At 42.3% G+C, this 144179-nt stretch overlaps 2 protein-coding genes across 3 annotated transcripts; both read left to right on the forward strand.

Annotated features, from left to right (window-relative positions):
- Window positions 1–19931: 19931 nt before the first annotated feature.
- LOC120064481 (cell division cycle protein 16 homolog) lies at window positions 19932–51766 on the forward strand. Of its 2 annotated transcripts, XM_039015086.1 has the most exons (18): window positions 19932–20130; window positions 22206–22260; window positions 22355–22452; window positions 28332–28370; window positions 29064–29204; window positions 29675–29834; window positions 32075–32169; window positions 34440–34573; window positions 35649–35728; window positions 35859–35908; window positions 36383–36456; window positions 38109–38234; window positions 38755–38907; window positions 41637–41700; window positions 44026–44087; window positions 45123–45258; window positions 45418–45526; window positions 50894–51766. In XM_039015086.1, the coding sequence occupies exons 1-18, from the start codon at window positions 20053–20055 to the stop codon at window positions 51151–51153; spliced, it is 1914 nt and encodes a 637-aa protein (XP_038871014.1). In that variant the 5' UTR covers window positions 19932–20052; the 3' UTR covers window positions 51154–51766. The 2 variants fall into 2 exon arrangements, with proteins under 2 accessions (XP_038871014.1, XP_038871015.1); XM_039015087.1 differs by lacking the exon at window positions 45418–45526 and having other exon boundaries at window positions 50894–51003.
- Window positions 51767–55108: 3342 nt separating this feature from the next.
- Window positions 55109–87422, forward strand: upf3a (UPF3A regulator of nonsense mediated mRNA decay). Its single transcript, XM_039014353.1, has 12 exons — window positions 55109–55249; window positions 62364–62470; window positions 63198–63304; window positions 64651–64749; window positions 77474–77584; window positions 77679–77734; window positions 77842–78000; window positions 80430–80563; window positions 81148–81150; window positions 82502–82784; window positions 83375–83452; window positions 87249–87422. Exons 1-12 carry the CDS (start codon window positions 55109–55111, stop codon window positions 87420–87422), a joined length of 1452 nt encoding a protein of 483 aa, XP_038870281.1.
- Window positions 87423–144179: the final 56757 nt, after the last annotated feature.

Here is a 144179-nt window from a genome sequence, read left to right on the forward strand (position 1 = left end):
ATCGAGGCTCTGTTCCAGGGCCTTCCTATTCATTTGCTTGAAATCTATGGATATACATGCAATTCATACGCCTTCCACTAGATGTCAACAGGCAGTGAGAGGTGAAATGGGGTGTATAGCTTGATCTGAGGTCAAACGAGAGCTCTTGGAATGACATGACCCCAAATTTCCTTTGTTCAGCAAGGCGCGGGAAGGAACCCTGGATTGCGTTCTGAAAAGCTTTCGTTATAGACGGCTAATATCTCCGGCTTTGATTTTATTTGATAAATGTGATAATATCATCGTAAAGTATGTTTTTTCAATATAGTTTTATCAGATTATTGAAAGTTTATCGGGAGTTTTGGCTTTTTCCGTTCTCTGCGTTTGGTGATGATGGACAGCTTCGTGCCACTTGGCTAGCTTTGGTTGCTAATTCGACAGGAGAAAAGGACATTCTAAAACCAAACAACGATTGTTCTGGACAAAGGACCCCTTGTACAAGATTCTGATGGAAGCTCAGCAAAAGTAGGAACCATTTATGATGTTATTTCGTATTTCTGTGGAAAATGTTTAGTACTATTTTCCGCCCTCATTGCAGGCGCTGTCTCGCTATAACGTAAGCTGTATGTCGTACTAAAGTTATTTTTAGAATTCTAACACGGCGATTGCATTAAGAACTAGTGTATCTTTCATTTGCTATCCAACATGTATTTTTTTGTAAAGTTTATGATGAGTTATTTGGTCAGATTAGGTGAGTGTCAGAAATATATCCGGAGATTCTGGGAAAAAGTTGCTACGTTTTCACAATGTATAACCACGGATTTCAGCTCTAAATATGCACATTTTCGAACAAAGCATAAGTGTATTGTATAACCTGATGTTATAGGACTGTCATCTGATGAAGGTTGTCAAGGTTAGTGAAAAATTATTTATCTTTTGCTGTTTTTTTGCGATCGCTAACTTTTGCTGCTGATAAATGGGTTGTGTTTTTGGCTATTGTGGTAAGCTAATATAATGCTATATTGTGTTTTCGCTGTAAAACACTTAAAAAATCTGAAATATTGGCTGGATTCACAAGATGTTTATCTTTCATTTGCTGTACACCGTGTATTTTTCATAAATGTTTTATTTCACGTTGGTCTCTGTAATTGTTCTAGTTGCTTCGGTGCTATTTGTGATTGTAGCTGCAATGTAAAACTATGATTTATACCTGAAATATGCACATTTTTCGAACAAAACATAGATTTATTGTATAACATGTTATAAGACTGTCATCTGATGAAGTTGTTTCTTGGTTAGTGACTAATTCTATCTCTATTTGGGGGTTTTGTGCAAGCTACCTGTGCTGTGAAAGAAATGTCTGTGCTTTTTTGTATTTGGTGGTGAGCTAACATAAATATACGTGGTGTTTTCGCTGTAAAACATTTAAAAAATCGGACATGTTGGCTGGATTCGCAAGATGTTTATCTTTCATTTGCTGTATTGGACTTGTTAATGTGTGAAAGTTAAATATTTCAAAAAAATATTTTTTGAATTTCGCGCGCTGCCTTTTCAGTGGAATGTGGGGGGGGTTCCGCTAGCGGAACCCAGGGGCTAGACAGGTTAACCAGCCCCCTTTGAGCAGCTCCGCATAATTTAGGTAGGGAAGGGGAATGGAGGAAATCTGAAATTTACGCTGTATCTGCAGTGGTCTTTGAAGTGTAGAGGTCTTGATAAAACTTTGTGAAACATGCATGAATTTATTTTGGGTCCGTAGTAACAGCTCCTGTACTAGATTTCATTATATGAATAGCTCTATTGGCCTGTATACCTCTCAGCTGGCGCCCCAGTAGTTTATCCGGTTTGTCACACAACTCGAAGTGTTTTTGTTTAATCTTTAATAGCATTGTGTTTACTTGGTTTGAGAGAATAGTATTGTATTCATATTTGAGTTGTATTATGTCATGTCACGTTCTGACCATAGTTCGTTTGTGTTTTCCTTGTTTTATTGTTGGTCAGGACGTGAGCTGGGTGGGCATTCTATGTTTTGTGTTTCTATGTGGGTATTGTCGATTGGCCTGATATGGTTCTCAATCAGAGGCAGGTGTTTGTCATTGTCTCTGATTGGGAACCATATTAAGGTAGCCTGTTTTCACTGTTGGTTTGTGGGTGATTGTTCCTGTTCTTGCGTTCATTCTGTTTTTGTGTTCTCTTGTTCGGGACTGTAGCTTCGTTGGGTTTTCGTCTGTTTATTGTTTTGTACATTATAGAAAAAGTATTCTAATAAATATGGATACATACCACGCTGCGCTTTGGTCCTCCTCTCCTTCTACCGACGGAAGCCATTACATGTCATTCAACTTGGAAGATAAGGGCACTTCCATATGGTCTCTCTCAAGCACCGGGAGCTGGGCCTCGATTTCTAATAATCTTCTCTGCCTACATCTTTTCATGGTACCCTTATATGATATTATATGCCCACGCATAACAGCCTTAAATGCCTCCCACAAAGTGGTGTCGGATACATCAGCAGTATCATTCTGGGACGTATAGTCCGTAATTAAATGGACTGTTTGTTGGTGAAATTGTTCATCATTGAGTAATGTTGGATTAAATCGCCAGCTGAATCGAATCTTTGTTCTGCCGAAATCCATTTGTAATAAAACGGGACTGGGATTGGAAATTATTATATTATGGTACTTGAGGTGACGTTAGATGTCAATTTACAGTCTTTTAAAAAGTAGTCAATTCGTGTGTATGATTTATGCACGTGAGAAGAAAGAATAATCCTTATCCGTAGGGTGTTGTAATCTCCAAATATCGACAAGGTTCATTGTTCAAATTAAATTATTCAAGACAGCAGTGGAAGTGGTAGGGCAAGGAAGGAAGCCTATCCATATAAGGATGCCAAAATGCAGTTAAAATCTCTGCCTGTAATTAAATGTGTGGTTGATAAATGTTGTAAGAGACTGAAGACATTCTGAAAGAAAGGTCATCGAAACTCAGTGCATAAAGATTCAAAAATGTTACATGTTACATTGTACCTAGTATCGAGCATGGTGGCGACGCAGTAAAGAGGCTCAGAGAGAATGCCACCGCATGTTCACAGCCTCTAGTACAGTACTTTTGCAAGTGTTAACCCCACGGTATGTGTCGGCAGTTTTGTTGAGCAGGCGTTTCAATGCCATGACAGAGGGTATCACGTCTGCTGCAGACGCAGTTGATGAGCTTATTTCTCCAGTCAGTTGTTTGAATAGAGCTTGGAGTGTGTTCATGTTTACAAGTTTCAAACGTTCTCAAATGCCACTGAAATGGCAGCAGCGGTATGACAACCAGCACATTCTTGAGCATGCAATACGACTTTCCTCAGTACGAAATCCTCGTCAACCCACTGTGCTGTCAGACTCAGCATGCTCATGGGGCTGACATCGCTGGTCCAAATGTCAGTAGTGAAGCTCATAGCAGTGACGCCATGTTTCTTGGCAAGTAGCTCATGGATGTGCGTTTCAACAACGGTAGGGCAACATCTGAAAAATAATGCCTACTTGGTGGTGTGTACTGGGGCTCGAGGTGCTCAACCAGTCGGCGAAAGCCAACATCATCCACGACAGAGAACGGTTGATTGTCAAGGGCAATGAATTCCATTATCTTGGCGCTAATGGATTTCGCCTTTGAGTTGTCTCGCTGAAATGTTCTTACTCTTTCAACTGACTGCTTGACTTGAAATTGTTTCGTTGTTGGAAGTCAGCGCTTAGAATTTTTTTCTGCTTTTGTTCTAAGTAGTCGCTGAACGTCTGGGGGATGATGCACTTTCAAATGACTAATTAGGTTTGTGGTATTGAAAGATTTCACTTTCTCCCCTCCTTGGAAAATAATAGCAGCACAAATGTTGCATATGGCCTTTGTTATCTTTTGAACCATTACGTCATCTACCTATGTTATATAGGTATGCATAGGTAAGCTTTGACATCGGTTTTTGCACATCGGCATTAAAATAGACATCGGGCCGATGCTGATGTTGGCATTTTTAGCTAATATTGTCCGATTCCGATATGTTTACTGATATATCGCGCATCCCTACTAACTATTGCGCGACAATGTGAGATGGCTCAGCAAAGGCGCAGGGTTTTGGAACACTTTTGGGCCATTCAGGAGGAAATCCAATCTTTCTTATCAAAGCAAAAGAGTTACAAGGCAACTCAGTTTTCTGAGTTTTTGGAAGACGAGAAGATGGAAACAGGTGTACTTTTGACAGACATTACATCACACCTTAATCAACTGAATTTTAAGCTGCAGGGACGTGACAACACAGTGTGTGATATGATAACAGCAGTCCGGGCTTTCCAGAAGAAATTTGAGCTTTTCAAGAATGATCTCCAGGGAGAACTTGTCCACTTCCCCAATCTTCTGGTGCAAACGCAGGGAAACAAAGATGTTCCCATGTTAATTTCCTCCAGAAGTTGATGGATAACTTCAAGGCTTGCTTTGATGACTTCACTGTTGGAAGAGAACTGCTGCTTCTCCTCCAGAACCCCTTCTTGGTCACAAATGTGACAAAGTTGTCAGAAGAACCAAAACAGATCTTCAGATGGGTAGATGTTGCATCACTGCAAATGGAGTTGATTGTGTTGCAAGAAACTGTGGCTTTGAAGGAGCAGGCTGGTGTTGGTGACCCTGTCAATTTCTAGGGAAAGATGGTGCCTGCAGCTGATGTCCCTGTTCTCAAGAAACTGGCACTATACATCCTGACCATGTTTGGCTCCACATACACCTGTGAATTAGCCTTCTCCACAATTCACTTTATTAAAAACAAATACCGCACCAGGCTCACCAATAAACACCTGCACCTGTGTTTCAGAGTGGCTCTCACACCATGTTTGCCAAAGTTCAAAGCATAGACAGAAAGTGACATGTCTCTCATTAATGCGAGGCTGTGACGGCCCCTCCCTGGGTTTTGCTGCGCTTACTTCCCGCAGGAGATTGGTGGGCGGAGCTGGGAGGGTCGTCAGTGCTGATGGGGCACACCTGTGAAAGCTCAGGTGTGGGATAAAGCCACTGTTTCCCCATTCAGTAAGAGATTCCTCTCTCCATGCATACCTTTGGTTGTTACATTGTGGCTTTGGCAGTTGACACCTAATTTACACCTAATTTACAGTTGACACCTAATAATACATTCATTTTGTTATTCCTTTACTCAGTCTGTGGTTTCCCATTGTTTGTTACAATCTTGATCCAGGTTGTAACAAAGGCCCAGTGACTTATACATGAATATCGCACGGCCCACAGTGACGTTCTGTGCATTCAGATGAATATTTTTGTTCAACTGTCCTTTGTTCTCCAGAAAACATGCACTTTTTATTTTTATTTATTTTAATTTTTTTTATAATTCAAGGCCCATGTACAATCGTTCACAGTGCACATTTTGCAAAGACAATTATACAACCACTTTTGTTCTTCAGCAATGTTGATGCAATTTGAAAGATGTAATTAATTCACATTTTTGGTCTCATTGAATGTACATTTTTATATAATGTTTCCTAAGTCATAGATGACTATGTTTGTTATTACGCTGTACCACAGCGCTGAAAAAGGATGATATCTATCCGGACCTTTGCCACCTCGGAAATTTGTGTCGCTGGACCTTCGCAAATAGTAGTTGAGTACCCCTGGGCTAGATATTGTTCTAAATGTAATCTCTGTGCCTTTACACATGTATGTATTCAACTATTCTACCCTAATGTTGATGTTACAATAGTACAGTTCAACTGTAGTTCAAACTGTACAATAGAGTATCATTTATTTTTTTTGTCTTATAGACAATACTGTGTGGTGCCTGGGCTTCTTTCTGGAGTGGATTCTATGCTGAACAAAAATATAAACGCAACATGCAACAATTTGAATGATTTTACTGAGTTACAGTTCATATAAGTAAATCAGTCAATTTAAATAAACTCATTAGTCCCTAATCTAGGGGTGTCACATGACTGGGCAGGGGTACAGCCACTTGGGCACCAGGCCCAGCCAACCAGAATTCGTTTTTCCCCACAAAATAGCTTTATTACAGACAGAAATACTCATCAGTTTCATCAGCTGTCCAGGTGGCTGGCCTCGGACGATCCCGCAGGTAAAGAAGCCGGATGTGGAGGTCCTGCGATGGCGTAGTTACATGTGGTTTGCTTGTTGTGAGGCCAGTTGGACATACTGCCAAAGTCTCGAAAGTGACCTAGGAGGTGGCGTATGGTAGAGAAATTAACATTCAATTCTCTGGCAACAGCTATGGTGGACATTCCTGCAGTCAGCATGCCAATTTTACGCTCCCTCAAAACTTGAGACATCTGTGGCATTGTGTTGTGTGACAAAACTCCACATTTTAGAGTGTACCTGTGTAATGATCATACTGTTTATTCAGCTTCTTGTTATGCCATACCTGTCAGGTGGATGGATTATCTTGGCAAATTAGAAATGCTCACTGTATGTAAACAAATTTGTGCACATAATTGGAGAGAAATAAGCTTTTTGTGTGTATGGAAAATTCCTGAGCTCTTTTATTTCAGTTCATGAAACATGTGACCAATACTTTACATGTTGGGTTTATATTTTTGTTCAGTATAGATGGAGGGAAACAGAATTCCTTTGCCTGTGTGTCATTATAGCTCAGCCGCAAAGTCGTAGGCCACACAAGCTCACATAACGGGACCACTGTGTCCTCGATTGCAACACTCATTACCGAGGTCCAAACTGCCTCTTGAAGCAAGGTCAGCACAAGAACCGTTCATCTGGAGCTTGATGAAATGGGTTTCCATGGCCGAGCAGCCGCACACAATCCTAAGATCACCATGCGCAATACCAAGCGTCGGCTGGAGTGGTTTAAAGCTCACCGCCATTGGACTCTGGAGCAGTGGAAACGAGTTCTCTGTAGTGATGAATCATGCTTCATCATCTGGCATTCCGACGGACAAATCTGGGTTTGGCGGATGCCAGGAGAACGCTACCTGCCCCAATCATAGTGCCAACTGTAAAGTTTGGTGGAGGAGGAATAATGGTCTGGAGCTGCTTTTCATGGTTCGGGCTAGGCCCCATAGTTCCAATAAAGCTAAATCTTAACACTACAGCATACATTCTAAACGATTCTGTGCTTCCAACTTTGTGGCAACAGTTTGGGGAAGGCCCTTTCCTGTCTAAGCATGCACAAAGCAAGGTATATACAGAAATGGTTTGTCGAGATCAGTGTGAAAGAACTTGACTTGCCTGCACAGAGCCCTGACCTCAACCCCATCGAACACCTTTGGGATGAATTTGAACGCTGACTGCAAGCCAGGCCTAATCTCCCAACATCAGTTCCCGACCTCACTAATTAATGCTCTTGTGGCTGAATGGAAGCAAGTCCCAACAGCAATGTTCCAACATCTAGTGGAAAGCCTTCCCAGAAGAGTGGTAGCAAAGTGGGGACCAACTCCATATTAATGCCCATGATTTTGGAATGAAAAGTATGTGGAGATATGTATGTCTGATTTAAAAAAATATATATATATTTCACCTTTATTTAACCAGGTAGGCTAGTTAAGAACAAGTTCTCATTTGCAACTGCGACCTGGCCAAGATAAAGCATAGCAATTTGACACATACAACAACACAGAGTTACACATGGAATAAACAAAACATACAGTCAATAATACAGTAGAACAAAAGAAAACAAAAAGTATATATACAGTGAGTGCAAATGAGGTCAAATAAGGGAGTTAAGGCAATAAATAGGCCATGGTGGCGAAGTAATTACAATATAGAAATTAAACACTGGAATGGTAGATGTGCAGAAGATGAATGTGCAAGTAGAGATACTGGGGTGCATAGGAGCAAGATAAATAAATAAATACAGTATGGGGATGAGGTAGGTAGATAGATGGGCTGTTTTTACAGATGGGTGATGTACAGATGCAGTGATCTGTGAGCTGCTCTGACAGCTGGTGCTTAAAGCTAGTGAGGGAGATATGAGTCTCCAGCTTCAGAGATTTTTGCAGTTCGTTCCTGTCATTGGCAGCAGAGAACTGGAAGGAAAGACGACCAAAGGAGGAATTGGCTTTGGGGGTGACCAGTGAGATATACCTGCTGGAGCGTGTGCTACGAGTGGGTGCTGCAATGGTGACCAGTGAGCTGAGATAAGGCAGGGCTTTACCTAGCAGAGACTTGTAGATAACCTGTAGCCAGTGGGTTTGGCGACGAGTATGAAGCGAGGGCCAATCGACAAGAGCGTACAGGTCGCAATGGTGGGTAGTGTATGGGGTTTTGATGACAAAATGGATGGCACTGTGATAGACTGCATCCAGTTTACTGAGTAGAGTGTTGGAGGCTATTTTGTAAATGACATTGACAAAGTCGAGGATCGGTAGGATGGTCAGTTTTACAAGGGTATGTTTGGCAGCATGAGTGAAGGATGCTTTGTTGCGATATAGGAAGCCAATTCTAGATTTAATTTTGGATTGGAGATGCTTAATGTGAGTCTGGAAGGAGAGTTTACAGTCTAACCAGACACCTAGGTATTTGTAGTTGTCCACGTATTCTAAGTCAGAGCCGTCCAGAGTAGTGATGCTGGACAGGCGAGCAGGTGCGGGCAGTGATTGGTTGAATAGCATGCATTTAGTTTTACTTGCATTTAAGAGCAGTTGGAGGCCTCGGAAGAAGTGTTGTATGGCATTGAGGCTCGTCTGGAGGTTAGTTAACGCAGTGTCCAAAGAGGGGCCAGAAGTATACAGAATGGTGTCGTCTGCGTAGAGGTGTATCAGAGAATCACCAGCAGCAAGAGCAACATCATTGACGTATACAGAGAAGAGAGTCGGCGCGAGAATTGAACCCTGTGGCACCCCCATAGAGACTGCCAGAGGTCCGGACAACAGGCCCTCCGATTTGACACACTGAACTCTATCAGAGAAGTAGTTGGTAAACCAGGCGAGGCAATCATTTGAGAAACCAATGCTGTTGAGTCTGCCAATAAGAATGTGGTGATTGACAGAGTCGAAAGCCTTGGTCAGGTCGATGAATACGGCTGCACGGTAATGTCTCTTTTCGATGGCGGTTATGATGTCGTTTAGGACATTGAGGGTGGCTGAGGTGCACCCATGACCAGCTCTGAAACCAGATTGCATAGCGGAGAAGGTACGGTGGGACTCGAAATGGTCGGTAATCTGTTTTTAACTTGGCTTTCGAAGATCTTAGAAAGACAGGGTAGGATAGATGCTACAATGCTACGGAGCCCTGTACAGCTTATATTTAATATATTCTGTGAATTCATAAAGTTGGACAACTTTCGAAGAGTACCATGGCATAAGTAATTGATTGACATTGTGTATCCAAAAGATATCCAGCTAGCTATATGATTTAGATGATGGCTTTCAGAGTTCAATACAGGACTGTACCGTTAGCTAGCTAGCTAACTTGCCTAGTCCAACTAGGCTAGCTAATGTTACGTTACCTCCAATGAAAATCTTAGTGTCTCATCACTTCTCAGCTGATGTCGAAATGGATGCTCCATCAGTTCAGCCTGAAAATCCCTCTGATTATCTTTTGTTGGCTTAAGCATCATTCTTGATTGCTGCAAGCCACTGACAGCATCATAGTAAATCTCTCGTAGGAAGAACGGTGAAAGAAAATCTAACTTTCACGCTTGTTTGTTATTATCACAGCCAGACACAGAATACCGCACGGGCATGATGACAAACTTTTGTGATTTTTTTTTTTTTTTTCATTTGTCTAAATTCTGACAACTGTGTGTTGGTCGTTCAAAGTAAACTACCTAGAGGTGCAGTATCAGCATTCATTATGAACACCGGACTGTGTGGGTCACTATGAGCAGCCGAATACACTGTAAGTCAAAACAACAGCCAACTTGACAGAGCTTGAAGAATAAAAAAAATCCAGGTGTGCAAAACACTAAGAGACTCAGCTGTAATCGCTGCCAAAAGGGATTCTAACATGTATTGATTCAGGGGTGTGAATACTTATGTATATCAGATATTTCTGTATTTAATTTTCAATAAATTAGCAAAGATTTCTAAAAACATGTTTTCACTTTTTCATTATGGGGTATTGTGTGTAGTAGATGGGTGAGAAAATAAATATATTTAATCTATTTTGTATTTAGACTGTTACACAACATTTGGAATAAGTCAAGGGGTATGAATACTTTCTGAAGGCACTGTTAATCCCTGTCAATTGGTTAGGTTAATTTCTGTATTTATTACAGTCATTTAGCATTCTTATTTTCGGACTGAAAACGTTTTTTGCAGAGTTCAAACTGCTACACTTGTGAGAAATAAGTTTTGGTTTATTTCATAACCATTTTTTATGAGTTTTTTTCATTGTCATTTGTTTGGAGTGCTCCATGTGAGCAATCAGCATGTGTTTCTTTGTCCTGATAATGTTGAAGATGCGCGCATGCACGTCTGAGCACGCTTTAAAAGTAGGCCTACCTGGCTTTAGGAAAGTGCCTATTTGAGGATGTCTGATTTCCAGTGACGACCCGTCATATCAGTTTGCAAACAATATAAAAAATATATATACTGTGGCTAGCGTAAGTATTCACCCCCTTGGCATTTTTCCTATTTTGTTGCCTTACAACCTGGAATTAAACTAGATTTTTGGGGGGGTTGTATCATTTGATTTACACAACATGCCTACCACTTTGAAGATGCAAAATATTTTTTCTTGTGAAGCAAACAAGAAATAAGACTAAAAAACAACTTGAGCGTGCATAACTATTCACCCCCCCCCCCCCCCCCCCCAAAGTCAATACTTTGTAGAGCCACCTTTTGCAGCAATTACAGCTGCAAGTCTCTTGGGGTATGTCTCTATAAGCTTGCCACATCTAGCCACTGGGATTTTTGCCCATTCTTTAAGGCAAAACTGCTCAAGCTCCTTCAAGTTGGATGGCTTCCGCTGGTGTACAGCAATCTTTAAGTCATACCACAGATTCTCAATTGGATTGAGGACTGGGCTTTGACTAGGCCATTCCAAGACATTTAAATGTTTCCCCTTAAACCACTCAAGTGTTACTTTAGCAGTATGCTTAGGGTCATTGTCCTGCTGGAAGGTGAACCTCCGTCACAGTCTCAAATCTCCGGAAGACTGAAACAGGTTTCCCTCAAGAATTTCCCTGTATTTAGCGCCATCCATCATTCCTTTAATTCTGACCAGTTTCCCAGTCCCTGCCAATTAAAAAAATCAACACAGCATGATGCTGCCACCATCATGCTTCACTGTGGGGATTGGGTTCTCGGGGTGATGAGATGTGTTAGGTTTGCGCCAGACATAGAGTATTCCTTGATGGCCAAAAAGCTCAATTTTAGTCTCATCTGACCCGAGTACCTTCTTCCACATGTTTGGGCAGTCTCCCACATGCCTTTTGGGGAACACCAAACGTGTTTGATTATTTTTTTCTTTAAGCAATGTTATTTTTTTCTGGACACTTTTCTGGCCTCTCGTAAAGCCCAGCTCCGTGGAGTGTACAGCTTAAAGTGGTCTTATGGACAGATACTCCAATCTCCACGGTGGAGCTTTACAGCTCCTTCAGGGTTATCTTTGGTCTCTTTGTTGCCTCTCTGATAAATGCCCTCCTTGCCTGGTCCGTGAGCTTTGGTGGGCGGCCCTCTCTTGGCAGGTTTGTTGTGGTGCCATATTCTTTCCATTTTTTATAATGGATTTAATGGTGCTCTGTGGGATGTTCAAAGTTTTGGATATTTTTGTTAACCCAACCCAACTCTGTCCCTGACCTGTTTGGAGAGCTGCTTGGTCTTCATGGTGCCGCTTGCTTGGTTGTGCCCCTTGCTTAGTGGTGTTGCAGACTCTGGGGCCTTTCAGAACTGGTGAAAATATACTGAGAACATGTGACAGATCATGTGACACTTAGATTGCACACAGGGGGCTTTATTTAACTAATTATGTGACTTCTGAAGGTAATTGGTTGCACCAGATCTTATTTAGGGGCTGCATAGGAAAGAGGGTGAATACATATGCATGCACCACTTTCCGTTTTTTTTTTCATTTTTTTTTTTTAAACAAGTAATTTCTTTAATTTCACCAATTTGGACTATTTTGTGTATTTCCATTACATGAAATCCAAATAAAAATCTATTTAAATTACAGTTTGTAATGCAACAAAATAGGAAAAAGGGGATGAATACTTTTGCAAGGCACTGTATAATTGAGGTAATAAAGCCACATACAAACATGGTCTCTTTTTTTTGTTTTATTGAGTAAGGCAGCTCCAAAATGCAGGTTTTTCAGCCTAGCTCAGTGCTTTCTATGGTGGTGGCAGCAGAAAATACGGAGCGTTGCACCATGATTGGCTCAGTGTTCTGTCAGTTATGGGGACACTACATCACCGCCAATTCTAAGGGTAGAGCTAGAGAATCCAAGACCCTTGGGTGCTGCCATAGACTTACATTAGAAGTGCCCATCGAAGAAGGCTCAAGGTCATTGGCCACAGATAAAATTGTCAAATCACATTATATCTACAGTAACTTTGATTGGACTCATGTCAACATATTTTCAAAATCTTAGCTAGCAGTCATCATTATGAATCAAGTCAAAAATCTTCAGTCAAATCCTTATTAATCCTTGTCATATGAAGAGAAATTATAGATAAAACGTATTGGTGCTCATCGGCCATTGGACATAAACATTATACAACAAGTTGGAAATCGGAAATACAAGAATGAGTGGTTTGGAAAGAATCAGTGGCTAACTGCAAGCATTGCAAAGCAATCATTAGCCTGCTATTTAGTGGTGTGGCTGTGTGGTCCCAAGTATAAGATTAAGGGTCTCTTTTCCTAGTTTAAAATTATAAACATTCAACATTGGCCATGCTGTCAATGAAGCACTCAAAACAACTTAACTCTGAACTGCAAAATCTGACTTTAGTGAATTCAAGACAACTGGGAACTCGGGGGAAAACGAGCTACGACTGGGAAAATACATTTTGAACTTTCATTCTACTCGGAATTATAAACCCGGAACTCAGGCCCCTTTCTACACTGCGACCTGAAGATCACTGACATCATGATTCAACCCCCCCCCCCCCCCCCCCCCGAGTTCCCAGTTGTCTTGAAAGCACCATAAATCCAGAGAATGCCAGACCTTGATGACAAAATTTGCCCAAAGGACCGCCATGCCACCTTCCTGTTCAAGTGAGCACAACAAGGTGACTCCAAAACTGTCTTGTATGCTACTGCATATATGATGTAATATGCCAGGGAGATATGTACGGTTGTGGCCAAAAGTTTGGAGAATGACACAAATATTAATTTCCACAAAGTTTGCTGCTTCAGTGTCTTTAGATATTTTTGTCAGATGTTACTATGGAATACTGAAGTATAATTACAAGCATTTCATAAGTGTCAAAGGCTTTTGACAATTACATGAAGTTGATGCAAAGAGTCAATATTTTCAGTGTTGATCCTTCTTTTTTTTTAAGACCTCTGCAATCCGACCTGGCATGCTGTCAATTAACTTCTGGGCCACATCCTGACTGATGGCAGCCCATTCTTGCATAATCAATGCTTGGAGTTTGTCAGAATTTGTGGGTTTTTGTTTGTCCACCCGCCTCTTGAGGATTGACCACAAGTTCTCAATGGGATTAAGGTCTGGGGAGTTTCCTGGCCATGGACCCAAAATATGGATTTTTTGTTCCCCGCACCACATAGTTATCACTTTTGCCTTATGGCAAGGTGCTCCATCATGCTGGAAAAGGCATTGTTCATCACCAAACTGTTCATGGATGAGAAGAGAAGTTGCTCTCGGAGGATGTGCTGGTACCATTCTTTATTCATGGCTGTGTTCTTAGGCAACATTGTGAGTGAGCCCACTCCCTTGGCTGAGAAGCAACCCCACACATGAATGGTCTCAGGATGCTTTACTGTTGGCATGACACAGGACTGATGGTAGCGCTCACCTTGTCTTCTCCGGCCAAGCTTTTTTTCCGGATTCCCCAAACAATCAGAAAAGGGGTTCATCAGAGAAAATGACTTTACCTCAGTCCTCAGCAGTCCAATCCCTGTACCTTTTGCAGAATATCAGTCTGTCTCTGATGTTTTTCCTGGAGAGAAGTGGCTTCTTTGCTGCCACTCTTGACACCAGGCCATCCTCCAAAAGTCTTTGGTTCACTGTGCGTGCAGATGCCTGCTGCCATTCCTGATCCATCTCTGTACTAGTGGTGCCCTGATCCAGCAGCTGAATAAACTTTATGAGACGGTCCTGGCGCTGGCTGGACTTTCTTGGGTGCCAACTTCACAACAATTGAACCGCTCTCCTTGAAGTTCTTGATGATCTGATAAATGATCTGATAAAAGAGTTCCTCTGTCCCGTATCTGTGTTCTTTTGCCCATCTTAATCTTTTCTTTTTATTGGCCAGTCTGAAATGGCTTTGTCTTTGCAACTCTGCCTAGAAGGCGAGCATCCCGGAGTCGCCTCTTCACTGTTGACGTTGAGACTGGTGTTTTGCGGGTTCAATTTAATAAAGCTGCCAGGTGAGGACTTGTGAGGAGTCTGTTTCTCAAACTAGACACTCTAATGTACTTTTCTTATTGCTCTGTTGTGCACTGGGGCCTCCCACTCTTTCTATTCTGGTTAGAGACCGTTTGCGTTGTACTGTGAAGGGAGTAATATACAGCGTTGTACCAGATCTTCAGTTTCTTGGCAATTTCTCGCATGGAATAGCCTTCATTTCTCAGAACAAGAATAGATGGACAAGTTTCAGAAGAAAGTTATTTGTTTCTGTCCATTTTGAGCCTGTAATCGAAACCACAAATGCTTACGCTCCAGATACTCAACTAGTCTAAAGAAGGGCAGTTTTATTGCTTTTTTAATCAGACCAACAGTTTTCAGCTGTGCTAACATAATTGCAAAAGGGTTTTCTAATGAACAATTAGCATTTTAAAATTATAAATTTGGATTAGCTAACACAACGTGCCATTGGAACACAGGAGTGATGGTTGCTGATAATGGGCCTCTGTATGCCAATGTAGATATTCCATAAAAAAATCTGCCGTCTCCAGCTACAGTAGTCATTTATAACATTAACAATGTCTACACTGTATTTCTGATCAATTTGATGTTATTTTAATGGACAATTATTTTTGCTTTTCTTTCAAAAACAAGGACATTTTTAAGTGACCCCAAACTTTTGAACGGTAGTGTATATACATATATGTTGGGAGGGGGCGGCTTGCATGTTATTTTGGTATTAATACGTGTCACATATCAGTTTGCAAACAATGTAAAAAAAATATATATATATATAATTGAGTTAATAAAGCCGCATACAACCATGGTCTCTTTTGTTTTCTTGAGTAAGGCAGCTCCAAAATGCAGTGTTTCAGCCTAGCTCAGTGCTTCTGTGGTGGTGGAGCGGGCCAGCAGAAAGTAGGAGCGTTGCGCCGTGACTGGCTCAGTATTCTGTTACTCATGGGGACATTGCGCAGCTTCAGTCCTTGAGTAAGTGTAGACATCCCAAATTTCAGCCCTTTGGGTCCTATCATGGAGTTATATTACAAGTACCCTTCCAAGAAGGCTCAAGGTCATTGGCCACAGAAAGGACGTCAAATCACGTTATATGTACAGTAGCTTTGATTGGGCTGACCATGGGGCTCCCGAGTGGCGCAGTAGTCTAAGGCACTGCATCTCAGTGCTTGAGGCGTCACTGTGGACACCCTGGTTCGAATCCAGGCTGTAACATACCTGGCCGGTTTGGGAGTCCCATAGGGAGCACACAATTGGCCCAGCGTCGTCTGGGTTTGGCCGGTGTAGGCTGTCATTGTAGATAAGAATTTGTTTTTAACTGACTTGCCTAGTTAAATAAAAGTCTACATCTTACTTTCACAATCTCAGCTAGCAGTCATCATTGTGAATCAAGTCCACTGGCACATCCTTTTTAGTCCTTGTGTCACGTTCCTGACCTGTTTTCTGTTAGTTTTTATGTGTTAGCTGGTCAGGACGTGAGTTTGGGTGGGCAGTCTATGTTTTCTGTTTCTATGTTGGTTAATGGGTACCTAATATGGTTCTCAATTAGAGGCAGGTGGTTTTCATCTCCTCTGATTGAGAATCATATTAAGGTAGGTGTTGTCACATTGTTTGTCGTGGGTGGTTGTCTCCTGTGTCTGTGTTATGTTATGCCACATGGGACTGTTTCGGTTTTGTTTGTTCGTTTGTTCGGTTTATGTAGTCTGTTCCTGTTTTCATGCGTTCTTCGTTATACGTAAGTTCTTATGTTCAGGTGCGTCTACGTCGTTTGTTGTTTTGTAGTTAATCAAGTATAGTTAAAGTGTTTTCGTGTTTTTTCGTCTTTATTTAATAAATCATGTCTTATCAAGAAGCTGCATTTTGGTTCAATCCCTGCTCCTCCTCTTCGGATGAAGAGGAGGAGGAAAGCCGTTACACCTTGTCATATGAAGAGAAAATATAGATTAAACTTTGGTGCAAATTGGCCATTGGACAAACAGTACACAACAAGTTGGAAATCGCAAATTCAACAATTAGTTGTTTGGAAGGAATCGGTGACTGTGGCTAACCGCAAGCACTGCAACTGGGAAGTCAGACTGGGAAAATAAGTTTTGAACGGTCATCCAACTCGGAATTGTATATCTTTTTCTTTGCCAAAATTTGCCAACAAAGGATCGCCGCACACAACAAGTCCAAAAATGTCTTATATGCTGCTGCATAAATGATGTAATATGCCAGGGAGATATGGTCAGCCATATCAGCTATGTTAAAAAAAAAAGGCAATAAATCAGGCTGAATTAACTGTTTCACTGCCAGACAAGGCATTGCCAGACATTGATAGCTATTGTGAATTTTCCAATACATATGTTTAAATTATTTATTTCAGAAGGAGCCATCTAAACTAGTGCACTCTATATGTGCTCTGGGTCATTAGACACCATTAGACATGAACCCGTCTGGGGTGTGGACACGACGGGTTATACCTGTAACTGTGTTATGGCCAACTATGTACTGTTGCTATGGTTACATGTCTTGGGTCTTTTCCAGAACATGGGTGTCCCTTTCAGAGGAGTTAGCAGGATGACATGTATGGTTATTTCTGTAAAGTGCCAAGGACTGTTACTATGGTCCTACATGCATGAACCTGGCTTAAGGCAAGTACAGGTCTATTTTTGAACTATTTCTGTGGCTCTACGGGTTCCATGCCCTAATATGAAACTAAACTTAGTGCAAGGTAATAAGATAAAGGTGGCTAAATGCCAGAGGGGATGAGTCATTAAGAGGAGTTACTATGAGTGAGACGTATGGTGGAATAATGTATAAAACGTGTGTTCCAAGACTGGAAGGGAGTTGCTTCATGAATCAGCTCGGATTTTGTTATTGTAATAAAAGTCTTATTTGAACGTAGATGCTCCAGAATTTGTAAAATATGATTGACTGAATATTTCCATGACATAGCCAGGTGTAGCGGTGGTAAAGATTCACTCCATTGTGCTGAAAAGAAAACTGCTGTTGGGACAGCTTTATGTAGGCTCTAAACATTTGTGGGCACCGCTTGTCAATGTTATAGGGCAATTAATGTATTGTTTAATGTTGTGGTGTTTTTTGGCTTTTTTTGAGTTTGGCCCACCAAGAATTACATGCTAAAATCACCACTGGGTCTATCTATTTTACTTAGGTGATGATGGAAGTTAAAGGCCTACTGCTGCATTGCCCTATAGGCTGAGTTCCAGGCGCTCATTTCTTTCTACACACAATATGCCGTAATGACAAAACAAAAACACGTTTTTACAAATGTTTGTTAAAAATGTATTTAAAAAGAACTGATATCACATTTACATAAGTATTCCGACCCTTTACTCTGTAGTTTGTTGAAGCACCTTTGGCAGCGATTACAGCATTGAGTGTTCTCAGGTATGACTGTACAAGCTTGGCACACCTGTATTTGGGGAGTTTTTCCCATTCTTCTCTGTAGATCCTCTCAAGCTCTGTCAGGTTGGATGGGGAGCGTTGATGCACAGCTATTTTCAGGTCTCTCCAGTGATGTTTGATCGGGCTTAGGTCCGGTCTCTGGCTGGGCCATTCAAGGACATTGAGACTTGACCCGAAGCCACTCCTGTGTTGTCTTGGCTGTGTGCTTAGGGTTATTGTCCTGTTGGAAGATGAACCTTCGCCCCAGTCTGAGGTACTGAGTGCTCTGGAGCAGGTTTTCATCATGGATCTCTCTGTACTTCGCTCCTCTCTGTACTTCGCTTTGCCTCGATTCGGACTAGTCTCCCAGTCCCTGCCGCTGAAAAACATCCCCACAGCATGATGCTGCCATCACCATGCTTCACCGTAGGGATGGTGCCAGATTTCCTCCATACGCTTGGCATTCAGCCCAAAGAGTTCAATCTTGGTTTCATCAGGCCATAGAATCTTGTTTCTCATGGTCTGAGAGTCTTTAGGTGCCTTTTGGCAAACTCCAAGTGAGCTGTCATGTGCCTTTTACTGAGTAGTGTCTTCCGTCTGGCCACTCTACTATAAAGGCCTGATTGGTGGAGTGCTGCAGAGATGGTTGTCCTTCTGGAAGGTTCTCCCATCTCCAGAGAGGAACTCTGGAACTCTGTCAGAGTGACCATTGGGTTCTTGGTCACCTCCCTGACCAAGGCCCTTCTCCCTCGATTGCTCAGTTTGGCCGGGCGGATAGCTCTAGGAAGAGTCTTGGTGGTTCCAAACTTCTTCCATTTAAGAATGATGGCGGTCACTGTGTTCTTGGGGACCTTCAATGCTGCAGACATTGTTTGGTACCCTTCCCCAGATCTGTGCCTCGTTACAATCCTGTTTCGGAGCTCTACAGACAATTCCTTCAACCTTATGGCTTGTTTTTTTTCTCTGTCAACTGTGGGACCTTACCTAGACAGGTGTGTGCTTTTCCAAATCATGTCCAATCAATTGAATTTACCACAGGTGGACTCCAATCAAGTTGTAGAATGATCTCAAGGATGATCAATGGAAACAGGATGTACCTGAGCTCAATTTCGGGTCTCATAGCAAAGGGTCTGAATACTTATGTAAATAAGGTATCAATTTTTTTTTTTTCTATACATTTGCAAACATTTCTCGACTTGTTTTCGCTTTGTCATTATGGGGTATTTTGTGTAGATTGCTGTTAATTTGTATTTTTTAAATCCATTTTAGAATAAGGCTGCAATGTAACAAAATGTGGAAAAAGCCAAGGAGTCTGAATATTTTCCGAAGGCACTGTACATGGCAACCTCAATTACCTCGTACACCTGCATAACGACTTGGTACTGGTACTCCCTGTATGTAGCTATGTTTTGCTTGTTATTGTTATTCACTGTAGCCATGTTATTTTTACTCATTCTTATCTGTTATTCACTGTATTTATTCCATGTGTCACTATTTCAATGTTTGATTTTATATTTAACTCTGCATTTTTGGAAAAGTCTACAGCTGTTGTTTACAAAGTATGTCACCAATATAATTTGATCAGCGATATTAAATTATTATTTTTAAATGGTGTGTAATAATTTAACATTTCATAGGGTTGTTCCCACATGGCCATATCTCCATGATACATTCATTTTTTAAATATATATTTTTTATGGAAGACATGCTCCTAACACCTGTGTGTAAGCATAAAAGGGGCGGAAGTGTAGTTTGTCAACTGGAGGCACACACAGCCTATGAATCTGTGTTGAATGGCTAGTGTGTCGTTTTTATTTCAAAGATTAATTCTCGCTGATTTGAAAGATAAGGGGCATATCAACATATGTTTCAAAAACAGTTTCGCAAGCAATGATTATTTACTTTTCTAAACGTGTAAACACACCGTTTGAATTGTGGTACACGCGAAGCTAAACGCTGAAATGTTCTCTGCTGTAATAAAATAAAATATTGTGGGATTTTTTCTTCTCTGAAATGACCGGAACCGTGATTAAAGGATCGAGTTGCTTGCGGAGTATTTTAAGTGACACTCCCGCTGCAAGAAGACCGCGTATTTTTTTTTTGGTTTCCTTGGGTAGCTAGTTTACGCGTTTCTACTAGCGATCTTATTTTCACACGATAGTTTTATTTGTCGCTGAATGAAAATGTTACGCTTTGATGTATAAAGGGAGCATTAGAACAATTACAATGAATCTCGACAGACTTCGAAAACGTGTACGACACTACATTGATCAGGTAAGAAACGTAGACTAGATGGGCTAAATTGGTAGTTGGCTAGCTTGCCGCTGTCAGATTGTCTTAATTTATTGTACCGGCTAGCTAGCTAAATGAATGGACTACTGTTCATAATGACAAGTCTACAGTTTCCAGATGTGTAACACACACTTGCGTTAGCTAGCTCCTTAGATATCAACATTATGCTAACCTTAGTGCCTAGTTAGCTTCCCTGCTACCTAAGTTAATGACCTGAGCTAGTTAACGTTGTTGGCTACTACTGTAATGTTATGTACTTGGACTACGGTAGCTAGTTACTCCATTCATAGCTCTTAAACTCTAGGCGGCATTCTGCCTTCTCCCCACAGTTCTCAGCCGTTAACTTCGCCCACGACTGCCTTATCTGAACTACAATCCCGACGCTATGTGTTAACGTTTAGAAACGTCAACCTTCGCCTGCGATCTGGATTTCAAAACATATGGCCATTAATTCATTAGTGAGGGAGAATCATTCAATTAAGTTACACTTGTAGCAGTTTTGCACAGATCCATACAGCTATTGGTGCCGACACTACACTTCCTGAGTTACGCTTACACATGTGTTGCGAACATACTAGATGGATCATTAGCGCAGGTGGTCGCCTCTTGTTTTCCGTAAACAAGTACTGTAACATGGAGATAAGGCCATTTGGGAAATCTAACCCTATTAAGGTGTGTAGGACTTTGTGACATCTGATTTAAAAAGGGCTTTAAATACATTTGATTTATTGTATCAATTTAACCTTTTTAATTATTTCTCGCTGATATGAAAGATGAGGTCTTTGTGCTTACGAAACCATTCAACTTGGCATTCATCAGCTTTTCAAGCTTAATGTCAAAATGCGATTGGTACTTACCAAAGAATGGAGTTTTGCTGATCGACTGTAGTCATTACTTGCGTCATGGCTGGTATGTACTTCCAAAAAAGGTCTAAATAAAATGTTATATGCAACCCTAAAAAGGCATTGGTATTGCTTTTCACCAGGTGTGCATGCATCAAATCCACCTCTTCTGCACCACCTAAAACATCTGTAATTAATGCCGGGTCAGCTGATCCAACAGCAGGGAAGATGAATTATTTTATCCAGAGAGGAAGAGGTGAAACGAGAGGTTTCACTTTGGTCAAAATCTGTTCCCCAAAAAAAGCACACTACGTTTCTATGGGCTTATTTTGGACCTAAGTTTGTCGCCTGCCTTCGCATCTGGGACAATGACTCCCATTGTTAGGGCAGAGATATGAGCATCTCCTCGTTAGATACAGATCTGTTTTTATCACCTACAACAGTGGATCCATGTCATATCAATCTGTTTCACCTGTACTACACAGAATGCAATAATATTTCATACAAGTGGATTAAGTAGACAATATACGGTATGTTTACAGTGATTGTATATTTAAGCAATAAGGCACGAGGGGGTGTGGTATATGACCAATATACCACGGCTAAGAACTGTTCTTAGACACAACACATAAGAGCCTTATTGCTATTATAAACTGGTTACCAACGTAATTAGAGCAGTAAAATAAATGTTTTGTCATACCCGTGGTATACGGTCTGATATACCATATGAACTGTCAGCCAATCAGCATTCAGTGCTCAAACCACCCAGTTTATAATTCTATTTTCTATATTTTAATTCCATTCCTAATATTGCAGGAGGTGCTGAAGAGGTGGATTTGGTGCATGCATACTAAGTCAAAAACAATACTTAGATTATTTCCAGACGAGGCATTTTTTTGGTTGCATGTAACTTTTTATTTCAAAATTTTTTTGGAAGTACATATCGGCGTGACGGCAGTAATGACGATAGTTGCTTGAAAAGCTGGTGAATGGCAAGTTGAATGGCTGCTTCCTGGGCTTAAAGGAGAATCGCCATATTCGACGTCTCCTGTAAACCCAGATTGTGGTTCAATTCTTGGGCTACTTGGAGGGTGGCTAGATAACTGCTATCATTGAGTATTGACAGCTCCTGACAGTATCTGTTTCATACTTCTAGTTAATACATTCAGAATGTTTGCGTTCATGCTGCCTTTTCCTGTCTTTCTTTGTTTGCAGCAACAGTATCAAAGCGCTTTATTTTGGGCAGATAAGATTGCATCCCTGTCTCATGGTGAGTAAATCTTCTTGATTTGATGAGATCATCTGGCTAGTTACTATAGAAGGCAAGTTAGCAGTCTATTTAACTAAAGTTGTTCCTTTCACAGAAGAACCCCAGGATATCTACTGGCTATCACAGTGCCTGTACCTCACCTCCCAGTACCACAGAGCCTCCCATGCCCTCCGCTCACGCAAATTAGATCAGGTAAGACCACCTGGTTGGCTCCCTGAGTACCTGCATATTTCTGTATGTCGACTCCGCACTCACTGTGGGGCAGTCAGGCTTGCATGCAACCTGACTAATGACATGTTGATGATATTTAGGCCTATATAATGAGTCCGGGCCAGTCTACACATCACATTCTTCTCTGTGGCTTTCAATATTTGTGCTATCCAGATTGTGCCCTTGTTCTTTAAAAAAATTCAATAATATTGTACCTGGTTAGCTCTCGAGAATCGAAGGGGTTATACAGCCATCCCTAGGGTTTTCGGTTGAACCTATGGACCACAGCTAGCTCAATGTGGACTACAATCCCCACACTTTGTTTTAAAGTTGAGAAACTTTAATAATTATCACAGCCATACAATTTTGAAAACCTTTTGGAACTTACATTAGTACAATTTTTTTTATACTATTTGCAGTTTTATCACTGCGTTTTGAATAACACATGCATTCAGCCAGTGTACGGAATTTCCTTCTACTGCACTCAAATGTCGTACTTCGGCTGGAAGCATGAATTGTGATATTCAAAACACAGCCGCGTTCAACTAAAACTGTGTACAGTAAGCGTGTCTTTTTGTATTTGGAAATATTTCTCGCTTATATGAAAGTAAAGTTTTAAATGTTTCCAAAACTGCATCGCAAGCGATGCGTATTAAGGTTTAGACCAGGGGTATTCATCCGGAGGTACTGCAGGTGTTTGGCGAAAATATTAAGTAACTTTAATGTTTTTATGAATATTGCAAGCTCTCTCTCTCCATGGCCTCTCTTCCTCGGTGCACACTGTCACTGTGTCTGTTTCCATCTTGTCCAGCTGTGTCTGTAACATTTCACGTAAACCCTGTTTCTGGTCTACATCGAAGTAGCGGGCATTGTACATAGCATCGAGCGTGGTGGTGACACAGTAAAGAGAGAATGCCACCGAATCGCTTGTTCACAGCCTGTGTCGGCAGTTTTGTTGAGCATGCGTTTCAATGCCATGACAGAGGGTATCACTTTTTCTGCAGGCGCAGTTGATGAGCTTATTTCTCGTGTCAGTTGTTCGAATGGAGCTAGGTAGTCTATTCCTGTTTCAATTATGTTCTCAAATGCCATTGAAATGGCAGCAGCGGTATGACAACCAGCATATTCATGAGCGTGCAATATGACTTCTCAGTATGAGATCTTCAACGACCCACTGTGCTGTCAGACTCAGCATGCTCATGGGGCTGACATCGCTGGTCCAAATGTCAGTCGTGAAGCTTTTTAGCAGTGACTCAATTACTGTGTAACTCCGGTAGGGCAACATCTGAAAAAAGTGCTCTTGGTAGTGTGTACCGGTGCTCGACCAGTCGGCGAAGACAACATCACCCATGACAGAGTGGTTGATTGTCAAGGGAAATGAATTCCATTATCTTGGCGTTATTGGATTTAGCCTTTTTGAGAAAATTTCAGCGAGACAACTGTCTTTCAAATGACTGCTCGACTTGTTGACTGCTCGATCCACACGGCAGACATTGTAGGCTAGGTTAGGAATGCTGTGTTGCACGTGTAGCGCAAAATTTTACGTGGCGTCATTACGTCATGTACCTACGTTATAGGTGTGCGCGTCAGCTTTGACATCGGTTGTGCACATCGCCGTTAAAATAGACATGAGCCATGTTGGCATTTTTAGCTAATATATTCCGAATCCAATATACTTACTGATATTGTGCATCCCCAGTTACAGCCTTATTCTAAAATTGATTAAATTGCCCCCCCCCCTCAATCTACACACACTACCCCATAAATAACAAAGCAAAAAAAAGGTTTAGAATTTTTTTCAAATGTATTTAAAAATAAAAAACAGAACATTTACATAAGTATTCAGACCCTTTACTCAGTACTTTGTTGAAGCACCTTTGGCAGTGATTACACCCTTGAGCCTTCTTGGGTATGACGCCACAAGCTTGGCACACTTGTATTTGGGGAGTTTCTCCCATTCTTCTCTGCAGATCCTCTCAAGCTCTTTCAGGTTGGATGAGGGCCGTCGCTGCACAGCTATTTTCTGGTCTTTCCAGAGATGTGCCATCGGGTTCAAGTCCGGACTCTGGCTGGGTCACTCAAGGATATTGAGACTTGTTGTCTTCGCTGCGCCCAAGTCCTGAGCGCTCTGTAGCAGGTTTTCATCAAGGATCTCTCTGTACTTTAACGGCACATTTTTTTTTCCTTGATCCTGACTAGTCTCCCAGTCTCTGCCGCTGAAAAACATCCGCCCAGCATGATCCTGCCACCATGCTTCACCGTAGGTATGGTACCAGGTTTCCTCCAGACGTGACGCTTGGCATTCAGGACAGAGTTCGATCTTGGTTTCATCAGACCAGAGAATCCTGTTTCTCATGGTCTGAGAGCCCTTTAGGTGCCTTTTGGCAAACTCCAAGCAGGCTGTTGTGCCTTTCACTGAGGAGTGGCTTCTGTCTGGCCACTCTACTATAAAGGCCTGATTGGTGGAGTGCTGCAGAGATGGTTGTCCTTCAGGAAGGTTCTCCCATCTCCACAGAGTAACTCCAGAGCGCTGTCAGTGACCATCGGGTTCTTGGTCACCTCCCTGACCAAGGCCCTTCTCCCCTGATTGCTCAATTTGGCCGGGTGGCCAGCTCTAGGACAAGTCTTGGTGGTTCCAAACTTCTTCCATTTAAGAATGATTGAGGCCACTGTGTTCTTGGGGACCTTCAATGCTGCAGAAATGTTTTGGTGCTCTTCCCCAGATCTGTGCCTCGACACAATCGTGTCTCAGAGTTCTACGGACAATTCCTTCGACCGCATGGCTTGCTTTTTGCTCTGAGATGCACTGTCAACTGTGGGACCTTATATAGACAGGTGTGTGTGTGCCTTACCAAATCATGTCCAATCTATTGAATTTACCACAGGTGGACTCCAAGTTGTAAATCTCAAGGATAGGGCTGGGCGATATGGCCAAAATCTCATATAACGATACATATCACAATATACACATTTCTGTAAATTCAATGAATAAATAGTTTATATAAAATGACCACATGTAAAGGCCTATTTCTTATTACATTTTGAATTTTACTCGACAAATAAAAGATATTTGGTACATTGGGTCGAGTGTTATCACCAACTCACTTAATAACCCCCGTTTCTCGACAGTGTAAATTGGGGACATGTCTTTGCAGATGTAAGTTGTAACGGCAGCTGTTATCTTTGTGGTGATTTGCCATATGGTGTGCCGCGGGCAAAAGCCTCTTGCAACGTCTGAATCGGGTTTGTTTTGAGCACTCAACTGTATTTTTTGGGGTTTCATCCGTAGACTCCGTACTTTTTCACATGATTCTTGCATAGGTGGTAAGAGGTTATTGGTGTTTGAGCCTGTTGACGGGACCGGCCTGCGGCATATTTTGCGGAGATCGATTTTCTAGTCCGTGTCAGACTTTTCATACCCAAACCACGTCCATGCGACTGAAGTAACCCCTCTTTTAGGTACAGTCTTCGTGTTCTGTGTCGCATTCACACACCTCCATGTTTTTTTTTTGCAAATTTCCTTCCACACTGGACGTGTGAAAGAACGCAATGCGACATCCAATTTGACCAAAAATATTGCCGTTAACACAATAATGTTAATCAAATTAATTAAGCAACATTTCTTTAATTAAAAAAATAAATAATAATCAGTCCCATATACTATGTTCCTACAAATTTTTTTTTTTTTAATTCTCTAGTACAGCCACTATTGAAGGCTATCAAATGCTTCAAAGATTCTATGGCACGTTATTTAAGTGCTAAGCATTGGTACCATTAATGCTGGTTAGTGCTAGTTTCACCACTAGAGGGCATCTTTGAAGCATTTGATATCCTTCAATAGTGGCTGTACTAGAGAATTTAAAACCTTTTTTTGTAGGAACATAGAATATGGGACTGATTTAAAAAAAAAATATATATATACGGTTTCCGTTAGAATGGAATGGCAAATATGGCGCTGTACAATGTGACGGTCGGGAGTAGGCTACACAGTACTGGGCTATTTAGCTAAAGAATCCCTGTCATACGCGGGAGACCGGGGTTCAATTCCCCGACGGGTAGAAAGGAGTAGCCTGTCCTTGTAAATAAGCTTTGTTCTTAACTCACTTGCCTAGTTAAAGGTTACTCGTCAGCTGGAGAACTGCAAGGCAATCCCATTGTGCGCCACTCGGGAGCCATGACCAATATATATTGTCCTGCTAAGAACAGGGCTAATAATATATCTGTGTGAATATCCAAGTTTTAAAAAATATATATAATTATAAATTAATAATACTAATGGCTTTGTTGAAAGAAAAAAAAGAGGCTATTTTGGAGATCTCGTTTTCAAATAACGTAACATGAGCGAGGGGGGTGGCATTCTTGAAAATGGGGTGAGACATTGTTACTAATTTGTAAATAAAGCCAGTTTGTTATTTAGAATTATTTATATTTTTAGAGGGAGTGAAACCAAAAACCAACATCTCATGTGTCTCCCTGTCGAGGCTGGCACAGGTATTGGCCCAGCATCTGTAGCAACAGGGCTTGCACTGCTATGCAGTGTTTTAGACCGCTGCGCCACTTAAGCGCTACAATGTGACTGGTCGGGAGTGTACTACAGTAAGAGCAAAATAAAATAATAACCTTTAGTCAAACAACAGTTTTCGTAAGTAATACTAAAGTCGTGCACAATTATCAGTTTCTTTTTATGTTTGTCGCCCATTCATTGTCAGAGACACAGTAGAACCCAAAAGCATAATCATTGCTCTAACTCCCCCTTGTGCTGTTCTGGAGCGATGAAGTGGTGACACAGGGTACCTTACTAAATCACAAATTACCTCGAAATCCCGCAGCATAATCGCAAACCTTTTAGTGGAGCAACCACTGTATGTGAAAAATGGTGCGTTTCTGTTTTGTAGTCAAATGTAGAGGAATAAAAGTGTTTCCAATGACCTCATCTGTGTGCATCGTGTGATTTTTGACCAATTGTGAGTAGGCATTGCCTACTAAATCTCGAATAATTGGTTGACGTCATTGGAAACCATTGTGTTGACTACAAAACAGAAATATGGCGTTTTTGTGAAGTGGAAACGTCAAGGCGCAACAACTGCTCAGCCGGCCATGTGGTAGGCCACACAATCTCACAAAGAGACCGCCCAGTACTGAAGCACGTAAAAAATCGTCTGTCCTCACTACTGAGTTCCAAACTGCCTCTGAAAGCAACGTCAGCACAACTGTTCGTCAGGAACTTCATGAAATGGATTTCCATGGCTGAGCAGCCGCACAACAAGCCTAAGATCACCATGCGCAATGCCAAGTGTCGGCCGGAGGGGTGTAAAGTTCACTGCCATTAGACACTGGATCAGTGGAAACGCGTTCTCTTGAGTGCTGATCATGCTTCACCATCTGGCAGTCCGATGGATGATTCTGGGCTTGGCAGATGCCAGGAAAACGCAGTGCCCGACCTCACTAATGCTCGTGACTGAATGGAAGCAAATCCCTGCAGGAATGTTCCAATATATAGTGGAAAGCCTTCTCAGACGAGTGGAGGCTGTTATAGCAGCAAAGGGGGACCAAATCCATATTAATGCCCATGATTTTGGAATGAGATGTTGGATGAGTTGGTGTCCACATACCTTTTGGTCATGTAGTGCATGTTGATGTTGGGGCGGTGGAGAAGATTATGATTATGAAGTTTAACATTTTTGAACTGTCCCTTTAATGTTTAGACTGTCGGCATTTCCCTCATATGCCAGATTTTTGTAAATAGACGCTAATGTGTTACTGTCTATGAATGGGCAAATGCTGGTGCCATTGTTGAGGTGAAAAGTTCTCTCCGCTTGTGCTTTGGTTTTCATTTTCCCAATATGTATCTTTCATTTCAGTTGTACGGCGCGTGTCAATATCTCGCTGCTAGATGCCACGTGAGTATTACCATTAAGTTACTTCTTGTGATGAAATCTACCTGTTCAAACTCTCTCCTCCTATTAGTCATATATATATGTTATATATATATATATATATATATATATATATATATATATATATATATATATATATATATATATATATATATAAATAAAATGCAGTGATGGACATGTATCGGAGGTAGCTAAATGTTGCTATCATAACAAAATATAATCCAGACATGACCGTTAATGAAAATCTTCATTAGACTTTGCCTCCCCAAAGTGTCCCTCTGGCCCGAGGACTTTATGGCCTATGTCGTGTCTATTAGACACTTTTTATTCCCTTTCTTATTATTTTTTAAATGGTACAAAAGCTGTAGGTTCACAACACTCCCCCTCTTGTATTTTAGCTATACCTTTCTGTGTTCTTTTGAACATGTTCTCTCTCACTATTAGTTTACATTCCACTCTGTTTTACTTGTACTTGACTCTAGTATGTAAGTATAAGTGCATCGTATTTGTGTGCTGTTATTCCCCAATATGGTCATTTAGTAGCGTCTTCCTAGCCAAATGGTCTTACAGAACTGTCAGCATATTAATTATGTGGCCTACGCAGGACTCAAACCCACAAACCTGAGTTTACCAGCACCATGCTCCTAACTGACCTGACCCATTGGAAGCACTAACCTATTGTTTTTTGTTGTGCAGTATGCTGCCAAAGAGTTCCAGCAGGCCTTAGACATCCTGGACATGGAGGAGCCAGCCAGCAGGAAGCTGCTGGACCGGAGTGTCAAAGAGGACCACGGGATACAACAGTCGCCCAAGGACTGGGAGATGAGCCCTGCCTCTGTGAGTCTCAGCTCTGACACAATAGGGTCCAATTTGTTTTTGTGGCCCTGTAATGCCAGGTTTGTGTTCAAGCCTCTTAGTGTGATTTAAAAATATATATATATATATCCCCAGTTCCTTCACATTTATGGTGTTGTGGTTACAGGTTAACTATAGTATTTGCATACGGTATTGTGGGTGACTGATATGGCAACACAGTGTTCAAAGACCCCTTGGCTGCATTTTCATGAATTGTTCCTTTTTGAAAGCTATACATTTTCATTTTTGTAGTAATCATCATCATATTATGAAAGGGGTCTGTCGTTCACCCAGTAGCCACATTCATACAAAATGAATGTGTGGGTCTTTATGTCAGCGGCCCCTGGAGGCTTCCCCGACTGATGCTGCTTCAGTGGTCCTGACCCCTGTGGTCTCGTATCTTTCTTTAGCTCCCTCTCTCTTCCTCATTTCCCACTCACCCCCCCTCTCAGATCGACAGTTCTATTTGTCTGTTGCGGGGGAAGATCTATGATGCTATGGACAACCGGCCTCTGGCCACGTCCAGCTACAAAGAGGCCTTGAAACTGGACGTGTACTGCTTTGAAGCCTTCGACCTTCTAACGTCCCATCACATGCTGACCGCTCAGGAAGGTGAAACTTATGGGTTTTGCACGTGTGTAGCAGGAGTAATATAGATAATTTTGTGCCATTGTTTTCAATAACGATATACTGTTCTTACTGATGTTTCTGTAGGGTAAATGTAGTTGTACTATGTATGCTATGTAGGCAGATGAGTGTGTACAGTGCATTCGGAAAGTATTCAGACCCACCGACTTTTTCCACATTTTGTTACTTTACAGCCTTATTCTAAAATTGATTAAATAGTTTTTTTCCCCCTCATCAATCTACACACAATACACCAAAAACAGTTTTTTAGAAATTTTAGCAAAAGTATAAAATAAAAATAAATGAAATATAGTGATGCACTGATATGACATTTTTAGCCAATATCTGATATTTTCCTTGCCAAAAAAGAAACGATACCGGTAACCAATATTTAACATTTTTGCGAACTTTTAATCATTGGAAAGGTTAAATCGTTTACACACACACATGGATGCAGCGGTCTAAGGCACTGGTTCGAATCCAGGCTGTATCACAGCCGGCCGTGATCGGGAGTCCCATAGGACGGCGCACAATTGGCCTAGGGTAGGCCCTCATTGTAAATAAGAATTTGTTCTTACCTGACTTGCCTGGTTAAATAAAGGTTACACACACACACAGCACACTGATCAAAAAGTTATTTTGCTGCCATTTACGTATGTCCCCATTACCAGTAAAACATAATCAAAATCTATTTATTTCACTTACTTGCTGTGCTGTTTCTTTGTTGAGTCATTTCATTCTCAACCAGGATTACTATGGAACGCAGTTTTGGTCTTTGCTATGGAACACTGTTTGGCTCTTTGCGTGTCCAATAATATACTATTTGACGTGTCAAATAAGCTTGTTGAACATTCAGGACCTGAATATGACTGCATGTCACATAATAATTTAATGCGCTCATAAATTTTTTACGTAGTGTAATCAATGTTTAGTGACTCCTATTTCATATTTCACAATGATTCATCGATACGTATGCTATGATCCTGGTAAAGTTGTCTCGCGCACCTACAGTGCTGGTCATTTAAAAAAAGCTAGCTAGCTCATGGATGCAAACAGTGTTCTTCCACAAAAACATTGCAAAACGACATCTGTTTCAGTAGCTATAGTTAGCTAACTAACCTATATACAGTAGGGAGAACAAGTATTTGATACACTGCCGATTTTGCAGGTTTTCCTACTTACAAAGCATGTAGAGGTCTGTAATTTTTTATCATAGGTACACTTCAACTGTGAGAGACTGAATCAAAAATCCAGAAAATCACATTGTATGATTTTTAAGTAATTAATTTGCATTTTATTGCAAGGGCTCTCAGACCATGAGAAAGAACATTCTCTGGTCTGATGAAACCAAGATTGAACTCTTTACCCTGAATGCCAAGTGTCACGTCTGGAGGAAACCTGGCACCATCCTTAGCATGGTGGTGGCAGCATCATGCTGTGGGGATGTTTTTCAGCGACGGACTGGGAGACTAGTCAGGATCGAGGGAAAGATGAACGGAGTAAAGTACAGAGATCTTTGATGAAAACCTACTCAGGACCTCAGAATGGGGCGATGGTTCACCTTTCAACAGGACAACGACCCTAAGCACACAGCCAATACAACGTAGGAGTGGCTTTGAGACAAGTCTCTGAATGGCCCAGTCAGAGCCTGTACTTGAACCTGATCTAACATCTCTGGAGAGACCTGAAACTAGCTGTGGATCAACGCTCCCCATCCAACCTGACAGAGCTTGTGCATCTTCTTTTATTTAACAAGGCAAGTCAGTTAAGAACAAATTCTTATTTACAATGACTGCCTAGGAACAGTGGGTTAACTGCCTAGTTCAGGGGCAGAATGACAGATTTTTACCTTGTCAGCTCGTGGATTCGGTCTAGCAACCTTTCGGTTACTGGCCCAAAGCTTACTGGCCCAACCACTAGGCTACCTGCTGCCCCAAAATCTGTAGAGAAGAATGGGAGAAACTCCCCAAGTACAGGTGTGCCAAGCTTCTAGCGTCATACACAAGAAGACTCGAGGCTGTAATCACTTTTAAAGTGCTTTAACAAAGTACAAAGTCATTATTGGGTGTTGTGTGTAGATTGAGGGGAAAAAACAGATTTGTCAATTTTTGAATAAGGCTGTAACGTAACAAAATGTCAAGGGGTCTGAATACTTTCCAAACGCACTGTATATATTTTTTACCCAAGCCCCCCATTTGAAGACTGGTTGTTTTTGTGTGTATTAGAAAAGGACTTCCTGGACTCACTTCCTCTGAGCCAACAGTGCACTGAGGAGGAAGACGAATTACTTCACTTCCTGTTTGAGAATAAATTGAAGAAGGTACGTCCACTGTTATCCTCCATGTCAGGACATCAGTTCTGTTCAGATTCCTATGTTACTTTTCCGTTTTTACACAGTCAATGTTGATCACAATGTTGTTTCTGTACTTGAATACCCAGGTCATCATAGGGCTGTTGCATGACTCATCACTAGCAGTCATGAGTCATGACCGCAGTAAAATTCCACGTGACCATTGAGTCACAGTAATCTCCTCTTATGCTCTCCGGACAAGCTTTGGTAGTACCCAACTTGCTAATTAACATCAGGCCCCGATTGTCCCTCTAACCACTCTGACATCAATGCAAAAGCAATCGGATATCACATCAAACACTTATCAAAACAGAATCTTGCTTTTAAAACTCACTTAACTGTGATGATCAATTTGAAGAAAGAAGTTCAACAGCAGGTTGAAACTGAGTGGAAAACATGGTTGTTGTGGATTCTGTATCAAAGCATGTTACAAAAAAAATTCTAAGGTGATGATTAATTCAAAACACCCATACACATATTAGCACTTATGCATAGGGTTATGAGGCCAAGCCAGAAAATAAACCTGAATTAAAATTATGATTAAGCCGTTATACAATACATAACCTACCACATATTACCACATGCCAAAAAAAATCATAATCAAACAGATTTTGGTACATAATTGGTCTAGCCTATACTCCAATTAAACACATTCGAGTAATCGCATTTGAGTGTGGATTATTATCATTTCATTTTAATATTGACTATGTTATGCTCATTTATGTCCATGAGTCTGGGAGAGAACGTATAGCCCTTGGCGATGCTGTTGGTTCATTGATTTTGCAGGTTCGGCTCAGAGTTAGCCTATAATTATACTGAATTTGTATTTGATTTTGAATAGCCTAGTAAAAGGAATACATTTTTATTTATTTTTTATAATTGGGTGACAGATTACCTTTTTAGCTATACAGAATATATCTCCACCATGCGTTTCCATCTCTCCTTGCGCTCCTTTATTCCTTTATGGAGTGCGCAGAGGGGTTGTCAACAGTTTAAATGTTTTGTTGTGAAGAAATTTTACCGTCGACGTTCCCGAACAGATTTCACTTTCCAAATGAATCACTGGCTAGCTGCAGGAACTGGGTTGGAGAGCCCCTGGCATACAGTTTGGGCGGAATATCACCTGTCGCGCAGCGAACACATGCTCCTCAAACAGTGGTTGAGGCGTGGAGTGGAATAAGTGTGTTCATATTTTACTTCTCAGCTGCTCCTATTGTGCAAAACCGAAGTATCGCCATCATTGAAAAACGGACTGGCGGGAAAGCGCACGCCTCCGTTCACTATTCAGTTGCATACAGATTACTTTGTATTTTTTATCCTGCCCATTTGATAATGGGATGTTCTAATTTTACATATTAGTGAAGACGAGATTAAGTATAGTCTGATGAGTGAAAATATGATCACTTGATAGAACAGCTGTGCAGCCAGCGAAAAGCATTTTTTTTTGCCATTTTTGTTAAATCATCAACAGCCTATAGTCGCATCATGCAGCCCATGTTTTGATTTTCTGAGACATACTTATCATTCACAACTGAAGTTGCCAAATAATTAAGTATAGGACCTGTTTCAAATGATCACTTTTATGCTCAACATAGCCACTTATGCGCACTCTCTCCAGAATGGGAAAATATCCATTTCATTTAGATAAGTTGAATATCATTGTTCTTACTGTAAAATCATATAATATAAAAAAAAAATGGCACGGGACTTCTAAGCATATCTTGTCTGCCAAATGAACAAGCCTATGGCAAGGAGCATAGCCAGATAACATACAGTAGGCAAACTCGTATTCTGTTCTTCTGAAATACATTTTCTTCGTATCATGTTTCTTTAGACCTGACTAAAATAAATTATGGATTTATTGTGATGGTGTATATTAAATTGATAAATCAGACTTAAAAAAAAAAATTGTAGATATTCCAAAGGTACGCATCAGCCACTTGGTGTGCATGGAGGCCTAGAGGCTAAACTCGCTTCTGTTAACAGTCATTTACCGTGAGACGAACAGTCTTGCATAACAATAACCGGCGGGGAAAAAATCTCACAACCGGCACAGTAGGTCATCGCATATCACTTTGGATTTTGCCCTATAGTTCAGAATGAACCATATTACAATTACTCCTATTTTACTATTGGTCATCTACAGCTGCCCTGTCAGTCAACCAGTAACCATGACAGCATAACCCTAAAATGTTCCCACCCTTTTTGTCCCTCCATCCATTCCTCTTTCCTTCCCTCAGTATAACAAACCCAGTGATATGGTGGTCCCAGAGATGGTCAACGGTCTCCAGGACAACTTGGATGTGGTGGTCTCCATTGCAGAGAGGCATTATTACAACTGCGACTTCAAAATGTGCTACAAACTCACATCCATGTAAGTTTGATAACTAATCGCTGGCCCAACGATTTATTGGCAGTCTGCTGGTGTTAATCTGCAAAACGAACCTTTTTTGTTTATTACCTCAGTCTAAGTACCCCCCCCCACACATAAGATGGTCATACCAAGGATCATTTAGCTATTTGATTTAGAATTTTAAGACTCCTTCAGGTATAAAAAATATATATATTATTTGATAAAATATTGAATTTGGCCTAACTACTATAGCCCATAGAAGCATTGAATAACACATTCATAAATGACCCCCCCAAAAAAATCTTACGGTTTTGAAATGTCTGTCCTATATTTAGGAGATATGACATTTTTTGGGGACACACATTTAACACATTTTTGTTGGCACAAAACTACTTCAGTTCGTTGGTATGGGTTACTTTCAGACGAGTCTGCAGGTGTTAAATCGGCCAAACCTTTTTTTTGTTCATAAGATCTTATGATATACACTTGAGTGTACAAAATATTAGGAACACCTTCCTAATATTAAGCTGCACCCCCTTTTGCCCTCAGAACAGCCTCAATTCTTCGGGGTATGGACTCTAACAAGGTGTCGAAAGTGTTCCACAGTGATGCTGGCCCATGTTGACTCCATTGCTTCCCACAGTTGTCAAATTTGGTTGGATGTCCTTTGGGTGTTACACCATTCTTGATACACACGGGACACTGTTTAGTGTGAAAAACCCAGCAGCGTGGCAGTTCTTGACTCAAAACGGTGCATCTGGCACCTACTACCATGCCCCGTTCAAAGGCACTTCAATCTTTTGTCTTGCCCGTTCACCCTCTGAAATGCACACGCACACAATCCACGTCTCAATTTTCTCAAGGCTTACAATTCCTTCTTTAACTTGTCTCCTCCCCTTCATCTACATTGATTTGAAGTGGATTTAACAAGTGACCTAAATAAGGGATCGTGGCTTTCACCTGGTCAGTCTGTCATGGAAAGAACAGGAGTTGTTAATGTGTGGTACACTCAGTGCATGTCTGTTGGAATATTATTCTCTCAGCTCAGTTCTGTGAAAAGGGTATAAGTTGCATACTTATGTTTTGTTTCTTCAAGGGTGATGGTGAAAGACCCATTCCATGCCAACTGTTTACCTGTTCATATAGGAACACTGGTGGAGCTCAGCAAAGCAAATGGTAATACGGTTGATGCTCTCCTTTTTTAAGTGTGTTTATTCATACATACTCGTGAAAGATAAATGTACATCTAAATTCTTTGGTGAGAAAAAACATGTACCATGATTCTCTGCTCTTTATTCCCCGACAGAACTGTTCTACCTTTCACACAAGCTTGTGGACTTGTATCCCAACAACCCAGTAAGTATAACCCCTGCTTTGTATACCATTACTTTCCTCTGCTATGAGTATACCCGCCACAGGAGGCTGCTGAGGGGAAGACGGCTCATAATAATGGCTGGAGCGGCATCAAACACTTAGAAAACCACGTGTTTAATACCGTTCCACTCATCCTGCTACCAGCCATTTCCCTCCTCCCTCCTCCGTCCTCCCCAATTAAGGTGCCAACAACCTCCTGTGATACCCCTCTATACTTGCATCTTGGCATTGCAGTTCCCACATATGCTGAGCACTTGTTGGCTGCTTTTCCTTCACTCTGCGGTCCAACTCATCCCTAACCATCTCAATTGGGTTGAGGCTGGGTGATTGTGGAGGCCAGGTCATCTGATGTAGCACTCCATCATTCTCCTTCTTGGTCACAGTATATATATATATATTTTTTAATGCATTTAATATTTGACCACTAACCAAATGGTAAGCATTGTTTTCATCCAGGTCTCTTGGTTTGCTGTGGGATGCTACTATCTTATGGTCGGTCACAAGAATGAACACGCTCGTAGATATCTCAGGTACCATGTTCTTATTGCCAGGCCTATTCAATATTCATCAGTCTGATGTTGATATTCCAAATATTTTTATTGATTCACTTGCTGCTGAATCAAATCTACACATTGCAAAGTACTATATACAGTACCAGACTAAAGTTTGGACAAACCTACTCATTCAAGGGTTTTTCTTTATTTTTACTATTTTCTACATTGTAGAATAATAGTGAAGACATTAAAATATGAAATAACACATGGAATCATGCAGTAACCAAAAAAGTGTTAAACAGATTCTTCAAAGTAGCCACCCTTTGCCTGGATGACAGCTTTGCACACTCTTGGCATTCTCTCAACCAGCTTCACCTGGAATGCTTTTCCAACAGTCTTGACGGAGTTCCCACATATGCTGAGAACTTGTTATTTGCTTTTCCTTCACTCTGCGGTCCTACTCATCCCTAACCATCTCAATTGGGTTGAGGTCAGGTGATTGTGGAGGCCTGGTCATCTGATGTAGCACTCCATCACTCTCCTTCTTGGTCAAATAGCCCTTACACAGCCTGGAAGTGTGTTGGGTCATTGTCCTGTTGATAAATAAATGATAGTCCCACTGAGCGCAAACCAGATGGGATGGCGTATGCTGGTTAAGTGTGCTTTGAATTCTAAATAAATCACAGACTGTGTCACCAGCAAAGCACCTTCACACCTCCTCCTCCATGCTTCACAGTGGGAACCTCACATGCAGGGATCATCTGTTCACCTACTCTGTGTCCCACAAAGACACGGCTGTTGCAACCAAAAATCTCAAATTTGGACTCATCAGACCAAAGGTCAGATTTCCACTGGTCTAATGTCCATTGCTCGTGTTTCTTGGCCCAAGCAAGTCTCTTCCTCTTATTGGTGTCCTTTAGTAGGGGATTCTTTGCAGCAATTTGACCATGGAGGCCTGATTTCATGCAGTCTCCTCAGAACAGTTGATGTTGTTTGTTACTTGAACTCTGTGAAGCATTTATTTGGGCTGCAATTTCTGAGGCTGGTAACTCTAATACGGAATGTTTCAAGAACTTAACTGCAGCAGAGGTAACTCTGGGTCTTCTTTCCTGTGTAGGTCCTCATGAGAGCCAGTTCCATCATAGAGCTTGGTTTTTGCGACAGTTCTTGAAACATTCCGTATTGACTGACCATGTCGTAAAGTAATGATGGACTGTCATTTCTCTTTGCTTATTTGAGCTGTTCTTGCCATCATATGGACTTCGTCTTGTACCAAATAGGACTATCTTCTGTATACCACCCCTACCTTGTCACAACACAACTGATGGGCACAAACTTATTAAGGGAAGAAATTCCACAAATTAACTTTTAACAAGGCACACCTGTTATTTGAAATACATTCCAGGTGACTACCTTATTAAGCTGGTTGAGAGAATGCCAAGTGTGCGAAGCTGTCATAAAGGCAAAGGGTGGTTACTTGTTTGGTTACTACATGATTCCATAGTTGTAATGTCGTCACTATTATTCTGCAATGTATAAAATAAGAAAAACCCTGGCATGAGTAGGTGTCAACTTTTGACTGGTACTGTATTACTTACATATTCATAATAATATTTACTCTGCATTCTTTCCGCGACTGAGTAGAATATCTCTTATTTACACTAACGTCCTAATTCTGTCTCCCGCAGCAAGGCAACAACTCTGGAGCGGACGTACGGCCCGGCATGGATCGCCTACGGTCACTCGTTTGCGGTGGAGAGTGAACACGACCAGGCCATGGCTGCTTACTTCACCGCTGCTCAACTGATGAAGGGGTATGTACTGTTATTGAACCCAGACTCCCCTTCCACACGCGCACATGGACACCCGGATACATCCACAGAACAGGATGTGTGCGAACAAGTTGTGTGTTCAAAGGCATCTTGCTAAAATGGCTAAACACAGGGCTGCCTTGGTCATTGAAAACAGTGAGAAATGTGCAGTGTCATAAACTGATGCAAATAATACAAATGTTTAACCAGGCAAGTCCGTTAAGAACAAATTCATATTTACAATGACAGCTTACCACGGCCAAACCCTCCCCTAACCCAGACGACGCTGGGCAAATTGTGCGACGCCCTATGGGACTCCCAATCATGGCCGCTTGTGGTACAGCCCGGGATCGAACCAGGGTCTGTAATGATGCCTCTAGCACTGAGATGCAGTGCCTTAGAGCGCTGCGCCACTTGGGAGCCACAAAATAAAATACCTTTATTAGCATAGATCTTGTACTTGCCAACCTTCCTTGCCCATTAGAATTGACCCCTAACCTTTGCTCTCATCTCTCCTGTCCAGGTGCCATCTCCCTCTGTTGTACATAGGGCTGGAGTACGGCCTTACTAACAACTCTAAACTGGCCGAGCGCTTCTTCAGCCAGGCCTTGAGCATCGCACCAGAAGACCCCTTTGTCATGCACGAGGTGGCCGTGGTGGCCTTCCAGAACGGAGAGTGAGTAACACGCATAATCTTATTTTTGCATGGTCTCTATGCACACTCACAGGGCCCTGCACACCGACACTCCAACACAAACAATCACTCCATTTGCTCACACTCATAATATGCACATACATTTATACTGACTCTACACACACACACACACACACACACACACACACATCCACTCACATCCGCTCAGCATATACGCTGCTGCTACTCTGTTTATCATACAGTTGAAGTCGGAAGTTTACATACACTTAGGTTGGAGTCATTAAAACTCATTTTTCAACCACTCCACAAATGTCTTGTTAACAAACTATAGTTTTGGCAAGTCGGTTAGGTCATCTACTTTGCATGACACAAGTAATTTATCCAACAATTGTTTACAGGCAGATTATTTCACTTATAATTCACTGTATCACAATTCCAGTGGGTCAGAAGTTTACATACACTAAGTTGACTGTGCCTTTAAACAGCTTGGAAAATTACAGAAAATGTCATGGCTTTAGAAGCTTCTGTTAGGCTAATTGACATTATTTGAGTCAATTGAAGGTGTACCTGTGGATGTATTTCAATGCCTACCTTCAAACTCACTGCCTCTTTGCTTGACATCATGGGAAAATCAAAAAAGAGATTAGCCAAGACCTCATAGAAAAAATTGTTGATCTCCACAAGTCTGGTTCGTCCTTGGGAGCAATTTCCAAACGCCTGAAGGTACCACGTTCATCTGTACAAACAATAGTACGCATGTATAAACACCATGGGACCACGCAGCCGTCATACCACTCAGGAAGGAGACGCGTTCTATCTCCTAGAGATGAATGTACTTTTGTGCGAAAAGTGCAAATCAATCACAGAACAACAGCAAAGGACCTTGTGAAGATGCTGGAGGAAGCAGATACTTTTGTATCTATATCCACAGTAAAACAAGCCCTATACTGACATAACCTGAAAGGCCGCTCAGCAAGGAAAAAGCCACTGCTCCAAAACCAGCAGAAAAAAGCCAGACTACGGTTTGCAACTGCACATGGGGACAAAGATCGTACTTTTTGGAGAAATGTCCTCTGGTCTGATGAAACAAAAATGGAACTGTTTGGCCACAATGACCATTGTTATGTTTGGAGGAAAAAGGGGGAGGCTTGCAAGCTGAAGAACACCATCCCAACTGTGAAGCATGGGGGTGGAAGCATCATGTTATGGGGGTGCTTTGCTGCAGGAGGGACTGGTGCACTTCACAAAATAGATGGCATCATGAGGTAGGAAAATTATGTGGATATTTTCAAGCAACATCTCAAGACATCAGTCAGGAAGTTAAAGCTTGGTCGCAAATGGGTCTTCCAAATGGACAATGACCCCAAGCATACTTCCAAAGTTGTGGCAAAACGGCTTAAGGACAACGAAGTCAAGTTATTGGAGTGGCCATCACAAAGCCCTGACCTAGAAAATGTGTGTGCAGAACTGAAAAAGTGTGTGCGAGCAAGGAGGCCTACAAACCTGACTCAGTTACACCAGCTCTGTCTGGAGGAATGGGCCAAAATTCACCCAACTTATTGTGGGAAGCTTGTGGAAGGCTACCCAAAATGTTTGACCCAAGTTAAACAATGTAAAGGCAATGCTACCAAATACTAATTGAGTGTATGTAAACTGCTGATCCACTGGGAATGTGATGAAAGAAATAAAAGCTGAAATAAATCATTCTGACATTTCACATTATTAAAGTAAAGTGGTGATCCTACCTGACTTAAGACAGGGAGTTTTTACTTGGATTAAATGTCAGGAATTGTGAAAAACCTTAGCCAAATACATTTAAACTTAGTTATGTGAACTTCCGACTTCAACTGTATATCCTGATGCCTCGTCACCTTATGCTTATACATATCTACCATTATCACTCCAATATCCCTTCACATTGTAAATATGGTACTGGAACTGACTGACCCTGTGTGTGTGTGTGTGTGGTATGCTTGCTTTCTCGTGTTAATTTGATTTGTCAAATTTCAGATTTTTTATGTTTTTAGAATTACGTTGTTATTGGGCATTTCACCATACTTGTACATGGGACATTATAACTTAAGATGATACCAGTATTGCACTATGTTTTCAATGGCAAAAATTATAAACAAATCAGACCAATGTCTTTAGTCCTTTAAAAACCTGCTGTATGTGTAACATTGGGCTTTTTTCCTGAAGTAGAATTTGCTTCTTGTTAGTATCGTGCCAAGGAAAAACGAGTGTCGCGATACTGGTATCATCCTGGCCCGAACACATACTGGGATAATGTGTATTTCTACTCACACACAGAGAAAACGTACGCGCACGTGCACCCGAATATGATGTGTAACACACTAGAATACCTCCACGTGCACACATTTGGCTGAGTACTTTTCCTTTTGTGAGGGTCACGACGACATCTTTGCCGGAAATCTGAACTTCGAACTCTTACAGACGCCGCTGACCAAATTACGTATGATTTTACTTCTGGGTTAACAGAGATTAGGTTGTGACTAGAAACGTGGGTCCTGTCTATTTAGTCGGGAAAAGATTATCCAACAGCTGTACCTGGCAATGTCCACCATAGTTGCTGGAACTGTGCCGGAAAGGACCATTTGAAAAGACAATCTGAGCTAGCACAGTACTGTTCAGGCTGACACGACGATGCGTGAAAGATACTATTGCCTTATTTTTGTTTATTTATTCATGTGTGGATTTTGCTGAAATTTCTTCGATTCTTCCCTTTTCAGCTGGAAAACAGCCGAGAAGTTGTTCCTGGATGCCATGAACAAGATCAAAGCCATTGGGAACGAGGTAGCTGGTCATTTCAATCGAGTGCCACGTATCATGCTCTAATCTTTAAGTTTTGGGACCTCTTAATCGTACGACCAACATTTTCCATGCATGGATTACCAACTGGGTTCACTTTGACCCCAAGAAGAAACTATTTTGGGGGGGGGGTAAAGCAACAGTCATAGCAAAATGTTAACATTACTACATGTCTTATACTGTTTTAATCAGAATTAAGTTTTCTGGAGAATCAAAATTACCAAAAGACTTTTAGCACAATTACAGTTAATTTGCATATTCTGTAAAACATAAATATACATTTTCCCCATTTTAAGTTGTAATGTCCCATGTACAAGTATGGTGAAATGCACAATAACAATGTAATACTAAAAACACTAGAAATAAAATTAACACGAGAGCAAGCATACCACACACACACACACACACACACACACACACACACACACGGTCAGTCAGTTCCGGTACCATATTTACAATGTGCAGGGATGTTGGAGTGATAGTGGTAGATATGTATAAGCATAAGTTGACGAGGCATCAGGATATATGATAAACAGAGTAGCAGGTATATGCTGATTGAATGTGAGTGGGTATGCGTGTGTGTAGTCAGTATATTTGTGTGTGAGCAAATGATAGAGTGATTGTTTGTGTTGGAGTGTCGGTGTGCAGGGCCCCGTGAGTGTGCATAGAGACCATGCGAAAATAATACTATGCGTGTTACTCACTCTCCGTTCTGGAAGGCCACCACGGCCACCTCGTGCATGACAAAGGGGTCTTCTGGTGCGATGCTCAAGGCCTGGCTGAAGAAGCGCTCGGCCAGTTTAGAGTTGTTAGGGCTGGAGTACGGCCTTACTATGTACAACAGAGGGAGATGGCACTTGGACAGGAGAGATGAGAGCAAAGGTTAGGGGTCAATTCTAATAGGTAAGGAAGGTTGGCAAGTACAAGATCTATGCTAATAAAGGTATTTTATTTTGTGGCTCCCAAGTGGCGCAGCGCTCTAAGGGACTGCTTCTCAGTGCTAGAGGCATCACTACAGACCCTGGTTCGATCCTGGGCTGTACCACAAGCGGCCATGATTGGGAGTCCCATAGGGCGGCGCACAATTTGCCCAGCGTCGTCTGGGTTAGGGGAGGGTTTGGCCGTGGTAGGCCGTCATTGTAAATAAGAATTTGTTCTTAACTGACTTGCCTAGTTAAATAAAGGTACAAATAAAACATGTTTAAAAAAATGGCTGTTTACAAAAATGGCATATAGAGGGTAACACTACCCTACGGGCAGTGTTGGCATCTCTCCTAGTTAAACATTGGGAGTGGTATAGCCTACTGTAGGATGCTTCAAAAAGCATGCCAAACTCCTCAGTCACTTCATACCAAATGTACAGTAACCCAAATACCATAACAAGTCTCTCACACAGAATATTGGAGGATATTATAGGACTTCTGGTATTTATAAAATTTCCTGTAAAATAGCTTTAAAGAAATAAAAAATTGTGACTAGAGGACTGTGTTCATATAGAGGGTAGCTGGTTTCTGTATTAGTTCTACCAAGTATTCTTAGTACTGACACTTAAATTCAAGGTAAAATTGAATTTTGTTCATGGTTATACTTATAACCATAGGCGTACATTTATTAATTTAAAAAATATATTTATTTAACTAGGCACGTCAGTTAAGAACAAATTCTTATTTTCAATGACTGCCTAGGAACAGTGGGTTAACTGCCTTGTTCAGGGGCAGAATGACAGATTTTTACCTTGTCAGCTCGGGGATTCGATCTTGCAACCTTTCGGTTACTATTCCAACACTAAACATTAGGCTACATAAGGTGCATCATCTCTGCAGGTGTTCTGTCTATCTAGTCAAAATCACATATACAGGTCCCCTTTCACCCTCTGGTGGTATGGATAACTTATTTGGTCTCCAGAGAATCCTGGATTCAAATAAAGATGTTTTTAGATTTGTGCTATGGGGTGATATCTTGTTATTATGTCTCCAGAGAAACCTAGATTCAAATAATATCTGTGACATTACTATAGTCCGATTTCTATTATTATTTAAAAAAAAAAAAATGGTGGGGACATGGGACAAAATGACCCTAAAGGTCTTGAATATTTAAAAAGTCCATATTGATACAGAAACATATTATTTAGGTTTGTTAATAACTAGGTACATTTTAAGAATTGAATAAACCACCTTTGGGTTACCAGTCAATAGTATGAGGGTTAAGAACTGGCAGCCTGTATCGTTGAGTTGTAAGATTCATTTTAAGAGTTATGTTCAATGCAATCATTCCTTTTTTCTCCAATGATTTTAAGCTTTTTTATTTCAGGTGACCGTGGACAAGTGGGAGCCTCTCCTAAACAACCTGGGTCACGTTTGTCGAAAACTGAAGTGAGTACGAATCTTCCTGGGTGTTATCCATGTGTAGATATCCACCTTTGTGATATGGATCAAGCCTGAGCTGAAATGTGGAGCTAACTGAAGCTAGCTAGCTTTAGCTAATCCTTAATATTTATAGCTGGCTTTGTGACATACACATTTTGAGATGATGGAACTGAACAGAATGGAAGTTCTGACTGGCATCTCTCCATCTTTCCTATGATGCCATAGTTGTAATTTCCTTGTTCTCATCACACTTATGGGATGAGTAGGCAGGCATTTATCTATTGTCTTCCAGGTACCACATTAAAGGACAGGGATCCAAAATTAACCTGAGTGATATTTCAGGTGGAGAGCCTGATGTGATGATAGGACCTCTCTCTCTCTCTCTCTGACTATTTTCAGAGAGACGCACTTGCTCTCCTCAGTCCTTCTGTACAAGTAGGTCTCTAATTGAGTATTCATGCACAGATCTGTTCATGAATAATGCGTAGGAGCCACTCAGCAGATCTAGAGAGAGGCTTTGCGGTACAAGTGGAGGTTTTGAAAAGGTTTGGGTACTTTTTATGTAAAGGGCAATCTTTGGTAATCTGCACCTCGCAGTTAAGGTTTTGTTTTTATTTTAATAAAGGCTTCTTAACCCGAATTGCTGTGTGTACTGACCAATTGATTGAATCAGTTTAAGTCAAACCCCTGCGAATGACATACACTTGGTTCAGTATTTGATTTGTACAAAACATGATGGGGTGTTTTCCTATGTGGTGAATTTGAAAACAACTACTATTTGGACACAGGTCTAAGGGAGGAAGTTTTTGGATCTTTGAACACACCACAGGGGGCTGCTGAGGGGAGGAACGGCTCATAATAATGTCTGGAACGCTATCAAAACACATGGTTCCACCTATTCTGCTCCAGCCATTACCAGGAGCCCATCCTCCACAATTAAGGTGCCACCAACATCCCGTGGAACACACCCAGACCAGGCAGAGCTCTAGATTGGCTCTGGGAGAACTGTCTGATTGGTTGTTTTGTTCTGTCCTCCAATAGGAAGTATGACCAGGCGTTGGAGTACCACCGCCAGGCCCTGGTTCTCATCCCTCAGCACGCCTCAACCTACTCGGTCATTGGATATGTGCACAGCCTCATGGGAGACTTCGAGAGCGCCATCGACTACTTTCACACGGTACTGGTTATTCAGTTTTTGGGTGTTTTTGTCCCTTTATTTAAATGTTAAATCCATTGACATGGATCCATTGACATGACCATGTGATTAGTTGAATAAATATTGCTATTCATTTTTTGTATGCTATTACAACAATTGAGTTCTGCTTCTTCCTGACAGGCACTCGGTCTTAAAAGAGATGACACGTTTTCTGTGACTATGCTCGGCCACTGCATTGAGATGTACATTGGAGACACGGATGCCTACATAGGTCAAACTTCCTACATGGGTAAAACTACTTTGCAACCCATGTTAGAACACATATACAAACAAAAAAATAATAGTATTTGTTATTTTTAACAATGAACATCAGACTTGATACAAGGCAACTGTTGATTTTCTGTTTTCTGTTTTGCTTTTTCCTAGTCTAGTTGCTGGCGTGTGCCTTGCTGGTGAATTACATGTGTTAAAGGGGCAGTGCAGCAAAAAATGATATATTTCCACACTATAGCTGGTTTAATATCCAATTGGCAAACAGATTTTCGTGTGAATATTGTAAAATCTACATGCATTTTTCAAACCATAGATGTTTTCATAAAAGGCTGTGCCTGATGTAGTGCACATAAAATTACTTTTGTGGTGAAATACCCATGTAGTTAATGGGTTTCCATCACATTTTTTTCACTAAAAATGTTGCGTTATATAGCGTATTGGCACGTGGGATCTAGCCAACAGCTCGCAGATACAGTGCGGGTATAGCCTAAATGATGAGATTATTATGAACAAAAGAGATTATTTTTGCCAAACGGCAGCCGAGCATCGATCATAATGTCACCAGAAGAAGACCCTCGATATTTATTGGAAAGGAGCATCAAGACCCTCACCGTGCACTTTCGCCACCCTGTGAAGTTCATCATAACTAATTGAATCTGTAGCCAAATAAACTGCATGCTTTCCTGAGTCGTAGTGGGAGGAACGCACCATATCATCACGTGACTCCAAGTTCACTTTGATATCATGGTTATTATAAACTCAGAAAAAGAAACGTCCTCTCACTGTCAACTGCGTTTATTTTCAGCAAACTTAACGTGTAAATATTTGTATGAACGTAACAAGATTCAACAACTGAGACATAAACTGAACAAGTTCCACAGACATGGAATAATGTGTCCCTGAACAAAGGGGGGGGGGGTCAAAATCAAAAGTAACAGTCAGTATCTGGTGTGGCCACCAGCTGCATTAAGTACTGCAGTGCATCTCCTCATGGACTGCACCAGACTTGCCAGTTCTTGCTGTGAGATGTTATCCCACTCTTCCACCAAGGCATCTGCAAGTTCCCGGACATTTCTGGGGGGAATGGCCCTAGCCCTCACCCTCCGATCCAACAGGTCCCAGACGTGCTCAATGGGATTGAGATCCGGGCTCTTCGCTGGCCATGGCAGAACACTGACATTCCTGTCTTGCATGGAATGAGCAGTATGGCTGGTGGCATTGTCATGCTGGAGGGTCATGTCAAGATGAGCCTGCAGGAAGGGCACCACATGAGGGAGGAGGATGTCTTCCCTGTAACGCACAGCATTGAGATTGCCTGCAATGACAACAAGCTCAGTCCGATGATGCTGTGACACACCGCCCCAGACCATGACGGACCCTCCATCTCCAAATCGATCCCGCTCCTGAGTACAGGCCTCGGCGTAACGCTCATTCCTTCGACGATAAACGCGAATCTGACCATCACCCCTCGACTCGCCAGTGAAGAGGACGTTTTGCCAGTCTTGTCTGGTCCAGTGATGGTGGGTTTGTGCCCATAGGCGACGTTGTTGACGGTGATGACTGGTGAGGACCTGCCTTACACAGGCCTACAAGCCCTTAGTCCAGCCTCTCTCAGCCTATCGCGGACAGTCTGAGCACTGATGGAGGGATTGTGCGTTCCTGATGTAACTCAGGCAGTTGTTGTGGCCATCCTGTACCTGTCCTGCAGGTGTGATGTTCGGATGTACCAACCCTGTGCAGGTGCTGTCCGTGTTGTCCGTCCTGTCTCCCTGTAGCGCTGTCTTAGGCATCTCACAGTACGGACATTGCAATTTATTGCCCTGGACACATCTGCAGTCCTCATGTCTCCTTGCAGCATGCCTAAGGCATGTTCACGCAGATGAGCACGGACCCTGGGCATTTTTCTTTTGGTGTTTTTCCGAGTCAGTAGAAAGGCTTCTTTAGTGTCCAAAGTTTTCATAACTGTGACCTCTGTAAGCTGTTAGTGTCTTAACGACCGTTCCACAGGTGCATGTTCATGGTTCATTGAACAAGCATGGGAAACAGTGTTTAAACCCTTTACAATGAAGATCTGTGAAGTTATTTGGATTTTTACTAATTATCTTTGAAAGACAGGGTCCAGAAAAAGGGACATTTCTTTTTTGCTGAATTTATATACAGTCATTAGTAACAGCTCTGTATGGCTGACATCCATGAAGGTGCTGGAAAACACGGAGCTAGAGGAATACAACTTTGTAACATTTACACTATATACCCTGCTCAAAACAATAAAGGGAACACTAAAATAACACATCCTAGATCTGAATGAATGAAATATTCTTATTAAATAGTTTTTTCTTTACATAGTTCAATGTGCTGACAACAAAATCACACAAAAATGATCAATGGAAATCAAATTTATCAACCCATGGAGGTCTGGATTTGGAGTCACACTCAAAATTAAAGTGGAAAACCACACTACAGGCTGATCCAACTTTGATGTAATGTCCTTAAAACAAGTCAAAATGATGCTCAGTAGTGTGTGTGGCCTCCACGTGCCTGTATGACCTCCCTACAACGCCTGGGCATGCTCCTGATGTGGCGGATGGTCTCCTGAGGGATCTCCTCCCAGACCTGGACTAAAGCATCCGCCAACTCCTGGACAGTCTGTTGTGCAACGTGGCGTTGGTGGACGGAGCGAGACATGATGTCCCAGATGTGCTCAATTGGATTCAGGTCTGGGGAACGGGCGGGCCAGTCCATAGCATCAATGCCTTCCTCTTGCAGGAACTGCTGACACACTCCAGCCACATGAGGTCTAGCATTGTCTTGCATTAGGAGGAACCCAGGGCCAACCGCACCAGCATATGGTCTCACAAGGGGTCTGAGGATCTCATCTCGGTACCTAATGGCAGTCAGGCTACCTCTGGCGAGCACATGGAGGGCTGTGCGGCCCCCCCAAAGATATGCCACCCCACACCATGACTGACCCACCGCCAAACCGGTCATGCTGGAGGATGTTGCAGGCAGCAGAACGTTCTCCACGGCGTCTCCAGACTCTGTCACGTCTTTCACATGTGCTCAGTGTGAACCTGCTTTCATCTGTGAAGAGCACAGGGCGCCAGTGGCGAATTTGCCAATCTTGGTGTTCTCTGGCAAATGCCAAACGTCCTGCACGGTGTTGGGCTGTAAGCACAACCCCCACCTGTGGACGTCGGGCCCTCATACCACCCTTATGGAGTCTGTTTCTGACCGTTTGAGCAGACACATGCACATTTGTGGCCTGCTGGAGGTCATTTTGCAGGGCGCTGGCAGTGCTCCACCTGCTCCTCCTTGCACAAACGCGGAGGTAGCGGTCCTGCTGCTGGGTTGTTGCCCTCCTACGGCCCCCACCTCGTCTCCTGATGTACTGGCCTGTCTCCTGGTAGCGCCTCCATGCTCTGGACACTACGCTGACAGACACAGCAAACCTTCTTGCCACAGCTCGCATTGATGTGCCATCCTGGATGAGCTGCACTACCTGAGCCACTTGTGTGAGTTGTAGACTCCGTCTCATGCTACCACTAGAGTGAAAGCACCGCCAGCATTCAAAAGTGACCAAAACATCAGCCAGGAAGCATAGGAACTGAGAAGTGGTCTGTGGTCACCACCTGCAGAACCACTCCTTTATTGGGGGTGTCTTGCTAATTGCCTATAATTTCCACCTTTTGTCTATTCCATTTGCACAACAGCATGTGAAATGTATTGTCAATCAGTGTTGCTTCCTAAGTGGACAGTTTGATTTCACAGAAGTGTGATTGACTTGGAGTTACATTGTGTTGTTTAAGTGTTCCCTTTATTTTTTTGAGCAGTGTATATAAAAGTATGGACACTCCTTCAAATTTAGGATTTAGCTATTTCAGCCACACCCGTTGCTGACAGGTGTATAAAATCGAGCACACAGCCATGATATCTCCATAGACAAACATTGTCGGTAGGATGGAGCTCAGTGACTTTCAATGCGTTACCGTCATAGGATGCCAACCTAGTTTGTCAAATTTCTGCCTTGCTAGAGCTGCCCCGGTCAACTGTAAGTGCTGTTATTGTGATGTGGAATTATCTAGGAGCAACAACGGCTCAGCCGCGACGTGGTAGGCCACACAAGCTCACAGAACATGACCACCGAGCGCATAGTGTGTAAAATATTTTTAAGTGTCTCCTCGGTTGTAATACTCACTACTGAGTTCCAAACAGCCTCTGGAAGCAATGTCAGCACAATAGCTGTTCGTTGGGAGCTTTATGAAATGGGTTTGCATGGCTGAGCAACTGCACACAAGCCTAAGATCACCATGCGCAATTCAAAGCATCGGGTGGAGTAAAGTGCGCCGCCATTGAACTCTGGAGCAGTGGCAACGCCTTGTCTGGTGTGATAAATCATGCTTCACCATCTAGCAGTCCAATGGACGAATCTGGGTTTGGTGGATGCCCCAATGCATAGTGCCAACTAATGTTTTGTGGGGGAGGAATAATGATTTGTGGAGGTTTTTCATGGTTCGGGCTAGGCCCCTTAGTTCCAGTGACGGGAAATCTTAACGCTACCGCATACAATGACATTATATACGATTCTGTCCTTCCAACTTTTTGGCAACAGTTTGGGGAAGGCCCTTTCCTGTTTCAGCATGACAATGCCCCCGTGCACAAGGCGAGGTCCAAACAGAAATGGGTTGTCGAGATCGGTGTGGAAGTACTTGACTGGTCTGCACAGAGCCCTGACCTCAACCCCATTGAACACATTTGGGATGAATTGGAACGCCACTGCGAGCCAGGCCTAATCACCCAAAACCTCACTAATGCTCTTGTGGCTGAATGGAGGCAAGTCCCCGCAGCAATATTCCCACATCTAGTGGAAAGCCTTCCCAGAAAAGTGGAGGCTGTTATAGCAGCAAAGGGGGGACCAACTCCACACTAATACACATGATTTTGGATTGAGATGTTCGACAAGCAGTTGTCTACATACTTTTGATCATACAGTGTAGCTAGAATATGGCTAACAATTCTAAATGATCAAGGCAAGCTAGCACATGATGGAAGGTTGCAGGGAGTTTTAACTTGGGATAACTGGTGATCATAATACGGTCAGATATTACGACATATCGAAAAAATGCTTGTGTTTTCATAAACGCACACGACTTCAAAATATAGGGAAAGAACACTGGATAATGTTCGAAAGGTGCGGCAGTGTAGCTGCGCTGGAAACTGAAGGATTGAGAGCATTGTGTGTGTGCGCAGAGTTTCACCGATGCGATGCCACAGCTGATGACTGAGGGAGCAGGGAATTCTTCACAGATCGACTATAAGAATGAGGTAGCTAAGACTTGAACACTGATGGTACAATTCAGCATTTTAATGGTAATGTGTCTTTCAGGGACGGACATAAAGGACAAGGTCCGTGGGACGCTGAGCACGCCGGTGTTGATGAAGATGCTGAACATGTCAACGGAACCCAGTGATGCTCGAGCCACGCCACTTCTGGAGGAGAGCGGCATCGTGGTCCTAGAGACGTTGCCGTCCAATCAGGACAAGGCCTCGTTGGACACGCCCCTACGGCGCTCGCTGCCCCTGGAATGTGACATGTACGAGAGCGACATGATGCTTGAGACGTCGATGTCGGACACCAGCACGTAATGTCACTGATGACATGATTGTCGTCATGACCAGTTGTGGGACCAATTCCAAACCAGTCCTTTGGCACTTATCTTTAGGTTTCTTGTCGACTTCCCCTCTTTGGGATTTGAAATGATTGGATTGGTGTAGCTTAAGCGGTGGGGAACAACCTGGATATAGCATAATAGAATGTAAGGCAGAGCTTTTAGCATAAGTTTGAGCTCTATTCCAATTGGTTTTCTACCGTATAGTAAAATAAAAATGTTGCGCCTGAATTAATATTGCTCCCAGTAATCCACTATTTTCAGATTCCCAAGGGGAAGTTGACAAGGGCCCAGGGATGTGGGGTGAGTGATTTGGTTTGGAATAGGGGCTCAGGTGGGTAGTTTGAAGAAGTGGGGAAAGCAGAGACATTTTGTCCTCGGATGCTGCTGCATTCATTCCGTTCAGTCAAGCAACACCTTTTGAGCTCTAACTGACTCTGTGTCCCGTATCCCTGCCTCCTAGCAGGAACATGTGGGACGCTTACCTGTGGATTTTTACCTTGAATAAAGAAAACTGTCTGAATGCCAGAACTTTTTGATGAAAATATTATTGGTAATTCTTACAATAAACCATACATTTTATCTTTTTATATTTATTTCTGTGTTCATTGTAATCCTGGCAAGCTTTGTCTCTTGGTAGTAATAATTGAAGCATTGACGGGGAGATGATCTCATGTTATCAATTGTCCCTTCACTGTTAAATTCAGAATCAAAAATACTTCCGTAATAGCACTCAGGTATGTCAGTCATGAAAATACAAAGCATTGAGAGGTGAGGTTTGTCAACAGACCCCAGAATTTTAATTTTCCCCTAGTGTTATTGACACGGTAATTATACAGTACATTGTGTCAACCTGTTTGCGTTATCAATATTGTGTAATTACGCAACACCTACATGGCTACATCAATTTGATGGTAGAAACTCAATCTCATTGGAAGTCAACGCACTACACATTATGCACAGCCCCCTTGAACTTCATAAATAATGGTTGATGGGAGTTCCGCAGAGACGCACAAACAACAAGCTCGGACAGAGACAAATGCATAATGGAATCAAATAGAAACGAAATCAATGGTTCCTGTTCCAAGTAATGATCTTGGTCGATTAAACAAGTGGGCAGTTATTTTTTCCCATTCATTTCAAGCAGCCAAGCCCAATGATTGTCAGTGATAAGCGTACCATGCCCTTATTTGGTCCCTACTTAACCACTTCCTCCACATCTTGTGTGTCCTCACCATCGATGAAAGTAATGCTCAGTGTGTTTGTTTTACATCTCAAGAGCTGTCAGGATATAGTGCTCAAGCCTACTCACACAGCCATGTAATAGAGAAAAGCACGTTTTGGGTGTCTTTGTGTCACAGTCTTTTTGGAGAACCAAGGCAAAACGTCAAACACACACACACACACTTTAAAGGTCAGATGGAAGGGAGGGGTGATGTTTAATGTATGATATTTCTCCTTGTGCTGCTTCAAATGAGGGCTGGCTACTACTCCCCTCGATCGTCTTCCTGACGACTAAAGCAAGGATTCTAGCTGCGCCCCTGACAACCACCAGAGTCCTCACTCTCAACTACTCCACGTATCCCTCTCTCTATCCCCTCTCACACACAGACACACCTATAACACTCACCCACTCCACTCTACTAGCCTCCCTCTCTCTCTTTCACCCTCTCTCCTCCCCCACTCAGTCTCTCAGCAGAACACATGCAGTGAGTGCTCTTTTCCTCATGGAGTATAGCAGCAGCAAGCCGGGGTAGTGATGGGCTGCACGCCGTCTAAGTCCTCCATCACCTACACCCAGGAGAGGGTGTGTCGGGACTTGGACACCTGCTCCACCTTCGTCCCCAGTCTCAAGAGTTCCGTGTCTACCCCAGAGAGACCCTCGCCTCAGCTCTGTGTGGAGACCAGCAGCGGCAAACAGACCTTCCTCAGTGGTGAGAGAGGATTGTCACTCAATGACTTTATCTGAAGGTTTGGGGAAATAGAGTATATGTAACGGGGGGCAATATACTATAAGTAGCCACCAGTCACATGTTGATGCTTCTCATGGTATCTCAAAGTACTTAAAGAGCATTGTAAGGGCATAATGCACCCTATTTTGTATTGTTAATTGTAATTTATTGGTGGCTTAAAATATATAGTGCTTAGGCTGATGTGTTATGGTATTAGTAGCTCAAATAAAATCCAGTTAAAAGGCTAGGACACATATGCATGTAAATTAATTGCCAGTGCAGACACCTGTGAGTGGTCACTTTGCTATGGTGATTACTGTTAATCTCCTCTATATGCAGTTCCGTACCGTGACAGCTATGGGCGATCTATAAGCCAGCCTTCTAGCCCGGACGCGTGGAGCACTTTCACCACTGCAACCACCGCCAGCCCTCTCTGCCTGCCACACTCCATCCTCAAGCCAAGCTGCAGCGAGAGAGACAGCGACTCTGACGGGGATGAGACTCCCACATGCGGCTAGAGGTGACGGACAGTCTGCGGAGACAGATTTGTGTCTATACTATAGAACTCTGCAAGCAAAATTAAGTGCATGGCTGGTGCACTGAGGTCCAATTCTTTAAGAAAAGTAGTTTCTGAAGAACTTTGAGAATGTTGATTTCCCTTATGAATGTCACTGAAGTTATCCTTCATTGCCAGGAATGTCTCGGGAAAGGACACAGCATTTCTTAAAACACTTTATTAAAGGCCCAATGTAGCTGTTTTTACTTCAATATCAAATAATTTCTGGGTAAAAATTAAGTCCCTTACTGTAATTAAAAACTATCAAAATGTTCTAAAAGAAACAAATAGCTTCTTAGCAAGAGCAATGTATCAAGCAATCATTTTGCTAGGACTGCCTGGGAGAGGGAAACCTGAAAACGATCTGTTATTGGCAAATAGGTTTGGAACTCTCTTATTGGTCTATTAACTAATTTACTGCCTGGTGAGGCCAGACCGTAAACTACTGGGAGGTCAAAACTCCATCCCCAACCTGGACTCGGGTAAACTTAGTATGATATGTTTCGTATTGTAATTATTAATTTGTTTATATCCATCCATGTCGTATGATACCTTACAATTCGTATGATATGTTACGAATTACAATTTGTTGTCTGATGTTAGCTAGGTGGATAATGCTAACGTTAGCTAGGTGGCTAATGTTAGCTAGGTTAGGGTTTAAGGTTAGGGGTAGGGTGAGCTAACGTGCTAAGTAGTTGCTAATTAGCTAAAAGTGTTCCGTGATGAGATTTGACCACGCAACATTTGGGTTGCTAGACGTTTGTGTTATACACTCACCCAGACCAACAACCCTACTTTCTGTTTGCCTTAAGTAACCGGTTTTATGTTACATTTGGTATCGTTACATATCATACTAATTTGTGTGTCCCAGATTTACATTTACTATGTTAGGTCTAGTCTATGAAAACAGGCTGAAATTTCAGGTGGTCTTTTCAAATAGCTCGTACACTAAAATGGACTTATCATCAATTTCACAATTTCATCCTCATAGTTTGGAAATATACATAAAACACAGGTAATCACGTTTTTGACTGCACTGGGCCTTTAACTTCTGTTGTGGCGGTTTTATAAGGCTTGATACACTACTCTCTCACTAATCAGCACACCACCGACCAGCCTATCAACATAATATACGCCTATTCGCAGCTCAGACCTGTAGACTGTTTAATGATCAACTATTGTAGCCGAATTAATTGCACCCAATCATTTTGTTCCTTTTGGGACAGGTCGTCCTTATTATATGAACAAGGTGTTTTCCAATAGGCCTTTTTTAACGCAATACATACGTAAATAATTTGCGTGAATGGTTTGTGATTAACGAGAAGATAGCGCACCGCATAAAAACAGCAGCACCAGCTCTAGCAGAACTCTTCAGCTTGGAACTCTCGCGAGGAGAAAATGACTTTCACAGGATAGGGAGAAAGATGAGGTCTGAAAAGGACCAAATGACCGGAGGCAGGGAGGGAAGTGTCGTCGAAATACAACTCCGAGATATTCCGAGAGGACAGGACGCCGTCTCCATTAACTCAAAGCAGAAAGAAGAGAAGAAGGAGGTCTTTACTAAGGTAGGCAGACCACTGATGGCGGGTTTGTTATTGCTATCGATCGCAGATATGAGGAGCAAGATAATCAGCACCACAGACAGCGAACGCGAGGATGATGCGTAGCCATGCAACGATCTGTATTGACAGGCGCATTCAATATACTGTATGTCAACAACAGATCTGATGTCGTATGCTTGTTTGTGCACAGCAATAAAGCTATAATACTATCGTAGGTGTATGCATGTAAAGCTATTTACTGTAGCTTATGCTATGTTGATAAAAACGCAAAAGTAGGCTGTGCACCGGTGCCCAAAGATTAAATTCAATGACCAGCGCCTGTAAACAAGCGCACACTTGTGTTTTGTTAACTGTATTTGGGCCTACCTGTCAAAGGCAACGGAATTTGATTATTACTAGATATCAACATGTCGTCATTATGTCGTAAAACAACCTCCGAAACGCGGTGTAGAATTCAGTAATAAAAATGGCCCAAATGCCGGCAGATGGCGATATTGAGTCGTACCTTACCGTCCAAATGCATTGTATGTAGCCGGCAATACATTAGTATACCTCGTCGACCTGTTTGTACGTACAACATTTTCCATTCAGGCTGCATAGGCTTCGATTTCGTCCTTGACTTTATTTAATGTCGAGAAGACGAAAAAATGTGTACTTTCCCATGGGCGATCAACTTTATAAAATGGCTTGGAGTGAGATTTCGCTGGCTCCACCCCTAACCGGGGGTCCCCCTCCTATGGAAAAAAAAAAATGTTTTAAAGCTAATTTCCTGCAATTCTACATATTGTCACATGGCTTAGGCCCATGACCAGGTTGGAATAAATAAATAAAAGTCACAGGTCAGGTGTGTTTGGGATTCTTTTAAATTTGAGTTACTTTAAGTTACTTTGAGATTATTTGGGCATGAGATTTAGAGTTTGCTAACTGGGGGACGTTGAATTACAGTTTTTTGGTTAGAACATGCTAATATTAATGGTTGGTGGCAGTGGCTAACCATAGGATGGATTACAGTCTCTCCTTTCCATAAGAAACCAACATGTAAATAATGAATTCATTTGGGTGAACTCTCCCTCTAAAATAGGGCAGTATTGCCTAGAGGTAAAGTGCATTCTGACCCCTTGACTTTACACATTTTGTTATGTTAAAGCCTTAAAAATATAAAACAGAAATACCTTACTTATGTAAATATTCCTTTGCTATAAGACTCAATTGAGATCAGGTGCATCCTGTTTCCATTGATCATCCTTGAGATGTTTCTACAACTTGATTGGAGTCCACCTGTGGTAAATTCAATTGATTGGACATGATTTGGAAAGGCACACACCCGTCTTTATAAGGGCCCACAATTGACAGTGCATGTCAGAGCAAAAACAAAGCCATGAGGTCGAAGGAATTGTCCATAGAGCTCCGAGACAGGATTGTGTTGAGGCACAGATGTGGGGAAGGGTACCAAAACATTTCTGCATAATTGAACGTCCCAAAGAACCCAGTGGCCTCGCATCATTCTTAAATGGAAGAAGTTTGGAACCACCAAGACTCTCATTAGAGCTGGCCGCCCGGACAAACTGAGCCATCGGGGGAGAAGGACCTTGGTCAGGGAGGTGACCAAGAATTCGGTGGTCACTCTGACAGAGCTCTAGAGTTCCTCTGTGGACATAGGAGAACCTTCCAGAAAGACAACCATCTCTGCAGAACTCCGCCAATCAGTCCTTTATAGTAGAGTGGCCAGACGGAAGCCACTCCTCAGTAAAAGGCAATACAACCCATTTGGAGTTTGCCAAAAGGCACCTAAAGGGCTCTCAGACCATGAGAAACAAGATTCTCTGGCTGATGAAACCAAGATTGAACTCTTTGGCCTGAATGCCAAGCGTCACATCTGGAGGAAATCTGGCATCATCCCTACGGTGAAGCATGGTGGTGGCAGCATCATGCTGTGGGGATGTTTTTCAGCGGCAGGGACTGGGAGACTAGTCAGGATTGAGGGAAAGATGAACAGAACAAAGTACAGAGAGATCCTTGACTCCCACTCCTTATCAATAAAATGCATCGTAATGCATGTGTAACTGACCGTACAAAAGGGCCGCAAATCTTTTACACAGACTTTTACACATTTCTCCAAAATTGCACTTTTCTGTTTAGCAGGTACTCCGCCTGCCCTGAAATAGCTAGTCATAACAAGCTCACACAGTTCTCATCACCTCAGTCACACATTTAATTAACAGAGGATGGGTCAAATTGTGTCCAGTCGGTAAATATATTTTTAATTGCACAGACGGAGACAAATCTCAGCATTTTGGATCCGGACCGGCTCGGGTCCCTGGGTTGGATCTCGGAATGTCAGATCTGGTGGACCCGTCAAGACCTCTACCACAGACACAAAGTCGAAATTGGCTCTATCGTAAAAATTGCAGAAAAAATGCTTTTTGGTTTTAATTTAAGGTTAGGCATAAGGTTAGCATTTTGGTTAAGGTTAGGGCTAGGTTTAAAAATCACATTTTAAGAACAGAAATTGTAGAAATAGGTCGGGGTTCATGTCTGTGGCTATGATAATTAGTGACAACCAGGCACAACTCCGATATAAATAGTTTTTTCACAAAGTTGCTGGGATGTCACGTGTCCTACTGATTTCAGTATAATTCTAGCAACCTAATCATTCCCAAACTTCTGTTCGATCAAATATGCCACCCGTAGCAAATAAGCCATGACATTTTTTTTGTTAACTAAATTCAACACTTTCTCTTTGACCTCCATACAAATATTCCTTGCTTGGTGAGTGAAAAAAAAGAACGGCACCTGCTGGAGAAGACACATTTTGGGTCCAGGTATCCCTCTCGCTTCGCATATTCCTCTCTGACGCAGCACTGTATCGCTTTAGTAGAAACCAAGACTGTTCTGAGGGAAGGTCTGCCAGTATTGACATACAGAAATTACTTTTCATAGCAGGTGAGGAGAACTTACTATGATAATTAATAGGATAACAGGCTAGGATAATTAACATTGCAAGTTAGTAGAATTAGGTTAAGATTAGGAAAAGGGTTCGAATTAGCTAAAATGCTAAGCTTTTCTATGACACGACTCAAACAGGTGGTGATGGTAGGCAACATTACCACCTCTCCCTGCTTCCATCACTCAGACGTGGAACACTATTCCCTTTTAATGTTTACGTACTGCTTTACTCATCTCATATACTATATTCTATTCTACTGTATTTTAGTCAATGCCACTCTGACATTTCTCCTAATATTTATATATTTCTTATTTCCATTCTTTTACTTTTAGATTTGTGTATATTGTTATGAAATGTTAGATACTACTGCTGTTGGAGCTAGGAACACAAGCATTTCGATACACCTGCAATAACATCTGCTAAATACAGTATGTGTATGTGACCACTACAATTTGATTTGATTTTGATTATAGGAGCATTACAAAAACTGTAAGACTGGCCAATAGTTTCTGCCCCAGACCATCAGGCTGCTGAAAAGCCACCACTAGACAGCTACCTACCGCCCCTCCATTGGCATTTACCCTGCCCCCACCCTTGCAATGGACAAACAAAAGTTTGGACACACCTACTCATTCAAGGGTTTTTCTTTATTAAACTATATAGAATCATGTAGTAAACAAAAAAAGTGGTAAAAAAATCTAAATAGTCACCCTTTGCCTTGATGACAGCTTTGCACACTCTTGGCTTTCTCTCAACTAGCTTCATGAGGTTGTCACCTGGAATGCATTTCAATTAACAGGTGTGCCTTGTTAAAAGTTAATGTGTGGAATTTCTTTCCTTCTTAATGAGTTTGAGTCAATCAGTTGTGTTGAGACAAGGTAGGCGTGGTATACAGAAGATAGCCCTATATGGTAAAAGACCAAGTCCATTTGATGGCAAGAACAGCTCAAATAAGCAAAGAGAAACGACAGTCCATCATTACTTTACGACATGGTCAGTCAATACGGAACATTTCAAGAACTGAATGTTTCTTCAAGTGCAGTCGCAAAAACCATCAAGCGCTATGATGAAACTGTCTCTCATGAGGACCACCACAGGAAAGGAAGACCCAGAGCTACCTTTGCTGCAGAGGATAAGTTCAATAGAGTTACCAGCCTCAGATTGCAGCCCACATAAATGCTTTGCAGAGTTCAAGTAACAGACACATCTCAACATCAACTGTTCAGAGGAGACTGTGTGAATCAGGCCTTCATGGTCAAATTGCTGCAAAGAAACCATTACTAAAGGACACGAATAAGAAGAAGAGACTTGCTTGGGCCAAGAAACACGAGCAATGGACATTTAGACCGAGTCCAAATTTGAGATTTTTGGTTCCAATCACTGTGTCTTTGTGAGACGCAGAGTAGGTGAACGGATGATCTCTGCATGTGTGGTTCCCACCAGGAAGCATGGGGGAGGAGGTGTGGGGGTGCTTTGTTGGTGACACTGATTTATTTCGAATTCAAGGCACACTTAACCAGCATGGCTACCACAGCCTTCTGCAGCAATACACCATCCCATCTGGTTTGCGCTTAGTGGGACTATCATATGTTTTTCAACAGGACAATGACCCAACACACCTCCAGGCGGTGTAAGGGCTATTTGACCAATAAGGAGAGTGATGGAGTGCTGCATCAGATGACCTGGCCTCCACAATCATCCGACCTCAACCCAATTGAGATGGTTTGGGATGAGTTGGATGCTGAGTGAAGGGAAAGCAGCCAACAAGTGCTCAGAATATGTGGAAACTCCTTCAAGACTGTAGAATCATTCCTCATGAAGCTGGTTGAGAGAATGCCAAGAATGTGCAAAGCTGTCATCAAGGCAAAGGATGGCTACTTTGAAGAATCTCAAATATTTGTTTAACACTTTTTTGGTTACTACATGATTCCATATGTGTTATTTCATAGTTGAGATGTCTTCATTATTATTCTACAATGTAGTAAATAGTGAAAATCAAGAAAAACCTTTGAATGAGTAGGTTTGAATGAGTAGGTTTGACAGGTACTGTATGTATATACCAATATTTATATTTGAAATCATTGTTTCATTCACTTCTCTTTTTGGCCTGTACTGTTGGAGCTCGTGGTTTACGAATAAACATATCTAGCTACAACCAGGTCTGCCCTGAGTACAGTCGTGGCCAAAAGATTTGAGAATGACACAAATATTAATTTTCACAAAGTCTGCTGCCTCAGTTTGTATGATGGCAATTTGCATATACTCCAGAATGTTATGAAGAGTGATCAGATTAATTGCAAAGTCCCTCTTTGCCATGCAAATGAACTGAATCCCCCCAAAACATTTCCACTGCATTTCAGCCCTGCCACAAAAAGACCAGCTGACATCATGTCAGTGATTCTCTTGTTAACACAGGTGTGAGTGTTGACGAGGACAAGGCTGGAGATCACTCTGTCATGCTGATTGAGTTCGAATAACAGACCGGAAGCTTCAAAAGGAGGGTGGTGCTTGGAATCATTGTTCTTCCTCTGTCAATCATGGTTACCTGCAAGGAAACACATGCCTTCATCATTGCTTTGCACTAAAAGGGCTTCACAGGCAAGGATATTGCTGCCAGTAAGATTGCACCTAAATCAACCATTTATCAGATCATCAAGAACTTCAAGGAGAGCGGTTCAATTGTTGTGAAGAAGGCTTCAGGGCGCCCAAGAAAGTCCAGCAAGCACCAGGACCGTCTCCTAGTTGATTCAGCTGCAATATCGGGGCACCACCAGTACAGAGCTTGCTCAGGAATGGCAGCAGGCAGGTGTGAGTGCATCTGCACGCACAGTGAGGCGAAGACTTTTGGAGGATGGCCTGGTGTCAAGAAGGGCTGCAAAGAAGCCACTTCTCTCCAGGAAAAACATCAGGGACAGACTGATATTCTGCAAAAGGTACAGGGGTTGTACTGCTGAGGACTGGGGTGAAGTCATTTTCTCTGATGAATCCCCTTTCTGATTGTTTGGGGCATCCGGAAAAAAGCTTGTCCGGAGAAGACAAGGTGAGCGCTACCATCAGTCCTGTGTCATGCCAACAGTAAAGCATCCCGAGACCATTAATGTGTGGGGTTGCTTCTCAGCCAAGGGAGTGGGCTCACTCACAATTTTGCCTAAGAACACAGCCATGAATAAAGAATGGAACCAACACATCCTCTGAGAGCAACTTCTCCCAACCATCCAGGAACAGTTTGGTGACGAACAATGTATTTTCTAGCATGATGGAGCACCTTGCCATAAGGCAAAAGTGATAACTAAGTGGCTCGGGGAACAAAACATCGATATTTTGGATCCATGGCCAGGAAACTCCCCAGACCTTAATCCCATTGAGAACTTGTGGTCAATCCTCAAGAGGCGGGTGGACAAACAAAACCCCACAACTTCTGACAAACTCCAAGCATTGATTATGCAAGAATGGGCTGCCATCAGTCAGGATGTGGCCCAGAAGTTAATTGACAGCATGCCAGGGTGGATTACAGAGATCTTGAAAAAGAAGGGTCAACACTGCAAAAATTGGCCCTTTGCATCAACTTAATGTAATTGTCAAAAGCCTTTGACACTTATGAAATGCTTGTAATTATACTTCAGTATTCCATAGTAACATCTGACAAAAATATCTAAAGACACTGAAGCAGCAAACTTTGTGGAAATTAATATTTGTGTCATTCTCAAAACTTTTGGCCACGACCGTACAGTCTTGATTTACATTTATGCGACGCTGCTAACGCAGCAGGCGTAAAAGAAACGGAACCCCTGTTCTGATAGTTTTAACCTGATTGGCTGATTGTGATACACAACATCCAGGATTAGTATTTAGCCACTATCATGGTGTTTGAAAATGGTGTGTCATAAGGAAAGTGCACATATTTTCCCCGTTTTTTTCTGGTTTATCGCCATTAAGTTGAGGAAATCAAAGCCTATGCAGCCTAAATGTATATTTATTTATTTTAAATACAATGCATTTGGATGGTAAGATGACATAACTCAATATCGCTGTGTGCCGTCCTTTGGGCTATGATAAAGAAGACATTCCAACTTTGCTCATGACCTTGAATTTCTTTGATGTCTTGGCAATTTTTGTGTAATTTCAACCCACTATTCTGTGTTTGTGCATTTATGTCCTTCTCGGTTCCAGGTAGTAATAAGGCGACTTCCACCCAACCTGTCCAAGGACCAGCTGGAAGAACAGCTCAGTCCTCTTCCATCCTATGACTACTTCGAGTTTTTCCCTGCTGATCAAAGGTGAATATTTAGAACATTTAATGCAATGACACCATGTGTTGGGACAGAGTGCCTACCAGGGGCAGATTGGGACCCCACACCGGCCCATTTCTTTCCTCGAGGCCCCCACATAGAGGGTGTTCTTTAATGGAAGCCTCTCCAACAAAATCCAGGTAGAATCAGGAAATCCCCAGGGCAGCTGTCTAGGTCCCTTTTTTCAACCTTTACTAATGACATATCACTGGCTTTGAGTCGCTGCTGCCTTGGCAATGGGGATCCATAATAAATATAAAATACATCGCCCCATTTTTTTCCCCTTGAGGCCCGTCATTAACCGGCGAATTATCAAAAAACTCAAGTTAGACGGGCCCACTAGGCTAAAATGGACCAGCCCATCTGGCATTTGCCCGAAATGCCAGATTGACAGCACAGATCAGTGTTTTTCTCAGATTCATGCTGCATCGTGTGATGCCAACACCGTGATATTGACATTCCCCACCTATCAAACAATTGACTTCACCTAACCTCTGCTTTTGAAACCTATTCAGCTTGAGTGGATAAATTCAAAATTATCTGGCCAAAACAAAGAAAGGACGCTATACAGCCATTTAAATATTAGGCTACCACCTAAAAGCAGGGACTGGAGAATGTCATCATCATGTCTATGGAGTCACCCTATTATGCCCGCACTCTAGATAGGCTGCTCTCGTGGAATGGGTTTCTAAAATAACCTGCTCATTTCCCGCAGCCTCTATCCACACCTGTTCTCCAGAGTTTACATTAACTTCAGAAACTCAGAAGACATCCTGCTCTTCAGAGACCGCTTTGATGGCTATGTTTTCATTGATAACAAAGGTACCGTTTTTCACGTAGACCTATAATACAAACGTCATGGGGCAGTTTCCCAGACACACCAGTCTAGACCTGGACTAAAATACATTTTTTGATGGAGATTCTCTATTGGGCTTGCTTTTTAGTACAGGACTAGGCTTTATCTGTGTCCTGGAAACCTCTCCTAAATATTCCTTGTTACCAATGTGTTAGTGCTTAGCAGTTAGTGTTTACACAATGTTATAATGTTTTTCAGCACATGAAAGTAGGTAGTGGTATAGTGCTGTAAATACACTGAACAAAAATAAACGCTGCATGCAACAATTTCAACAGCTTCCAGTGTATTCAAATTGCATTCAAATTGCGCATTCAAATTGCCATTGATAAAATTGTGTTTGTTGTCCATAGCTTATGCCTGCCCATACCATAACCCCACCGCTACCATGGGGTACTCTGATCACAACATTGACATCAGCAAACCACTCGTCCACATGACGCCATCTGCCCGGTACAGTTGAAACCATGATATATCCGTGAAGAGCACACATCTCCAGTGTGCCAGTGGCCATCGAAGGTGAGCATTCGCCCACTGAAGTCGGTTATGACGCCGAACTGCAGTCAGGTCAAGACCCTGGTGACGACGACGAGCATTCAGATGAGCTTCCCTTAGACGGTTTCTGACAGTTTGTGCAGAAATTCTTCGGTTGTGCAAACCCACAGGTTCATCAGCTGTCTGGGTGGCTGGTGACGTTTATAGTAGAGAAATGAACATTCAATTCTCTGGCAACAGCTCTGGTGGACATTTCTTCAGTCAGCATACCAATTTCACGCTCCATCAAAACTTGAGACGTGTGACAAAACTGCACATTTTATTGTCTCAAGCACAAGGTGCACCTGTGTAATGATCATGCTGTTTAATCAGCTTCTTGATATGCCACACCTGTCAGGTGGATGTATTATCTTGGCAAAGGAGAAATGCTCACAAACAGAGATGTAAACACATTTTTGCAAAACATTTGAGAGAAATAAGCTTTTTGTCTATGGAATCTTTTTTTTTCAGCTCATAAAACATGGGACACTTTGCATGTTGCGTTGATATTTTTGTTCAGTATATAATTCAATAAATATGTTAGGCTATGTGTTTTAACATCCCCAACAGTCAGTGTTCAGTGTTTTGTTGTGATGCTCCATGGGATTTTGTTTATGGTGACAAACAATGATGGCTCTCTATCTCTCTGTAGGTGTGTGGTCTCTAATCTTTCATGAGACAAGAGGATTATCCTTCTACAGCCACAGGTGCCATGGTAATGGTTTGATCTGTGTGTCAGGTGTTGTCTAATGATTATCTGTCTCTGTCAATATTTGCTCAGGACAGGAGTACCCAGCTGTGGTAGAGTTTGCCCCCTTTCAGAAAGTCTCCAAGAAGAAGGTCAAAAAGAAAGATTCCAAAGCTGGAAGCATTGAAGAAGGTAGGTGCTGGACTTGCTGGATAGTCTCTAATCAGAAACTATCCAGACATACAGCTTGGATACCTGATTGTTTCTGCATTCATTGTCAAAACACGTTGGGACAGACAGACAGAGACTGGCACCCAAGCGTCCTTTTAAATGTATAGTATATGTGTTTTCAGACCCCTCATTGTACTTCATGCATTGATTCAGCATCTGCTGAATAACACAAATATAAAATATAGGCCGTGGATATGGATACAAAGTTTTCGCCCACGCCCCGTCCATCCGGAAATCTCTTTCTCAAAGCTGAGGATCCAGATCACGTTCTGCGCATGTGATATTTTACGCACAAATTTGTTTTTCTAACATAGCTGCTGCTCTCACACTCCTCCTTCCTTTACGTTTTGCTCTTTACTCACCTTCTGAACCTGTGACATGGTAAGGTTGGACTCCGGTGCAGAGAAGAGACCAGACGAGGAATCAGTGGTTAAGGATAAACACAATTGTTAGAGGAATTTCATAATTCCTTTATGTGCTCATTAATTAAAATCACTCTGTCTGTTTCTAAGAATTTGTAAGATCCTTATTAACATAAAATAGACAGGGAACAGTCTTATTAAAAATAGATAATAGTATTTATTCTCGGAGCACGCTCCCATTTAACCATAAACAACCGTTTATATACAAAATATGACGTCATTGGTTACAGAATAAAGCTCCTCCTCTTGACCAAGATAAAAACAGGTTCGAAAGTTCATTCCAACTCACCAGTGCACACACATGACACACAATATCATTTATTCTCCTGAAGGCTCACTATATTTATTACCACTTTAGCAGACAACTCAAGATAATGGAAGACCTAAAAAGTTACTCACTGCCTTATCTAAACATCTCAGGGCTAAGTTGGGTCGGTTCAACCGTAGTTTAACGATCCTTTTTGTTTACTTTATAACCCACAGCACAAACCTCTCTAACTAAGTTGGAATGGTGTTTATTATGTTTTAATTCCTCCTTGTTCATACTACATAATCCCTTCCTTATGAATTAACATTATTAATCAGATATAATAATACAGGGTAGAGTTTAAATTAGTTATAGTTTTATCTAAATGTAGAAATTGTTTAGTCATTATTCATAAAATTCCTAACAACAATACTTTACTGAGAAACAGTAAAGGAAGGATCACAGTAACACTGGGAAAACAACAAACACTAAGTCTCGAAAACTCACTAAGGAGACAAACACACATGGAACACAATTCAAGCTTAATCAAAGAACAACAGAAAACACGCCTCTTTTAACATGGAAATATTAATGAGTAAATTGGACACACCCGAGTGCCGTTAATGTCTCTAGGACAGTTTCTGCCACCCTCTGGTGACAAGTGGAACCATGACGGTACCCCCCTTCTAGAAGCGGCTCCAGCCGCGGAGCCAGGGCGACCACCAGGGAGTTGGTTGAAGTCCAGAACGAGTCCCGGATCCAGGATGTCCGGGGCAGGCACCTACGCCGCTTCTCGGGGCCGTAGCCCTCCCAATCCACCAGGTACTGCAGCGTGCCTCGGACCCGATGAGCCTCAAACAGACACCGGACAGTGTAGGCCGGGCGACCATCGATAAGTCGAGGGGGCGGAGGGGCAGGTGTGGGGGGAGAGAAGGGACTGTTCCTTACCAGCTTGAGACGGGAGACATGGAAGGATGGACAGACCCTCATAGACCTGGGAAGCTGGGGACGATAGGTGACCGGGTTGAAGCGACTCAGGATCTTGAATGGTCCTATGTAGCGTAGAGCGAGCGTCCATGAGTGCACCCTAATGGGAAGATCATGGGTGGACAGCCACACCCGTTGACCCGGTTGGAGGAGCCGAAGAAGCCTTCGGTGCCGGTTTTCCTGGTGTTGGTGTTGGGCAGATGAGCTAGGAGGATCGCTCTCTGATCCAGGTGCGGCGACATCGTCGAATGAACGCCTCGCCTGATGGCACCCCCGCTTCGGGCTCGTGTTCAGGAAATGGGGGGGGGGGCGAACCTAAACCGCCACGAACAACGACAGTCCAGCTCGGTACTGTGTTGTGAGCATACTCCACCCAGACGAGGAACTTGCTCCAGTTGCTGGCCTCGGTGAAGACGAAACAGAGGAAGAACTTCTCCAGCTCCTGGTTGGCCCGCTCCGTTTGCCCATTAGACCGTGAGTGGAACCCCGAGGAGAGACTCACCAGCGCCCCCAAACAGGGAACAGAAGGCTTTCCAATACCGTGCGACGAACTGGGGCCCTCGATCCGAGACAATGACCTGGGAAATCCTTGTAGTCGAAAAAGACATGGGTAATCATGAGATCAGCGGTCTCCTTCGCCGAGGGCAACTTGGGTAAGGCAATGAAATGGGCTGCTTTGGAGAACTGATCAATGACCACCAGAATAGTGGTGAGCCCTTGGGATGGAGGTAACCCTGTGATAGTCTACAGACAGGTGGGACCAGGGCCGGCTGGGGATGGGCAGAGGTTGGAGGACTTGCTTTGGGCACAGGTGAAACAGGCCGCAACAAAGGATCTCACATCCTTAATCATGTTGGGCCACCAGAATTTCCGCCTCAGGAACTCCAGTGTCCGATTAACCCCTAGATGCCCAGTTAATTTAGAGGAGTGTCCCCATTGTAGCACTTGAGAACGGGCTGATTGCGGAACATAAAGTCTGTTAGTGGAACCCCCGCCGGGGTCAGGTTCTCATGTCTGGGCTTGTTGTGCCGTGGTCTCTATACTCCATAACACGGGAGCCACAATGCGGGAGCCGGGGATGATGGGCTCGGAGTCCCTAATTAGAGACGTCATGTTGGCGGGACAGGGCATCTGTTTTCTGATTCTTGGATCCCGGGCAATAGGCTAGAACCTCCTAGCTTGGCGAACGTTCAACCTCTTGGCTTCTTGAATGCAGACCAAGTTCTTATGGAATGTCCAGATCACGAAGGATGAGGTGCCCCCTCCAAGCAGTGTCTCCACCCCTCAAGAACCCACTTGACTGCCAAGAGCTCCCGGCTGCCTACATCGTAGTTGCGTTCCGCTGGCGAGAACCGCTTGGAAAGAAAGGCACATGGGTGTATTCTCTTGTACCCCTCGTTCCACTGTGAATGCATGTCACTGCTCAGGTGTCCGAGGTGTCCACCTCTATCACAAAGGGATGAGTAGAATCAGGATGAACGAGGATGGGTCCGGAGGTGAAACGTCCCTTGAGCTCCATGAATGCCCTGTCAGCCTCAGGGGTCCAGACAAAACAGGTCTGGGACTTGCGGGTTAGGGCCGTGAGAGGCGCTGCCACCGCTCCAAAGTTCCATTTAAAACGCCTGTAAAAATTGGCAAACCCGAGGAACCATTAGACTTGTTTGAGTGAGGCGGGATGGGCCAGTCAGTGACTGCCCTCACCTTAACAGGGTCCATTTGGATGCAGGCGGTAGAAATAATGTGGCCCAGGAAAGAGAGAGATAGAACTCACACTTCTCAAGCTTGATGTATTGTTAACTCTGCAGGAGCGTCTCAGAACTAGGAGGAACTGCAGGATGTGTTCCGGAAGGGTCTTGGAGAAGATCAGGATGTCATCGAGGTAAACAAAGAAGAACCGATTCAACATATCCCTATGAGTGTCATTGACCAATACTTGGAAGACTGCCGGTGAGTTCGATAATCCGAATGGCATGACTAAATACTCAGTGGCCACTAGGGGTGTTAAAGACAGTTTTCCATTCATCTCCCTCCCAATTCTCACCAGAATGTAAGCGTTGAGATGTCCAGTTTGGTGAAGAATTGGGTGTTGAGGAGCCAATGAAACCTGCCTACAGCAACTCCCGGATGTAATTGTCCATGACTGCAGCTTCAGGGATTGAGAGGGAGTAAAGACGGTCCCAGGGAGGGGTGGAGCCGGGTAGGCGTTCTACGGCGCAGTCGTATGGACGATGAGGAGGGAGGGTGGTTACTTGCCTCTTACTGAAGGCCTCCTGGAGGTTGAAGTATTCAGGAGGGAGAGCAGAGAAATCTTGGTCTTCACTGGATGCAGGGGGACGCATCCAGTGAGGCTCTAGGTGGGGCAGTTCTTACCCCAGTCTAGTATGTGTCCTGTGGAACAGGAGAGTGGTGGGTTATGTAGCGCTAGCCAGGGGTACACTAGGATAAGGGGATTCTCAGGAGCCGTGATCAAAAGAAAACTACGAGTCTGAGTGATTCACCCCAACCTGCAGTAGAATGGGCTTGGTTTGATATTCCACCTGGCCGGAGCCAATGGGGCATCCGTCGAGGGCTTGAATCTGCAGAGGGATGGGACATTTCACGAAGGGGATTTGTAATTCTCTGGACGAAGTCTTGATCAATGCAATTATCTGCGGCCCGGAGTCCACGAAGGCTTGAATCTGGTGCTGACGGTTGTCCCAGTGGAGGGTTGCAGGTAGTGACAGACGGTGACTGGGTAGCCGGGAGGTAACTGCACAGCTCGTCAGGGTCTCCCCTTGTACTGGCGAGCCCTGGCGTTTCCCGTCTGCTTTGGGTATGTAGCACAGAGATGGCCGAGACCTCCGCAGTAGAGGCAGCAGCTTTCGTGCATGTGTCTGTCGCCCTCCTGTGGGCTCAGACGTGTGTGCCCCAGCTGCATGGGCTCCTCAATGCTGGGTTTGGGGGCTTGGGGTGCTCAGGAACCCGGGATACTGGGGTGGTGTCAAAAAAGTGCTGTCTCACATTCTCAGAGGCGATTGTCGATCCTGATTGCCAGCGTTATCAGGGACTCGAGGTCCTCTCCCAGTTCCTGAGAGGCCAGTTGATCCTTGATGGCGTTAGACAACCCCCCTGGTGGAAAGCGGTACCAGTGCCTCCGTATTCCACCCACTCTCGGCGGCGAGGATGCGGAACTCAATGGCGAAGTCAGCCACTGTTCTGGCCCCTTGACGGATGTTGAACAGCCGACTGGGTGGTCGAAGACTCGTCGCAGTGAAGGCTAATATGGAGCTGCAGAATGGTGGCTGCTGTTCCCACACCGCCGTTGCCCACGTCAGGGCCTTGCTCGAGAGTAGAGAGATTATGTAGGCGTTCATGGCCCGATCGGTGTGGAACGAGGAGGTGAGGAACCCCTTGCATCCTCCCGGGTGGCCGTCATACCGCTCATGGGGCTGGGATCTTGGGTTCCCGGTGCAGTTTCCCTGAAGGAACTACGCTGACACCTGTAGCACTGGGTGATGAGACTTGGGCATTGGCTCCTCCTATGTTGGGGTTGGACTGTGGTTGGAGGGAGTCGGTAAGTGCCCGGAGGGTTTCTGATATCTGGAAGAGTTGTTCTTGCTACCGCCCCAGCAGTGCTCATTGGTGGGTTACAACATTCTTGATCTGGGTGATCTCTGCTGGGTCCATGTTATTGGCTGAAGCTTGCTGTGACATGGTGAGGTTGAACCCAGGTGCAGAGAAGAGACCAGACGAGGAATCAGCGGTTAAAGATAAACATAATACTTTACTGAGAAATGGTAATGGAAGGATCACAGTAACACTGGGAAAACTCACTCAGGAGACAATGCAGACGGCACACAATTCAAGCTTCAGCAAAGAACAACAGAAAACACACCTCTTTTAACAGGGAAATCTTAATGAGTAAATAGGACACACCTGAGTGTCATTAATGTCTCTAGGACAGTCTCTGCCGCCCTCTGGTGACAGGTGGAACCATGACGGAACCATGATGATGTAGCCTATGTCGCTGCCTTATATTTCTGAACAGCTGAAATAAAAATCCTGTGGCGATTTGAACAAACATTCCAAAACATATACTGTATATTATGAAGGCTACAACCCTTCTCTATCTTTCTGTTTTAACAGATATTGCAGTTGCACAAGCAGGACGTAGTCCCTACACTTTGGTGCAAAAACAATCAGTTTTGTGTGATGATGTAGGCTGATCTTTGTAGTTGCTGCCATATCGTAGTTCCTGACAAAAATACACTACTTGTCTGCCTGTCTGCCTCCTGCGCAGCTTAGCCAACGTTTGCAATGATGATGAATGAATAACATTCAATTAGACTAATTAGACTACGTGTCTGTGTCTTGCTGCGTTCCACCTCTGGGCAGCCAAACGTGTATCCGGACTGATAAAAGAGTCTGACAGTGGGCGAGTATTACATGTCCTGGTATTCTGTCTGGCCCTGCGGCCTTGTGAATGTTGACCTGTTTTAAGGTCTTACTCACATCGGCTGCAGAGAGTGTGAACACGCAGTCGTCCGGAACAGCTGATGCTCTCATGCATGTTTCAGTGTTACTTGCCTCGAAGCGAGCATAGAAGTAATTTAGCTCGTCTGGTAGGCTCGTGTCACTGGGCAGCTCACTTGTCTGACCACATGCATGATGACGAGTTTCTCGCCTGATGTTTTTTCCCGCCTGAATGATCTGAATCTAGGATTACAGAGACTCTCCGGCAAACTATATTCAATGTGCGGGACAAAATTGAGGCTATGATTAAGAAGTTGGAGCTCTTTTTCTGTCTGCGTTAACACACAGGTCTTTCCATCATTGTATGATTTTTTTTGTGTGCAAATGAACTCAAGCTTACGGACAATGTCAAATGTGATATAGCGAAGTACCTGAGTGAGCTGGGTGCGATATTATGCAGGTACTTTCCCGAAACGGATGACACAAACAACTGGATTCGTTATCCCTTTTATGCCCTGCCTCCAATCCACTTACCGATATCTGAACAAGAGAGCCTCATCGAAATTGCAACAAGCGGTTCTGTGAAAATTGCATTTAAATCAGAAGCCACTGACAGATTTCTGGATAGGGCTGCACTCGTTCTTGCCTTGGCAAATCGCGCTGTTAAAACACTGATGCCCTTTGCAACCACGTATCTATGTGAGAGTGGATTCTCGGCCATCACTAGCATGAAAACTAAATACAGGCACAGACTGTGTGTGGAAAATGATTTAAGACAGACTCTCTCCAATACAACCCAACATTGCAGAGTTGTGTGCATCCTTTCAAGCACACCCTTCTCATTAACCTATGGTGAGTTATTCACAATTTTGAATGAACAAAATGGTTTTATATGTAAGATGGCTAAATAAAGAGCAAAATTATTGATAATTTTTTTATTATTATTTGTGCCCTGGTCATATAAGAGCTCTTTGTCACTTCCCATGAGCCGGGTTGTGACGACAACTCACACTCATTCTTATGTTTAATAAATGTATTGTATAGTGTGCGTGTGGCAGGATTACAGTGATGGCAAAAAACAACATTTGAGAGTGCGCTGACCCTGGCGCTAGAGGGAGTACGCAGCTGGAGGTTGAATGTTTGAAGGGGTACTGGACTATAAAAAGTTTGTCATCCAGTGGTGCAGAGGAAGGTGAGGAGACACATTAAAGAAGGATTTGTAAGCCTTGAGACAATTGAGACATGGATTGTGTATGTGTGCCATTCAGAGGTTAAATTGGCAAGACAAAAGAGTTAAGTGCCTTTGAACAGGGTATGGTGGTAGGTTGGGTGGGTAAGGTGTTCGTAATGTTTTGTACACTCAGTGTATGCTGCTGTATAGTGGCAAGATTAAATAGCTTTATGTAACTCAGCAGCTAAGAGCACGAAATCGCTAGACTGCCTGTTTGTATCAAGCTTAAGTTTGTAATACTGACAACAAAGTTTGTATGAACATGTCAAGAATGTAGGCCTATTCTGTGTAAAACATGTAAATAGCTGCAAGTAGCCTACTTCCCTCCTGCAAAATGAACATGACCTCAAGCTTATGCTTACTGGGGCATGTAATGCCAAGTATGATTTTTATTTAATTTTTGTAGTTTGTTGGAAATTGCGCTTATGCTTAATAGCCAGGGTTGGGTAGGTTACTTTCTAAATGTAATCCGTTACAAGTTACCTGTCCAAAAATGTAATCGGTAACCTAACTTTTGGATTACCCAAACTCAGTAACGTAATCTGATTTACATTCAGTTACTTTTAGATTACTTTCCCATCAAGAGGCAGTAGAAGAAGACAAACATGTATGTTACCAATTGAACAACATCATTGCATGATAAATCAATGTTAAAGTTTACATAGCTGGCCATATATGGATGCTAAATTGTACTTTATGGGTTGGTTGTGTAGGCTTCTTCTAATCCATCGCTTTCTACTACATATAATAATACGATTAAATTATATATTTACATTAAAAACCAAAGTCTATCAGAATTCCAGTCATTTCAACGAAGGACTTATTAACCACCCGTGCTCTGTTGTTTATGATTTTGTTGTCATGGAGGACTGATTGGGCTCATTGATTCGAGTTGAAAAATAAATGCTTCGCTCATGGAATGGCATGCTTTGAGCACTACTGAAAAGTGCTATTTACATGTGAAAAATGAATGCCATATGCGGCATTTGCTATAGGTCTATTGTTTACCTTTTTGTTGGTGGTGACACTTTGATATTTTGATAGTATTCAGCTGTTTAAAGGCCAAATCCATAGATGAAACAATAACAAAACGGGGTGCCCCGTCTCTGTTTTGGTAAAAAGCTGAGGGATGGGCGTGGAGAAATGTAACCATATCTCATGATATCAAATTATTGTTTTAACCTTGTTATGAGGCTATACAGTGTTTGTTTACATTTACCATGTTTACAAACCTTGGATAAAAACAAGCTTATATGTTGGGTTATCATGGAGTGTGACAGTTGAACTAAGCTCATGATGCATTTCTAAGTTATATTCTTCAACAATCATTGGATGTGTATATATATATATATAATTTATAAGTCCAAAAATGGATGTAGCAACTACAGATTGCCCCTATAAGTCTATTAAAAGTTTGCGAGTTTGAGCATGTGTCCATTAGGCCTACAGATTTTTTATTTTATCAGCATGAACTAGATTGAGCAATAAAAGCCCCACTTTTATTCCATAAATCAAATCAAATGTATTTATATAGCCCTTCTTACACCAGCTGATATCTCAAAGTACTGTACAGAAACCCAGCCTAAAACCTAAACAACAAGCAATGCAGGTGTAGAAGCACGGTGGCTAGGAAAAACTCCCTAGAAAGGCCAAAACCTAGGAAGAAACCTAGAGAGGAACCAGGCTATGAGGGGTGGCCAGTCCTCTTCTGGCTGTGCCGGGTGGATATTATAACAGAACATGGCCAAGATGTTCAAATGTTCATAAATGACCAGCATGGTCAACTAATAATAATCACAGTAGTTGTCGAGGGTGCAGCAAGTCAGCACCTCAGGATATAACCCCACCCACTTTGCGAAAGCACAGCCCCCACACCACTAAAGGGATAACTTCAACCACCAACTTACCATCCTGAGACAAGGCCGAGTATAGCCCACAAAGATCTCCGCCACGGCACAACCCAAGGGGGGGCGCCAACCCAGACAGGAAGATCACGTCAGTGACTCAACCCACTCAAGTGACGCTCCCCTCCTAGGGACGGCATGAAAGAGCACCAGTAAGCCAGTGACTCAGCCCCTGTAATAGGGTTAGAGGCAGAGAATCCCAGTGGAGAGAGGGGAACCGGCCAGGCAGAGACAGCAAGGGCGGTTCGTTGCTCCAGAGCCTTTCCGTTCACCTTCACACTCCTGAGCCAGACTACACTCAATCATATGACCCACTGAAGAGATGAGTCTTCAGTAAAGACTTAAAGGTTGAGACCGAGTCTGCGTCTCTCACATGGGTAGGCAGACCAAAATTGAGCTCTATAGGAGAAAGCCCTGCCTCCAGCTGTTTGCTTAGAAATTCTAGGGACATTTAGGAAGCCTGCGTCTTGTGACTGTAGCGTACAAGTAGGTATGTACGGCAAGACCAAATCGGAAAGATAGGTAGGAGCAAGCCCATGTAATCCTTTGTAGGTTAGCAGTAAAACCTTGAAATCAGCCCTTGCCTTAACAGGAAGCCAGTGTAGGGAGGCTAGCACTGGAGTATTATGATCAAATTTTTGGGTTCTAGTCAGGATTCTAGCAGCCGTATTTAGCACTAACTGAAGTTTATTTAGTGCTTTATCCGGGTAGCCAGAAAGTAGAGCATTGCAGTAGTCTAACCTAGAAGTAACAAAAGCATGGATGAATTTTTCTGCATCATTTTTGGACAGAAAGTTTCAGATTTTTGTAATGTTACGTAGATGGAAAAAAGCTGTCCTTGAAACAGTCTTGATATGTTCGTCAAAAGAGAGATCAGGGTCCAGAGTAACGCCGAGGTCCTTCACAGTTTTATTTGAGACGACTTTACAACCATCAAGATTAATTGTCAGAGTCAACAGAAGATCTCTTTGTTTCTTGGGACCTAGAACAAGCATCTCTGTTTTGTCCGAGTTTAAAAGTGGAAAGTTTGCAGCCATCCACTTCCTCATGTCTGAAAAACAGGCTTCTAGCGAGGGCAATTTTAGGGCTTCACCATGTTTCATTGAAATTTACAGCTGTGTGTCATCCGCATAGCTTTGAAAGTTAACATTATGTTTTCGATTGACATCCCCAAGGGGTAAAATATATAGTGAAAACAATAGTGGTCCTAAAACGGAACCTTGAGGAACACTGAAATGTACAGTTGATTTGTCAACAAACCATTCACAGAGACAAACTGATATCTTTCCGACAGATAAGATCTAAACCAGGCCAGAACTTGTCCGTGTAGACCAATCTGGGTTTCCAATCTCTCCAAAAGAATGTGGTGATTGATGGTATCAAAGGCAGCACTAAGGTCTAGGAGCACGAGGACAGATGCAGAGCCTCAGTCTGACGCCATTAAAAGGTAATTTACCACCTTCACAAGTGCAGTCTCAGTGCTATGATGGGGTCTAAAACCAGACTGAAGTATTTCGTATACATTGTTTGTCTTCAGGAAGGCAGTGAGTTGCTGCGCAACAGCTTTTTCAATTTTTTTTTGAGAAGAATGGAAGATTCGATATAGGCAGATAGTTTTTTATATTTTCTGGGTCAAGGTTTGGCTTTTTCAAGAGAGGCTTTATTACTGCCACTTTCAGTGAGTTTGGTACACATCCGGTGGATAGAGAGCCGTTTATTATGTTCAACATAGGAGGGCCAAGCACATGAAGCAGCTCTTTAAGTAGTTTAGTTGGAATAGGGTCCAGTATGCAGCTTGAAGGTTTAGAGGCCATGATTATTTTCATCATTGTGTCGAAGAGATATATTACTAAAACACTTGAGTGTCTCTCTTGATCCTAGGTCCTGGCAGAGTTGTGCAGACTCAGGACAGCTGAGCTTTGGAGGAATACGCAGATTTAAAGAGGAGTCCGTAATTTGCTTTCTAATGATCATAATCTTTTCCTCAAAGAAGTTAATGAATTTATTACTGCTGAAGTGAAAGCCATCCTCACTTGGGGAATGCTGCTTTTTAGTTAGCTTTGCGACAGTATCAAAAAGAAATTTTGAATTGTTCTTAATTCCTCAATTATGTTGGAAAAATAGGATGATCGAGCAGCAGTGAGGGCTCTTCGATACTGCACGGTACTGTCTTTCCAAGCTAGTCGGAAGACTTCCAGTTTGGTGTGGCGCCATTTACGTTCCAATTTTCTGGAAGCTTGCTTCAGAGCTCAGGTATTTTCTGTATACCAGGGAGCTAGTTTCTTATGACAAATGTTTTTAGTTTTTAGGGGTGCAACTGCATCTAGGGTATTGCGCAAGGTTAAATTGAGTTCCTCAGTTAGGTGGTTAACTGATTTTTGTCGTCTGACGTCCTTGGGTAGGCAGAGGGAGTCTGGAAGGGCATCAAGGAATCTTTGTGTTGTCTGAGAATTTGAGCAGATTATTTGTTGCGATTGCAAACGTAATAAAATGGTGGTCCGATAGTCCAGGAGTATGAGGAAAAACATTAAGATCTACAACATTTATTCCGTGGGACAAAACTAGGTCCAGAGTATGACTGTGACAGTGAGTAGGTCCAGAGACATGTTGGACAAAACCCACTGAATCGATGATGGCTCCGAAAGCCTTTTGGACTGGGTCTGTGGACTTTTCCATGTGAATATTAAAATCACCAAAAATTTGAATATTATCTGCTATGACTACAAGGTCCGATAGGAATTCAGGGAACTCAGTGATGAATGCTGTATATGGCCCAGGAGATTTTTTTCCGCAAACATCCTTTCTGAATTTAAAAGTAATCCTCAAAGTAATCAAATAAGAATTTGTTCTTAACTGACTTGCCTAGTTAAATAAAGGTTAAATTAATAAATGTTTTTTAAAATCTAGTTTTTCAAAAGTACATGTAATCTGATTACTATCTTTTTGCTGGTAATGTAACAGATTACGGTTACAGATTTTGTAATCCCTTACATGTAATCCGTTACTCCTCAACCCTGTTAATAGTCTACTGAGGGAATGCAATAGTTCAAACAGTTTTGTGTACAATATGATCAAGGAGGGGGGAGCGGCAGCGGAGCACTGAGCACAGCAGCAGCGGAGTTGGCACTCAGCTATGTAAAAATGCGCAGAAATATCTGTATTTTTATCTTGGGCAAATTGGGATACAGTGAAGGATAAACGTAGATAAATCCAATAACAAACTTTTCTATTTTGGGAATAGAGATACGCACCTATTACGTCAAATGACCGTATTTACCATTAGCGTGGCCCCACCCGATAACGTTACCGCCTGTTATCGCCTGAGCTTTTACACTCGATCTTTACCCACCTTTTTCTTTACCACTACATCCTTTTGTAACAAAGTGACTGATTGACGTCCTCCCACTTCTTGACTCATCTTTACCCTTCTCCCCCTTTGCAGACCCGGAGTACCGGCGGTTTCTGGAGAACTACTCCTGTGATGAGGAGAAGTCCATGGCCAACCCTGAAACCCTGCTGGGAGAGATAGAGGCCAAGACAAAGAAACTCATAGGTACTAGGATCAATCAGTCAGTCAGTCTGTCTATCAACCAATAAGTCAGGCAATCAATCAATCTGACTTTACATTATATCTGATTGAATTTCAGCCAAAAGAACAACACCTCTTCTGGAGTACATCAAGAATAAGAAACTTGAGAAGCACGTAAGAGTACTGTAACAGTGGAAAATAATTGCATTTATCGTTGCCCTTTGTGGACTCCTATCCAGAGTGGATCAACTCTCACAATAAGGTGCAATTTTTGTCTGTAGAGGATAAGAGAGGAGAAGAGAGAGGAGCGTCGACGCAGGGAGCTGGAGAAGAAACGGCAGAGGGAGGAGGAGAAGAGGAAACGGAGGGAGGAGGAGAGACGCAAACGCAAGGAGGCGGATAAACAGAAGAAACTATCGGAGAAGGAGATCAAGATCAAGGTGGTCACTGGTTCTGTTGACACAAAGTTCAAATCAAAGAACATTTGTGACCGACCGGTTCGATTCTGTCTTATGTACCAAAATTTGATATTGTGTTTTTTACATTGGATAAAAGCAGAGAACGTAATTCTGCTATGAAAGTTGATAAACTTGTAACATCCCTTTTGAGAAAATGGCCCTCGAATGTTTTGGTACATCTAGTGGAGAGCTCTTCTTTGTCTACACCCATTCAGCGTCGTTCACACCTTCTAAACCTTTAGCCCCACCCATCTCTTTAAGGATTTACATGTGAGGCCATATACTAAACAACCAAAGATTTCAAGACTGAAGGCTGGTTTATACTATGGGTGTGTCGTAAATTTAATCTGGGGTGCCAGAGTGTGCTCAGAGTGCGCTCTGGGTGTTCGTAAACTCAGAGCGTTGCCAGATTGTCCGTTCGTAAATTCAGAGCGTTTCACTCACTCTAGCATAGCTGGTTAGGCTTTTTTTTATGTTATCCAGAGCGTTAGTGACTGCAACTCTGCTGTTGGCAACAATTTAAATACGCTTTTTTGCCAACGTTTGCTGACACCGGCCATATTCAACGGGTGTTGAGTGTTCACAAATCGTCAGTTATTCTGCACTCTGGCACACTCAGACGAGAGTCTTCTGAAATCGGAGTAGATGGCCAGAGCGAATTTACCAGCTACGTCTATCGAGTTACGCAGTGGTCTAAGGCAGTGCAGGCTGTGCCACTAGAGATTCTGGGTTCGAGTCCAGGCTCTGTCGCAGCCAGCCGCGACTGGGAGACCCATGGGGCAGCGCACAATTAGCACTACGTCGTCCGGGTTAGGGGAGGGTTTGGTCGGCAGGGATGTCCTAGTCCCATCGCGCACTAGCGACTCCTGTGGCGGGCCAGGCGCAGTGCATGCTGACACGGTCACCAGGTGTACAGTGTTTCCTCCGACACATCGGTGTGGTTGGCTTCCGGGTTAAGTGGGCATTGTGTCAAGAAGCAGTGCTGCTTGGTTGGGTTGTGTTTCGGAGGACCCACGGCTCTCGACCTTCGCCTCTCCCGAGTCCGTACGGGAGTTGCAGCGATGAGACAAGACTGTAACTACCAATTGAATACCATGAAATTGGGGAGAAAAAGGGTAAAAAAATATATATATTAAAAATATATTTTTTTAATTGTTTGAAGATGTAATCCGGAGACAGGTGTTTTATACAACAGCCTTCTCAGTGTTCTCTTTTTGACTCCGTCTGCATATTTGCAATCAAACGCTAATTCCACTGATTTCAAAACTCGGTCCTTCAGAAAGTGGAGAGCAACACTTGTGTAGTTCTATTATGTGATATCTTTCAAAAAAGACATCTTAGAAAGGAATATATACCATACTGACCAGCTCATGTTATAGACAGAAGCATGCCACATGGCAGACCAATCTGAACTCATCTCTTGGTATGTCCAGCCCACTCATTATCTCAGCCAATCATGGCTAGTGGGAAGGTTGCTAACTTTTTCTGTGGCTAAACCGACTTGGCTCGTGATTTAACAATTTTATTTGTATTTACAGGTGGCATACATGTTTGTTATTAAGGCACATGAAAGTCCACATGTTCCAGAAGGCATTTCTGCCAAAAAACACATTTAGATCAAAATATAAAAATTATGTTCAAATGGGTCTCTAGTGGCGCTCGACATACACCTAGTTTTCTGAAACGTGTCCCATTTTGAGTTGTATATGCACATTCACCAAACTAAAGCTTTTAGGAAGCCCTTTGTGAGCTGGATTTTGTAAGTCGTAACTATTAGTCAGATAGACAGTAATCTCGGTGTCCAGAGTTAAGGCTGTGACGAGATTTTATAGTTAGTGGCTGTTTTTTTTTTTTACATTTATTATTATTTTTTTTAATCCCAATTATTTTTTTCTCCCCAATTTTCGTGGTATCCAATCGCTAGTAATTACTATCTTGTCTCATCGCTACAACTCCCGTACGGGCTCGGGAGAGACGAAGGTCAAAAGTCATGCGTCCTCCGAAGCACAACCCAACCAAGCCGCACTGCTTCTTAACACAGCGCTCCTCCAACCCGGAAGCCAGCCGCACCAATGTGTCGGAGGAAACACCGTGTACCTGGCCCCCTTGGTTAGCGCGCACTGCGCCCGGCCCGCCACAGGAGTCGCTGGAGCGCGATGAGACAAGAATATCCCTACCGGCCAAATCCTCCCTAACCCGGACGACGCTATGCCAATTGAGCGTCGCCCCACGGACCTCCCGGTCGCGGCCGGCTGCGACAGAGCCTGGGCGCGAACCCAGAGACTCTGGTGGCGCAGCTAGCACTGCGATGCAGTGCCCTAGACCACTGCGCCACCCGGGAGGCCAGTGGCTGTTTTGTTAATAACTGTTGGTAGTTGTTGGGTAGTAAGTGTGTTTTGGGCTTGCCTCAGCTCCTGAAGAAGAGTGACCGGGACGATGATGTGGACTCTGACAGGCTCAAGGACAAAGGAGACAGTGGGGACATAGAGAGGGCCAAGTGGGACAAACCCAGTGGACACATGAAGTCAAAGGAAACCAAGGACCAGTAAGGAGCTTTTAACGCGCTATTCGTGTTATTTTTGTTTTATATCAGTCTCCGATGCTTTGTTTTTCTCAGTTATGAGAAACCCAAATTGGAGTTAGCTAGTGGTGAAGGACGAGATTTCTTCTATGCCTTTCTGTGAGTTTTCTATCCTTATCAACTGTGGATGCCACATTTGGCCTTGACCAACCTGGAGCCTTTACAGCTTTATGTGACAAAAATCAATGTTTCTAGCCAAGGTCTGGTCATAAGCTGATACCACACCCCTCCAGTGTCATAACTAGGGCTGTTGCGGTGACCTTATTACCGCCACACTGGCAGTCATGAGTCGTGACCGCAGTGAAATTGCACAGTGACCGTTGAGTCACGGTAATCTCCTCTTATGCACTCAGGTCATGTGTTGGTAGTACCCTAACGAACATCAGGTCGCTAATGGCCTGGTACTCAGGGGTCTATTGTCCCTCTAACCGATCTGACATCAATGCAAATGCAATTGAAAATCACATAACACTTATCGTCAAAACAATATCGTGTTTTTAAAACTCACCTCACTGTGATGATACATTTTAAAGAAAGAAGTTCAACAGCAGGTTGAAACTGAGTGGAAAACATGGTCGGTCATTGTGGATGTTGTTTCAAAGCCTAACACAAAATGGACAACGCCTTCTAAGGTGACGATTAATTAAAAACAACCACATGCATATTAGAGCTTACGCATATGCATAGACTTACGAGGCCAAGCTGGGGGGGGGGGGGGGAACGGGATTAAAAATAATGATTGTGCTGTTATACAATACATAGCCTACTGCATATTACGCATGGCAGAAAAACATAAAAACTAACTGATTTAAGATGTCTTTGGGACATAATTGGTCTAGCCTATAGGCCTACTCCAAATTAAACACATTTGAGTAATTGCCTTTGTGTGGACTGTATTATTATGCAAACTGGATGTACTGGGTTAAATTTATGCTACACTCCAAAATGTATATCCACGAGTCTAGGAGAGAATGTATATCCACGAGTCTAGGAGAGAATGTATACCCCTAGGCGATGTTGTTGGTTCATTGATTGTGCAGGGTTGGCTTACAGTTGTGGTAAATGTGTATAGTGAAATATGTTTTGTTGTGAAAACATGTTACTATCATTGTTACCGACAGATTTCATTTGGTTTCCCCAAATTAAGCATTGGGTGGCTGCAGGAATAGAGTTGGAGCCCATGGCATCCAGAAAATCGCCCGCTGTGTCGCGAGAGAATGATCCTCAAACAGTGGTTGATATGTGGAGGGAAATAAGTGTTATTGTATTTATTTCTCAGCTGCTCATATTAAGCACAGCTCCTCTACAAAACCCAAGTAACCAAGTAGCCTTTACGGCGTAACTGAAAAACGGACCACGGGAAAACGAGCGGCCTCCAATCGCTATTCGAGTGCGGATGACATGTTTTCCCCCCCTGTCCCTGCCCAATGGGCCATTCTAAATTGAGACTAATTTGACATTAGTAAAGACAAGATTAAATTGAGAATAGTCTGATGGGTGAAAATATGATCACTTGATGAGAGAACAGCTGTGCAACCTGATGCAAGGAACAGAGGGCAAGCTTTTTTCCCCGACTTTCTCAAATCATCAATAGCATGTAGTCGCATCATGCACCCCATTATATGTTTTGATTTCTAAGACATTTTAAGGTAAGTATCATTCACAACTAAAGTTGCCAACTAACTATAAATGTAATGTATATGACCTGTTTCAAATGACCACTTTTACCCTCAACATAGCCACTTTACATGCACACTTTCTCTGGGAATGGGAAAAATCTCCTTTCTATTTCATTCAGCTAAGTTCAGTCTTTTGCATGACAATAACCAGCTGACAAAATGTAATGACCGCTACAGCCCTAGTCATAACCAGTCTAACTGTGCTTCCCTTTCCTGCCACTAGGGGTCAGATGGAGAGCGATAAGGAGCAGAGAGAGCACGGCCGCAGGCAGAGAGACAAAGACCACAGAGGAAGAGACGAGGAGAGGAAACGACAGCGCCACCACTACGAGTTCGACAAGTCCATGCGGTGCAAGGAGGATACCAAGTGGGGTAAAGGCTACTGCCAGGACCGGGCAAAGAAAGATGGCCAATACCACAGCTCCTACTCCTACTGCCCCGACACGTGCGACAAGGTGGTCAGAGAGGACATTGGCGGTAGCAGGAAGGATCGCGTCCGGAACAAGGTGAGCGACAAGGTGAGCAAGAGAGGTAGGTTGTTATTTTGTGGTTGATTTTATTTAAAGAACAATGATAATATAAGTAGGTTACACCTTATTATTGTGTAATTATTCCTGAAAGTACAATGTAACAAGTATTGGTGCAAGGTTTGAGTCCTTTGGAATTCTTTGTGGATTTCAACCTGTCGTTATACCGATTTGAATTATTTTCAAGTAAACACAGGTTGTTTTACGTTGTGATATATTCTGTTTTTTTACAAAACAACCCCACCACACACATTTCCAGCTGATTGTCACACTGCTTGTACACCCTAGTCTGTGTTTCATCAGCTGTGCTAACAGACAGTGCTATACTGTTACAGTGCAGTGGAGACATTTATATTTCAATATAACTTTATTGTCCACGAGATGAAAGATTTACAAGCTTAAGATGATCAAAGGTACAGTCATCATACATTGTGTTAAAAACAGTGAGAATTGCAGTACATGTGCACTACACATATTAACACACATACATACAAACTCACATGTATAAATACCTTGACATATGCCATATTTGTATGTAACCCCCATTGATCCAGGCCTGTGTCTCTCAGTCTGTGTTAGCCTATCAGGACAGAAGGACGTCCCAGTCAGAGGGGCCACACCAGATAGGAGGGGCTCTGCCAAACAAGGTATAGTCAGCTAGTCTTTCCACCACCAGCCAAGGTACAGCTACAGCCAGCCTTTCTACATGGGGGATGAGGAGGGGCACACAAGGTAGTGGGAGGGTGCACCAAAGTACAGATGTACAGCTACTATTCTACCCTTTGGTCCTTTCTACATAGTTGGCATATCTGGTTTCAAATAGCATTTGCTGCCTTTCAAATACCTTGGGTGTTTGGTTGAGCATGCCTGGAGTGCCAGATGAGCAGGGTTTGCACTTTTGGGAGTAATCTATTGCACCAGGCAAGCTCAATTAAGAGCAGATAAAGAAGAAAAAAATTATTTTTGAAAATCTGCTAGTACACCTACTTTTTCTATAGTGAGTGAGGTTACTAGCCAATGGACTGCTAGTCTTACTAGTAGCCTTTCTATAGTTAGATCGCACCACAAAAAAAGAGTGTGTTTTGCGTCCCTTTGACATTTTAAGTAGAAATTGAGCACCAATTTTAACTTTAAAAATATTATAATATATTATATTAAATGAAGTTACTTTTAATAAAAACCACATGGAAAATTCAGTAAATCAGATTTTTAATATCAATAAAGACTTCCTAAAGTGCCCAAAATTCTGAATTTTGACATTTCCCTCTGTGCATCCTGTTACTTCTAGGAACATTGTAACCCGCTTAACCCCAAAATGTCCCTCATATTAAGGTCAACCCTTTCATGTGAACTGAACTGTTGTTTTAATATGGCCAAACTAACTTTTTTTTAAAATTCCATAGAAACATTGAACATATAATTGTCGAATCATAGTGTCAAAGCAGGTGAGCTGGTTCTACTCTTTTTGGCCATTATCAAGTGTTTTGTGGTGGAAATCTGAGTGTGTCGAACAAAACACATCACCCCTGTAACACATTTAAATTGTTTTGTGAAGCTTGCGTTCAGTCAATTGCCCCTCCCTGTTGCACACAACAAGCTTCCATTAACCCCGTCACAAGGGGATTTATGGCTGATTGAAGATGAAATCATTAACCCTGTTACAATCAACCCTGCTACTTTATCGGGCCCTTAATAAGCAATTGCTATAGTATTTTTCTTGAGATGGTAAAACATGTTTTTATTAAGTTGAACGTGTGCTCTTTATGGAAATGTTGAAATGAGGTGAATTTCTTTTTCTTTTTTCTTTTACCAATGTACACTACCCCAAAGGTACTAAATTGGTGGAATATACACTGAGTGTACAAAACATTAAAAACACCTTCCTAATATTGAGTTGAACCCCCCCCCCCCCCCCCCCCCATTTTGCCCTCAGAACAGCCTCAATTTATCGGGGCATGGACTCTACAAGGTGTCGAAAGCAGTCCACAGGGATGCTGGGCCATGTTGACTCCAATGCTTCCCACAGTTGTGTCAAGTTGGCTGGATGTCCTTTGGGTGGTGGATCATTCTTGATACACACGGGAAACTGTTGAGCATGAAAAACCCAACAGCGTTGCGGTTCTTGACACAAACCGGTGCCCCTGGCACCTACTACCATACCCTGTAACTCTTTTGTCTTGCCCATTCACCCTCTGAATGGCATCCATACACAATCCATGTCTCAAGGCCTAAAAATCCTTATTCAACGTGTCTCCTCCCCTTCATCTACACTGATTGAAGTGGATTTAACAAGTGACATCAATAAGGGATCATATCTTTCACCTGGATTCACCTCGTTAGTTTGTCATAGAAAGAGACAGTGTTCTTAATGTTTTGTACACTCAGTGTAGACAGTTCCATTCTCAAAGATTAAAATAAATATATTGTACTATACAGAACAGGCACACAAAAACATCAGCCTCTTACAGTAAACTCCGAGACCGGTTGCATTTTCTTTTTGTCCCCTTTCAGTACAGTTGGCATCAAATCACTGCTGATAATGCTGATAATGTTACATAAAACGTTTCAAAGGTCTATAATTTTCATTAAACACAATCAAAGTGAATTAACATAGGCCCTAGATGCCTTTAAATTGCTCAAATTATAGGCATGCCCAATTTAGGCATATTTTTTTACAATGTGTTATTGTGCTCCAAAGGGATAACTTGAAATTACATGATGTGGGGTAATTGAATAATCAAAAGAAAAATCTGTGACTATTTATCTGCCTATGTGGTTATGCAGTGCCTTCAGATAGTATTCACACCCCATGTATTTTTCCACATTTTGTTGTGTTACAGCCTGAATTTGAAATGGATCACACACAATACCCCATAATGTCAAAGTGGAATTGTGTTTTTCAATATTTTTTCTCTCAAATCAATGACAAATGGAAAGATAATGTCTTGAGTCAATACGTATTCAACCCCTTTGTTGTGGCAAGCCTAAATAAGTTCAAATTTAAAAATGTGCTTAACGAGTCACATAGTACGTTGTACTCACTCTGTGTGCAATAGTAGTGTTCAACATCATTTTTTTACGACTACCTCATCTCTGTACGCCACACATGCAATAATCTGCAAAGATCATTCAATTGAGAAGTGAAATTCAAACACAGATTCAACCACAAAGACCAGGGAGGTTTTCCAATGCCTTGCAAAGTAGAGCACCTATTGGTCGATGGGTAAAACATTTAAAATAAAGACACTGAATATGCCTTTGAACATGGTGAAGTTATTAATTACACTTTGGATGGTGTATCAATACACCCAGTCACTACAAAGATACAGCCATCCTTCCTAACCACTCAGGGATTTTACCATGAGGCCAATGGTGACATTAAAACTGTTACCAAGTTTAATGGCTGTGATAGGAGAAACATTTGGATGGATCAACAACATTGTTGTTACTCCACAATAGTAACCTAATTGACAGAATGAAAATACTGTACAGAACAAAAACATCTTGTTTGCAATAAGGTACTGAAGTACTGCAAGAAATGTGGCAAAGCTATTTACTTTCTGTCCTGAATACAACGTGTTATGTTTGGGGCAAATACAATACAATACATTACTGAGTACCACTCTCCATATTTTCAAGCATAGTGTTGGCTGCATCATGTTATGGGTATGCTTGTAATCGTTAAGGACTGGGGAGTTTTTCAGGATAAAAGAGAAACGGAATGGAGCTAAGCACAGACTAAATCCTATAGAAAAACATGGTTCAGTCTACTTTCCATGAGACACTGGGAGATGAATTCCACCTTTCAGCAGGACAATAACCTAAAACACAAAGCCAAATCTACACTGGAGTTGCTTATCAAGAGGACAGTGAGTGGCCGAGTTAGAGTTTTGACTTAAATCTACTTGACAATCTATGGCAAGACCTGGAAATTGTTGTCTAGCAATGATCAACGATCAATTTGACAGAGCTTGAAGAATTTTGAAAATAATAATAGGCAAATGTTGCACAATCCAGGTGTAGAAAGCTCTTAGAGACTTACCCAAAGGTGCTTCTACAAAGTATTGCATCAGAGGTGTGAATACTTATATAAATGAGATATTTCTGTATTTCATTTTCAATAAATGTGCTAAATAAAAAATATCCAAACATTCTTAAAACCCCAAAGCAATTGAATGTGGCGCAGTAACCACTGACTCACTGTATTTTTCTGTTATCAAGACACCTTGTCTCTATTCTCAGCACTTACGCTCTGAGACGCTTTGTGGATATAGCCTCTGGAATTAAAAGCAAGCGCAATGTAGCTTTTTAGTCCAGGACTTGTCAATCTGTGTCCAGTAAAATATAGTATAGTTTAGCAGCCATTTTGTGTTACAGTGAGTGTGTGCTGTTATTGTGACCTAGATCTCTCTCCTGTCTTTCTGCCTCTTTCTCTCCATACAGGACCGGCCTGCCATGCAGCTCTACCAGCCAGGCGCTCACAATCGCAAGCGCGTGAGCTCTGCGATGAAAGGTTATGAGCTTCCCATGAACCACTCGCCAGAACGCGCGGTGGCGGACCGCTGCTACGAGGCCGCCGCCATGGAAACGGGCTCGGAAATATGCAGCGACGAGTAGTCCAGTCTGTCTGCTCTGATAAGCCTATCACAATATTTACGCCTATGAATCATGAAGCCTTTATGTGGTGGTTTTGATTTTATATAAATGCTTCAAAATTCACAAAAAAGTGACGTTAGCTGATGAAGATGATCTCATAGAACAAAACGTATAAGATCTCCTAAGCCTGTTTTTACCACAGAACTTATTTTTTCCGTTTATCAAAAAAAAACATTAACTTCCCCATAGGCTTTGACCAACGAGCCATAGCGGAATTTGTGACTACAAAAAGACGGCATTACTATTGCTCTCTATTGGGCTGCCAGACTGTAGGCTTGCGTGTTATTAAACGGCATGCATGCGCAAGGCTTTGGGGTTGATGGAGCTGCACTCGCCATTGAAATCATTTAAACCTTCCGAAGTTTCTGTGTCCAAACCTTTGCGCAAATAATTTCAAAAGGATTTGAAGATTGGGTCACCCATGATTGGGGCAGGAGAGTAGCAAATATCAAACATTCCCAATACATAATGGAAACCTTTTCATCTGGTTCTCCTTTGTGGTATTCTGTACATCACAGAGAATTTTCTCTGGACGCGATTAGAATGTGTTTTGTCAAGCATGACGGGACCACATATCTACAACACAAAATCCATTTGTACGTGTGTATAGTGCGTATGTCATCATGGGTGTGCGTGCATGTGTCTGTGCCTATGTTTGTGTTGCTTTACAGTCCCCGCTGTTCCATAAGGTGTATTTTTTTATCTCTTTTTTAAAATCTGATTCTACTGCCTACATCAGTTACCTGATGTGGAATAAAGTTCCATGTAGTCATGGCTCTATGTATAAGGGAACAAGGGAAGACCCAAATGCAGACATAGGAGGCAGATGGTAGAGCTCCGATATTTATTATGACAAAGGGAATAGGCAAAGTTCATAAACCAGGTCAGAGACCAAACAGTATCCGACGATAGGCAGTCTCGAGGTCAGGCCAGGCAGGGGTCAGAAACCAGGTCCGAGTCCAAAACAGTACAAGGGGATAGGCAGGCTGGTAGTCAGAACAGGCAGAGTGGTCAGGCAGGCGGGTTCGGAGTCAGGACAGGCAAGGGTCGAAACCAGGAGGACTAGAAGCAGACAGAGACTGGGAAAAATAACAGCAAGGAAAAATGTTTTTGACTTGGTTAACAAGACGAACTGGCACAGAGAGACAGGAAACAGGGATATATACACACCGGGGATAATAAGCGACACCTGGAGGGGGTGGAGACAATCAGAAGGACAGGTGAACCAGATCAGGGTGTGACACTATGTAGTACTGTGCGCCTCCCATAGTCTGTTCTGGACTTGGGGACTGTGAAGAGACCTCTGGTGGCAATACCACTCACAAATACAAGTAGTGATGAAGTCATCCTCTTCTCCACTCTGAGCCTGGAGAGATTGACATGCATATTATTAATTTTTGCTCTCTGTGTATGTCCAAGGGCCAGCCGTGCTGCCCTGTTCTGAGCCAATTGCAATTTTCCTAAGTCCCTCTTTGTGGCACCTTACCACACGACTGAACAGTAGTCCAGGTGCGACAAAACTAGAGCATGTAGGACCTGCCTTGTTGATAGTGCTGTTAAGAAGGTAGAGCAGCGCTTTATTATGGACAGACTTCTCCCCATCTTAGCAAACTGTTGTATCAATATGTATTGACCATGACAGTTTACAATCCAGGGTTACTCCAAGCAGTTTAGTCACCCTAACTTGCTCAATTTCCACATTATTTATTACACGATTTAGTTGAGGTTTAGGGCTTGGTGAATGAGTCATCCGCATACGTAGACACACTGGCTTTACTCAAAGCCATGTCTAAGTAGAGAGATTGAAAGAATTACCTCCATTCATGATGTTTATTTGACCCTTAATGTCTCATGACAACAATACACACATCTAAAAGTAAAGTAATGTAATTAAGAAATATATAAATATTAGATTGAGCAATGTCGGCGTGGCATTGACTAAAATACAGTAGAATAGAATACAGTTAATACATATGAGATGAGTGAAACAGTATGTAAACATTATTAAAGTGACTAGTGTTCCATTATTATAGTGGCCAGTGATTCCATGTCTATGTAAATTGGGTAGCAGCCTCAAAGGTGCAGGGTTGAGTAACCGGGTGGAAGCTGGCTAGTGATGGCTATTTAACAGTCTGATGGCCTTGGGATAGAATCTGTTTTTCAGTCTCCCTGTCCCAGCTGCTTTGATGCACCTGTACTGACCTCGCCTTCTGGATGGTAGCGGGGTGAACAGGCCGTGGCTCAGGTGGTTGATGTCCTTGATGATCTTTTTGGCCTTCCTGTGACATCGAGGTGTTGTAGGTTTCTTGGAGGGCAGGTAGTTTGCCCCTGGTGATGCTTTGGGCAGACCGCACCACCCTCTGGAGAGCCCTGTGATTGCTGGCGGGGCAGTTGCCGTACCAGGCGGGGATACAGCCCGACAGGATGCTCTCAATTGTGCTTCTGTAAAAGTTTGTGAGGGTTTTAAGGGCCAAGACACATTTCTTCAGCCTCCTGAGGTTATAGAGGCACTGTTGCGCCTTCTTCACCACACTGTCTGTGTGGGTGGACCATTTCAGTTTGTCCGTGATGTGTACGCCGAGGACTTGAAAGTTTCCACCTTCTCCACTGCTGTCCCATCGATGTGGATAGGGTCGTGCTCCCTCTGCTGTTTCCTGAAGTCCACGATCAGCTCCATTGTTTTGTTGACGTTCAGTGAGAGGTTATTTTCCTGGCACCACTCTCCCAGGGCCCTCACCTCCTCCCTGTAGGCTGTCTCGTCATTGTTGGTAATCAAGCCTACTAATCTTATGTCTGATGCAAACTTGATGATTGAGTTGGAGGCGTGCGTGGCCACACAGTCATGGGTGAACAGGGAGTACAGGAGTGGGCTGAGCACGCACCCTTGTGGGGCCCCTGTGTTGAAGATCAGCGAAGTAGAGGTGTTGTTTCCTACCTTCACCACCTGGGGGTGGCCCGTCAGGAAGTCCAGGACCTAATTGCATAGGACGGGGCTCAAGCCCAGGGCCCCGAGCTTAATGATGAGCTTAGAGGGTACTATGGTGTTGAATGCTGAGATATAGTCAATGAACAGCATTCTTACATAGGTATTCCTATTGTCATGATGGGACAGATCAGTGCGATGGCGATTGCATCGTCTGTGGATCTATTGGGGCGGTAAGCAAATTGAAATGGTTCTAGGGTGTCAGGTAAGGTAGAGGTGATGTGATCCTTAACTAGCCTCTCAAAGCACTTCATGATGACAGAAGTGAGTGCTACAGGGCAATAGTCATTTAGTTCAGTTACCTTTGCTTTCTTGGCTACAGGAACAATGGTGGACATCTTGAAGCAAGTGGGGACAGCAGACTGGGATAGGGAGAGATTGAGTATGTCCGTAAACACTCCAGCCAGCTGGTCTGCGCATGATCTAAGGACGCGGCTAGCGATGCTGTCTGGGCCGGAAGCCTTGCAAGAATTAAGACATGTCATTGTTTTTATGAGAAGTGTTCCTGAGGCAGCACATTATATGCCTGTTTCCCGGACACAGATTAAGCTTTGTCCTGGACAAAAAAGCCTGGTCAATAGAGAAGCTTTATAGTCCAGGGTTAAGATGAAACTGTGTCCGGGAAACCGCCCCTATGTGTCTGTCTACTACCTGCCTGTGAAGGAATACCTCCTCATCCACAGAGATCATATTTGATATGCCTTTTTTTGTGATTCCATTTGACTGGTATTTTTAAAAGAAAGTCTATAGATTTTATCACAAAGAAAATACACAAAGTAGTGACAATTGTATTTAAGAAATTCTAAATGTATTTTCAGTGTTGGATGTAGAATCTGTAAACCAAATAATTTGTGTGTGTGTGTGTGCGCGTTTCAGCATTTAAGTGTGATAGGAGAGGAGAATGTTTGGGTTGTCAACAATATTCTTTGTCAATTCTCTTGTATAATGTGACTTATGACAACTCTTACGTAATCCTGTTTCTAGATGTCATAGACTGCAGCTATTTGTGGGTGGAAACATAAGGTGACGCGAGCCATCTATTATTAAAGCAGTATTTCGCACTTGAGCCAAGAAGAACATAACTTTGATATTCATCATAATTTACCACGATGAAAAGAAGGCAAAATAACGTTGAAGGTGCTGAGTTTGATGCTGTTGAAAGTCTCAATGTTTTCTACACTGTTTGTGCGGTTTTCTACCAACTTGTGAACTGTTGGATTCAGCTGATGCCTGAACTGAGATTGGAAGGAAGTGAAATCAGATTCTTGTTAGCTGTAAAAGACACCTTCCTTCTGTGTTTTTGTTTGTTTTCATTAAGAGATTTGAAAAAGAGTTAAATAAAACGATCCAATAAAGATGTCTGTTTGAAAAAAAGGATGACCACTACTTTATGGCTAGCAGTACACCTATTACGTCCACTTGTCTTGAAATTTCCATTACACTTTCAATGAATATCCTCTTCATAATAGGTACATTGTAATGCCTCATGGGCTATGCATACTACTGGCATTATAATGCACAATTTAGGTGCAAAGCTGCTCTGTTAATAAAGCATTTTGAGCAGGCAGCAGGCTGAGGAAGCAACGTGTTATAATCCATATTCTGAAATGAAACATTGTTACAAAGTTGTATTCACATTTTATTACTCGAAATGAGGCATCGTTGCCATACAGTGAGCTCCAAAAGTATTGGGACCGTGACACATTTTTGGGATTTGAAATGATACAATGACCGAGGTTAAAGTGCATACTGTCAGCTTTTACTTTAAGGTACACTACATGGCCAAAAGTATGTGGACAACCCGTCAAATTTGTGGATTCGGCTATTTCAGCCACACCCATTGCTGACAAGTGTATAAAATTGAGCACACAGCCATGCAATCTCCATAGACAAACATTGGCAGTAGAATGGCCCATACTGAAGAGCTCAGTGACTTTCAAAGTGGCATCGTCATAGGCTGCCACCTTTCCAACAAGTCAGTTAATCAAATTTCTGTGCTGCTAGAGCTGCCACGTTCAACTGTAAGTGCTGCTATTGTGAAGTGGAAACATCTATGAGCAACAAAGGCTCAACCGTGAAGTGGTAGGATACAAGCTCATAGAACAGGACTGCTGAGTGCAGAAGCGTGTAAAAAATTGTCTGTCCTAGGTTGCAACACACTACAGAGTTCCAAACTGCCTCTAGAAGCAAGGCTTCTTGAAATAGGTTTCCATGGCCGAGGAGCACCATACGCAATGCCAAGCATCAGCTGGAGGTGTGTAGAACTTGCCGCCATTAGACTCTGGAGTAGTGGAAACGCGTTCTCTGGAGTGATGAATCACGCTTCACCATCTGGTAGTCCGACGTACTAATCTGGGTTTGGCGGATGCCAGGAGGACACTACCTGCCCCAATGCATAGTGCCAACTGTGAGAGGAGGAGGAGAGGAGGATTAATGGTCTGGGACTGTTTTTAATGGTTCGGGCTATGCCCCTTAGTTCCAGTAAAGGGAAATCTTAACGCAACAGCATACAATGACATTTTATACGATTCTGTGCTTCCAACTTTGTGGCAACAGTTTGGGGAAGGCCTTTCTTGTTTCAGCATGACAATGCGCCCATGCGTCATTCCTAACTCAGTTGCCAGAGAGGACGGACACCTCTAAGGGATTTCACCATTAGGCCAATGGTGACTTTAAAACCTTTGCGTGTTTCATGGCTGTGAAAAGAGAAAACTGAAGAGAGATCAACAACATTGTAGTTACTCCACAATACTAACCTAACTGACGGAGTGAAAAGAAGGAAGCCTGTATGGAATACAAATATTCCAAAACATGCATCCTGTTTGCAACAAGGCACTAAAGTAATACTGCAAAAATTGTGGCAAAGCAATTCACTTTTTTTGTCCTGAATACAAAGTGTTATGTTTGGGGCAAATCCAATACATCACATTACTGAGTACCACTCTCCATATTTTCAATCATAGTGGACGCTGCATCATATTATAGGTATGCTTGTAATCGTTAAGGACTGGGGAGTTTTTAGGATAAAAAAATAAACAGCTAAGCACAGGCAAAATCCTAGAGGAAAACCTGGTTCAGTCTGCTTTCCACCAGACACAGTTGTCCAAAAAGTTATACTTTTGACTCATCTGTTCATAGACGATTCTTCCAAGAAGAAGAATTGATGATCTTCCAGGTGCTTTTTGTCAAACTTGAGTCAAGTTTTTGGACCAGATGGGTCCTATTATGTTTGCCGAAAACCAAACACTGCATTCCACAGTAAGAACCTTACACCAACGGTCAAGCATGGTGATAGTAGTGTGATAGTTTGGAGATGCTTTGCTGCCTCAGGACCTGGACGACTTGCCTTAATAGAAGGAACCATGAATTGTGCTCCTTATCAGCGAATTCTACAGGAGAATGTCAGGCCATCCATCTGTGAGCTGAAGCTGAAGCGCAGCTAGGTCATGCAGCAAGATGGTTAAATGGTTAAAAAGCAACAAATTTGAAGTTTTGAAATGGCCTAGTCAAAGTCCAGACCTAATCCCAATTGCGATGTGGAAGGACTTGAAACGAGCAGTTCGTGCTTGAAAACCCACAAATGTTGCTGAGTTAAAGCAGTTCTGTTAGCAAAAGTGGGTCTAAATTCCTCCACAGCGATGTTAGAGACTGATCAACAACTACGGGATGCATTTGGTTGCAGTCATTGCAGCTAAAGGTGGCACAACCAGTTATTGAGTGTAAGGGGGTAATTACTACTTTTTTGTTATTCGTAAACTCAGGTTCCCTTTATCTAATATTAGGTATTGGTTGAAGATTTATCAACATTTAGTATCAAAAATGTGATTTGCAAAAATAGAGAAAATCAGAAAAGGGGCAAATACTTTTTCTCGGCACTGTATGTAAATGAGGTTTCTGTAATACATTTTCAATAAATATGCTAAGAATTGTAAAAACATGTTTTCACTTTGTCATTATAGGGCATTGTGTGTAGATGGGTGAGAAAACATCTATTTAATACATTTTAAATTCGGGCTGTAACACAACAAAATGTAAACTCCGATTTTTTTCCCTTGCATATCTAATGTCCTTATTTTAAACAATGTCGAAATTGACTACAATTGTAAATAGGATAATTTTGGTCATAAAGTTGGTCTCATCCAAAACAACATTTTGTAAGTGAGTTCGTCATGACTTACTGGAGGATTGGGTATGGATTACTTACATTAGGGTGTCCAATCAACAGTGGTGTAAAGTACTTAAGTAGAAATACTTTAACCTACTACTTAAGTTGTTTTTGGGAGTATCTGTACTTAGGGCTGGGTGGTATACCATATTTTACGATAAACCGGTGTTGATGCACAGACCGGTTTGGGTTTTATGTTTATCTTCTATAATGGTATTTGAATGTTTGGTTTGTTAAATGTGGTAGGCCATGTTTAACTTCCATTTTGATAGTTTACTTCGCTACCGGAGTCATCTCTCCCGGATCTCTCTCTCCATGCCGCTTTCCACACAGACCTAGCCCTGTCACTTGCGTTCAGTCTGCATGATCAATGCAGACACCTATGTTGTTTTCACTTTGCTTCTAATATAAATCCTCTAGCGTTCTATAATAACACAAAATCGTTAGTTTGTGTTTCTTACATCTGCAAACAGTTAGTTTGTTATTTCTTAGCAAGATGGGCCTAAATATTGTTAGCTGGCTAGAGAGCTAGCTACACTATACAGTGCATTCGGGAAAGTATTCAGACCCCTTGACTTTTTTGACATTTTGTTACATTGCAGCCTTATACTGATGTTGACTAAATAGTTTTTTCCCTTCATCAATCTACACAAAATACCCCATAATGACAAAGCAAAAACAGGTTTTTATATATCTTTTCAAATTGATTCAAAATATTCAGACTCTTTACTCAGTACTTTGCTGAAGCACCTTTGGCAGCGATTACAGCCTCAAGTCTTCTTGGGTATGACACTACAAGCTTGGCACTTCTGTATTTGGGGAGTTTCTCCCATTCTTCTCTGCAGATCCTCTCAAGTTCTGTCAGGTTGGATGGGGAGCGTCACTGAACAGCTATTTTCAGGTCTCTCCAGAGATGTTCGATCAGGTTCGAGTATGGGCTCTGGCTGGGCCACTCAAGGACATTCAGAGACTTGTCCCGAAGCCACTCCTATGTTGTCTTGGCTGTGTGCTTAGAGTCGTAGTCCTGTTGGAAGGTGAACCTTCACCCCAGAGGTCCTGAGCGCTCTGGAGCAGGTTTTCATCAAGGATCTCTCTGTACTTTGCTCTGTTCATCTTTCCCTCCTGACTAGTCTCCCAGTCCTTTTCACTGAAAAACATCCCCACAACATGATGCTGCCACCACCATGCTTCACCGTAGGGATGGTGCTAGGTTTCCTCCAGACTTGACGCTTAGTATTCAGGCCAAAGAGTTCAATCTTGGTTTCATCAGACCAGACAATCTTGTTTCTCATGGTCTGAGTGTCCTTTAGGTGCCTTTTGGAAAACTCCAAACCGGGCTGTCATGTCCTTTTACTGACGAGTGGCTTCCGTCTGGCCACTCTACAATAAAGGCCTAAATGGTGGAGTGCTGCAGAGATGGGTGTTCTTCTGGAAGATACTCCCATCTCCAGAGAGGAACTCTGGAGCTCTATCAGAGTGACCATCGGGTTCTTGGTCACCTCGCTGACCAAGGTCTACTCCCCTGATCGCTCAGTTTGGCCGGGCGGCCAGCTTCAGGAAGAGTCTTGGTGGTTCCAAACTTCTTACATTTTAAGAATTATGGAGGCCACTGTGTTCTTGGGGACCTTCATTGCTGAAGAAATGTTTTGGTACCCTTCTCCAGATCTATGCCTCAGCACAATCCTGTCTCGGAGCTCTACGGACAGTTCCTTCAACCTCATGGCTTGGTTTTTGCTCTGATATGCACTGTCAACTGTGGGACCTTATATAGACAGGTGTGTGCCTTTCCAAATCATGTCCAATCAATTGAATTTACCACAGTTGGACTCCAAACAAGTTGTAGAAACATCTCAAGGATGATAAATGGAAACAGGATGCACCTGAGCTCAATTTCGAGTCTCATAACAAAGGGTCTGAACTTATGTAAATAAAATACGTTTTTTCTGCCTTTATCTTTAATACATGTGCAAACATTTCTAAAAGTGTGTTTTCGCTGTGTCATTATGGGTATTGTGTGTAGATTGATGAGGAATTGTTTTTATTTAATCATTTTTAGAATAAGGCTGTAACGTAAAAAAAAAAATGGAAAAAGAGAAGGGTTCTGAATACTTTGCGAATGCACTGTATATTACTTTTATTTCCTCTAAACTTGAGCCCTCCCAAAGTAAAATTGTGAGGAAAATAGTATTGTTTTATACTTCTTATTGTTTAGCTGTGAAGCCCACATTCTGAGTGACATGTGATATCGCTGGAATGATCCCATAAATATTTGCTTTGCAGTTTGGAGTCATTTGTGCCATGTCTTGCTATGTCCGAAATGCTCCTCAAGATTGCGTCACTAAACCACACTTCCCCCATGCCTCTCCAATTTTCTTTGAAGTGATACAGACTTCGATATTTTGTTACACTATTTAAAAATCTCCAAGAACTGGGAATGCACACTAAAGCAATTTTATGACAATAAAGGGAATAAAGAGTTATGTTGTCAAGTTTGGGATTGGTATAGTGTTGGATGCAGATTCTTATGTCATATAGGCTCTCAGCAACATGAAAGTCTTTAAATCTTCGCAGACATGTTTTTTGTCTGTCAGCATTGGGGCGAACAGCAGCATAGTCAAAGTGTAGACAGAATAAATCGCTCTCTCCTGCTATTATTTTTGACATGTAAAGGGTATCTGCATTATTTTTTCGTTTTGGATCACCTAAGTATTTCTCTAGTTTGGTAATAAGGGAAATCATTTTCATGGCTATTTTCCTGTCAGTCTGAGACGAGGCCGTCGGTGGTATCAAGCTGACTTTGATTATCTAGACACAAATCTTGGTAATAAGAGGAGACTGAGGAATGGGTGACTTTTACAGTTGTGTAGCACGTATAAGGTATATATTGTCACGCATTCTGAATGCATTGAGAAGCCATATATTTGCAATGTCATTGTCCCGCACTGGCTAAACAATGTGATCGCCTTTATAAATTCAATAAAACATGGTACCTCATCAAATCCTTGTGAAATATACTTAATTTATGTGCTTGCTGAAATCAAGAACACTCTAGAAATCTCACAAAGTATTATTAGTGTAGTTGCTGAAAGCAAGAACATTCTAGAAATCCAGCATACTCTTGTTCGTGTGCTTGCTGAAATCAAGAGCACTCTTGAAATCTCACATACGTCTTATTTTTTCTATATCTTCAGCTCGCTCTACCTCAAACAATAAACACAAAACAAATGTTAATATGTGCAGACGGCCACAATCTTACATTTGAAATGGAATGCTAACTCATCCCCCGCCCACAATTAATTTGAAAGCTGTCACATAATCGGTCAATAAGATTGCTCCGCCCATGCATCGGCACATTCTTTCAGCAAGCCGGGGACAGAGTTAGCACTCAATTTCAAATGTATGACCCTGGAGGCGAATGCCGAACGCCCCACTCGGAACCCATGGTGACACGGCTGTTAAGGGTGGAGTGGAATACAAAACAACAATGAAACACACGTGGCATAGACTAACAGTGACGGGTGAAACTTCTGGTCACTGATTAATAGTTAGACACATCAGCATTTAGTAGACGAAAAACTCATATGATCATAATCAACAAGCCCCACCTGAAATATCTTTTCCTTGTGTGCATGAAGGGTGTAAATGTGAGCATGTTTTTGATAAACCAGAGTAAATTACAGTATAGTGCTCACATGTGCACGTGCATGTGTGTGTGTGTGTGTATCTGTGTGTGTATGCATATATGACATGATACTTTGAGTCATCCTTCCAGTCTTTGGAACAATTTGGGCTCTATTCAATCAGATCCACTTTAGCCAACATCTGCATGGCAGTTGTTTTTGCCGTGTCGGATGTTGAACTGCTTTAGAGCTGTCAAATCCACAAGTGGCTCCCGGCATTATACCTAAAGCGGACATTGCCATTGGCTGCAGAGTCACATTAATAGAAATCCCATGCAGCCACACTGAAATTTGAGATGTAAAATACCCCACTGGGCACACCACATAATTTCAACATGGACATTTTGGTAATATTTGGTTGCGACGTTGATCAATGAGATTTCAACATTTATTCACCCACTCAAAAAGACAGCCAGAGGTATGTTGAATTCCCAATGTGTTGTCACTGTGATTTCAACCATCTAAAGGCACAACCAAATTCCAATGGAAAAACAATGTCTGATTTGTTTGGTTTAGTTGCCATCTAAATTTGTTATCATTGCACTTTCAACCATTTAAAAGCGCAAACAAAGTTCAAATGGTAATACAATGTCATATGTTTTATTTATAACGTGTCATCACTATGCTTCGTATAATAGCAACCACATTACCTGGATTGTTGAGATAACATTAAAAGTACATAGTGCAAGTAATCAATGCTGTTCACAGATCATTATAGCAATTGTGAAGATCTCCACGGACCTGCGACCTTTGCATGCTATCTTGAACATGCATGCTTTCTATGATTACATAATAATACATTTAAAGTTACAGTGGGACAACCTCAAAATGTGGCCATGAATGTTTTACTCATTTTAAGGTTGAATAAATACTGTTACATTCGTTTGTAAATTAGTTTGTAAGATTGCCTTAACTTTAGGCTATTTACTGTATTGCAAAAGTTATATTGAATTGTGTTTGGTTGTCAACGCAATGTAAAAATAAAAATAAACTCAATCTCAAGTGTCAATATTTGAAGGAGATGTATCTTTTGTGCCACTGATTTTGGCTTTAATTCTAGTTTGTCTCCAAATGAACCATTTAAATGTTGGTATCACGTCTTCATCTCTACCAAGAATCAGAGTTGAAGAATAGGACTAAAACAAATCAACATGTATTTCAATTGCATTTCAAGTTTGATTTGATTATTTAACTTGAATTTTGGTTGAGAATGGAATTAAAGCCAGACCAAATCGCACAGATGGAGCTATCCAAGTAGAAGATGCATCTCCCTCAAAGGAACTCAATTCAATATCCAGTTTGGCTATAAATGAATAATTGATATGTTGGATTCACGTCTCCATCTCAACCCAAAATCTAAGTTGAAGAATAGGACTTAATCTAATCAATTTTTAAATGCACTTTAAATAAAGTTTGATTTGATTTAGTCATATTCTTTAACTTAGATTGTCTGTTGATGGAGAGATCGACTTGATTCAGGCAGCTTGTGCCCAGTGGGACACCTCAATTATTTTTACATTTGAGCGTAATTATTTCTATATATGTCGTTATCAATAAAATGTCACAATATGGTGCAGAGTGTTTGATTTGGCTGCTGGGGGGCAAGGAAACCCCCAGCTCCACTAAAACCATTGACAACTATGTGCCGTTTTCAAGGGATTATTAAATAAATGTTAACTATTTGTTTTTAATATCATCACCTCTTGAAGAGCAGAGTCACACCTACACATTTCAGATTATTTCAGAATCCACATTAGCTCTATCATCAGAGTTATACAGCAAGTAACTGCATACTTTTCATGATCAGTAAACATCAATTGATCATGTCATTTCAGATACGTGAAGTAGCCTATCCATTTGGCATTAACCTCTAATTCCTCCCAAACCCGGATCCGGGAGCACCCCCATCAGTAAAAAAGCTGACTAGCATAGCCTAGCATAGCGTCACAAGTAAATACTAGCATCTAAATATCATTAAATCACAAGTCCAAGACACCAGATGAAAGATACACATCTTGTGAATCCAGCCATCATTTCTGATTTTTAAAATGTTTTACAGGGAAGACACAATATGTAAATCTATTAGCTAACCACGTTAGCAAAAGACACCACTTTTTTTACTCCACCAGTTTTTTACTCCATCAGTAGCTATCACAAATTCGACCAAATAAAGATATAAATAGCCACTAACCAAGAAACAACTTCATCAGATGACAGTCTGATAACATATTTATTGTATAGCATATGTTTTGTTAGAAAAATTTGCATATTTCAGGTATAAATCATAGTTTACCATTGCAGCCACCATCACAACTCTCACCAAAGCGACTAGAATAACTACAGAGAGCAACGTGTATTACCTAATTACTCATCATAAAACATTTCTTAAAAATACACAGCGTACAGCAAATGAAAGACACAGATCTTGTGAATCCAGACAATATTTCAGATTTTCTAAGTGTTTTACAGCGAAAACACAATATAGCGTTATATTAGCTTACCACAATAGCAAACATCACAACAGCATTGATTCAAGCCAAAAATAGCGATAACGTATAAACCACCAAAATATATTAATTTTTTCACTAACCTTCTCAGAATTCTTCAGATGACAGTCCTATAACATCATATTACACAATGCATATAGAGTTTGTTCGAAAATGTGCATATTTAGCGGCACAAATCGTGGTTATACAATGAGAAAAGTTGCCAAGCTGCCCAGAAAATGTCGGGAGAAATCTTTGGAGAGGCACCTATTCTAATCAATAAATAATCATAAACTTGACAAAAAAATACAGGTTGGACAGCAAATGAAAGACAAATTAGTTCTTAATGCAATCGCTGTGTTAGATTTTTTAAATTAACGTTACTGCGCAATACAGCGTGTGCTAAAGCGAGACCGCACCATAATTCATGGCGGAATTATTATTTGACATTTGTCAACATAAGTACGAATTAACAGCATAAAGACTGCTTACTATTTGCTGAGCTTCCATCAGAATCTTGGGCAAGGTGTCCTTTCTCCAGAACAATCGTCTTTTGGCTGAAAGATGTCCCCTTCTCCTGTCGAAATAACCGCTAACGTTAGCTATGTGCCGGAACGGTGTCCAACTCCTGATAGCGCGTCACAAAGAAATCCCAGAAAATCGCAATAAACTGATATAAACTGCTATAAGTCGGTTTAAATTAACTACCTTATGATGTCTTTAACAACTATAACGAATAAAAACATGACCGGAGATATAGAACTGCTAAAACGAAAGCTTTGCAGGACACCATTGTGATGTCCCTGCTGCGCCAGGCGCCCCGTTGAAAAGAACGGTACTTCCGTTCCACGGTCTTATATAGGGCGCCAGATGGTGCAATCCACTCCATTCAAATTCTCACCGCTTACTGACATCTAGAGGAAGGCGTATGCAGTGCATGTAGCCCCATAGCTTACATGGGGACTTATAAACTGACCCCAGAACAGGTACCTCGATTTCAGAAATCTCACTTCCTGACAGGAAATGTGCTGCAGAATGAGTTCTGTTTCACTCAGAGAAATAATTCAAACGGTTTTAGAAACTAGAGAGTGTTTTCTATCCAATAGTAATAATAATATGCATATTGTACGAGCAAGAATTGAGTACGAGGCAGTTTAATTTGGGAACGAATTTTTACAAAGTCGAAATGGCGCCTCCCTAGTGTCAAGAGGTTTTTAAGCTAGCTAGCTAAGCATAATTTCATCATGTCATTAAGCTAGCTAGCTAAGCATCATTTCATCATGTCATTAAGCTAGCTAAGCATCATTTCATCATGTCATTAAGCTAGCTAGCTAAGCATCATTTCATCATGTCATTTAGCTTGCTTCATCAGAGATTAGGCTTTTGGAAAGAGCTTGACATTGGAAAATCGATCTGTCTGCTTATTGATAAGTAATATTTCCTATCATTTCGGCAAGGCCAAACAAGAGGAAATTAATAGTTTTATAATTTTTCAGTTGGCAAACCAAAGCAAGAAACAAAAATGCCTATTTTTCGTTTTGCCAATTTTAAAGCCCAAAATTATAAATTGCTAAATGCTTTGATTTTCCACTTCTCCGATTATTTCAAAATGTGATTTTTCTATTTCCAAGTAAGAATTAATACATTTCATTCTTCAAATCCGAAATACCCCCCCAAAAAGTTGCTTTCTTTATAAGTTGGAAGAGGTCATATTGTAAAAAACAAAAAAGCACTATTTTTCAAAGAATATAGTAATGTGAGAAAAAAATATATATTTCTCATTACTGGTGATGTGGATGGGGCTAAATCTGTAGTCCTGTGTCATTGGTAATAGGCATATCCTGTCCAACCTAGCCTTCAAAATAAGATTTGAGTGTTAGTTTGTTGAGTTCGTGTTGTTCCAAAAGGCAGTGATACCAAAGGATTAGGATATATGTTTGGACAATGAGAAAGATAATCCTTCCTATTTAATTTATTTCCTATGTCTAATAACATATGTGGGACTTTTCGTTTGAACAGACCCTCTGCGATTTCTTAAAATGGGTCTTGTTCCGCAGTCCAAAACATATGAAACCTCTTAGTGTGTTTGTAAATTCACTCTGGAGTGCCAGAGTGCGCTCAGTCCGCACCCTGGGCGTTCATAAATTCAGAGTGTTGTCAGATTGTCCATTTTTATACAACGGGTGGGTCTAATCCTGAATGCTGATTGGTTAAAAACGCATTCCAGCCGGTGTCTATTCTACAAGTTACCACCGGCTAAATCTATGACGTTAAAATGCCCATTTACTCTGTTCCATCTGACTGCGCAATACGCTGTCTCATCAGTCCAGCCAGGAAATGTATAAACTTGATCTCCACTATAAAAAGCATCTAGACATTCTCACATTTCTTTTAGACTAACATTTAGTTTTCAACGGCGGTGATTTGTATAAACCTCCAGTCCCATAGTAATGACGTGTCGGGGGTCGTAACAAGACAGACAGGCAGCGTTTCTCAGCCAGTCAAAATCATGAATCAGTTGCATCATTTTTATGGATATATAAAAAGAATTGTCAGTAGAAAAAAGGTAAAACGATACAAAGTGCAGCTAGTTTGCAGTCTATCCAGCTTCAGTTTGAAGTGATTGTGTTAGCTGTGTTGTTGGCTAGCTCCTCTGAACAACAGTGTCCTGACGAGAGAGCACATTTTCTATGCCAGGAAGAAATTGCGCATCATTAGCTCATTGTTATGGATGTATGAGGAAGATGGCGACTGGCAAGTTTGGCATGGTGGCAGCACTTTTACCTTATGTGTTTGTTGTAAACATCACTGTAAATATTTGCATCTGCAATCTATATGGAAGAACGGTAAATTCTCCGCAACTTCTCAGTCATGCAAACACTTTTGATGGCATCCAGCACTTCGGATTTGGAAGGAATGTTATATACCAAACTTTCATTACACCTTGGCACAAACCCAAACGATCATCGAAGGCCAGTCTGAAATCTCAAATTAATGCTGGAGATCTTATAATAACTCTATGGCTTCTCTTATCGGGTGATATCCATCAATGCCCTGGTCCTCAGTTCACCTCAAACACCAAACGGCCTATGCAACCATGTACCTCCTGTGAACGTTGGGTTAAGAGTAACCGCAAAGCTCTGGTGTGTTTGGAATGCCCGCAGGGGATTCATCTAAAATGCAGCGATCCTAGCTTTGGTCATGGGGTCAATGAAACTTACCTTTGCTGTCGGTGTGCTGTACCCACGGGGTGTGTGAGCATTGAAGGTGGAGTGGGACAAGAGGACTTACCTAGGACGGAGAGCGCTCCAGATTAGGGGGGTCCACAGCGGCGCGGAGGCCACCAGAGGCAAGAGACCGTGAACACAGTGGTGAGGATGACGGAGCAGCACCTGGGGAGGGGTGCTCCATGGCGGCAGAGATGCCACTGGAGGCGTTGCAGCGGGAGGAGGGTAGTGCAGAGGGAGGCGAGTTACAAGTGGATTGGGAATTCAGTGAGGCCTTTGGGAAGTAAGGTTTACATTTTGTAAATTGAAAATTCCGAAGTCTACTACTGAAGATTGATGAGATACGCCTGTTGGTTCACAAATCAAAGGTGGGTGTCTTATGTTTTACAGAGACTTTTTGGATTCATCTGTTTTTGACTCAGAAATTGAGATAGGAAATTCAAATCAAATCACGTGCGCCGAATACAACAGGTGTAGACCTTACAGTGAAATGCTTACTTACAGGCTCTAACCAATAGTGCAAAAAAGGTATTAGGTAAACAATAGGTTAGTAAAGAAATAAAAACAGTAAAAGACAGTGAAAAACAGTAGCGAGGCTATATACAGTAGCGAGGCTATAAAAGTAGCGAGGCTACATACAGAACCTGTTAGTCAGGCTGATTGAGGTAGTATGTACATGTAGATATGGTTAAAGTGACTATGCATATATGATGAACAGAGAGTAGCAGTAGCATAAAAGAGAGGTTGGGGGGGGGGGGGCACACAATGCAAATAGTCCGGGAAGACATTTGATTACTTGTTCAGGAGTTTTATGGCTTGGGGGTAAAAACTGTTGAGAAGCCTTTTTGTCCTAGACATGCCACTCTGGTACTGCTAGCCATGAGGTAGTAGAGAGAACAGTCTATGACTGCGGTGGCTGGGGTCTTTGACAATTTTTTGGGCTTTCCTCTAATACCGCCTGGTGTAGAGGTCCTGGATGGCAGGCAGCTTAGCCCCAGTGATGTACTGGGCCGTACATGCGGTCGGAGGCCAAGCAATTGCCGTACCAGGCAGTGATGCAACCAGTCAGGATGGTCTCGATGTTGCAGCTGTAGAACCTTTTGAGGATCTCAGGACCCATGCCAAATATTTTTATAGTTTCCTGAGGGGGAATAGGCTTTGTCGTGCACACTTCAAGACTGTCTTCATGACTGAGCACGCACCCCTGGGGTGCTCCAGTGTTGAGGATCAGCATGGCAGATGTGTTGCTACCTACCCTCACCACCTGGGGGCGACCCGTCAGGAAGTCCAGGATCCAGTTGCAGAGGGAGGTGTTAAGCCCCAGGATCCTTAGCTTAGTGATGTGCTTTGAGGGTACTATGATGTTGAACGCTGAGCTGTAGTCAATGAATAGCATTCTCACATAAGTGTTCCTTATGTCCAGGTGGGAAAGGGCAGTGTGGAGTGCAATAGAGATTGCATCATCTGTGGATCTGTTTGGGTGGTATGCAAATTGGAGTGGGTCTAGGGTTTCTGGGATATTGGTGTTGATGTGAGCCATTACCAGCCTTTCAAAGCACTTCATGGCTACAGACATGAGTACTACGGGTCTGTAGTCATTTAGACAGGTTGCCTTTGTGTTCTTGGGCATAGGACCACTATGGTGGTCTGCTTGAAACATGTTGGTATTACAGACTCAATCAGTGAAGACACCTGCGAGTTGGTCAGCACATGCCCGGAGCACACGTCCTGGTAATCCGTCTGGCCCCACAGCTTAATGTATGTTGACCTGTTTAAAGGTCTTGCTCACGTCGGCTATGGAGAGCATGATCACACAGTCGTCCGGAACAGCTGATGCTCTCATGGTTGCCTCAGTGTTGCTTGCCTCGAAGCGAGCATAGAAGTGATTTAGCTCGTCTGGTAGTCTCGTGTCTCTGGGCAGCACACGGCTGTGCTTCCATTACATTTACATTTAAGTCATTTAGCAGACGCTCTTATCCAGAGCGACTTACAAGTACATACATTCATACTTTTTTTGTACTGGCCCCCCGTGGGAATCGAACCCACAACCCTGGCGTTGCAAGCGCCATGCTCTACCAACTGAGCTACACGGGACCCTTTGTAGTCTGTAATAGTTTTCAAGCCCTGCCACATAAGAGGAGCGTCGGAGCCGGTGTAGTATGATTCAATCTTAGCCCTGTATTGACGCTTTGCCTGTTTGATGGTTCGTCGCAGGGCATAGCAGGATTTCTTGTAAGCTTCCGGGTTAGAGTCCCGCACCTTGAAAGCGGCAGCTCTACCCTTTAGCTCAGTGGAAATGTTGCCTGTAATCCATGGCTTCTGGTTGGGGTATGTACGTACAGTCACTATGGGGACGACGTCCTCGATGCACTTATTGATAAAGCCAGTGACTGATGTGGTGTACTCCTCAATGCCATCGGGAGAATCCCGGAACATGTTCCAGTCTGTGATAGCAAAACAGTCCTGTAGTTTATCATCTGCTTCATCTGACCACTTTTTATATGACCAAGTCACTGGTGCTTCCTGCTTTCATTTTTGCTTGTAAGCAGGAATCAGGAGGATAGAGTTGTGGTCGGATTTATCAAATGGAGGGTGAGGGAGAGCTTTGTACGCGTCTCTGTGTGTGTACAGGTGATCTAGAATTTTTTCCCTCTGGTTGCACATGTAACATGGTGGTAGAACTGATTTAAGTTTCCCTGCATTAATTTCCCTGCAATTACTCTGTTGTCAGGAAGGATCAGAACGATGGGGGGATATGTGCATTTGTAAGATCAGACATTGCTTATAACGTCAGATCAGATTTAAGCGATGATCTGGAGATTGTCTGGCTGGATATCTGCCTTCCCAAAACCAAGCCGATTTTGTTGGGGGTGTGTTACAGGCCGCACAATCAGAATGCATTCTATGAAGGTCTTGAAATTGTGTTGTCAAACTGTAATGATTCCCTGGTGAAGGAAATCCTTTTGTTAGGAGATTTCAATACAGATGTCTGCAAAAAGGATAGCCCAACCCACAATGTATTTATGCACTTCTGTAGTTCAGTCACTCAAATTATAAAAGATCCCACCAGGGTATGTGGAAGAGTGCAAAGTACGATTTACTTAATATTGGTGTCTGATAAATCAAAAATATCGCAGTGGAGTAATAGTCTATGGAATCAGTGATAATTGTATTACATTTTGCACAAGGAGGGTTTTCAAAGATATATTTAAGTGTCAGAAAAATGTTAGAATCTGAGGACGCAAAAAATACTGTGTTGAAATGTTTAGGTAGCAAGTGGGTATAATTGACTGGTCACCTGTGCTGGATGGTGTTGGGGTAGACAGTGCCTGGGAAGCCTTTAAATGTAGATTCCTTGATGTGGTAAATGTGATGGCTCCCATCGGGTCAGAGTAAAGCAGAGATCTAGCCCTTGGTTTAATCATGAAATTCTAGAATCTATCCAAGCAAGGAATAAGGCCTTTTAGAAAATTAAAAAACTCTCAAGCGCAGCCTGATTTTGTCCTATATAAGTGTCACAGAAATGAAGCACAGAGCAGGATGGTTGAAGCTAAGAGGGGTTACTTTGCTGATAAAATCATTGAGAATATAAATGACCCTAAAAAGCTTTGGAAATCATTTAAGGAACTCGGCTGTAGTAGTACTACTCTGATCTTTTATCAGGCTGTAGTAGTACTACCAACAAAAAAACTAAACAGTATTGGACTTAACATCAGGGGGAGATGGTATATGACAAAGCAGAGCCAATGAATTCAACTTTTTTTATTTTCTTCTGTTGCCAGCAAGCTGGTTAGTAAGCTGCCCACCAGTTTTGATTTGTATGGAAACGACCAAGTCAAGAAGTATTATGCCGAGTTAGGGGTTCAACCAAACTCTTTTTCTTTTGCAAAGGTAGCAACAGCCAAAATAGCCAGTATGCTAGCAGAGCTTAAATGCCCAAAAGCCACAGGCCTGGATAATATTCCTGCCAGGTTTCTTAGCGATTATGCTGAGGAAATTGCTCTTTGTATTACGCATATTGTTAATCTCTCTCTTGAACAAGGCATCTTTCCCAGGGACATGAAACAAGCTAAAGTTATACTTCTGTATAAGAAGGGGATTAAGCCTGACCCTGGAAAGTATAGGCCTGTAGCTATCATCAGTATGACATTAAAGATCCTGGAGAGAGATGGACATAAGCAAATTTATGAATATGTCAACAAACAACGTCTAATGTTTGATTTTCGGTTGGATTTTAGAAAAACATACTCGGCTGATTCATGTCTACTTTACTTGACTGACTTCATCAGGAAAAAGGTTGATGAAGGAAATCTCTGTGGAATGGTACTGCTTGACCTACAGAAGGCCTTTGATACAGTTAACCACTGTCTCCTACTCTCCAAACTGGAGGCACTGGGGTTAAGCGGTATCCCTCTAAGCAGGGTAAAGTCCTATTTGTCATGAAGGGAGCAAGTAGTAGAGGTTAATGGTTCACTGTCTCATGCAAAACCAATGTGTTGTGGCATCCCGCAGGGCAGCGTGCTTGGACCTCTACTGTTTTTACTGTATATAAACGATATGCTTGTTCTTGCCCTCTTTTCCTTTATGCGGATGACTCTACACTTCTGGTGTCTCACAAAAGTAAAATTATGTTGGAGAGCATACTTAGCACAGAGCTTACTAACATTAGCAAATGGCTTGGAGATAATAAGTTATCTCTGCACTTAGGTAAAACTGATGCAGTTATGTTTTTTATCTTTATTTAACTAGGCAAGTCAGTTATGAACAAATTCTTATTTTCAATAATGGCCTAGGAACAGTGGGTTAACTGCCTGTTGTCAGCTCGGGGATTTGAACTTGCAACCTTTCAGTTACTAGTCCAACGCTCTAACCACTAGGCTACCCAGACCTAAATTGTGTAGGTCCTCTGAAATCAGAGTTGAGTTAGGGAGGGAGGTGCTGATTACTCAAACCTCTGTTAGCTACCTGCGATGCATTCTTGATGGAAACTTGGGAGGTGTGAGCATGGCCACTAAAGTGCTAGGGAAAGTTAATGCCAGGGCTATGTTTTTGGCTAGAAAGTCCCAAGCTGCTTGATTAGGACTCAATGAGAGTGCTAGCCATTGCCCTCATTCAATACCAATTTGACTATGCTAGTACTTCCTGGTTTGGGGGCTTATCCTGTCTAGGAACGGGGTTCCGCTAGAAAGAGAGAGAGAAATCGAGCGAGAGAGAGAATTAGAGGGTGCATACCTAAATTCACACAGGACACTAGATAAGACAGGAGAAATACTCCAGATATAACAGACTGACCCTAGCCCCCCGACACAAACAATTGCAGCATAAGTACTGGAGGCTGAGACAGGAAGGGTCGGTAGACACCAATGATACCCCCGGACAGTGCCAACCAGGCAGGATATAACCCCACCCACTTTGCCAAAGCCAAAGCACAGCCCCCACACCACTAGAGGGATATCTTCAAACCACCAACTTACTACCCTGAGACAAGGCCGAGTATAGTCCACGAAGATCTCCCCCACGGCACGAACCCGAGGGTGGCGCCAACCCGGGCAGGAAGATCACGTCAGAGACACCCCTCCTAGGGACGGCATGGAAGAGCACCAGTAAGCCAGTGACTCAGCCCCCATAATAGGGTTAGAGGCAGAGAATCCCAGTATAGAGAGGGGAACCGGCCAGGCAGAGACAGCAAGGGCGGTTCATCGCTCCAGTGCCTTTCCGTTCAGCTTCACACCCCTGGGCCAGACTACACTCAATCATAGGACTTACTGAAGAGATGAGTCTTCAATAAAAACTTAAAGGTTGAGACCGAGTCTGCGTCTCTCACATGGATAGGCAGACCATTCCATAAAAATGTAGCTCTATAGGAGAAAGCCCTGCCTCCAGCTGTTTGCTTAGAAATTCTAGGGACAATAAGGAGGCCTGCGTCTTGTGACTGTAGCGTACGTGTAGGTATGTACGGCAGGACCAAATCGGAAAGATAGGTAGGAGCAAGCCCACGTAATGCTTTGTAGGTTAACAGTAAAACCTTGAAATCAGCACTGGAGTAATATGATCAAATTTTTTGGTTCTAGTCAAGATTCTAGCAGCAGTGTTAAGCACTAACTGAAGTTAATTTAGTTCTTTATCCGGGTAGCCGGAAAGTAGAGCATTGCAGTAGTCTAATCTAGAAGTGACAAAAGCATGGATACATTTTTCTGCATCATTTTTGTAAAGAACATTTCAGATTTTTGCAACGTTACGTAGAGCAAAAAAGCTGTCCTTGAAACAGTTTTGATATGTTCGTCAAAAGAGAAATCAGGGTCCAGAGTAACGCCGAGGTCCTTCAAAGTTTTTGAAACGACTGTACACCCATAAAGATTAATTGTCAGATCCAACAGAAGATCTCTTTGTTTCTTGGGACCTAGAACTAGCATCTTTGTTTGAACTAGCATTACTCCTGAACCTGTATAAGCACACATTAGCAACACCTGATCTGGTGAGGTGATTGTGTGCATTCCTAACAAGGGGAAAGTAATCAGTTAGATATCTGTTCACATAACCATAAATACTCCTGTAAACCAAATCCAGTCTAATCTGGGACACCCTAGCCTCAACAGGCAGCCAGTTGAGTTCCTGAAAGCACCTCTTGCCAATGCGAGTCCGTGGACTCACCTTCAATACTACCCTGATCAGCTCATTCTGGGCTATCTGGAGTTTCCCCTTCAGAAGCTTTGTTAAGAACAAATTCTTATTTTCAATGACAGCCTAGGAACAATGGGTTAACTGCCTTGTTCAGGGGCAGAACGACAGATTTTCACCTTGTCAGCTCAGGGATTCGATCTTGCAACCTTCCGGTTACTAGTCCAACACTCTAACCACTAGGCGCCTTAGCGTAATATATGGAAAATATAACACGGCTAAGGGCTGTTCCTATGAACAACGCAACGTGGAGTGCCTGGATACAGCCCTTAGCCATGGTATATTGGCCATATACCACAAACCCCCGAGGTGCCTTATTGCGATTGTAAACTGGTTACCAATGCAATTAGAGCAGTAAAAATAAATGTTTTGTCATACCCATGGTATACAACCTGATATACCACAGCTGTCAGCCAATCAGCATTCAGGGCTCGAACCAACCAGTTTATAATAATTGATAGGCAATAGCGTAAAGCTATGGCTGTAGCAGCTAGCCCTCAAGGAGGCAATGCAAAGTTAACAGCCACTGCAAAAAAACGTTGCCATAAGAACATCAGTAGAATCCAATAGACTCCATTACATATACATATAGAACACTGAAAACAATTTAGTCTTGACAAGCTTTCGTGCATTGTACATATGCTAAACATATTTGAAATAGCGAAATAAGCTTTTTTGCTTCCTGTTTAACAACGATAAATAGCCAAAATAGTGGGGTTTCACTGTGAAGCTAATATTGGATTGCATTAGGACTGCTTATGTATGAATTTTTCACAATGCAACTCTTCTCATTGGAAATAAAACAACCAGAACACCCGTGCATATTATTAAATGAGACTGATGTTCAAGATGGCTTGGTTTTATATCCACCTTATGCATTGATAACTGACATTGATTGGTGATATGAGGCAATACAGCTACATTATAAATCCTAGACTACTTCATCCTAATATAAGCTGAATGTATTGGATGCAAAACAAATACTGGCATATTATAAAGGGGAACATGTCCAATTTAATTATATGCATGCATTTCAAACAGAAATATATATTACATTCAATGAATACACCATTGTAATATTAGTAATGCCTTCCGTTCTCCTTGCAGGGGATTAGACAGATGAACTACAGCTCCCAGATGCCCAAGTCTCAAAACATGAACCGCGGGAAAACATCAACTATTGTCATTTCTTACAAATATGAACCCTTTTAGTGATTTTCCTGTATCCGTGCAGTAATCCTTAGAACACACTCCATTGTACAAAATAAGTCAAGTATCAAGTAATATTAGGATGTACATGGTGCAACAAAATTATTACTTGTAGGTTGCTTCTAGACAATGCAACAACAATAAGAAATAATGCAATACATTAGGAATACAAACAAAGTAAATGGCTCAGTAGAATATAATAAACATTTTAGCATTGAAATATACAGCTGTGTATCGTCCGCATAGCAGTGAAAGCTGACATTATGTTTCTGAATGACATCACGAAGAGGTAAAATATACACTGCTCAAAAAAATAAAGGGAACACTTAAACAACACAATGTAACTCCAAGTCAATCACACTTCTGTGAAATCAAACTGTCCACTTAGGAAGCAACACTGATTGACAATAAATTTCACATGCTATTGTGCAAATGGAATAGACAAAAGGTGGAAATTATAGGCAATTAGCAAGACACCCCCAATAAAGGAGTGATTCTGCAGGTGGTGACCACAGACCACTTCTCAGTTCCTATGCTTCCTGGCTGATGTTTTGGTCACTTTTGAATGCTGGCGGTGCTTTCACTCTAGTGGTAGCATGAGACGGAGTCTACAACCCACACAAGTGGCTCAGGTAGTGCAGCTCATCCAGGATGGCACATCAATGCGAGCTGTGGCAAGAAGGTTTGCTGTGTCTGTCAGCGTAGTGTCCAGAGCATGGAGGCGCTACCAGGAGACAGGCCAGTACATCAGGAGACGTGGAGGAGGCCGTAGGAGGGCAACAACCCAGCAGCAGGACCGCTACCTCCGACTTTGTGCAAGGAGGAGCACTGCCAGAGCCCTGCAAAATGACCTCCAGCAGGCCACAAATGTGCATGTGTCAGCATATGGTCTCACAAGGGCTCTGAGGATCTCATCTCGGTACCTAACGGCAGCCAGGCTACCTCTGGCGAGCACATGGAGGGCTGTGCGGCCGTGCGGTATATGCTTGGGTGCCCGAGTTTCGACTGTCTGCTGCCCTGGAACCTTCATCCACAAAGTCTCCACCTGCAAATCCTGCTCCTGACCTGGAGCCCAATTCTTTGCGTGCTCCTATGATGGAGCCACAGCCTGTACTCAAGTGCAGCCAGGACATTGGGCCCTCCCAAGCCCCACATGCCAGCAACAAGCTAGTTCCAATCCTGAGGGTCCTTCCCGGTACACTCTTAGAAAAAAAGGTGCTATCTAGAACTTAAAAGGGTTCTTCGGCTGTCTCCATAGGAGAACCGTTTTGGTTCTTGGTAGAAACCTTTTGGTTCCAGGTAGAACCATTTTGTGTTCCATGTACAACCCTTTACACAGAGGGTTCTAAATGGAACCCAAAATAGTTATATCTGGAACCAAAACGGGTTCTCCTTTGGGGACAGCCAAACAACCCTTTTGGAACCTTTTTTTCTAAGAGTGTAGGGCCAGACTTCCCTTCCTTCCTGGTAGGGTCAGAGTTCCCTTCCTTCCTGGTAGGGTCATAGTTCCCTTCCCTCCTGGTAAGATCAGAGTTCCCTTCCTTCGCGCTAGCATCAGAGTTCTCTGCCTCCGTCGAGGTGTTTATGTTTCTTCCCAGTAGGCCAAGTGTTTCCTTAAATAAGTCTAGAGTTCCCTGCCTTCCCAGTAGGTTCAGTCTATCTGGCCCCCTCAGTAGGTCAAGCGTATCCCGGCCCTTCGGTAGGTTAGATGTATCCTACTCAGTTTCCAGATACTTCTACTGTATGTAACTTTGTATTTACTTAGTATTTTCAAACTTCATACAGATATTACACTGTTGATGTGTATGGCGTACAAAATTACTATTTCGTTTTTATTTTCCGTACAATAACACCAGTGTTCCTGTACCAGAATGTGTATACTGTAATAGGTTATAGCTAAGAGAGGAGGAAGTGTGGCTTATTAGAACATGATGCTGATGAGGAACCCCCTAATGGGTCTGCTTTGAAAGTAACCTATCTTATAACATAACCCTCAAAAATATTTTAACATTGAAGACTCATATGTTGTGATAACGTACAGGAACTCAAGTCCTTTTGTTCACCCAACCTAGAATACCTCACAATCAAATGCAGACCGTATTACCTCTCAAGAGAATTCTCTTCGATTATAGTCACAGCCATGTACTATATTCCCCCTCAAGCCCTCAAGGAACTACACTGGAACCGCATATCCTGAGGCCATATTTATTGTAGCAGGAGACTTTAACAAAGTAAATCTGAGGAAAACGCTACCACAATTCTATCAACACATTGCCTGTAGTACTCAAGCTTCAAAAGCTCTCAACCATTGTTACTCTCCCTTACGGGTGTTGCTGCAACCACCTCTTATGACCGAAAATAACTTCTGGACATCAGAAAAGCGATTACTCACCATGGACTGGAAGAAACTTTTTCCTTTAACAAGTCTGACGAGAAGGACATCCTTCTTTCACTGAAACAGGCCCAGATCCACGCCTTTTGCGTGAAGAAAAGACGCTGGAAAAGGGGACGCAGATCGGGGATCCTTCTGAGAAGCCGGAGGCGAGCGAGTAAACTCCCAATGCCTTCCATTCTGCTTGCTAATGTGCAATTGTTAGAAAATAAAATAGTTGACAACTATTAAGATTATCCTACCAATGGGACATTAAAAACTGTAACATCTTATGTTTCACTGAGACGTGGATGAACATAGAAACAGACAATATAGAGCTGGCGGGATTTTCCATGCACCGGCAGAACAGAGACGCTACCTCTGGTAAGATGAGGGGTGGGGGTGTGTGTCTTTTTGTCAATAACAGCTGGTGCGCGATGACTAATATTAAAGATGTCTCGAGGTATTGCTCGCCTGAGGTAGAGTACCTTACGATAAGTTGTCGACCACACTATCTACCAAGAGAGTTCTCATCTGTATTATTCGTAGCCATCTATTTACCACCACAAAGCGAAGCTGGCACTAAGACAGCTCTCAACCAACTCTATAAGGCCATAAGCAAAGAAGAAAATGCTCACCCAGAAGAGGCATTACCTAGTGGCCGGGGACTTTAATGCAGGCAAACTTAAATCAGTTTTACAAAGTTTTTACCAGCATGTCATATGTGCAACCAGAGAAAAAAAATCCTTGACCACCTTTACTCCACACACAGAGATGCATAAAAAGCTCTCCCCCACACTCCATTTGGCAAATCTGACCACAATTCTATCCCCCTGATTCCTGCTTACGTACATATCCCAACCAGAAGCCATAGATTACAGGCAACATCCGCATCGAGCTAAAGGCTAGAGCTGCTGTGTTCAAGGGGTAGGAGACTAATCTGGACGCTTATAAGAAATCCTGCTATGCCCTCAGATGAACCATCAAACAAGCAAAGCGTCAATACAGGATTAAGACTGAATCCTACTACACCGGCTCTGATGCTCGTCGGATGTGGCAGGGCTTGAAAACTATTACGGACTACAAAGGGAAACCCAGACGCGAGCTGCCCAGTGACGCGAGCCTACCAGACGAGCTAAATGCCTTTTATACTCGCTTCGAGGCAAGCAACACTGAAGCATGCACAAGAGCACCAGCTGTTCTGGATGACTGTGTGATAACGCTCTCTGTTGCCGATGTGAACAAAACCTTTAAACAGGTCAACATTCTCAAAGCCGCTGGGCCAGACGGATTACCAGGACGTGTACTCAAAGCATGCGTGGACCAACTGTCAAGTGTCTTCACTGACATTTTCAACCTCTCCCTGACCGAGTCTGTAATACATATATGTTTCAAGGAGACCACCATAGTCCCTGTGCACAAGGAAGCGAAGGTAACCTGTCTAAATCATTACCACCCCGTGGCACTCACTTCTGTAGCCATGAAGTGCTTTGAAAGGCTGGTTATGGCTCACATCAACAGCATCCTCCCGGACACCTTAGACCCACTCCAATTCACATACCGCCCCAACAGATCCACAGATGACGCACCTCAATCGCAATCCACACTTCCCTTTCTCACCTGGAGAAAAGGAACACCTATGTGAGAATGCTGTTCATGGACTACAGCTCAGCGTTCAACACCATAGTGCCCACGAAGCTCATCACTAAGCTAAGGACTCTGGGACTAAACACCTCCCTCTGCAACTGGATCCTGGACTTCCTGATGGGCTGCCCCCAGGTGGTAAGAGTAGGCAACAACACATCTGCCACGCTGATCCATAACACTGGGGCCCCTCCAGCGTCTCCCTCCAGTCCGGAGCTTCCAGAGGCGCCCTTCAGTCCGGAGCTTCCAGAGGCGCCCTTCAGTCCGGAGCTTCCAGAGGCGCCCTTCAGTCCGGAGCTTCCAGAGGCGCCCTTCAGTCCGGAGCTTCCAGAGGCACCCTTCAGTCCGGAACTTCCAGAGGCGCCCTTCAGTCCGGAGCCTCCAGAGGCACCCTCCAGTCCGGAGCTCCCGACAAGGGTCCCCAGTCCAGTCCCCACAACAAGGGTCCCCAGTCCAGGGCCCGCTACGAGGGTCCCCGCTCTAGAGGCGCCGCCTATGTGGGCCAAGCCAGAGGTGGAGCCGGGTCCACGGTGAAATGCCCACCCAGACCCTCCCCTAAAGGTTCAGGTTTTGCGGCCGGAGTCCGCACCTTTGGGGGGGGGGGGGGGGGGTACTGTCACGCCCTGACCGTAGAGAGCTTTTTATGTCTCTATTTTGGTTTGGTCAGGGTGTGATTTGGGTGGGCATTCTATGTTCATTTTCTATGTTTTGTATTTCTTTGTTGTTTGGTCGGGTGTGGTTCTCAATCAGAGGCAGCTGTTTATCGTTGTCTCTGATTGAGAACCATATTTAGGTAGCTTTTTCCCACATGGTTTTTGTGGGTAGTTGTTTTCTGTTTTGTGTCTGCACCAGACAGAACTGTTTCGTGTTGTTCTATTTTTGGTTATTTTGTCTCAGTGTTCAGTTTTAAAAAAGAAAGCATGAACACTCCCTCTTCTTCAGATGGCCGTGACAATAGTGAACAATTGATTTTCCATTTTATTGTTTGTTCAGAATATAATTGTAGTTGGTTGTGTATATATTATCAGAACAGGCATTGAAGGATAAACAAAACAAAACATGGACCCATTTGGTGATTTTTTTTGTTTTACAATGTCATCCACATCTCACTTTATGTAAATATAACAATATCGCTGCTGGCTCAGTCGGTCCACGGTCTACATCACTCAACCCGGGGAATCCTTGGTCCTGTAAGTCATGAAACACATAGGTACGTTGTTGCATGTCATTATGTCTGTCACTTATTCAATCCATACATTACCATTTTGATGTTCTCAGTTTGGACCAGAGAACAGAATTAGGCAAGAATTAAGAGTTTTCAGACCCCTTGAGTTTTTCCACATTTTGTTTCGTTACAGCCTTATTCTAAAATAGATTAAATCTTTTTTTTCCTCATCAATCTACAAACAATGCCCCATAATGACAAAGCGAAAAACAGGTTTTTAGAATTTTTGCAAATGTATTACAAATTAAAAACAGAAATACCTTATTTACATACGTATACAGACCCTTTGTTATGAAGCTCGAAATTTAGTTCAGGTGCATCCTGTTTCCATTGCTTAGCCTAGAGATGTTTCTACAACTTGATTGGAGTCCACCTGTGGTAAATTCAATTGATTGGACATGATTTGGAAAGGCACACACCTGTCTATATAAGGTCCACACAGTTGACAGTGCATGTCAGAGCAAAAACCAAGCCATGAGGTTGAAGGAATTGTCCGTAGAGCTCCGAGACAGGATTGTGTCAAGGCACAGATCTGGGGAGGGATACCAAAAGATTTCTGCAGCATTGAGGGCCTCAAGAAGACAGTGGTCTCCATCATTCTTAAATGGAAGAAGTTTGGAACCACCAAGACTTCCTAGAGCTGGACGCCCGGTCAAACTGAGCAATTGGGGGAGAAGGGCCTTGGTCAGGGAGATGACCAAGAACCTGATTGTCACTCTGACAGAGCTCCAGAGTTCCTCTGGAGATGGGAAATCCTTCCAGAAAGACAACCATCTCTGCAGCACTCCACCAATCAGGCCTTTATGGTAGATTTGTCAGACAGAAGCCACTCCTCAGTAAAAGGCACATTAAGGCACGCTTGGAGTTTGCCAAGATTCTCTGGTCTGATGAAACCAAGATTGAACTCTTTCACTTGAATGTCATGCATCAACGTCTGAAGGAAACCTGGCACCATCCCTACGGTGAAGCATGGTGGTGGCAGCATCATGCTGTGGGGATATTTTTCAGCGGCAGGGACTGGGAGACTAGTCAGGATCGAGCGAAAGATGAAAGGAGCAAAGTACATAGATCCTTGATGAAAACCTGCTTCGTAGCTCTCAGGACCTCAGACTGGGGCGAAGGTTCACCTTCCAACAGGACTAAGACCCTAAGCACACAGCCAAGACAACGCAGGAGTGGCTTCAGGACACGTCTCTGAAAGTTCTTGAGTGGCCCAGCCAGATCCCGGACTTGAACCCGATAGAACATCTCTGGAGAGACCTGGAAATCGCTGTGAAGCGATGCTCCCTATCCAACCTGACAGAGCTTGAGAGGATCTACAGAGAAGAATGGGAGAAACTCCCCAAATACATGTGTGCCAAGCTTGTCGCGTCATACCCAAGAAGACTCGAAGCTATAACCGCTGCCAAAGGTGCTTCAACAAAGTACTGAGTAAAGGGTCTATATTTGTATTTTTTCTTTCTATTTTTGTACATTTGTAAAATATTCGAAAAACCTTTTTTTGATGTGTCATTATGGGGTATTGTATGTAGATTGACGAGGGGAAAAAAACTATTTAATCCATTTTAGAATAAGGCTGTAACATAACAAAATGTGGAAAGAGTATAGGGGTTTAAATACTTTCCAAATGCACTGTATATGTGATGTACAGAGATGAGTTTGTCATTCAAAAATAATGTTAAACACTATTATTGCAAACAGATTGAGTCCATGCAACATATTATGTGAGTTGTTAAGCAACTTTTTTTAGGCTTGCCATAACAAAGGGGTTGAATACTTTTTGACTCGAGACATTTCAGCTTTTCATTTGTCATTAATTTGTAAAAATTATTAAAAACATAATTCCACTTTGACCTTATGGGGTATTTTGTGTAGGCCAGTGACATAACATGTCAATTGAATCCATTTTAAATTCAGGCTGTAAAACAACAAAATGTGGAAAAGTCAAGGGGGTGTGAATACTTTCTGAAGGCACTGTATATGGCACTCTTGAAAAGAGGATTCACATGTTAATGCACAGAATCTCAGAATGCAAAGCACCAACAACCAGACGCAAAGCAATTGCATTTATTGTGGTGGGAAAAGTATTGGTCCTATATGAGTTCAATTCAAGATGAAGAAATCAGAGGTGAAGTGGCTAAATGAGTGTTGCCTAAATACATGGGGTATCAAAAGATCTTGTAATCATTATCTTCCACTATCCCTGCTTCACTCACGCAATCATCCTTAAATGTCTTAGCATTTGTTAACCAGCGTAAATACAAAGGACTTTGTAATGAAAACCATTCAACTCAATCAATTTTAGCTGAGATCAAAGGCCAATGTAATTTAAGGAAAATGGCAAAAGAAAATGCAGAGCAATCTTCTGTAATGTGATCTTGCTTGTTGAGCACTCACCATACTGTACACGTTGGATAAATACGCAGGAACTTTCTTCAAATGCAGCTTTGACAAGCCGCATGGTATCCCACCTGCAAGTCATCACGATACTTGTGTTAAGTGCTTTGATATTAAAATGACTGATTTTAAAACAATTTGCTGCTTGTAGATAGCAGGATATCTGCAACCACTTCTGTTGATATGCAGGCATAAGCTGAATGAGTTTATGAACAACATGGGATGCAAGCATTTACATGTCAGCTGCTATCGCCTTTCTTGGCAGCCACCAAAAGATACCCCAACATAAATCTGGAGAGTAATATTATTGACAAATGTTATATTGGTATATAAATGCATTACATTATTCATTACAATACAATAGTTTATGTAAAGTAACACTGTTTACTTGAGCTTCTTTTGTTGCTGGGTATTGAGGCATTTAGTGCGCCCTAGTTTTTACCCACTTGAGGGCAATGTTGGCTAAGAAAACAGCAATATGTGGCTATTTCCCAGTGACGCCAGACCAATGTATACATCTATATAGTGCTGTTTTTCTCAGTGCTATATATATTTTTTTACCTCAAAAGTTCTTACAGAAGTATTTTATGTGTTGTTAAGAATAGAAAAGTTCAGATTGTCTGTCTACTCTTTCTTTGTCCAATTTAAGACATGTATATTCTAAAAGTTGACTATGTAATATGTCATAGGTATTATATCGTGTTATTGTCCAGAGTTGATAAAAAAAAACAGCAGTTCAAATGAATGTGTTATGATCATCAATTTCTACAATCATTTGTAAAGTACACTATCACCGCTATTCATTCGGTTGTGCTTTTAGACAATCAATTTGATTGCTGTCTAATCAGTCTCTAAAATGGAATAAAAAGGCACTTCAATAATTTCTGATCAGACCACTACTTCACCCCACAAGTCAGATAATAGCAAGATCCTCAACCACCATTAGATTTGTTCAAATTGGGTCGAGTTTCATTGATGTTTCAAAGATAGAAGAAGAACATAACTGGTGTTTTTTTTATACCAGTTTGAAATAACAAGGGAGACCTTCTGCTGTTTGTCGTCTTGTGTGTGTCTCTCTCAGGTTGGACAGAGGAGGAATATTCAGGGGGTTTCCCAGTGGAAACAACTCTGTGTTGACAGTGTGACAGAGGCCTGTTTTCACAACATGGTTGGCTCCTGTCTGTCTAACAAAGAGGATGCATGCAACAATTACACAATGCACCCCAATAAAGATGAAATAAGGAAACAAAAAGTCTGAAATACGCATCAAATTATTTCACATTATCAGTGAGTGAATAATTAGGTATACATGCCATGTATCAGAACTTACTTTCTGTGGAAACTCAGAGCCCTTCTCAATTGACTCACCCACTCACGAAGCAACCCCTATAGAATAGCATATGCATGAACAATATAATTGAGAGAAGCTAGGATCAAAAATAGATGAAATGGAGACAATTTAGTGTTCATTCTGATATCTCATTAGCTTGCATTGTATTTGGAAAACCGTATCATGGTCAAACTAGAGATTTCCTGTGTTTCCTCTCCCATAAGATGAGTGTGGTGGTGTCAGTCAGAGCTACAGTAGGGGAGGGGACTTTCCTACTATTTCCGTGCTGAAATGGTTGGTGACAGGGCTTTCATCCGACCCACTGAGGGCCCTTTGTTGTTATTTTGGGATATCTCACAGGGGCAATCTCAGCTCGCAGCAGACAGACTACTTCTCATCTCCAAACACCCATATGCATCCCACTAGACAATACGCTGCGACATGTTCACTGTCACGTCAATCAAACCAGCTTGCGGGTTTTGGTTGAGAGGAATGTGTGTGTCTTTTTTGACTTATTTCTTCATGTGCTGCTTTCAATATAATCACTTATCTTACCACTGATTGTTCTGTGCATTGACGGATCGCTGTCCCTTCCAGTGTAGAATGGTGAATGAAAATATTTTCCTCTTAGTAGGGAAAATGGTTCAGATTTCCAGAACTTTAAAAATGGACCATTTTTGATTGTGCGCCACATTAAACACATTGGACGTTTTAATAGCCTAACGTTATTTCAAATGACAAAAGTTATTCATGTAGTCTAACTTCACACTTCACAATTATATACTATATATATTGTATATAAGTATTTTTGTCTTGATATTGAACCAAAAAATACAAGTCCTCCCACAATACTGGAAGGAAATCACAACAACATATACAGTTGTAAGTGAAAGTTTACACACCCCTTGCAGTCTTCACATTTTGCTGCCCTAAAATAAAATCTAAAAAAGGTATTAAATTTGATTTTTTCCTTACCGATGTACACACCCTACTCCAAATGACAAAGAAATCCAAAATGAGGATGTACTGACACTTGGTGGAAGCACCTTTGGCAGCCATTACAGCTGTGAATAATTTTGAACACGATTCTACCAACCTTGCACCTTGTAGGGCAACATATATCCATTGTTTCTGTCAAAATTGCTCATGCTCAGTAATTTTTGGGGGGTATCATTGATGGGCAGCAATATTCAAACAGGTGACATCAATACGGGATCATACTGTAGCTTTCACCTGGATTCACCTGGTCAGTCTATGTCATGGAAAGAGTATAATTTGTACACTCAGTGTATATGACTTGTTTTTACGCTGGCTGTAGGGCTTTTTAAGTTTTTATATTCGTTGTCAGTGTTCCCATGACAACAAATATAATCTGATCTCTATCAATGATGGTGGATTTTACTCTGTAGCCTATACAGAGAACTACAACAATAGGCAACAATATTCCGCTTTTCAAATCACATAAATGAACAGCATTCGTTTGTTTACTAAGTCTGACAGGAAGTGATTTCATTTTCAAACGGTTCACGAGAACATTCTTAACCCGGTGCCACAAAACAAATAGACACAACTTAGCCTATGTGGTTCGTGTTGATTAGATATTTATGTTGGCCACGAAGTGCACCGTGAATCTGTTTTGGTTGTCTCAGTTCTGAGTGAAGGGTGCTACTGTAGTGTGACCCTCAGGCACAGATAACAGAATGCTGCTGTTTAAAACAGACGAGGCGGTAGCTCTCTCTCGCTGTGAAACGCTGACCCTCGCTCTTAACCCCCCCCTAAGCTTCCCAGTTCCCAGTCTACACTCCACCAAACAATAGCAATAAATTCCCCCCACATCAGACGTGGAGCCAGAGAACAACTTCTAAATGATATGCATCTCCTGCTGGTCCCACAGCAACCGGCTTGACTTTACTTTTGCATTGTCTTTGATCCCGCCAAAGCTTTGATTCATTTTCTCTTTCACCCTTTTAGCTAAACATATCATGTGAATTTGGAGCTTTGTTCCTGACAGGCTCCGTCTTAACTCGCTCTCTCCACAGGCGCCAATCGCTTCCCAGAGGACATATGCAGTGGAGGAGGAGAGGAATTCTGCGGGATTCAAAGACTTTGCCTATGCTCTCCGGTTTCTTTCTTCCTTTGACTCTTCCCTTTCCCTCCCCACGTTGGCCTGCTCTGTCTGTGAGAATCTGCTTGCTCTCATACTGAACCCACAGCCCGGCCCAGGAGGACCATGGTCTGCAGGCTTTTGTTCCAGCCCAGCTGTTAATTGGATTGAACCTGATCGAGGTCTTATTGGATGATTATGATTGTGTGTTAGACCTGGGCAGGAACAAAAAGCCTGCTATTTTAAGGCTACTGTTTTAGATTCACAGTCCAGTGTGAAAAGTAGGAGGAACCAGGGCTTAGGAATCTCGGCCATCTTATGAGTAATAGGAATAGCAATTGCAGAATGCGAGTGTTTTCAATACCATGTAGTGGTTTCTGTTACTTACAGCAGCACAGATCTACATACACTACCAACTAGAATGAAATACACAGAAGTCAAATGCCACACCCATGAAAACAACTTGCACATGTCCAGACCACATTGACATGACTAGGTCACTGTGAAATAGACCTCATGCCCCCATCCTACAACGAGAGAGAGAGGTAGTTACCTATTATCCCTGTCTTCCTTCCGTCTCCCCCTCCAAATACTGGAGACAGCTTATAGGTACTGTCTGGCTGAGGTGAGATGTTCACAGAACTGTCTGATTGGCCAGGGAGATAGACGGGTCACACAGCCTCCTGCATGTCACAGAGTTTGCCGTAATTAGTGGCTGTGGAAACTGGGGGGAAATGGGTGATTTGATCACCAGTGCCTTTGGAACCGTTTGCTTTCCATCACTGTGTTGATGGTTTAATTGAGAATGAACAGACAATTCTGAAATTAATAATGGCTTTTTGAATAGGATAAGGATGATTCTTTATGTCGATGTATGATAACGATCATAAAACATACACATGAGGATAAAAAAGTGATTTTCAGCTTTGAGAACAAATGTAGATAGTATCTGCATGTGCAGACATGCACAATGTCTGTTTTTGCTGTCTCAGTATTTTGTCTGACGAGATAAAAAAAATCCCACTATCTGTCACGTTCCTGACCGGTTTTCTGTTATTTTGTATGTGTTTGACGGTCAGGGCGTGAGTTTGGGTGGGTAGTCTATGTTATGTGTTTCTATGTTTGTTAAAGGGTGACCTGATATGGTTCTCAATTAGAGGCAGGTGGTTTTCATTTCCTCTGATTGAGAGCCATATTAAGGTAGGTGTTTTCACATTGATTGTTGTGGGTGGTTGTCTCCTGTGTCTGTGTATGTTGCGCCACACGGGACTGTTTCGGTTTGTTTGTTCGTTCGTTCGTTCGTTTTGTGTAGTCTGTTTTTCCTGTTCGTGCGTTCTTCGTTACATGTAAGTTCTTACGTTCAGGTCAGTCTACATTCGTTTTGTTATTTTGTTTAGTATCAAGTATAGTTCGTTTTTTGTCTTGTTTAATAAAGTCATTATGTCAAACTACCACGCTGCATATTGGTCATCTGATCCGTCTCGCCTCTCCTCGTCCGAGGAGGAGGAAGAGCTAGAGAATCGTTACAGAACCACCCACCGAACCAGGACCAAGCAGCGGGACTACGAGCAGCGACCAAGTAATCAGGACTCGTGGACTTGGGAGGAAGTAATGGAGGGAAAAGGACACTGGGCACATATTGGGGAATATCGCCGCGCTCGTGAGGAGATGGAGGCAGCGAGAGCCCAAGAGCGGTGGTATGAGGAGGCAGCAAGGAGACGTGGCTGGAAGCCCGTGAAGAAACCCCAAAAATGTCTTGGGGGGGGGGGGGGGGGGGGCTAAGAGGTAGTGGGCCTAGGGCAGGTAGGAGACCTGCGCCCACTTCTCAGGCTAACCGTGGAGAGCGGGAGTACGGGCAGACACCGTGTTACGCAGTAGAGCGCACGGTGTCTCCTGTACGTGTTCATAGCCCGGTGCGGGTTATTCCACCTCCCCGCACTGGTAGGGCTAGATTGGGCATTGAGCCAGGTGTCATGAAGCCGGCTCAACGCATCTGGCCACCAGTGCGTCTCCTCGGGCCGGCTTACATGGCACCAGCCTTACGCATGGTGTCTCCGGTTCGCCTACATAGCCCGGTGCGGGTTATTCCACCTCCCCGCACTGGTCGGGCGACGGGGAGCATTCAGCCAGGTAAGGTTGGGCAGGCTCAATGCTCAAGGGAGCCAGTACGCCTACACGGTCCGGTATTTCCGGCGCCACCTCCCCGCCCCAGCCCAGTACCACCAGTGCCTACACCACGCACCAGGCTTCCAGTGCGTTTCCAGAGCCCTGTTCCTCCTCCACGCACTCTCCCTATGGTGCGTGTCTCCAGCCCAGTGCCTCCAGTTCCGGCACCACGCACTAAGCCACCTGTGCGTCTCCAGAGCCCTGTACACACTGTTCCTTCTCCCCGTACTCGTCCTGATGTGCGTGCCCTCAGCCCGGTGCCACCAGTGCCGGTACCACGCACCAGGTCCATAGTACGTTTTGAGAGTCCAGTGTGCCCTGTCCCTGCTCCCCGCACTAGCCTGAAGGTGCGTGTCCTTAGCCCGGTGCCTCCAGTTCCGGCACCACGTACCAGGCCTACAGTGCGCCTCATCCGGCCAGAGCCATCCGTCTGCCCAGTGCCATCTGAGCCATCCGTCTCCCCAGTGCCATCTGAGCCATCCGTCTCCCCAGCGCCATCTGAGCCATCCGTCTCCCCAGCGCCATCTGAGCCATCCGTCTCCCCAGCGCCATCTGAGCCATCCGTCTCCCCAGCGCCATCTGAGCCATCCGTCTCCCCAGCGCCATCTGAGCCATCCGTCTCCCCAGCGCCGTCTGAGCCATCCGTCTGTCCCGAGCCATTAGAGCCGCCCATCTGTCCCGAGCCGTCAGAGCCGTTAGTCAGTCAGGAGCCGCTAGAGCCATTCGTCAGTCAGGATCTGCCAGAGCCGCCAACCAGACAGGATCTGCCAGAGCCGCCAACCAGACAGGATCTGCCAGAGCCGCCAACCAGACAGGATCTGCCAGAGCCGCCAACCAGACAGGATCTGCCAGAGCCGCCAACCAGACAGGATCTGCCAGAGCCGTCAGCCAGCCATGAGCGTCCAGAGCCGTCAGCCAGCCATGAGCGTCCAGAGCCGTCAGCTAGCCATGAGCGTCCAGAGCCGTCAGCGAGCCATGAGCGTCCAGAGCCGTCAGCCAACCATGAGCGTCCAGAGCCGTCAGCCAGCCATGAGCGTCCAGAGCCGTCAGCCAGCCATGAGCGTCCAGAGCCGTCAGCCAGCCATGAGCGTCCAGAGCCGTCAGCGAGCCATGAGCGTCCAGAGCCGTCAGCCAGCCATGAGCGTCCAGAGCCGTCAGCCAGCCATGAGCGTCCAGAGCCGTCAGCCAGCCATGAGCGTCCAGAGCCGTCAGCCAGCCATGAGCGTCCAGAGCCGTCAGCTAGCCATGAGCGTCCAGAGCCGTCAGCTAGCCATGAGCGTCCAGAGCCGTCAGCCAGTCATGAGCTGCCCCTCAGCCCAGAGCTGCCATTTATCCAGAACTGCCCCTCAGTCCAGAGCTGTCTCTCTGTCCGGAGCTGCCCTTCAGTCCGGAGTTGCCCCTCTATCCTGAGCTACCTCTCTATCCTGACCTACCTCTCTGTCCTGAGCTATCTCTCTGTCTTGAGCTACCTTATCCCGGTGCTGCCCCTTGTCCCGGTGCTGCCCCTTATCTTAAGGTTACCATTTAAATTAAGTGGGTGTAATATGAGGGTGGTCATTCTAAGGGGGAGACGTAAGCTGGGATTGACTATGGTGGGGTGGGGACCTCGCCCAGAGCCTGAGCCACCACCGTGGTCAGACGCCCACCCAGACCCTCCCCTAGACTTTTGGTGGTGCGTTCGGAGTACGCACCTTGAGGGGGGGGTTATGTCACGTTCCTGACCGGTTTTCTGTTATTTTGTATGTGTTTGACGGTCAGGGCGTGAGTTTGGGTGGGTAGTCTATGTTATGTGTTTCTATGTTTGTTAAAGGGTGACCTGATATGGTTCTCAATTAGAGGCAGGTGGTTTTCATTTCCTCTGATTGAGAGCCATATTAAGGTAGGTGTTTTCACATTGATTGTTGTGGGTGGTTGTCTCCTGTGTCTGTGTATGTTGCGCCACACGGGACTGTTTCGGTTTGTTTGTTCGTTCGTTCGTTCGTTTTGTGTAGTCTGTTTTTCCTGTTCGTGCGTTCTTCGTTACATGTAAGTTCTTACGTTCAGGTCAGTCTACATTCGTTTTGTTATTTTGTTTAGTATCAAGTATAGTTCGTTTTTTGTCTTGTTTAATAAAGTCATTATGTCAAACTACCACGCTGCATATTGGTCATCTGATCCGTCTCGCCTCTCCTCGTCCGAGGAGGAGGAAGAGCTAGAGAATCGTTACACTATCAGCTTGTTTTTATCATACTCTATCAGAATCCCAAAGATATATTTACAATGCATTTCCAGATATTGCTGAGGCACATACTCCGTTTTTTACTGACAAAAATGTGTTTATATATAGAAACCAGACAAAGTTTAAATCAAGTTGATAAATCAGCATATCCCCAAGAAACTGGGAAAGTGTGAATGGTCAATTTTGTACAACAGCGAACCAATCAGTTGGTTAAACAGCGCAGCGATACGAATCCAACAGACCGTGGCTTCCTTCAAAGGAAAAGACAAGGAGCAACTTGGAGACGCAAATGAAAGTAATGAACAGTTAAATGCCTACTAAGAAAACATAGCTAAAATACTTTCAATGCACACCAAAACAAACAAACTGATACAATCTGGTGTTAAAAAAAGTAGATTCGCTCGAAAATACAGTAGAGGCTATCGTGTCAGACAAGCACAACCAAGGCGTGCGCATGAACGAACAAGATAACAAAATGTGCCTTTTGGAAACAAAGTTGCAAACTTCAGAAGAATTGGACCACCAAGAAAACAGAATGAGATGTAAGAATCAAAGAATATCGGCCTCACCATAAGACGAGCAAAAAGGACTTTTCCAGTTACGTGATCAAACTGATATAAGAGGAACTTGGCGTGGGTATATCACCAGAAGATCTGGAGCGATGCCATAGGATTGGCGTAAAACAGAAGAACGCGAAATACCCACGCATGGTAATCTTCAAACTATGAAACTATCAGACCAAAGTCAACATTCTGAAGGGGGAAAGGAGATCAAAATCCAAGGCCAGACTATTCGATTAGTCAAAGAATTGTCTTCTAAGCTGAGAAAAAGACTTAAGGAATGCTTTCCAATCAGACAGTCACTGGAGGAAAAGGGGATCAGGGGTCAGCTCCACTTCCCGGAGTGTTGTTGATATAGAAGGGAATGCAAAGGATAGAATTCACAAGTGCCGATGAAGCCCTAATCAAGCTGCGAGAAACCTTTGCAGTTGAAGGCCTACAAACAAATTGTGCGTAATGGAGACCTCCGGGCAGAGAAGAGTCCCTTGCACTGAGAAGAGGACACAGTAGAAAAAAGCCATGAGCGCACTGTAGGCCACATACAGTGATGCCTAAGACGATCGTAAATTGAGACAATATTATTTTCCCCTCCCGGCAATATTCTTCTCTATCAATTAATGATAGAAGGGCTACATGATCACATAAAATACCATTTGAAGGGGGAAATATAGCATGTATGTCAATGACTGTTCTATGGATGTGCGTGTGAGTGTATGTGTGGGTGTATGTGTGGGTGTCTATATGAATGGGAGTGTGAGGGAGGGTGAATATGAAAATGTGTAGGAGGGTGGTAGAGAATGGATGAGTGAATGCATAGGGTATATGTTGTTGGTGAATGAATGAGAATGGATGAGTAAGCCAATGTATGGAAGTGTTTCTGAGCGGAAGGGAGAGTGGGAAAAGATGGGAGCTGGGCTTGGACGGGTAAGGGTGAGCAAGGATGGGAGGTTGGGACAAGCTTGACTTGGGGGGGGGGGGGGACGTGGAGAGGGATAAGCTTGGCTTAGGAGAGAGGGAAGGAAGGATCTATCTACACTACAATGTACTTTTTTAATTGTTGTGACTTACAAACCTGTAAAATAGCTAAGATCAATGGTGGTTATTGGTGATAGTGGAGATGGGCTCTATAGGAGGGATTGGCTGGGAGGGCATCGGACACTTCCCTGAAGTGTGTGGCTTCGGTCTTTCAGTGGACCCACTCTCTCCAAGTAGAGCCCTACCAGCCACTATACTTTAATTTAATTCACAAGGTATTACAAACTGACCACAGTACTTAAATGGTAGTCTTTCACCAATGTAGACTGCACAAAAATATAAACACAACATGCAACAATTTCAAAGTTTCAGTTAATTTAAGGAAATAAATTCATTAGGCCCTAATCTATGGATTTCATATAACTGGGAATAAAGATAGGCATCTGTTGGCATCTGAAGTTTAAAAAAGTAGAGGTGTGGATCAGAAAACCAGTCAGTATCTGGTGTGACCACCTTTTGCCTCATGCAGAACAACAGATCTCCTTCGCATAGAGTTGATCAGGCTGTTGATTGTGGCCTGATAAAATGCAATTATGTTTGTTGTCAGTAGCTTATGCCTGCCCATACATACAGTGGTTTCTCCTTTATAAGCTGCGTCATACTGCAGCACACCTTGAGGGCTGCTGCAGCATGTTATTTAATTGTCAGCCATTTTTTTCTGTTAATGTTTGACAACCAGAGGGCATCTTTGAGAAGCATTTGTCTTCCATATTGGCATTACCAGAGAATTTAAAACCTTTTTTGTAATAACATCGTATATGGGATTGATTTGAAGAAATTTGGCTTAATTAATTTGATCAATATTATGGTGTTTCTATTCCGAGAAAAATGAAAACAAACCCTCAGGGTTTCCGTTAGGATGGAATGGAACATATGGAGCTGTACAACGTGATGGTCGGGAGTAGGCTACAGCATAAGAGGATTGGAAGATTCTAAATTGTTTGCCTTCATTAGATAACTTTGTTCCAATATTTCTGTAAATCAGTGATATTTATTCCCATAGTATTTCGTTATGGATCCATAACTACAGTTGAGTCGGAAGTTTACATACACCATAGTAAAATACAATTAACTTCTTATGGCTGCAGGGGCAGTATTGAGTAGCTTGGATGAAAGGTGCACAGAGGTGCCCAGAGTAAATGGCCTGCTCCTCAGTCATAGTTGCTAATATATGCATATTATTGTTAGTATTGGATAGAAAACACTCTGAAGTTTCTAAAACTGTTTGAATTATGTCTGTGAGTATAACAGAACTCATATGGCAGGCAAAAACCTGACAAGTTCCACTTCCTGTTTGGATTTTTTCTGAGGCTGGTAGATTTTCAAACAAGCTCCCATTGAAATTACAGCGAGATATGGATGAGTTTTCACTTCCTACGGCTTCCACTAGATGTCAACAGTCAATAGAACTTTGTCTGATGACTCTAATGTGAAGGGGGGCCGAAGGAGACAGGAATGATTCACCACTGCCATGAGGTGACCACGCGCGTTCACGTGAGAGGCAGCTCCGTTCCATCGCTCAACTGAAGTCAATGTAATTCTCCGGTTGGAACGTTATTCAAGATGTATGTTAAACTCTGTTTTCCACAATCCCTGACATTTAATCCTAGTAAAAATTCCCTGTTTTATGTCAGTTAGGATCAGCACTTTATTTTAAGAATGTGAAATGTCAGAATAATAGTAGAGAGAATGATTTAATTCAGCTTTTATTTCTTTCATCACATTCCCAGTGGGTCAGAAGTGTACATACACTCAATTAGTATTTGGTAGCATTGCCTTTAAATTGTTTAACTTGGGTCAAACGTTTCACAATAAGTTAGGTACATTTTGGCCCATTCCTCCTGACAGAGCTGGTGTAACTGAGTCAGGTTTGTGGGCCTCTTCGCTCGCACACGCTTTTTCAGTTCTGCCCACAAATTTTCTATAGGATTGAGGTCAGGGCTTTGTGATGGCCACTCCAATACCTTGCCTTTGTTGTCCTTAAGCCATTTTGCCACAACTTTGGAAATATGCTTGGGGTCATTGCCCATTTGGACGACCAAGCTTTAAATCCTCTTGACGCTAGGGGTCATATTATTTCTTTTTTTTTAAATAACGTTCCCAAGGTAAACGGACTATTTCTCAGGTCCAGATCATAGAATATGCATATAATTTACAGATTAGGATAGAAAACACTCCAACATTTCCAAAACTGTCAAAATATTGTCTGTGAGTATAACAAAACTGATTCTGCAGGCGAAAACCTGAGGAAATCTAACCCGGAAGTGATTATTATAATTTTTTTAATCTGTGTTTCCTTGCCCGTCTTTCTTCCATTTAAAGGGGTATCAACCAGATTCCTTTTCCAATGGCTTCCTCAGGCTGTGACCAGGCTTTAGACATAGTTTCAGGCTTTTATTTTGAAAAAATTAGTGAGATTTTTCAAAACTAGTGAGGTGTCCTTTGATTAGTTCCTGCGCGCGAGAGGGGTAGCTCTCCATTTTCTTTCTCTCTTTTATTGAATAGGTTACGGTCCGGTTGAAATATTATCGATTATGTTTGTTAAAAACAACCTGAGGATTGATTATAAAAAACATTTGAAATGTTTCTACGAACATTACGGATACTTTTTGGAATTTTCGTCGAACGGAACGAGGCTTTGGTTTTCTGAACATAACACGCAACCCAAATGGCGTTTTTTTGTTATAAAAGTAATATTTATCGAACAAAAATAACATTTATTGTGTAACTGGGAGTCTCGTGAGTGCAAACATCCGAAGATTATCAAAGGTAAGCGATTCATTTTATTGCTTTTCTGACTTCCGTGACCAAGCTAACCAAGCTAATATAAGGCTAACTGTTCTAGCATTGATTGATACACTCACAAAAGCATGGATTGCTTTTGCTGCAAAGCATATTTTCAAAGTCTGACACGATAGGTGGATTAACAACAAGCTAAGCTGTGTTTTGGTATATTTCACTTGTGATTGCATGATTCTAAATATTTTTTGTAATATTTTTAAATCTGATACGTTTGGGAATTTTCTTCTGCCTTTCAGGACCGGAACGAGGCTGTAGTTTTCTGAACATAACGCACAACCCAAATGGTGTTTTTTTGTTATAAAAGTAATATTTATCGAACAAAAATAACATTTATTGTGTAACTGGGAGTCTCGTGAGTGCAAACATCCGAAGATTATCAAAGGTAAGCGATTCATTTTATTGCTTGTCTGACTTTCGTGACCATGCTAATTTGGGGCTAACTGTTCTAGCATTGATTGATACACTCACAAAAGCTTGGATTTCTTTCGCTGTTAGAGCCGATTTGGACATATTTGTATAAAAGACTGAACATACTGAGCTCCATCTACATTTGTGTAAATATATTAAATATGAATGTATATGATGAAAATATTAGGTACGTACCTTTATGATTTATATTTACCTGATTGAGATATATTAATTTGTTGTTAGTGTAACTCAGTTTCCCCCCCCCCTCTTTGCCCATTCATTGTACTGTGTTAAGTGTGTTAGTATAAAGGCAGGAAGTTGGGCCTTCGGGGGAAGGAGTCCTTGCTAGACGCGGGAGCGGTATAGTTTTTTGACCATACAGACATACATACAGACAGGTCATATTATGTATTTTCCATATCAAGTAATCTATGCTTTAAGTTGATTGGAGAATAATTTTTTGTTAGATATAAGAAGAATAAACATGTTTGTTGCACCATATCCCTGGATCTCATTGAATGTTTGGCCGTTTGGAAACCTTGAGTGTGGACTGTATGCGTACGAAACAACCCCGCTTCAGGCTTGGGCAGTGGCTATGGTAAAGAGGAAAGGAAGCCACTACATTCGCTGTAAAGCATATTTTCAATTGTGTAGGAAAATGATCCCGAAAAAGGGATCCGTTGCTCAGAGAAGTTAACTTCCTGACTGATGTCTTGAGATGTTGCTTCAATATATCCACATAATTTTCCTTCTCATAATGGCATCTATTTTGTGAAGTGCATCAGTCCCTCCTGCACCAAAGCACCCCCACAACATGATGATGCCACCCCCGTGCTTCACGGTTGGGATGGTGTTCTTCAGCTTGCAAGCCTCCCCCTTTTCCCCTCTAAACTCAAGGATGGTCATTATAGCCAAACAGTTCTATTTTTGTTTCATCAGACCAGAGGACATTTCTCCAAAAAGTACGATCTTTATCCCCATGTGCAGTTGCAAACCGTAGTCTGGCTTTTTCATGGCGGTTTTGGAGCAGTGCCTTCTTCTTTGCTGAGCAGCCTTTCAGGTTATGTCAATATAGGACTCGTTTTTCTGTGGATATAGATACTTTTGTACCTGTTACCTCCAGCATCTTCACAAGGTCCTTTGCTGTTGTACTGGGATTGATTTGCACTTTTCGCACTAAAGTACGTTCATCTCTAGGAGACAGAACGCGTCTCATTCCTGAGTGGTGTGATGGCTGCGTGATCCCATGGTGTTTATACATGCGTACTATTGTTTGTACAGATGAACGTGGTACCTTCAGGCGTTTGGAAATTGCTCCCAAGAATGAACCAGACTTGTGAGGTCAAAAAAAAAAATCTGAGGTCTTGGCTGATTTCTTTTAATTTTCCAATGATGTTAAGCAAAGAGGCACTGATTTTGAAGGTAGGCCTTGAAATATATCGACAGGTACACCTCCAATTGACTTAAATTATGTCAATTAACCTGTCAAAAACTTCTAAAGTCATGATATCATTTTCTGGAATTTTCCTCGCTGTTTAAAGGCACAGTCAACTTAGTGTATGTAAACTTCTGACCCACTAGAATTGTGATTCAGTGAACTAGAAGTGAAATAATCTGTCTGTAAAGAATTGTTGGAAAAATAACTTATGTCATGCACAAAGTAGATGCCCTTACCGACTTTCCACAAATTTCTTGTTAACAAACTATAGTTTTGGCGTGGTTGAAAAATGAGTTTTAATGACTCCAACCTAAGTGAATGCAAACTTCCGACTTCAACTGTAAATCATCATCTGTATTTTGAAAGAGTATTTTTATCATTTTTTTAATTAACGAAAGCATAAAGATGCTGATGAAGAAATACAGTACTGTACAGTATATGCTTTTACATTTGGATAATAAAGCATTTTGAAGATTTAAGCCACCTGCATTTGTTTATTAGGCTCCTGTGCAGACTGACAAGTAAACATATCCTACAATTAACACTGTAGTAAACATGGGAAAGTGCCTAATTCCTTACATCAGGTAGAGCAGGCAATGTCTGTATGAGAGAATGAATGCATGTGGGAGACCGGGGTTCAATTCCCTGACGGGGAGGAAGGAGTAGGCTGTCCTTGTAAATAATAATTTTGAGAGTTTTTTCTTTGACATCTGTTGGGGGAAATGACTGATTTACAGTTCATGAGGGTTGCCTAGTCACACATATGAAGTTTTGGAAAGTTTTGACATTTTTAACCCTTCGAAACAGCCCCTATGACCCCAATTGAAGGCACTTCCGGTTGGCACAGGAAGTTGAAAGTAAACACATATCCTCATTGGGGTAGGCTTTTACAGAATCCTGAGTTGTAAGTCTTTACAATAAGAACTGACTGATTTACAGAGGGTTGAATGAGTGTGTGTGATTTCAGAAAATCACAGAAATCTCGCAGAGCTCCGAAACCCACCTTAACGGATTCTTCTGAACATGCCGCAACTTTATCTGTAACTTCTTAGGGGGAAAAAAACACATTTCTTTGACGATCACCAATTGTACATTGTACGATTTCTCGTAAATTACAATAGATATATGGCTGGTTCTTTTTTTCCTGACACCGTAGGTTCATGTACATTGACATGAAGTGGTCAAATTAGCACTTTATTTTCGTTTTTGACCTTTAATCACAGAAAAATTGCATTAACTCAAAAAGCGTTGAGGCCTCAACGCCATCTTGTTTCTCGGCTAACAGCCCATTAGTCCAAACCTATGCTCACCAAGTTTCGTCTTCGAAGTCTTTTCCGTTTAGGAGAAATGGCCATGTCGTGATTGGTGATGTTTTGAACATTTCCAATAAGATTCCATTCGCCATCTGGCGGAATTTACTGGGACAGCAGAAAAATGACCAAAATTAGAACATTTTACAAAATGGAAAACGAATGTCCGAGAGACTTCGTTCAATGACTTCCTGGAAGATCTGGCCCCGGTGCACGGCTCGCCGCCGTCTGCGAATTTTAGAAACATTCGCGGACGTCTAGTAAGTGACCGTACATTTGCAATATGGAGATTCTCATTGATTATACAGCAAATGCCGAAAAGTGCCCTTCATGTATGTAATTTCTCCCCAATACATATACATAGCTTGTGGTTCTAGTATTGATTAACTAAAGTACATTTTCAATGGCCTTATGTTGCCTATGAATGATTAACCCATATACTTGTCCAGTAGCCTTCGCAAGATCAGAAATGGCCCAGGATGGTCAAGTCTATGTTGTTCCAGCTTGGCACATTCACATGGATTCTACTTACGTTCTGTATTTACATGTCTAACAGGTAGCTTTATATTGGTCCAGCTTTATACATTCACATGTCTAATGATTAACCCCATATTGATTATGCTCCCTACTTCTGAGAAAACAATATATCAAATGAAATCTATTTATATAGCCCTTCTTACATCAGCTGATATATCAAAATGCTGTACAGAAACCCAGCCTAAAACCCCAAACAGCAAGCAATGCAGGTGTAGAAGCACGGTGGCTAGGAACAACTCCCTAGAAAGGCCAAAACCTAGGAAGAAACCTAGAGAGGAACCAGGCTATGAGGGGTGGCTAGTCCTCTTCTGGCTGTGCCAGGTGGAGATTATAACAGAACATGGCCAAGATGTTCAAATGTTCATAAATGACCAGCATGGTCAAATAATAGTAATCACAGTGAACAGGTCAGGGTTCCATAGCCGCAGGCAGAACAGTTGATACTGGAGCAGCAGCACGGCCAGGTGGACTGGGGACAACAAGGAGTCATCATGCCAGGTAGTCCTGAGGCATGGTCCCAGGGCTCAGGTCCTCCGAGAGAGAGAAAGAAACAAAGAGAGAATTAGAGAGAGCATACCTAAATTCACACAAGACACCGGATAAGACAGGAGAAATACTCCAGATATAACAGACTGACTCTAGCCCCCGACACATAAACTACCGAAGGCGGAGACAGCAGGGGTCAGGAGACACTGTGGCCCCATCCGATGATACCCCCGGACAGGGCCAAACAGGCAGGATATAACCCCACCCACTTTGCCAAAGCACAGCCCCCACACCACTAGAGGGATATCTTCAATCACCAACTTACCATCCTGAGACAAGGCCGAGTATAGCCCACAAAGATCTCCGCTACGGCACAACCCAAGGGAGGGGGGGGGGGGGCGCCAACCCAGACAGGATGACCATGTCAGTGACTCAACCCACTCAAGTGACGCACCCCTCCTAGGGATTGCAAGGAAGAGCACCAGTAAGCCAGTGACTCAGCCCCTGTAATAGGGTTAGAGGTGGAGAGTGGAGAGGTGGGAACCGGCCAGGCAGAGACAGCAAGGGCGGTTCGTTGCTCCAGTGCCTTTCCGTTCACCTCACACCCCTGGGCAGACTACACTCAATCATAGGACTTACTGAAGAGATGAGTCTTCAATAAAGACTTAAAGGTTGAGACCGAGTCTACGTCTCACACATGGGTAGGCAGACCATTCCATAAAAATTGAGCTCTATAGCAGAAAGCCCTGCCTCCAGCTGTTTGCTTAGAAATTCTAGGGACAATTAGGAGGCCTGCGTCTTGTGACCGTAGCATACGTGTAGGTATGTACGGCAGGACCAAATCGGAAAGATAGGTAGGAACAAGCCCATGTAATGCTTTGTAGGTTAGCAGTAAAACCTTGAAATCAGCCCTTGTCTTAACAGGAAGCCAGTGTAGGGAGGCTAGCACTGGAGTAAAATGATACATTTTTTGGGGGATCTAGTCAGGATTCTAGCAGCTGTATTTAGCACTAACTGAAGTGTATGTAGTGCTTTATCCGGGTAGCTGGAAAGTAGAGCATTGCAGTAGTCTAACCTAGAAGTAACAAAAGCATAGATTCATTTTTCAGCATCAGTTTTGGACAGAAAATTTCTGATCTTTGCAATGTTACGTAAATGGAAAAAGCTGTCCTTGAAACAGTCTTGATATGTTTTTTTTTTTTTTTTTTTTTTTTTTTTTTTTTTGGGGGGTGGATCAGCTTAATATTGCGGAAAGAATGTTGCTTCCAATGTAATTGTCTGCATCATTTCCAATCCCCCATATTTTTTTTGGGTAAATATATATATCCATTCACGTATGCATACATATACACATATATACATACACATACCTACATAGACATACATACTTTTTTAAAGAGTATACCTTTATTATTATTCCCCGCAAACCCTACCACCGATCCCCCAATTGGAGTAAACTGATAAACATTTCTGTTTTTACCTTCAATTTATACATCTTATACACATTTTACAGACACAGTCTACTTTATAATAGTTCTCTCTTGTTTGTTCTTAGTCCTTCCTCTATTTCTGTTGTCCATCCAGTTTGATTTCCACTTGTAACTGTGCTATTTCACAATAGCTCCGCACCTATACACATTTCACAGATCCCGTATGCCCTACATTGTTTATCTTGTTATTAGTCCCACCCTTCAGCTCCACTCAACCTTTCCCATCTATCTTCCAACATCATCCATTTCGGATTTTTATTTGCCATATATTTTTCAACTGTGCTGTGATGCTTCACAAAAGATTTGAATCTTCCTATTCTCATAGCTTCCACGGATTGTAAATTAAAAATAAACATTTTTGCTAAAATAATTATTATATTATTGATTGATTGACTATGGCTTTTCAAATCCCCCAGTATTGCTATCTGTAGCGTTAGTTCTACGCAAATGTTGCAATTCTTCAACCATTCCTGGACCTGTGACCAAAAACGAGCTACATGCGGACAATACCAAAATAAATGGTCTAATGACTCTGCCTCCTCACAGCAGAATCTACAGAGCTGGGAAGATTGTATCCCCCATATATATAACATTCTATTAGTTGCAAGAATTTTGTACAATAATTTAAATTGAAAAATTCGAAGTTTTGAATCCGGCGTTGTTTTGCGTATCAATTCATACACCATGTGCCATGGAATGGGTACATCGAAAATCTCTTCCCAACTATTTTGCAATTTATATGGCACAGCTGTAAGTTTTTTGATCCTTAAATGAAATTGGTATATGTTTTTATTTATCACACTTTTCTTTAACCATTTATGTTCTTTAATATAAGGCCGACATACAAGTTCCTTACTTTTATCCCCTTCCACCTGCCTCTTCCATTTTTGTGGTAATGCTGCAATTAATTGGTTGTAATTTTGGGTAGAGCAGACATTTCCATATGTCTGTGTTAGCTGCATGTGTGACATTACTCCACCAGTCCTATTTATGATATCATTCACAAAAATTATACCTTTTTTAAACATTTCTTCGATAAATACAGTTTTTTTATCAATTACTATATTTGAATTTAACCACAAGATTTGTTGTACTATTTGTTCCGTCCTTTCAGGTGGATTAAACTGAAATTGCAACCAACTTTCTAAGGCTTGCTTAAAAAATAAAGATATTTTGGAGATTATTTCCTTTTCAAGCAACCGAAAGTGAGCAGGTGTAATCTGAATAAAGGGAAAAAGGCCCTTCTTGAACATAGGATGAGACATTCGTACCAATCTACTAGAGAACCAGTTTGGATTTAAGTATAACTTTTGTATGACTGATGCCTTTAGTGAGAGGTCTAATGCTTTAATATTTAATAATTTCTGCCCTCCGAATTCATATTCGTTATATAAATAGGCCCTTTTAATTTTATCTGGCTTGCCGTTCCAAATAAAATTGAATATTTTTTGTTCATATAATTTAAAAAGCAGGTCACTAGGTGTAGGCAAAACCATAAGCAAATAGGTAAACTGTGATATGATTAAAGAGTTAATCAGGGTGATTTTCCCACAAATAGACAGGTATTTTCCTTTCCATGGTAGCAAGATCTTATCTATTTTTGCTAACTTTCTATAAAAATTTATTGGAGTGAGATCATTTCTTTCTTTTGGGATTTGTATACCGAGTATGTCCACATCACCGTCAGACCATTTAATTGGTAAACTACATGGCAATGTAAAATGTGTATTTTTTAGTGATCCAATACGTAATATGGTACATTTATCATAATTTGGTTTTAATCCAGAGAGGATAGCAAATGTATCTAGATCCTCTAAGAGGCCGTGGAGAGATTCTAGTTGTGGTTTTAAAAGAAAACATGAATCATCAGCGTACAATGACACCTTAGTTTTTAGGCCCTGGATTTCTAATCCCTTAATATTAATGTTTGATCTAATTTTAACAGCTACCATTTCGATGGCAATAATAAATAGATATGCCGATAGTGGACAACCTTGTTTTACTCCTCTAGATAGTTTAAAACTTTCTGAGATGTAGCCATTATTTACTATTTTACACCTAGGGTTACTATACATAATTTTTACCCATTTTATAAGAGATTCCCCAAAATTGAAATATTCTAGGCATTTATATATAAACTCCAGTCGTACTTTATCAAAAGCCTTTTCAAAATCAGCTATGAAAACCAGGCCTGGTGTCCCCGATATTTCATAGTGTTCTATTGTTTCCAGTACTTGCCTTATATTATCTCCAATGTATCGTCCATGTAAAAAACCTGTCTGATTAGGATGAATAATATCTGACAAAACTTTTTTTATTCTATGCGCCAAGCATTTTGCTAGGATTTTTGCATCACAACACTGAAGTGTAAGAGGTCTCCAATTTTTTAAATGGACTGGATCTTTATATATACCACTTGGGTCCTGTTTCAGTAATAATGATATCACACCTTCTTGTTGCGTGTCTGATAATCTATCATTTATATAGGAGTGGTTAAAACAAGCTAATAATGGTCCTTTGAGTATATCAAAAAAATGTTTGTATACTTCCACTGGTATGCCATCCAGTCCTGGAGTTTTCCCATCCTTAAAGGCCCCAATTGCATCAAGTAGTTCCTCCTCTGTAATTAGGCCTTCACATGAGTCTTTCTGTACAGATGTTAATTTTACATTATTATTAGGGAAAAAATCCATACAATTAGTTTCAGTTAGTGGAGATGGAGGAGCCTGAAACGAAAATATATTCTTAAAGTACTTTACTTCCTCTTTCAAAATATCATTTGGTGAATCATGCGTGACTCCATCATTTGTAACAAGTTTTAATACGTTTTTTTTGGTAGCATTTCTATATTGAAGATTGAAAAAGAATTTGGTGCATTTTTCCCCATATTCCATCCAGTTCGCTTTATTTTTGTAATATATTACACTGGATCTTTCTTGAATAAGTTCCTCCATTTCTTTTTGTTTTTCCTCTAACTTATTCTGTGCCTCTATGGTACCGTTTTTATTGTTATCTAACTGTACTGTTAGTCCTTCAATTTCCTTTGTTAATATGGACTCTTTTGATCGAAATTGCTTTTGTTTTATAGATGAGTACTGAATTGCATGGCCTCTAAAGCCACACTTAAAAGTGTCCCATACAATATGGGGATCTGCTGTACCTATGTTATGTCTAAAAAAGTCAGTTATAAATTCTTCTGTCCTAGTTCTAAACAATTTATCATCTAGTAGGCTTTGATTAAATTTCCAATATCCTCGCCCACGTGGAAATTCTGTAAGAGTAATATATATGCCAATTATGTGATGGTCCGACCGCATTCTGTCCCCTATCAAACACTTTTTAACTTTTGGTGCCAGAGAGAATGATATAAGAAAGTAGTCAAGGCGACTAGCTTGATTAAGCCTCCGCCATGTATATCTCACTAGGTCAGGGTATTTAAGTCTCCATATATCCACTAATTCCAATATATCCATGACATTCCTGATTTCCTTAAGTGCCTGAGGGTGATAGTTTGTAGTGTGATTTCCTTTCCGGTCCATAGAGGTATTTAAGACCGTATTAAAATCTCCCACTATAATAATAGAGTCTAGTGTTGCTTGTAGAGTTGATACATTCTTATATATATTGTCAAAGAAGCTTGGATCATCATTATTCGGACCGTATAGGTTAATAAGCCATATATGTTTATTGTCCAATAACATATTTAAAATAATCCATCTACCTTGAGGATCTGTAGTCTTGATATGTTCGTCAAAAGAGAAATCAGGGTCCAGAGTAACGCCGAGGTCTTTCCCAGTTTTATTTGAGACGACTGTACAACCATCAAGATAATTGTCAGAGTCAACAGAATATCTCTTTGTTTCTTGGGACCTAGAACAAGCATCTCTGTTTTGTCCGAGTTTAAGAGTAGAACGTTTGCAGCCATCCACTTCCTTATGTCTGAAACACAGGCTTCCAGCGAGGGCAATTTTGGGGCATCACCATGTTTCATTGAAATGTATAGCTGTGTGTCATCCACATAGCAGTGAAAGTTAATATTTTCGAATCACCAATAGGTAAAATATATAGTGAAAACAATTGTGGTCCTAAAACAAAACCTTGAGGAACACCATTCACAGAGACAAACTGATATCTTTCGACAGATACGAGCTAAACCAGGACAGAACGTGTCAGTGTAGACCAATTTGGGTTTCCAATCTCTCCAAAAGAATGTGGTGATCGATGGTATCAAAAGCAGTAAGGTCTAGGAGCACGAGGACAGATGCAGGGCCTCGGTCTGACGCCATTACATTCTTCTGGCTGCAAGCCCGACGTCGGTACACTTATGACAACAGCCAGCTCAAGTGCAGGGCGCGAAATTCAAAATATATATATTTTTTAAAATATTTAACTGTCACACATTAACAAGTCCAATACAGCATATGAAAGGTACACATCTTGTGAATCCAGCCAACATGTCCGATTTTTAAAATGTTTTACAGGGAAGACACTATGTAAATCTATTAGCTAACCACGTTAGCAAAAGACAGCACTTTTTTTACTCCACCAGTTTTTTACTCCATCAGTAGCTATCACAAATTCGACCAAATAAAGATATAAATAGCCACTAACCAAGAAACAACTTCATCAGATGACAGTCTGATAACATATTTATTGTATAGCATATGTTTTGTTAGAAAAATGTGCATATTTCAGGTATAAATCATAGTTTACATTGCAGCTACAGTCAGAAATAGCACCGAAAGCAGCCATAATAATTACAGGCACCAACGTCAAATACCTAATTACTCATCATAAAACATTTCTGAAAAATACATAGTGTACAGCAAATGAAAGACAGGCATCTTGTGATTCCAGCCAATATTTCCGATTTATTAAGTGTTTTACAGCGGAAAAAAAATGTAGCGTTATATTAGCTTAGCACAATAGCCAGAAACACTTGGGCGCCGGCGACTACGACAGATATATGAAATAACATCATAAAATGGGTCTTACTTTTGCTGATCTTTCATCAGAATGTTGGACAAGGTGTCCAACAGTCGTTGTTTGGATTCAGAACGGCAACTTTCCCTCTTCATTTAGCAAGCGCGCTAGCCGGGTGGCACGACACTCTCCATGTCAACAAACGGAAGAGAACGGAACACGGCAAAACTCCCGAAAAAATTTCAATAATCTGATGAAACTATATTGAAAAAACATACTTTACGATGATATGGTGACATGTATCAAATAAAATCAAAGCCGGAGATTGTAGACGCCTATAACGGCAGCTAAACAAAAGGCAATCCCACTGTCCAGCTCGCGCTCTTCAGAGTACCGAAAATGGGGGACACGTCATTCCAAGATGATGTGTTCCATCTCAGACCAAGATAATCACCTCATTTCTTCTCTCACAGCCTCTTGACACCCAGGGGAAGGTGTATGACGTGCATGTATACTAATAGGTCTTGTGCCCATTTATAGGCAGGAAGAAGAACAGAGCATCGATTTCAGACTTTCCACTTCCTGGTCAGGAAATGTGCTGCAGAATGAGTTCTGTTTCACTCAGAGAAATAATTCAAACGGTTTTAGAAACTAGATAGTGTTTTCTATCCAATAGTAATAATAATATGCATATTGTACGAGCAAGAATTGAGTACGAGGCCGTTTGAAATGGACACCTTTTATCTGGCTACTCAATACTGCCCCTTGCAGCCCAAACAGGTTAAAAGGTCATTTACCACCTTCACGAGTGCAGTCTCAGTGCTATGATGAGGTCTAAAACCAGACTGAAGCATTTCGTATACATTGTTTGTCTTCAGGAAAGCAGTGAGTTGCTGCGCAACAGCTTTTTCTAAATTTTTTGAGAGGAATGGGAGAGTCGATATAGGCTGATAGTTTTTTATATTCTCTGGGTCAAGTTTTGGCTTTTTCAAGAGAGGCTTTATTACTGCCACTTTTAGTGAGTTTGGTACACATCCGATGGATAGAGAGCCGTTTATTATGTTCAACATAGGAGGGCCAAGCACAGGAAGCAGCTCTTTCAGTAGTTTAGTTGGAATAGGGTCCAGTATGCAGCTTGAAGGTTTAGAGGCCATGATTATTTTCATCATTGTGTCAAGAGATATAGTACTAAAATACTTGAGTGTCTCCCTTGATCCTAGGTCCTGGCAGAGTTGTGCAGACTCAGCACAACTGAGCTTTGGAGGAATACGCAGATGTAAAGAGGAGTCCATAATTTGCTTTCTAATGATCATGATCTTTTCCTCAAAGAAGTTCATGAATTTATCACTGCTGAAGTGAAAGCCATCCTCTCAGTGGGAATGCTGCTTTTTAGTTAGCTTTGCGACAGTATCAAAAAGAAATTTGGTATTGTTCTTATTTTCCTCAATTAAGTTGGAAAATAGGATGATCGAGCAGCAGTGAGGGCTCTTCGATACTGCACGGTACTGTCTTTCCAAGCTAGTCGGAAGACTTCCAGTTTGGTGTGGCGCCATTTCATTCCCAATTTTCAGGAAGCTTGCTTCAGAGCTCGGGTATTTTTTGTATACCAGGGAGCTAGTTTCTTATGACAAATGTTTTTCGTTTTTAGGGGTGCAACTTCATCTAGGGTATTGCGCAAGGTTATATTGAGTTCCTCAGTTAGGTGGTTAACTGATTTTTGTCATCTGAAGTCCTTGGGTAGGCAGAGCAAGTCTGGAAGGGCATCAAGGAATCTTTGGGTTGTCTGAGAATTTATAGCACGACTTTTGATACTCCTAGGTTGGGGTCTGAGCAGATTATTTGTTGC

This window comes from Salvelinus namaycush, chromosome 19, assembly GCF_016432855.1.
Source record: "Salvelinus namaycush isolate Seneca chromosome 19, SaNama_1.0, whole genome shotgun sequence".
NCBI lineage: Eukaryota > Metazoa > Chordata > Actinopteri > Salmoniformes > Salmonidae > Salvelinus > Salvelinus namaycush.

What these genes read in the sequence shown, in the direction of transcription:
- LOC120064481 (XM_039015086.1), top strand. Translation starts at nt 20,053, where the DNA reads ATGTATAAAGGGAGCATTAGAACAATTACAATGAATCTCGACAGACTT. An exon ending in GCTGCTCAACTGATGAAGGG is followed by an intron (nt 38,235 to 38,754) that starts GTATGTACTGTT and finishes TCTCCTGTCCAG; the next exon opens with GTGCCATCTCCCTCTGTTGT. An exon ending in GTGGCCTTCCAGAACGGAGA is followed by an intron (nt 38,908 to 41,636) that starts GTGAGTAACACG and finishes TTCCCTTTTCAG; the next exon opens with CTGGAAAACAGCCGAGAAGT.
- upf3a (XM_039014353.1), top strand. Translation starts at nt 55,109, where the DNA reads ATGAGGTCTGAAAAGGACCAAATGACCGGAGGCAGGGAGGGAAGTGTC. An exon ending in AGGATCGCGTCCGGAACAAG is followed by an intron (nt 82,785 to 83,374) that starts GTGAGCGACAAG and finishes TGTGTCTCTCAG; the next exon opens with TCTGTGTTAGCCTATCAGGA. An exon ending in GAGGGGCTCTGCCAAACAAG is followed by an intron (nt 83,453 to 87,248) that starts GTATAGTCAGCT and finishes CTCTCCATACAG; the next exon opens with GACCGGCCTGCCATGCAGCT.